Source organism: Panthera tigris, chromosome B1 (genome assembly GCF_018350195.1).
Source record: "Panthera tigris isolate Pti1 chromosome B1, P.tigris_Pti1_mat1.1, whole genome shotgun sequence".
NCBI classification, from domain to species: Eukaryota; Metazoa; Chordata; class Mammalia; order Carnivora; family Felidae; genus Panthera; species Panthera tigris.
In genome coordinates, this window is record NC_056663.1 from 192,320,492 (window position 1) to 192,433,200 (window position 112,709).

Genomic DNA, 112,709 nt, shown 5'->3' on the forward strand with positions numbered 1-112,709 from the left:
AACCCTCAGTTTGTTCTCAGTTTTTAAGAGTCTCTTATGCTTTGGCTCTCTCCCACTCTAACCTCTTTTTTTTTTCATTCCCCTCCCCCATGGGTTTCTGTTAAGTTTCTCAGGATCCACATAAAAGTGAAAAGATATGGTATCTGTCTTTCTCTGTATGGCTTATTTCACTTAGCATCACACTCTCCAGTTCCATCCACATTTCTACAAAGGGCCATATTTCATTCTTTCTCATTGCCACGTAGTACTCCATTGTGTATATAAACCACAATTTCTTTATCCATTCATCAGTTGATGGACATTTAGGCTCTTTCCACAATTTGGCTATTGTTGAGAGTGCTGCTATAAACATTGGGGTACAAGTGCCCCTGTGCATCAGTACTCCTGTATCCCTTGGGTAAATTCCTAGCAGTGCTACTGCTGGGTCATAGGGTAGGTCTATTTTTAATTTTTTGAGGAACCTCCACACTGTTTTCCAGAGTGGCTGCACCAGTTTGCATTCCCGCAGGTGTGTGTCCTAATTTCTTTTTCTTATAAGGACACCAATCAAATTGGATTAAGGCGCACCCTAATGACCTTATTTTAACTTAATCACCTCTTTAGGGTCCTATCTCAAATACAATCACATTCGGAGGTACCAGACATTAGGGGTTCAAAGTATGATGGGGGGGTACATAAGTCAACCCATAACAAGCAGTATAAAATTGAATAACTTTGGCTTCCCCTGTGCCAGCTAGATTTAGCTCTTTTGGATTTGTTAAGTCCACTCAACTGCAGCTGCTGTCTACTTTCCAAATTTTAGTTATCATTAACTTCTCTTTTAAAGTCTTTATCCTGAAAGATTTATTTTTCTTTATGTGTCTCACTTATTCTCATTTGGTGTGATTTTGGAAGTCAGAAAAAGTAAACGCTTGTGTTTCATCCATCATCTCTCATGAGATATGTCTAGCCCACTTTATACCTCTTAACATGGCCACATAGGAATTTTCTAAGTCATTGGAAGTCTTCCTGAAGCCTTATTTTTATGGCCACACAATGATTTTTCCAACTGGAGGGAATCATACCCTGTTTATGTATTTGATCTACGGCTATGTTTCTAAATTTGGGGTAGAAATAACACTACAGTAAACATCTGGGTAAAGAGTATTGACTCTAAGTCTTTCTTGATATATACCTCAATTCATCATATCTAAGATACCACCCATTGTAATATACATCAAAAAAAAAAAGCTGAACAAGTTTACTTCTGGAGAGGAGGAAAGAGGGGTTCGTGAAGTCAAGCCTGTTTCAGATTCTGTGTCTCCTTCTCTGTCTCTGCCTCTCCCCCTCTCGTGTTCTGTCTCTCTCTCTCACATAAAAATAAATAAACATTAAAAAAATTTTAAATAAGAAAAAATAAGATGTGTCAACTCAACAGAAGTTGAAGATCAAGTTTTGAATATCAATATTTAGGATATGTAGAGTTGTCATTAATTCTCTAGTCCAGAAATAAATAGCCTGAGTGTTTTCTGAATCATTTGTATTTTGAAGTTGAAAAAAGAGAGAGAGAGAGAGACTACCATTGACCTCAGACATATTATATGACAAAGGGATCATAAAGTTTTCCCAGCATTGAGTCTTTGACAAAGACATCATAGGCAACAAGGAAGGCAGAGCCCACACTTGAAAGTTTGGGGCCAAACCCTAAATGCTCTGATATTTATCAGTTCAATCTGGAATCTGTCATCCAAAGATTATATCCATTAATTTTTCTTTCTCACATTTCTATTTGGAATATATTCTTTTTCTATTATTTATTTATTTATTTATTTATTTTTAACTTACTTTATTTTTGAGAGACAGAGAGAGACAGAGCCCAAGCAGGGGAGAAGCAGAGAGAGAGGGAGACACAGAATCTGAAGCAGCCTCCAGGCTCTGAGCTGTCAGCACAGAGGCAGATACAGGGCTTGAACCCATGAACCATGAGATCATGACCTGAGCCAAAGTTGGACACTCAACCAACTGAGCCAGCCAAGCGCCCCTAGAATATATTTTTGGACACCTGGGTGGTTCAGTTGGTTAAGTGTCTGACTCTTCATTTTGACTTAGTTCATGATCTCATGATTCATGGGATGGAACCCCACACTGGGCTTTGGGCTGACAGCACAGAGCCTGCTTGTGATACACTCTCTCTCCTTCTCTATCTGCCCCTCTCCCTCTCCTTCTCTCTCTCTCTCTCTTTCTCAAAATAAATAAACTTTTTACAACAAGAATATATTCTTAACTGACTACAACTGGTCTTCAATTCAGAGAGAGAATTGGACATATTGTCACTCTAAAGCTAAAAGGACAAAACATAGACAAATATTTTTGAATATTATTCCGTCTTCCAAAATATATTTATTTTGCTACCCCACACCCCCTGTCTTGGCTCAAATAAGTATATTTTATTGCATCTCTGTGGCAAAAACTTTTGACTGAATTCAAACAAGGGTACCTGAAGGTTAATTGAAATGTGGACATTTTTATGTAATCTTTTCCCATCGCTAATAATTTCTGCCAAGCCAAGATAAAGGGTGAGATGTAAAGATAAGTTGACGTCCTCCAAATTTTAATTCTGGCCATCATGCCAAGTCACATCCATAGTGGCACTGTCTGATCTAGTACAACATGGTGTAACTAAGGAGATGGGAAATGAGAAGCCAAGAGAGTTGATCCCCTTAAACAGTGTTCCCTACTCTGGTCTGGAACAACCAAAGTATAGCAGGGATTTCTGGGAATTAGTCATGTTCATCATTTTCAAGGAAATCGCAGAGTATTCATTAAAAGAATTGCGTATGTTAGGCTGCCCTCATTAGGGAGGGTGGCAATCATTGCTATGAATCACTGGAAGCTGGTTGGGTGTCAGATGGCATGTGGTAGGAAAGGGGAGGCACTGAGTACGTTGGTCGCTCTGATTGTGAACACAAGGAGTGGTCACCTTCCCGGATTCTAATGGGCATCTACATGGTCCCCTCTTTTGCAGGGTCTACTAGTTCCCCAATCTATTCTACAAGCTACTGTTAGACAAATCTCCCTAAGACAGCATTTTTTTTTCACACATGTGTGCTGAAGGCAATTTATTGACTCCGTGGTTTGAGGATCATAGAATTTTAGAGCAAGAATGATGTTATCAATCACCTCGTCCACTTCTCTCTCTCACTATATGCATGAGAAAATTGAAGCCTGAAGAAGTGAAGTGACTCACCCAAGGCCACAAAGCAAGTTGTTTCCATGCTAACTCAATCCTTAAGCCTATCTCCACTTATCTGCCTCTATGCAGAGATGCCCAGAGCATCAGACACATGCTCCTTAAGGGTTGAAAATATTCCTACCACTGAAGAGATAGTATGTGGAAAAGTGAGGGAAGCCAGAGACCCAGAAAAGTCCTCATGGCTTCACCAAGAGGGCTGGGAAACAGTTACAGAGAGTTACTCTTTTCCAAAGAGGGCTAACGTGGCTGATGTCCAAATGGAATGTGTTTCCAATGAACATCTAGTGAGGTGTATGTAGGAGAGAGGAAGGCCCCCTGCTCTTCTTTCCTTCACGCTTTAAAGAAGGCCCAAATTCTTCATCCACTTGAGAACAGGCAACTCAACTTGAGATGTGAATAATTTAGGGACTAGACTGCCCCAATCCCCAAGGTCATAGGGCTAGTGGGGCTTTGAGGGAGATGGAGCAGTGAGATGAAGTGAAGAAACCAGAGAGGAAAAGAAAGGAAGGGTCTGCCTGCCTGCCTTCCCCAGTAGCCCGAGATGAATTAGTTCAGTCACCCATTGATGACCCTCAATTATTTACTGAGTTTGGATATAGCCCAAAGACAGAAATTAATGGTGACCATGCCAATGAAACAGTTCTTGTCACAGAGCATTTGCTCTGTGCTGGGTGCTCCACTGAGCACCTTCACTTCATTGACTCCTGTGATCCTCACGATGGCTCTATGACAAGTGTTATTATTAGCACTATTTCACAAAGACACTGAGCCATGGAGTGATCATATTCCACAGCCAGCAAGGGGTGGCTGGACTTTAGAGTCAGATGATCCAAGTCATGAGCCCACAATTTTAGCTCCTTCCCCTGCCCTCAAAGAGATAACCATGTAGTAAAGGGTATAGACATGTGAATAAATAATTTTGCTTGACTCCTTCACTCATGCAGACATTCAGCAGGCATTTATTGAACACCTACTATGTGCTAGACAGAGTGCTAGGCTCCAAGGATACAAAATCCAGGCAGACCTGGACTCCAGAGTCATAGGGACAAAGGACTAGATCTCCTTTCTCTGGTTCCCTTCAGGGCTCCATTTACAAGCCTGTATTTGCCTTGCTCCCTAATTAGACCCACAGCAACTTGATGCCAAAGATGTGTCTCACGCACCTCTGTATCAACAGCCTCCAAGAAGCATGCCTGGCATGCAGAAAATGCCCAGAAAATATTTGTTGGAAAGCAGATCTTGAAAAAGGCCCAGGTGTAAGAAAATGATTCCCTGGTTCATTGCCTGATCCAAGGAAGGAGCATCCATGATATAGTCCGTGTGAGGCAACTTGGCTGACAATATCCTCTTGTGGAGGTCTCTCTGGATGTCTAGATTGGAGATCTGGGTCCTGCAGTTCTCTCCTGGAATCTATCGCTAACGTGGAGCTAACCAAATCAAATGTTATCAAATAGTAGTATTAATGTCTAGAATCATGTTAAAAGTGGGTAAAGAAATGAATTTTGGAGTCAGACAGACTTAAGTTTGAATGCCAGCTCCACCCCTAATTTTCTTTTTGATAAGTCATTTCATTTCTCAGATCTTCACTTTCCTCATCTGTAAAATGGGAACAGTAATCTACTTGGTTGGATCATTGTGATGATCAAACAGTATGATGGTTAATTTTATGTCAGTCTGGCTGGGCTACAGTTCCCAGATATTTGGTCAAATGTTACCCTGGATGTTTCCGAGCTTGTGTTTTTTGTAGATGAGATTAACATTTAAATCAGTGGACTTTAAGTAAAGGATATAATTTTTTCAATGGGTGGGCCTCATCCAGTCAGTTGAAGGCCATAAAACAAAAACTGACCTCCCCTGAACAAGAAGAAATTCTGCCAGCAGACAACCTTCAATCTTGAACTGCACCATTAGCTCTCCTGAGTCTCCACCTTGCTAACCCACTGTGCAGACTTCACAATCACAAAAGCCAATTACTTAAAATAAATCTCTCGGGGCACTCTGTTTGCTTAGTTGGTGGAATAGTGGCTCTTGATCTCAAGGTCATGAGTTTGAGCCCATGTTGGGTGTGGAGCCTATTAAAAAAAAAAAAAAGATTAAAATAAATCTGTGTGTGTGTGTGTGTGTGTGTGTGCACATGAACATACAGATATGTGTGTGTATATATATACATATACACACACACATCATTTTGATTCTGTGACTCTGAAGAATCCCAACTAATACAAATGGTATGATTCCTGAACAGTCGCTGACATACAGCATGTTCTCAATGGATATTAGTTTTATTCCCCTTTCCCAAAGACCTTCAGTGTCTTCATTCCACAGGTAAGCAGATGGAAGTCCAAAGAGGTACATAGACATGTCCACTCTCCCAATGTAACCTTGAAGAGTTTGAGAAGATGAACGAGATAATCAGCTCTGAGCATCACAAGTTAAGGCCCAAAACATCTGCTCCATGCCTGAAGGGACCATTTCATTTTCTACAAAGAGTCCTTGAAAGGACTTCAGAGATCATCTGATCTAGAAACCACACGGCGTTGGCCTAAGGACCACATACTGGTAGTGTTGGTTTTGTTTTGGGGTTGTTGTTTTTTTTTTGCATCTATTTTTTATCCACGCAAGCATTTTTTTTTAACTTAAGATTTGAAAGATGTCACATAAAAGTCTGCATTCCTGGCTCCTCTTCGTGAGGAGGAAGATCTGGTGACCTCAGGTGTGCATGTCTGGAGGTGAGAGGTCACTGACACCATAGACAGGACACAGGTCGTCAGGCCATCTTATTCATTTGCGTCAAACCTTGTGGACATTTGAGTCAGCGACTCCTTGTGTCTTCCAGCTCCTTCAGTTCAGAAAAGAGAAAGCAGAGACTCAGGAGGTCTAATGTACTTGCTCAAGGCTGTGCTCCAGATTGGCAGAGCCAGGTATAAAACCCACATTCTTGCCTCCCAGGCCCCTTAAAATGAGCACAAATGCTTTCATTGACAAATTAGGTGATTCCAAAGAGTCCCGTATTCCCCCATAAGGCTTGCTTATTTCAGCAGTAACATCAAGTTGAGTGTCACAAAGGAATGCAGTGCTTTAAAATGCGGCTAAAATACAAATAGTCTTATTTACCTCTGGATTATAAGCACAGTTCTGGGGTCAGACCAAACTTAGCTTTGCCATCAACTTGAGCAAGTTTCCCACCTTTCTAGTAAGAGTTATATATATCACACAGAGTAGTGGGTGAGGATTAAATGAAATAGTTCATGTAAAGTGCTCAGTATGGTGTCCAGAATATAGTAAATGTTCTACAAATGTTGTTGAATTAAGACCTCAGAGGAATTAAAATAAATATGGCAAAATTAGCAATGTAGCCAAATGATTTTGCATCTGCAAATATGTAGGCATTCACAATGACCCCACAAATTCAAATCCTCAACTTCCCCCATTTTACATCTCCATTCAAGTACTCTTTTGGTCTAACCTGCAAAACATGATGTCAATACAAACCTATTAATTAAAGTTCAAGATTTATTTGTGGTTATTTTTGCCCTTAGAATAGACTGCACTAATAATGCACAACCGAGGTATGATGTTCCAACAAAACAAGTGTTGAATCTGGGAGCCTGGGAGGCTCGGTCAGTTAAGTGTCCAACTCTTAATTTCAGCTCAGGTCATGATCTCACATTTCATGGGATCAAACCCCACACTGGGCTCTGTGCTGACAGTGAGGAGCCTGCTTGGGATTCTGTCTCTCCCTCTCTCTCTGCCCCTCCCTCTCTCACTCTCTAGCTCTCAAAATAAATAAATAAATAAATAAATAAATAAATAAATAAATAAAACAAGTCTTGAATTAATTCTTATTGTCTGGATGGTTGAGTTATCAATGTGATATACAGTTGAGTTAATTTGCTGCTTGTCTGTATTGATTTTAGGGTCTGCTTTATTTCACCCTTGATGATTTCATTTTGGTTTTTAATATGTTATACTTCAGTTTCAATCAATATGCTGAGCTATGTTATTGTATAGCACTGTGTTATTAGAAATAAAGTAATGAAAAAGACAGATGCCTTCTAAAAGCTTAGCCAGCGCAGAGAAACAGACATGTAAATAGACCATTATTATAAGCCATGTTTTGGAGGTGTACATGGAGAGTTGAGGTGGGTCTTAGTGCCATGAGCCATAGAAAATGGGCTTAATAAAACTTGCTGAATGAGTGAATGAATAAGTGAATGAATGAATGAATGAATGAATTTGTCATTGTGTTTGTCCCCTCTAGATTGTAAGCTAAGGTGAAGGTGAAGACTTTAAGGTGAAGACTCAGCCTGATTCGTCTTTGTATCCCAGGTTTGGCCAGAGCTGGACCCCATCTATGCTTTTTAGAATGGGAAGCAAACATCCAAGGATACTGCGTGGAACGCTGGGTCTAAATTAACTCCAAGAATGCTAAACTTTTCAATTGCTGGAGTAGCTGTCCTTTTCTGCATTTTTCAAACTCATGACTTGCTTCCCTGCATTCTGTTCTTGCCCTTTGCTCCAGTCTAGGGCATCCCTCCTCCTCCCTGGGACACACCCTCCCAGCCTCCCAGTCTCCCAGCCTCCCTTCGGACACTTTGGGCTAACCACCCACCTCTGGCCTCTTTGATTCTTTCTTATGCAGAATCTCTGCCAGGAGTGACCAAGGGCAAAGCCCAATGACCTTTCACAGAAGACTTTCCTTGACCCACCTATGCTTCAGAGTCCAAGATAACCATTCCTTTCAGTTCCAAACTTATCCCCATTGATTTTTATTGTACTTCCACTAATTGCAGTTTACGTGTGATGAAAACTTACTGGGCGTTAAGAACCTTATTTGCTTCATCTTGTCTAACTTTCACAGCCCTCTGATGGAGGTACATGATGCTAGAGGTGTTTCATAGATGAAAAAGCTGAAGCCCAGGGTACATGTGTAACCTGCCCAAAGCCACAGCCAGCAGACAGCAAAGGACAGGGCTGGCCACTGCATGCACCCTCCACCCCCTCACCACTGGGCACCCCCAGTGCCCTCCCCAGCTGAGAGGCTCAGTGGTTTGCAATTTCCCAGCTCGTTCTGATCTCTGGGCAGGTATTGGGGCTGCTCCCCTTCTCTTTGTGGACGTATCTCCACATTGATTTGCACTGCACTGTGCTCTCTGGTTCTCCTATCTCCCTGACTGTCCCTCTTCTGCCCTTCTTCACCCCCATTTCCTGGACCTGGGAAGTCCCTCCAGAATCTGTTTCTGGCCCTTTTCTCTCTTCGCTCTGTTCTCTGATGATCTCATCTCTGCTGGTTTCTGTAAAACTCCTCACCCCAGCTCTGGTCCTGAGTGGACCTCTCCGAATGCATGTTTCACGTTGTCCACACCCATCACTCCCCAAACCCCTCTCTCCTTTCTCTCCTCCCAGGGGGTAGCTCTCTTCCCTCGGCCACCCCAGGATGGAACGTGGCACCTCCCACTAGCTGTGCCCACAGCTGGCTGGTGGCTTCTGCCCTGTGCCTCACATCCTTCTGCCCTTACCGCCTCTCACTTGGATCTTGTGGCAACACCGTCATCGGTCCCCTCCCTGCCCTGCTTGTGTTCCTTTCAATGCACAGCACAATCCACACAACCACACAGGAAGCTCTTCCAAAAACATTCCCTTGATCATTGATCGAGTCAGTAATGGTTTATGGAGAACGGCCGTGCCAGGCGCTGTCCTTTGGATATCACGTGACTTCTCTATAGTAAATCATCAGTGATTCTCTTCCTCAATGTTAAAGGAAAGAAAACTTGAATGAAAGGCAAGTCCAGTTTGCCAGCTGGAGGGACCCTAAAGGTCATCTACCTCATTTACTGATAAGGAAGCGGGAACCTCTTCACTGTTCCATCTGAGAATACCTATTGAGTGCCTCCTCCAGGCCAAGTACTCTCCAGGTGCTGAGGGTTAGAAGCAAACAAGACCTTGGGCACTATTCTTTATGTATTTTACTTATGATAAGTTTAGTGATTCATTCAACAAATGCCTACTGAGCACCTACTATGTGCTAGCCCTTTTCTAGGAATACAGCAATGAATAAAACTGACAAAAGTCCCTGCCCTTTTTACAGCCTGGTGAAAGGAGAGAGAAAATAAATGAGTACATATGTAAATACCAGGTCACATGGTGCTAAGTGACCTGGAAGGGAGCCCGGGCACAGTGTATAGCCTGGATCCACCCTACGCTAGCTCTGGGACTTTGGTCAAGCTACATAACTTCTTTGTCCCTCACTTTCCTCATCTATAAAGTGCGAGTAGTAATAAGGCTCACATCGTAGGGGATGTTGTGAGAAGAAAGCAAGATATTTTGGAAGCGCTAAAGATAGTCTCCAGCACTGGAAGAACTATGAAATTTTAAATAAGTGTGCAGGGGCGCCTGGGTGGCTCAGCCAGTTAAGTATCCAGCTCTTGATTTCAGCTCAGGTCATGATCTCACGGGTCGTGGGTTCAAGCCCCATATCGTGCCCTGTGCTGACAGTGAGGAGTTTGCTTGGGATTCTCTCTCTCTCTCTCTCTCTCTCTCTCTCTCAAAATAAACTTTTTTGAAAACAGCACACAGAGAAGGGGCAGAGGCCTATAAGCTGCCTGAAGGAGTACAGTGTGATCAAGGAAGACTTCACAGGAGGACATTTAAGCCAAGACACGGAGAGCAAAGGGAACTCGCCGTGCAGATAGCTAGCAAGTGTTGCAGGCTGAGGAAGTAGCCAGCACAAGGCCCCAAATGGGGAATGGCAAGCGGCAAGGAGGCCAGTGTGGCAAGAGCAGACGAACAAGGGAGAGAAAGGAGAAGATGAGGACAGAGAGGCATGGATGGGGGAAGCGGAGAAGCCCCTGAGACTCCGTCCATCTTGGCTTTTGCTCTAGTGCACTGAGGAGCCTTTGGGGAGTGTTAACCTGGGGAGTGATGCTATCTGTTTTGTGTTTCAAAAGCATCATTCTGGCTGCTCTGGGGAGAATAACTGCCAAGGAGCAGACTCAGGAAACCAAAGAGGCCTTTGCAAGAACCCCAGGAAGCTAGGAGCTTGAGCAGGATGGTGAGATGTGGTCAGGTTCCGGGTATATTTTGGAGGTCGAGCTAATGGGATCCTCTGTAGGCTGGATGTGGGGCTGAGAGAAGAGTGAGGGAGGGTAATACAGGGGGAGTACCGGGCACTACGAAAGCATGAGGGAGTTCTGGGAGAGGACTGGAGAAGCAGAGGGTGAGGGAGGCCCCAGGGCAGGAATTAGGAAAGAAGAGCCGTGGAAATGTGGCCTCGGAGAGGACCGTCCCATTTAATCATCAGCCCCCTCGAGTCATAGTTCTTGTTCAAACGTTTAATCCCTTGAATACCCAGAGCATATGGAACAGGAGCCAGAGCAAGCATGCGGATGCCCTACGGTCCAGTTCAGTCTGCACACAGGGCCACTGTCAAGTCCACTCTGAGTACTGGGAAGATGGGCTGCTACCCCAGCGTGAATGTCTGCCTCCCTCTGCTGGCCATCCTTGTATTTCGGTTTACACACTGGCTCTTGGGTGAATATTTTGATACACATTTACCTTGAACAGTTGCCATAGCTTTCATTTACATATTTGGGGTTTTTTTTTAAGCTTTATTTATTTATTTATTTTGAGAGAGAGAGAGAGAGAGAGAGAGAGAGAGAGAGAGAGAGCCCCAGGCAGGCTCCGCACTGTCAGCACGGAAACGGATGAGGGGTTCTAACTCATGACCCGCGTGCGATCATGACCTGAGCCAAAATCAAGAGTCGGGTGCCCCTGCATCTAAGGGCATCTTAGAGTCGGGTTTATAAAGACTCTATTGTTGCCTTAAACTTCAAGATAATTGGAAAACCATAATGTCACCATCGTCGTTATCACCGCCACACCAGCAATCCGCTTTTGTCTCCGGCTTTTCCCCACATTTTCTCCTGCATTATCTCACGAGATCTCATATCCTCTCCACGAGGTAGGTAAGATGTCCATTTTACACAAGAAGATACTGAGGCTCAAAAAGGTGGGACTTTCTTCTCTGGGATTGAGGTAGAATGTTTTTCCATGAATCCGGTCTTCTTGTCACTGGAAAATGTGCCTCGTATGACAGGAAACCTTGGATAATTTGAAAACCATAGACAGACACCCACCATAACAGTGCTTTCCGTCTTATGTAATGTTTTCCTAATCTCCCTTGTGATAGGGACTATTCATTGCCTTCTAAAGCCACACCAGGCATAGCATCAACTGTAACAAGTACACCAGGCCATTTAATACCCTCCACCTCTCTGTGAAGTGGCTTCCATTACTAACCCCATTTTGCATGTCCACTCTCTGAAGTGTAGACAGGAATTGACTTGCCCACCGTGCCTGAGTGATTCATGAAATTCCAGAGCTGGGATTTGAACCCAGTTCCAGAGTCCACACTGTTTTCTTCCCACACCCCACCCTTGCCCTGGCTTTCTCTTCCTGTCTGGACATCCAAGCCTACAGCCATCTTGTCCTATGTAGAGCGTGACTCAGGGCATTTCTCTGTCTTTTCCCCTCTCAGGAGAGTGTTGCACTTTCTCCTTCCATTTTGCCTTCAATTCAGAAAACTTCAAATGTTAATTACATGTGACCTTGTGCTGACTCATAGGACGGTTTAATTTTGGTGCCTACCTTGTGTTCTGAGACGTGTCATAGCGGTCAGGTAAGCAGGTATGTGGGTAGGTTCTGTCCTCACTTTACAGGTAAGGAATCTGAAGCTCAAAGAATTTCTGGCTGGGAAATCTCCCTTGACTAAGCATCAGAAGACTCATGTTTAAGATCTGGACTCTCTGTGTGACCTTGGACAGGTCTTTCTACCTCTCTGGGCCTCTAGTTTCTCATCCATAAGACAGGAATACTCATTCGAGTCACAGAGTGCTTCTGAGGACCAAATGCATGGAAAAGCTATTGACAATTGTAAAACACTACATGTTGACCTTTTCCACGAGCATTTATTGAGACCTTCCTTATCGACTCAAATATGATTAAGTATTAGGCTCTGGAGTCTTGCTTTCTGGATTCACATCCAAGCTCCACCGTTCATATTGGTGTCCTTGAGCACTTTATTAAATCTTTCTAAGCCTTGTTCCTCCCTTGTTTCCTTTTTAGAAGGAATCATGATAGCAGCCACTGCACAGAATCGTGGCAAAGATGAAGGGAGGTGGTAAGACTATCGAGAGCAGTCAGCACTGGGCTGTTCTTGCTGCTGTGGTTGTAATCATCATGATTTGGTTATTCTTCAAGGCACTGTGTTGGACGATACAAAAAGACACAATCCCTCGAGAGGTGGCTGGACAGGGACGGAGAAGAGAAGGGAGCTGATTCCTGAGAATGCACTGTCATTTCTTTACTCCGTGCTCTTAACTGCATTATTCATCAGGATATAGGAACAGGCAATCTTATGTTAACTGCTAAGTTTTCAAAGTTAACGTTTCCATTTGCCATTAAGGAGGTTTCTAAGTCATCCAGAGAAGCCTTTTGGGGGAGTGTGCTGTCAGCAAGAGTTTTGCTCAAAGAGCTGCCAGATCTGGGAGAGTCACCTTTGAATGGGGGAATTTATGCTCCAGATAAGTGACCAGATTTGATCTGTGCCACACAGAAGGGCCCAGGAGACAGAGCAGGACCAGTGAAAAATTGTTCTTGTGAGCTCTAAGCCTGGTACCAATTTTTCTGGCTTCAGTATTCATCTTTCCTAAATCTGTCTACTACCTGATGTATACACATATACATACATATAATATTATATCTAACATATATATACATATAATATTATATACAACGGCATATGCATGTGTATATATACATATAATATACATCAACAACAAACATATGTATTTGTTGTTATTGTTGTTTACTAAGCTACATTAAGTTGTTCTGTTCAGTTCTGTTTTTTCTTTTTTACGGAAATGATGGACTTTAACCACCACTGAACTTTTCTGGATTTGGATAACAGTGGGAAATAGTAGGATATCAGAATTTGGAATAACATATTTTCTCTACTATAAGTGGCCAATAATTGTGAAATGTATCATCAATAACTAACAGCTTTTCAGAAAAGATTCCAAATTTAAGATACTCCGAACTTTTGAAATGTGAAATGAATAAGCTTCTTGAATTTGAAGAAATCGGTAAGAGCTTGCCTTTGTTTGGCATTTTTAACTTTCCAGAATATTCTTTTTTAAATTTAATTTAATTTAATTTAATCTAATTTAATTTTAGAAAGAGAGAAAGAGCATGCAAGGAAGAGGGGTAAAGGGAGAGAGAGAGAAAGAGAGAGAGAGACAGAGAGACAGAGAGACAGAGAGACAGAGAGAGAGAATCTTAAGCAGGCTCCACGTTCGGCACAGAGTCCAATGTGGAGCTCAATCCCCTGACCCTGGGATTGAAATCAATCCTGACCTGAGCTGAAATCAAGAGTCAGACACTCAACCAACTGAGCCAACCAGGCACCCCTCCAGAATATTTTTATATCCAACTTCAATCCACTTGGGTCACACACTCAGCCAACACGTATCCTCTTCTTTTCCTGCCTTTGCTGAAAAATATGTTAGTCTTTAGCAAAGAAAAGACATTTAAGAAACAACGTACTCAGAAAACCTGACCGCTGCCTTTCAAATCAGCCCCAATAGTTCCGGTAGATGCAGTATCCAGCCCCAGGATGGTGCCTTTAAGGACTCAGGAAAATGGAAAAGCCCAGATCCCTTTCTCCAGTTTGAAACTCAGCCTTGCTTTTCCTGACTTTCTTGAAAATCAGGTGACATCCTTGTTGTAATTCAAAAACTCAAAATGGTTTTCTACAAATGCATTTAAACATCAATAGTGTTTCTTATAAGTCCCCCTGATGTGACACTGAATACGTTAAAAACCCAAAGATAAACTACAGCCCCGTAACCAAACACGAGACACACTTATCAGCATAATGAGATGTTGGGCCTCCAGTAGGGTAATATCTCAAACCACCAAGGCTTAGAATTTTCTTCTAGTAAATACAGAAAAGGAGTCCTTGGGTTACAAATACCTGAGTCAAAAACACCTTATATATACAAGTCAGCCACGTCTATATGGGTTCAGAGGACCCCTTCTCACTGAGTGGCAGACGATCAGCTGAGTCCCTGGGAATGAGCAGTGCCTGGATCCTGGAATCCAAGGCTCAGGCACTGTTTTCACCCAAGAACTGCACAATAGACCTGAAGGAGAGGTGCCTCTCCCTCTGTTGTATCCATGAGGAAACAAACTCAGGGAATGAAGCCGCGAGCTCAAAGTCATATGACTAGTTAATAGCAGAGTTGGGACTCTGACTCCAAGTGAGGATGACCAGGGGTCCCATTTGCCCGGGACTGAGGAGGTTCCCAAGATGAGGGACTTTCAGTGTCAGCATTGGGACAGTCCTGGGCAAACCAAGACAAATTGGTCACCCTCTATCCAAGTCCAGTGTTCTTTCTACTAAAAGAGGCTGCTGTTGAGGTGGCCTGGTCATCCAACCTGTGTTAACAATTTCAAAAGGCTAGTTAAAAACAGTCTTCGGTGCTCCCCGTGCTCAGCTAGTTCCATTAGGTGGCCCACAGCCCTGTATCACGATTGGTGATCCTAAACCAGGTTATGACCTAGATTTATTTTGTATATCTAATCATTATACTGAGGATTTAGAAAAGGTACCTATTCCTGAAGAACTAATCATGTACAGAACAAAACAGCTTACGCTTGAAAATCTGTGAGGGCACTTGGGGTGGCTCAGTCGGGTAAGCCTCCAACTTCGGCTCAGGTCATGATCTCATAGTTCGTGGGTTCAAGCCCCACATCCAACTCTGTGCTGACAGCTCAGAGCCTGGAGGCTGCTTTGGATTCTGTGTCTCCCTTTCTCTCTGCCCTTCCCCTGTTTTCTCTCTCTCTCTTTCTCTCAAAAATAAATAAGGAAAGAAAGAAAGAAAGAAAGAAAGAAAGAAAGAAAGAAAGAAAGAAAGAAAGAAAGAAAGAAACCTTAAAAAAAAACTCTGTGAAGATAAGAGGCTATCACAGGGCAGCCCAGCTGGGGTAGCTGCAGGCCCCGGGGGCGGGGAGGGGAGGGGCGGGGACTGTAAATTCTCTACTGACTTCCTGGATTACAACAAAGCACTGAACAGAAATTGTAATAGATCCTTCCCCCGACTCCAGATTTTATGAGACTGAAGAGCTATTGTAATGACCATTCAATTGGAGCCGTAAAATAAATTTATGGAGATGATTTTGCAACTTTAACTGGAAAGAATGTCTTGGTCGCTATAGATAGAATTGGCATTGGCCAAACAATACAAATCTTGCTTCCCTTAGTCAAGCAGCTTAATCCAAAGATGGTCAGCGTTGCAAGTTTGCTGGTGAAAGCGCTCCCTTAAATCAGACTGTGTTGGATGGATATGAAATTCCGGATTCAGGTGTTGTAGGATGTGCCTTTGACTATAATTAATACATCACGGATTTAAATCATGTTTGTGTCCTTCGTAAAACTGGGAAAGGAAGATATCAAGCCTAAAATGAGAGCTCAAGTTGAGTGGTAGAGTTTGGGAACGTCTGGAGTCACATTGTCATCACCAGTAATATGGTTAAATGGTCGTATTCTGTAGCCATCTGCGTAGTAGAGCTTTTTGCATGTACCTTCTGAGAATTTTATCTGTTTTGTATGGCAGAAATACAAGTGGCTGCTAACCTGAACTCACTCCTTTGCTCTGAGCGGATAGGCTATTATCAGTTCCCTTTGGATGGATTGTTGTTTCACTTATGAATGAAAACCTTTACCAACAAAACAAAATACTTCTGTAAGAGACATTTAAAGAGAAGATGTATTATTTTATTAACTGCCCTGTTAATTTTATAGTCATGAATTCATGAAGTGACTGAACATTGTTAATTACTGTATACTTTAAAAAGTAAGATGCCCTCAGTTTTCTTATCTGACAGTGTCTGAGAGGTATTATTAGAAACTAAAACATGTTTCCCGAAAATATTTTAGTAGCATTTCAGTGATATTAACTGAAATTTTCTCATTTGCTCAGATTATTTCCGGTGAGTCTTCTTCTATGGTTCCTTTACATATTAATTAGTATATTCCAAAAACCTTCACATATTTTGAAATTTTCAGTGCAGAATCTTTAAAGACTGCCTTTTTTTTTTTTTTTTTTTTTTAAACATTGTCCATTGAAAAACTACACGTTGAATGGCAAGGACAAAACTAGGTGAGATAAATATGACACCCAGGGAATTGTAAGGCCCTAAGAGTGACACCTCCCTAAAATTTGTGCCCTGAGTAACTCTTTTTAACTTTAATTTTAATTCACCCTCGTCCCGACTCTGCCAAATAGAACAGACGTGGATAACACACTTGATCTGGCTCTGAAGTGTCCTATTCATTTTTAAGTTTCTGACTGAAAATATACGTATGCATGCCCGATTTGGTAACATTGCATGAATTTAATGTCTTACTTGTGTCAACTCAAGAGGAACAACCCATCTTGATATCTACATTTTCAAACACTTTATCATTTCCATCTAATTCTACCAACTTGTCTTCTTCCATACATAATTGACTTGGATAAAATCTATTTCTATCAGCTATTTTTAATATTTTTTAATGTTTATTTATTTTTGATAACAAGAGAAACAGAGCATGAGTGGGGGAAGGGCAGACAGAGAGGGAGACACAGAATCTGAAGCAGGACCAGGCTCTGAGGTGACAGCACAGAGCCCGACGCGGGCCTCGAACCCACAGACCGCGAGATCATGACCTGAGCTGAAGTCAGCCGCTCAACCAAGTGAGCCACCCATGCTCCTCTCTATCAGCTATTTTTAAAAACATATTGACATTTCAATACAATTCTAAGATTAGACTCTATTTTAAACCATGAAGACTGAAGACCTGTCTACCTCAATATGTTTGAAGAATGTATCTCCCAATTTCTAGAAAAAACACAGTTATATTGATTTCCTTCTGATAGTTTCAAACCCGTGGGTGAAGCCTTTGGAGGGACACACAGAAGAATACTTCTGGCTTCACAGTCCCAAGGACTGCGCCTGGCTTTCAGGGATCAGAACAGTGGAGTGCCAGAAACCTTAGAACTGAGCTGAGAGTCTTTCTCCTGAGTTCTCAGATGAGCAAAGTGTACATAAATGGACAATAAGAGTCATGATCACAGGCATCTGTTGCACATTTACTATGTGCTAAGGAGTAAATGGTGCAATGGGCCGGAGCCAACCAGCTGTCTCTCCAAAACCCACTTTTAACCGTCCTCTAAAGGAATAGCATTTTTATGGCTGGACAGAATAAAGCCTTCATTTTCTGGCCTTCTCTCCTGCTGGGTGAAGTCACATGAGTAAGTTCTGGCCAATGGGGTGTTATCAGAAGTGCCTTATGGCAGTTTTCTGAAAACTTACTCAAGAGACAGTGTGATACAGAGAAAGATGGATACCATATGTTTTCACTCTTATGTGGATCCTGAGAAACTTAACAGAAACCCATGGGGGAGGGGAAGGAAGAAAAAAAAAAAAGAGGTTAGAGTGGGAGAGAGCCAAAGCATAAGAGACTCTTAAAAACTGAGAACAAACTGAAGGTTGATGGGGGGTGGGAGGGAAGGGAGGGTGGGTGATGTGTATGGAAGAGGGCATTTTTGGGGATGAGCACTGGGTGTTGTATGGAAACCAATTTGACAATAAATTTCATAAAAAAAAATAATAATAAATAAATAAAAAACTGAGAACAAATGGAGGGTTGATGGGGGGTGGGAGGCAGGGGAGGGTGGGTGATGGGTATTGAGGAGGACACCTGTTGGGATGAGCACTGGGTATTGTATGGAAACCAATTTGACAATAAATTTCATATTTAAAAAAATTTAAAAAAATACTGGCTTCAAAGCTTCAAAGGAGAAGCTGACTATCTTGTTCAAAAAAAGAGACAGTGTGAATTTACTCTTTGGCTCTTTGTCGTCCTTTTTCCTCCCTCCTACTGCACAGAGCAAGATTTTGATGACTGGGATCCATCTTGGACCATGAAACCAAGAGGATGCATCATAGTGACGAGGGAGGAGGTCAGGTCTCCGAGGACCATCTGAGCAGAGCCATATTAACAGCTGCAGACCTTCTCCTTTGGGCTCTTACATGAGAGACAAATAAACACCTATCAGATTTAACCCACTGTTATTATGGGGTTTCTGTCACTTGAAGATAAATCTAATTTTTACTGATTTTCAACCTTACTAAAATCCATCAAGCTAAGTTATTATTATTTTACAGACCAGGAAACTAAAGCTCAATAAGCTTAAGACAGTGGGAGAAAGAGCTGGAATCTTCACAGTCCTGGAGCCTGGGATTGGTGAAGACTCCATGCTATCCCCTGGGACCACTTCTGTTCTCACTCTCACCCTCTTTCAAACGGGGGCTCCATGTGAGAATAAGCTCTAAAAAAATAAAATAACAACAACAATAACAAAAGAGCTATTTATTGAATCCATGTGACTAGCCAGGCACTCTTCATTTTACACTTAAGGAAGCCAAGGCCCAGAGAACTTTGGCCAAGGTCACACAACTCATAAGAGGTGCAGTGGGATTCAAGCCCAGAGTGGGCCCCAGAGCCTTATTCAACGACTGAATTTTACTGCCAGACAGAATATGCCTGGCCACAGACAGTGTGTGCTGAGGGGTGATGGCAAGAGCAAGCACCAAGGAAGCTACAAGGCTGGGGCTGAGGAACATGGAGGAAGAATGTTGTCAGGTGAGAGGCCTGCAGACAAGAAGGGTCACAAGCCTCCCCAGTTGTTACCACTGATCTTGGTTACCTTTCTTCTTACTGCTCAATTATAAAGGGGGGTGGGGCGGGGATTGTTATTTTAAAAATGGCTCCCTAGTTGAGACACAGCCTCCCTTCAGGTTCCATCTCTCTGGCAGGCTCCATCTGCCCAGCCTGGCCTCCACCAGCACCCTGAAGGGCACCAGCCACAGAGAGGGACGTGCAGCCTGTCCCTCCAAAGTTGAGGGGAGTCGCCAGCTGTCTTGCATCTCCCAGTAGTTCTGGGTAGACTTGGAGGCCCCTTAATTCATAAATTCTTCAACCACTCCCAAAGGAATGTTCCAGAAAGGACACATCAACCACCACATTGCCAAAGATAAGAGCTCCTTTCCTAAGGTTGTCTTTATCTTCATCTCTAGCATTTCTGACAATTCCATCCTCTGAGCCTTTCTCCTCTAGTCTTTTGTAAATGGCTTACTGTCTACCACGCTGGCAGTCCCCTCTCCGATCCTATTTGTGCATCTTTTACACCCTCGCTGCTGGGTAGGAGTGTGCCCATACCTTCTTGACAGTTTTTCTACCTCCAGTGGAACCGCTTTCCAAATTATTCTCCATAAAGTCACCAGGATGATCTTTCCACACTGTAAACCTGATCATGTCTCTGCCCTGTTGAAAACCTTCCCACATATATCAAAACCACAATGAGATACCACCTCACACCCGTCAGAATGGCTAACATTCACAACTCAGGCAACAACAGATGTTGGAGAGGATGTGGAGAGAGAGGATCTCTTTTACACTGATGGTGGGAATGCAAACTGGTGCAGCCACTCTAGAAACTTGTATGGAGGCTCCTCAAAAAATTAAAAATAAAACTACCCTATGACCCAGCAATTACACTACTAGGTATTTACACAAGTGATACAGATGTGCTCTTTCCAAGGGGCACATGCACCCCTATGTTTATAGCAGCGCTATCAACAATAGCCAAAGTATGGAAAGAGCCCAAATGTCCATCAACAGATGAATAGATAAAGAAGATGTGGCATATATATACAATGGAGTATTACTCAGCACCCAAAAAAGAATGAAATCCTGCCATTTGCAACTACATGGGTAGAACTAGAGGGTATCATGCTAAGCGAAATTAGCCAGTCAGAGAAAGACAGATATCATATGACTTCACTCATATGAGGAATTTAAGATACTAAACAAATGAACATAAGGGAAGGGAAACAAAAATAATATAAAATCAGGGAGGGGGACAACACATATGAGAGTCTTAAATATAGAGAACAAACAGAGGGTTGCTGGAGGGATTGTGGGGGGGGGGTGGGATAAAAGGGTAAGGGACATTAAGGAATCTACTCCTGAAATCATTGTTGCACTATATGCTAATTAACTTGGATGTAAATTAAACAATAAATAAATCAATTTTTTAAAAAACCTTCCCACGTGTGCTCAGTGGTAAAAACAATACCCACAAATCCCTCCCATTTCTGTACACACATTCTTTTACAACATGAATTTCCACTTTCCCTGATCAAGAGGTGGACTTCATTTCTCTATACTTTGAATCTGGGCTTGGCCATGTGACTTGCTTTGACTTGCATTGCTCATAATATGTTTGGTTTTTTTTTAATTTCTCTTTAGTAGACTTTATTTTTTAGGGAAGTTTTAATTTTACAGCAAAATTGAAGTAAAAGTAAAGAAAGTTTTTATATAACCTCTATCTCCAAATATGCACAGCCCCCCACTACATATAGCCTCTTCCACTAAGGTTATTTTTTTTTTAATTTTTTTTTTTTACATTTATTTATTTTTGAGAGACAGAGTGAGACAAAGTGAGGGCAGGGGAGGGGCAGAGAGAGAGGGAGACCCAGGATCGGAAGCAGGCTCCAGGCTCTGAGCTGTCAGCACAGAGCCTGACGTGGGGCTCCAACCCACAGACCGTGAGATCATGACCTGAGCCGAAGTCGGACGCTCAACCAACTGAGCTACCCAGGCGCCCCAAGGTTATTTTTTTAATGGAAATAAATAAATGTAGCAAAATAGGGGATAAATAAGCAAATTATGGTACAATTACATCGTGGGATATCATGCCAATTAAAAATGACAATGCAGGGGCACCTAGGTAGCTCAGTTAAGCATCTAACCCTTGACTTTGGCTGAAGTCATGATCTCATGGTTCGTGAGTTCAAGCCCCATGTTGCACTCTGCGTTAACAGTGCGGAGCCTGCCTGGGATTCTCTCTCTCCCTCTGTCTCTGCCCCTCTCCTGCTTGCATGCACACATGTTCTCTCTCTAACTCTCTCAAAATAAATATAATAAACAAAAACAAAAAAATGACAATATAGAGCTCTATTGAGTTGTGTGATGTTTACAACATATTGGAAAATTCAGGTCACTGGAGGGTGATACCATTTCTCTAAACATGTTACCTATTTCATTAGATCTTGGATGTTATCAGATGCAAGATGGGCCATTAATATACTCATCATTAAGAAGAAAGATACTGCCAATTAAATCATGACATGCTGCTTTTTAAACATCGATTCTAAGACATATCCTGATTTCAGAAATTCCAAAATGTGGGGAAACATGTGATTTATATGAAAAATGTGATTTACATGAAAATGTACAATATATACATAAGATGACCCCTGGGTGGTAAGCTTATCAATGATTTCATTTTTGTTTTTTATTATCTGTATGGCTTTACTTTGAAGAAACGGGAACTTGGCTAATAAAACCATTTTAAAGGAAAACTAATCAATCCCCTCTCTTTGGGAAGTTTTCATCCTCTGCTTCCTGCCATCTAGCAGTGTGCTTTTGGCCCATGGAGCATATCTGGATCCTTGACGGTGCTAACCATGTCATCTTCAGCTCTCTTGAAAAACCAGTTTCCCAGTCAACACAGTGAACAACTGTGAAGTGAGGCAGGGTAATGAGTTCCAGGCCAAAGCTGCAGCAAAGAGCCTCCCCTCTTTATCGACAGAGAGTCGGCCATAAGCTCCATGAAGATGGCCCTTGTCTGTTTCTATCAATATTCTGTCCCTAGCACCTGGCAGTCAGAAAAGGATGCACTAATAGCAGTGACTGAATGAATAAACAATAAATCAAGTATTTAATAGTGAGGCTGAACCAGCCAGCAAAGCCAAACATGGAAGAGGGAACTGAGTTGCAGAGGCAAGGCAAGAATCAAACAGGGTATCATGGAGATGGGAGCAAATACTTTCTGAGTTTTATGACATGTCCAGGGTTGAGGATAAAGCAGATCAAGTCTTGCATCCTGGAATGAGATTCGGGATGAGATTCAGGATGAAAATGGATGGGGCTGGGGAAGGGGCTTGCTGCCCTCTGCCTGTGGCTTCCATCTCTAGTTCTAAGGCTATTACTGGAGTTTTATTGTTTTCCAGCAAAGGGAAGGGAGGACATGGAAAATCTGGGGCAAGTGCCTTTGTCTCTAAGGCCACCAGTCAATTGCATTAATCATGTCCATTTACATCCCACTGGTCAGACCCAGCCACTGAACTGGGAATGTATTCTGTGGTTGGAAACCATGCTCCCAGTTAATAATGGAGGTGGGGAAATACCATTTATTTTTAGAAAGGAGGAAATAATGGATATTAAGCAACAGTCAGCAATCTCTACCATTCCTGTTTGTGAGTTCTCAGGCTTTGTGATAAGAATGGGAGATATCCACAGGCGCCTGAGTGGCTCTGTTGGTTAAGCATCCCACTTCGGCTCAGGTCATGGTCTCATAGTCTGTGAGTACAAGCCCCATGTCAGGCTCTGTGCTGACAGCTCAGAGCCTGGAACCTGTTGGATTCTGTGTCTCCCTCTCTCTGCCCCTCCTCTACTTGCACTCTGTCTCTCTCTGAAAAATAAATATTTTTTTAAATTAAAAAAAAAAGAAGGGAGACATCCACGGGGACAACCTTGACTCTGAGGCTACTGCCTACAACTCAACACCCAGAAAAAGAAGGATTTTTCTTCACTTGTCAAGGGAAGGAGTGGAATCATTGCTCTGTAGCCATAATGTTCCAGAATTCTTTCATGATTCTGTAATATATTATTACAGAAACGTCTACTTTGTTACTTTCATTGTGAAAGTATTTGACACGGTAATGGCCATGGGTGACCCTGAAAAAATAACTCATCTTCACAATTACCCATCTCACAGCACAGACTCAATGACTCATCCCCATGTTCTAGAAAGCTGACAGCAGAGAGGACACCTAACACCACCACACAGAGCTTCCTTCCTCCCACCTCACCAGCCCAACCAAGCTGTGCCTGGAGAAGCTCCCGACTTCTTTGGCCATGAGCCAAAGTCATAAGACTCTGAGCAACAAAGAGTAATCTGAGACTTAGTGGCTCCCAAAGGAGCTTTTCTCTGTCCAACAGTCAACATGGGTCTTATTATGCTACCCATTCAGGGAAATTCCTGGAAGGCAGCTCTGAGGAAACTGAACTAATTATTGTGTCATTCACAAAGGGAGATTTATTCCTTTCTAAGTGAAGGCTTGTGTTGGCTACCCCATTTTTTCTAGGTCTTACCCTTTTCCAATGTTCTTTCAGTTTGCTCATTACACTGGGAAACAATGTCTACATCCAGCACCTTTTTCCTTCTGATTTCATCTACCAAGGAGAGCTGCATACCTTTACTGTCACCAGAGAGCAGCCACTTGGGTTGGCCATGTCAGGGGAGGCTGTTGAACTCCTGGTTGGCTTGAAGCATAAACATTACAAATGTCAAATTCTTAGACTTGGGGCAGTGGGGAGGTTGGAGCAGGGAGGCTTTGTTGATATTGTTTGTCAGCATCCAACTTGGGATGGAATGACCATGCTGGATGGCAATATGGCCATACCCTACCCTCTTCTCCATTGCCCCCGGGGTCTCAGCTTCTAAAACAACAGGTTTGCCAAGGAATTGCCTCCAGAATAAAAACAGTTCAAACTTTTTTTTTTAACCTTGGGGCACCTAGGTGGCTCAGTCGGTTAAGCGGCCGACTTCGGCTCAAGTCATGATCTCGTAGTTTCGTGAGTTCGAGTCCCATGTAGGGCTCTGTGCTGACAGCTCAGAGCCTGGAGCCTGCTTCGGATTCTGTGTCTCCCTCTCTCTCTGCCCCTCTTCTGCTCATGCTCTGTCTCTCTCTCAAAAATAAATAAACATTTTTTTTAAAAAACTAACCTTAATAGAGCCCTTACTATGTGTTAAACACTATTCTGAGAATTGTACATCTATCGTCTTGTTTGATGCTCAAAATAACCCAAAGAGGCAGGCACTATTATCACCCCATTTTATAGGTAGAGAAACTGAGCTCTGTTCTAAGCATTTTACATGTATCAAGCCCAGACGGATCTGCACAGCCATGAACTTGAGGCTAGTGAACCAAGGAGGCAGGTGCCATGCATCACGTGCCATCCACCACGCACTCTGGTTACAGTAGTCCCCCCTCATCCGTGGTTTCAGTCACCCATGGTTGACCACAGTCCAGAAGCAGATGATCCTCTTTCCGACCTGTTGTCAGAAGGTCGGCAGTAGACTAACATTATGTCACATGCCTGTATATCCCCCTCACTTCATCTCATCATGCAGGCATTCTGTCATCTCACATCATCACAAGAAGAGAGGTGAGTACAGTACAACAAGGTATTTTGAGAGAGAGACCGCATTCACTTAACTTTATTGACAGCATATTGTTATAATTACTCTGTTTTAATAATAGTTATTGTTGTTAATCTCTCACTGTGCTTAATTTATAAACTTTACCATATTTATGTACAGGAAAAAACCTAGTATATATGGAACTTGGTATTATCCATGGTTTCAGGCATCCACTGGGGGTCCTGGAATGTATCCCGCACAGATAAGGGTGGGGACGCCACCGGACTTCTAGTCCCAGAAACAGCAGGGGCCACATCTGGCAGTGGCAAGATGGCAGCCATGGGTCCTCAGGGCAAGAGCAACTTCTCTACCTGATCAGTCTGTGGAGTAATTTGGGGTGTGGTTCTTAGCTAAGAGGCTTCCAGACTGCTTCCTTGCCCTCTTGGAGAATCCATAAGCTGTTGATATTGTCTAGCAATCTATTTCCAGCTAGAGTTGTATTCTGTTGTGGCTGAGATCACTGGCTGATGTAAAATGTGAAGTGCTTGGTGTGCCACACATCAGTTTTCTCTTCTCTGCAGATCTGCGCTGTGCATTCAGCCTTTAAATGTTTATGTACCTTATTAAGAATCACACGGGGCGCCTGGGTGGCTCAGTCAGTTAAGCATCCGACTCTTGGCTTTGGCTCAGGTCACCTTCTCTCGGTTCATGAGTTCAAGCCCCATGTCAGGATCTTCACTCCACAGTGTGGAGTCTGCTCGGGATCCTCTCTCCCTCACTCTCTCTCTCACTGCCCCTCCCTCACTCATGCTCTCTCTCTCTCTCTCTCTCTCAAATAAATAAAAACTTAAAAAAAATAAGTTGACAAAAAAATTCAACATTTAAAAAAAAAAAGAATCACACATTGTGCTATGCCATCACATTAAACTACTGGGAGGTCTTAAGGTGAGTTTTCTTCATAGAGAACAAAAGTGCATCATCATGTGATTCTTAAAGCAGAGATTGTTGCTGGAAAGCAAACAGCGCTATTCCTTCCTTGATGTCTCAAGGATAAAGAGGGGTGAATGAAGACTTTTGGCTTTTCAACAGACTGTAAGTTCAGACTCTTCTGGGTATCGATTCCCACCTTGTTTACTTTACTCATGAGACACACTCAGGATGATGAAACATCCTGTTTCCAACTGCCCAACTCCCCCACCTTGGGATGGGGCTCGTGAGAGAAACTAATGCCTTTGGCAGTGAGTGTATCCCCAGTTTTCTTAACTCTCTTTTTTTTTAATTGAGTTTTCACTTTATTTTTATTTTTGTTAATGTTTATTTATTTTTGAAAGCAAGAGAGTGAGAGTGGGGGAGGGGCAGGCAGAGAGGGGGGCAGAGGATCTGAAGCGGCCTCTGCACTCACAGCAGAGAGCGCAAGGCAGGGCTCGAATCACGAATCTTAAGATCATGACCTGAGCCTATCTGACTGAGCCACCCAGGCACCCCCTTAATTGTTTTTTCAAGCCCAGAGTTGACTGTGGTTTTTTTCCAGTTTTATTGAGGTATGACTGACAAAAATTGTACGTATTTGAGGTATACATGTGATGTTTTGATATATGTATACACTGTGAAACAATTACCACAATTAAGCTAATTAACATATCCATCACCTCACACAGTGTGTGTGTGTGTGTGAACACTTGAGATCTACTCTCTTAGCAAATTGCAAGTACAGAATACTGTATTATTTATATAGTCACCATGCTATACATTAGGTCTCCAAAACATATTCCTCCTGTACCTAAAAGACCAGGTTTGTCTGCCTGCTTTCCCCACCCCCAGCGCCTGGCAACCACCACTTTAATTTAATTTAATTTTTTAATGTTTTATTTATTTTTGAGAGAGAGAACGGGCAGGGGAGGGGCAGAGAGAGAAGGGAACGGAAGATTCAAAGCAGACTCTGTGTGGACAGCAGCAAGCCAGACGCAGGGCTCAAACTCACGAACTGTGAGATCATGACCTGAGCCGAAGTCAGATGCTCAAACCAACTGAGTCACCCAGGCACCCCAGGAGTCTGACATTTTTAGATTCCACATATATATCAGATCTTCTGGTATTTGCGGAAATAACTGTTTTTAAAAGAATAACTCCACAAAGCCTTGTATTATTCTTTTATTGTTGGTGTAATTTATTCATGTCTGTTATAAGTATATTTTGAGCCTGACATTTACAGAAGTCACAAACTCGCCCAATGGGTCACTGTTAATTCCATGGTTTTCACTACCTTGTTCTGTTTGCACGTCGATCAGAGGATGAATGGCTCTGCGCACGTATATGAATCAAGTTCAAGGATAAATGCTCTGCCAGGGACCAGTTCAAAGCCTTCTGTGCCTTGTGAGTGATTGCTGAGGGCCAGCTAATCATTGCCTCTCAGGGCAGCACACCCAGCTACTGAGTTCCTGGTAAATTGCTTTAAAAAATATACATATGTTAAAATGACAACTCTGAGTGGTATAAATAAATTAACTGCTTCATAATTTTTTTAAAAACTATGGGAAAATGCCAGGGTTAACAATGCATTCACATAATGCCTTTTAAAGTTATGACATACTCTAGGCTTACCTTAACATTTTACTGCATACACAGTTTTAATTTGCCATGCATAACATTCATCCTTGCCTTTAAAAACAAACAAACAAACAAACAGACAGACAAACAAACAAAAACCCTTCTGTGTGGTATGGATTCTACCTGAAAAATTCAAATCACAGTCTTAGGAATTGTTTTAAGGAGAAGTGGGATGCCAGGAAGTAAATCAACGGTGTTCCCACTGGGTCATTTATATCAGGGAATGTGCAGACATGGGTCGAGTGTGGGTTTATGTGTCTGTATATTCTTTCAAGTATTTAACCTAAACTTTCAGAACTGTATTTGAAAGTGTGTCTCAAATATTATAAGGTCAAGAACTACTACAGAAGGCAAGTAGTGAGCCCTCTAGTGTGAGAAAAGGGAACTTGGGTCCTGGATCCCAGCCTTCAGATTAAGTATGATAGTGGGTACAAGTTGGGATGGTAAGAGCATATTCTAGAGCAAACACGGATAGAATGGGGTGATGAGTAAAGAATGAGACTATGAGCAGTAAGAAACTCAGTTGAAGATGTCACTTATAAGAAGAGGGATAAGGAGGATCTATTTATGTATGTGGACCAGAAAGTCCCTAGGGCTAGAGACGGCTGTATGGTCAGTGGCAAAGATACCCAAAGTTGGAACTGCAGACAGACAGGAAGCAGGGATGGGCATCATGGGAATGAAGATACAGAGATGGTACACAAGGAAAGAATTCCCCAGCTGCCTCTGCTTAGTCTCCCCCAGCTTTGAACTTGAACACTCAAATGAGTCTTCTTGGGGGAAGCCTCTCACAAACTGACTACTGCTCAATCTGTTTTATCTAGAAGGGGACATAAAGAACAAAATTTTTCTGACACTTCAAGGAATATCCTGGTGAAGAAGGAAAGTACATTCGAGAGCCCAGAAATCAGCAAGCATACCCATCAGTAAGGCAAAGAGAGTCCTGAGAGGAAAACAGCGAGGTCACCCAGGGGGTTAGCAGGGACCTATCACTGAAGACAGGCTGCAGGTGGAGTTCATTGAATCCTGGGGCAAGCCTGAGTCTTAATCAGAACTGGTCCTGAGCACCCATTTTCATGTCCAGCCCAAATGAAAGCCCATAGGATGTGCCTATGTGGACACGGGGGCCAGTAAAGATCCGTGGACTGCCCACAGTGGCTGTAACTGCCATGGCTCCTGAAAGACACTGGATTGCCACCCAGGGGCTGGCAGAAAGTGGTCAAACTTGGTGGAGTGTTTGCTTACATACAAGGCACTGTGAAAGACTGTTGACTGTTGTCATCTTTTAGTCCTCACCACACCTTCATGGGGGTAAATTATAATCCTTGTTTGAGTGGCAAGGAAGCCAAAGTTCAAGTTAGGTATTTTATTCAAGATAACAGAGCGACACCAAAATATGAACCCAGAAACTCCTGCCTCCAAAATTCATGCTGTTTTCAATAAATCTAATGTGTTCCCTGAAAGACCCTCAAATTAGTTTATTCTTCATTCAACAATTCTACATAAAAAAAAAAAAAGAAAGGAAGAAAGAAAGAAAGGAAGGAAGGAAGAAAAGAAGAAAGAAAGAAGAAAGAAAGAGAAAGAAAGAAAGAGAAAGAAAGAAAGGAAAAGAAAACCTAGAAAATCTCTGGATGTTTGAAAATTAGGCAACACATTTCTAAATAACAATTAAAGTAGAAAATATTTTTAATTGAATGATAATAAAAAGAGACACATGAAAACTTAAGATCTGCAAAAGTAGCACTGAGAAGAAGATTTATAGTACTAACTGATGAATAAGAAAAGAAAGTGTGCTGAAAATCAGTGATTTGTCTTAAGCTTCTATCTTAAGAAGCTGAATAAAGTGGGGCGCCTGGGTGGCCCAGTTGGTTAAGCATCCAACTTTGGCTCAGGTCATGATCTCATGGTTCATGAGTTTGCGTCAAGCTCTGTGCTGTCAGTATGGAGCCTGCTTGTTATTCACTCACTCCCTCTCTCTCTCTGCCTCTCCCCTGCTCTCTCTTTCACTTTCTCTCTTTCAAAAATAAATATGTAAACATTAAAAAGAAAGAAGCTGAATAAAGAAGCCCAAGGAAATTAGAAAGAACTTTTATATCCCTAATAATAAAGAGAAGAGTGAAAAACAATTAAATAGAAAGAGAAAACAAAGCTAAAGGTCAGTTCTTTAGAAGAGTAATAAAAGTGATAAATCCTCAAGCACAACTAATCACGAAAGAAAGGGACAACAAATTGCCAGTATCGGAAACAAATATATGTTTTAATTGCCTATTATATAGGTAAGACACTGAGGAGGAGGAGGAGGAGGAGGAGGAGGAGAAAGAGGAGAAAAATGTATTTGTTTTGAAGCCATCCATAAAAATCGTAATTCAATTCTATTATATTCAATTTAAACTCACATGCATTTATTAGAGAAGAACATAAAGCATGTCTTTATAGGCCTAGAAAGAAAGCACATATTTTGGAGTCAGACAGAGCTGAGCTGAAATCCAGCCTCCACCTTGAACTAAATGTATGACTTTAGGCATATTATATAATCTCTCTGAACTTCCACTTCCAGTCTACCAAATGGAAGACGATAATACCAACCTCATAAGGCTGTTGGAAGAGTGGGAGGTAAAACACATGGGTGGCTTCTATCCTACAGAATTCTTTCCCCAACATGACCCATAACCATGGCATTTATACTTTAACTATGTGGAGAAAGGATACAAAATAAGATCCTGAGACAAGGTCATTCATTCAGAAATGTATCATTTCCGAGAAGTGTCGGTATTTACCTTCCCTTAATTGCCTGTACCAATAAGAAAGCTTTAGGGTGGTCATCTTCAAAACAAAGGCCATTACCAGGGCACCTGGGTGGCTCAGTCGGTTAAGCAGCCAACTTCGGCTCAGATCATGATCTCACAGTTCGTGAGTTCAAGCCCCACGTTGGGCTCTGTGCTGGCAGCTCAGAGCCTGGAGCCCGCTTCGGATTCTGTGTCTCCCTCTCTCTCTCTGTCCCTCCCCCACTCATGCTCTGTCCTCTCTCTCTCTCTCTCTCTCAAAAATAAATAAACATTAAAAAAAAAAGGCTGCTACCAACATATAAACAACATAAAAGCACATATGAAAATTAAAATGAAATAATTTAACATAAAATTTTCGTTTTAATTTCATACCATAATTTTTTCATGAGTATTAGAAAGTCAACGTAAAAACTATTCCAATAACATAAGTTATTTTTAAACGTTGGGGGAAAGGCTCCCAGCTCTAGTGTTGGCATCATGACAGAAGATCCCCCCCAAGTCCTCAGCTTCCCAGCAGTAGCATGTCTCCTGAGTTACCCATGCTGATGCAGACCACAAGACTCAAAGATCTGAAACCACCATGCTGACTGGCTCATATCTTAGATCTGCAAGATGAATGCTCAGGATATTTCACACATTGAAGAAACCTGATAGGCCTATGACAAGAGAGAGGGAAAAAAACAAAAACAAAAACAAAAACAGGAGATCAAGAGGCAGTACAGTATATCTATGGTTCAATTCCCCAGTGCACATAGCCTCTTCATTAGCAACAAAAGAATACATGAACCACTCGACATCCAAACAATTTCCTCTCCTGCGGTGACAGCACAGAGAAAGGTCAAATCCAGGAGTGAACAACTTAAAGCGTGGCCCAATCTGGTTTCATGTCACTTGTAAAGCCAGAGAAATAAATACTGAGAAGATATGTTTGATGACAATGTGTGGAGATGAAAACAAATGTCTGGCTCTAACATGTCACAAGTACGTGCTATGAATGTCAGCTGATGACCAGAAACAACAGAGGCAGCAGCCTGAGATGAGGGCTCTCCAATATTTTCTGCTGATTTGCTTTCTTCTCTCCAGAAGCTTCCTGAGAGAGGATTGAGCCACAGGGTCAGAGATAGAGAGAGGGTAAAGACTCTCTGGAGGAAGGCTGGTGGCCACCAGGAGGAAGACCGCACGCCGTTTGCACAGAACAAATCCTAGATAAGAATCTAGCCAGTGAGGGCCTCTCAGTTTCATGAAAATGAGATAACAAATCAATAGGGTCCAGTGGGAGTGGCTGGTCTATGGAGAAGAGTGGATAGTGAGGATTGTGGTCCATTAAATTGTAGCTGAACCTGATTTTGTTAAATGTGAGTCAAGAAAGAGAGAAATCTTTAGAGGCAGCAACCAGCACCCTGGGCTCCTGGGATGGGCCATCTCAGGCTTGTCTCTAGCCAACTATCATGACCAGCTGGACACAGTGGCTCCAATCCTCGCCAATATGGTAACCTGGAATCCTCCACGTGAATACATTTGGGGGGGGGGGGGCGGGGGAGGAGGGAAGTGTCCTTTTCCTTAAGGAGATACTGCTATGGAAAAGAAATCCTTCTAAGACCTGAGAAGGTGGCTAAGATTCTGAAGGCACCTTTGCTTTATACTAAATGAGGAGAACAGGAATACGTTCCTTAACTAGTTTTTAATTTGGGGAAACTCAATTTTGGAAAAGAAGTAGCAATTATGCTGTTAAGATGATCTCTCTCCATAAATATGAAAATATTCATATCCAGTGTTCCAATAAAATGGACACACTTTGGATATGTTGGACAACATGCTGATGGATAGAGACAGAGTATATTTTGAAGTAACTTACAGGGAGTAGTGCACCCTTTAGGTTCTTAAAAAATATGCCACAAGGGGGCACTAACCAGGAAAACACGCTGACCTTTTTCCAGTAATCCAAAAAAGTACTGTTAACCTTCTGTTGATTCCACTGGTTAAAACATGAAGAAATCCTGTAGAATCCTGAAGAAAACGTGAAGAAATCCTGTACATATTTCATCAGGACTGTGAGTGTGTGCATGCAGAAAAAAGGAAAAGGATGTGAAGGGGATACAGCCAAAGGTTAATAGTATTCGTCCCCAGGTGGGATTTATAAAGGGGTAACAGCAGAATCCACAGGAAGTCTGATCTATATAAATGTATTCACACTTCTGTTTGCCTATTAAACAATCACACCAAAACAGCTGGACAAAAGTTGGTTAAATTGGAAGGTACGTCTGACACGGAGTGATTTCAACTTCAGGATATGTCGATATGCATGATATTCACTGTAGGCTCCTGTGGGGACAAGCAGCTTTCTTGAAAAGCCACAGAACTCTTACCATACAAGGGGCCCCGAGGAGCTGGTAATTTAAAGAATCATGCTGAATATATTACAGCCTCATGGTTGGAGAAAAGGACCAGTGACTTCAAATATGACCCCCAAGTTTAAGGTCACATGAGCTGATGCTCAGCACGACAGGTGTTGGCTTACAAATCACTTCCTTTGATGTTGGCCACTTTGATGTGGGCCAAGTCCAGATGGAAGTTAGGCTTTTGCATCTTCCCAGGTAGAGAACGAGTGAGCTCAACTGGAGCCTGCAGTAGGCATGAATGAGGCTGACTGATGGCCATTAATACAAGAAAGGGGAATAATTAAAATGAGGGGGGAGGGGAGAAGGATGTTGAGGATAGTTGAGGATGAGACCCAGGTCCATTCCCCAATCTTCTCCTAGGTCTTTAGCGTCCCATTTTCCCGACACAACACATCTTTGAGTAACTTAGATGGGTCAGATGTCTGCAATGTTTCTTTTACAGTTGTTCTTGTCCCTTTGTTCTGATTGTTTTCCCATCTGACTGTGGTGGAAAGCGTGTGTTCTTCCCAGAGAGCAGTTTCCAGAGAGCAGCCAGCTGACTGAGGGGGAATTCAGGTCATTTTGAGACAAAAGCCCTCAGTGAATGTTCTTGGAATCTGTCCTTCTGCCTTTCTGCTAGGGTTGGTGGGAGAAGGTGGTGACAGAAGGAGACAGGAAAAGGGTTCTCAGATTCCAACCTCTGTGTTCTCTGAGAATTTTTTACTCTCTGCATCAGTCTTATTGTAAGCCGTCACTTATGGGAAAATCCCCAAAGATGCTTCTGGAAGGAGTCCCTGCTTAGAAATGAGTGAGGGTCCCAGTTTAGATAGCAAAGTTGCTGATGACTTTAAAAATATATACCTATCTGTAATTGTAAACTTTTCCCTAATAAACACATATTCCTGGTAAAAAAAAAAAAATTAAGATTTTTGCATTTTCTAATTTATGAAAGATAAAGTTTGGTAGACTTCCATGTGGCAACTTACCAAGAGTCAGGCATCTATGCTGAGATCCAACTAAAGAAACTTCACATGCAAAATATTGCCATGTCACAAAGGTTGTACAAAATCTTTGCATTTGACAAAACGTGCTTTTGTTCCCCTGCAAGTCAGCAGGTTTGCACCCCTGTGTCAGGCCTCTCATGTGGGAAGCCAGGAAAAGGTCATCATCCCAGATCACCATCAAGGCCCGAGAGGGGCTCCCACTGCCCTCCTGGCTCAGAAGAGGCTGAGGAAAGGGGGAAAAATGCCTATAGATGGCAAGACAGCCATTTCTTTTTTTTCAGAAGTCAATTACCTGTAATTATTCTCGCAGGTAAATGTAATATTCCTTTTGCTTAGAATCAGTTTCAGATTTTTAATGGAGGCATCCGAACACGAGTCACTGGGAAGGAAAGAAAAAAAGAGTTAAATGACAAGGTCTTGCAACCATTTCCTGAGTCTCTCGGTTTCTTCTAGGTAGCAAGCCCCTGGGAAAAGTGGAAGCAGAAGTTGCTTTTTTTTTTTTTAACCTTTATTTATTTTTGAGACAGAGAGAGACAGAGCATGAATGGGGGAGGGTCAGAGAGAGGGAGATACAGAATCCGAAACAGGCTCCAGGCTCCGAGCTGTCAGCACAGAGCCCGACGCGGGGCTCGAACTCACGGACCGCGAGATCATGACCTGAGCCGAAGTCAGCCGCTTAACCCACTGAGCCACCCAGGTGCCCCCAGAAGTTGCTTTTAAGAGCTCACAGGCCAGCAGGGGAGTAGCGATGAAATTGAGAGGTTGTTGCGATGGGCCGAATGCTGAGCCCATCATTTCCTGAGCCAACCTGTTCTCAATGCATTCTTGTGACTGTGGCTTTTTCCCTGGACTGATTCCTAAGATAACCCTGAGAATATACACGCACAACGTAGTAACATATACCTGGAAATATTTCTGATGTCCTGCATCACCCAGGCCTGTAGCGTATGAACCTTCTCTGGATGCAAATTAAAGACTTCCACACGTGCAAAAGTGCTAAGGTAAGAAGAGGCAGAGAACATTGTTAACCCCAAACGGAATCGTTCAGCCAACCACAGGCCTCGTCGAAAACCAGCAGGCAGGGAACCACTGGACCGAGCCTGCGTTGTGGGATTGACCCATGATTTGCACTAGAAACGGCCATTCTCATTCATCGTGACCCTCGCTGAACAGGATTCTCAAAATAAGATTCTTCATCGGGACATTGATGATGATTCTTCAAGCACTTGCTCTTCAAAGAGGAGCCTCCCACCAACATCCTGAGCATCGTCTGGGACCTAGTTAGACCTAGAGAATCTCAGCCCACCAGCACCTGCTGAATCAGAATCTGCACCCGAACAGTCCCCAGACGACCCACACTCAGTGAAGCTCGAGATGCACTCCTCTGAGAGCCCCGGATGCCCTGCTCTGACCCCAGTCCTAAACTCTTCTCCACTGGTCTCGGACAGCTGCCACTCTTGCGGCAAGAACTTGGACCCCGAATATCAGGTTATGAAATCCCGGAATGTTGACGCTCTCACCCAAAAGCCTACAAGCTTGGGGTCAGAGGAAGACGATGGGGCGTCTGGGTGGCTCAGTCGGTTAAGTGTTCAACTCTTGATTTCGGCTCAGGTCATGATCTCATGGTTCGTGAGTTCAAGCCCTATGTCGGGCTCCATTGACAGTACTGGGCATCCTTGGGATTCCCTCTCTCTCCCTGTCTCTCTGCCCCTCCCCGGCTCGTGCACGTGCACGTGCTCTCCTTCTTTCAAAATAAATGAACTTAAAAAAAAAAAAGAACTCTAAAAAAAAAAAGAAGAAGACAAAAAGACAGATGCTTCTTTGCAGAAGTCAATATCAAAACTGGAGAGAAGGAAAATTAATTTGGGGTACCCAGAGTGCCAGGAGCACATCAATAGCCGCCCCTCCTCTCGATCCCGATCCAGCCTTATCCAGAGGAAGAGTGGCGAACAAAGGCTGGAAAAGTAACCATGTGGTAAAAACTGTATAGAAAGAGGTCAGAGAGGGAAGGCATTGGTGTGGCCCAGTTCAGCGCTGCAGATTAAATGAGAGAGTAATAGCTACGACTCACTGAGCCGTCTCTGTGTTGTGAGACACAGAGCTCAGCACTTTCCATACGTTATCTCAGTTCATCTTCAAATCATCAACACCTCTGCAGGTGCATGCCACAGGGGCTCCCAGGGGTCACACAGGAAGACCAGAGCCCCTACTTTTAACACTATCATAATATGGAAGTTAAAAGCCCCTACTTTTGGGGCGCCTGGGTGGCTCAGTCGGTTAAGCAGACGACTTTGGCTCAGGTCACGATCTCGCGGTCCGTGAGTTCGAGCCCCATGTCGGGCTCTGGGCTGATGGCTCAGAGCCTGGAGCCTGCTTCCGATTCTGTGTCTCCCGCTCTCTCTGACCCTCCCCCGTTCATGCTCTGTCTCTCTCTGTCTCAAAAATAAATAAACGTTAAAAAAAATAAATAAATAAAATAAAAAAATAAAAAAATTAAAAAAAAAAAGCCCCTACTTTTAACACTATCATAATATGGAAGTTAAAAGCCCCTACTTTTAACACTATCATAAGTTAGGGGCAATGCCTATAGAGATAGTTAAGGGCCAAGAACCCAGCCCAGTAGTGGTTTGACTGCTCAACTATGATGCCCACTCGTCACAGGGGACAGAGGAGTCAAACCAGGCAGGTCTTCGTGGATGAAGAGGATTAAACAGGTGGGTGCAGGGAGGGGAGCCAGGCATGAGGGAACCCCATGAACAAAGGTGGGAAATGGGAGAGCTCAGAACACTGCACCAGCCCTCAAAAAGCCAAGAGGAGGGACTGGACACAGTGCAAGGGCCATTAGGACATTTAGAGGATTTTACGAAAAGGAGACACCAGACAAAAACACTGACTTAGACAAATCTCTCCGTAGAAAACAAACATTTTACCTTTTCGGCCCAAATCTTCAGTACTGACTTAACCATGAAAAGCATATTCTTCTAGGGATGAAATATTTACGAGGAGGCTGTGCTAACACTTGCAAATAGGATGCAAAGAAACGAGTACCTTCTTTCATCAAAGGTGTTATGGACGGACCCATTGAGCAACACATGGACCACACCACAGGCATCTTCTGCAAACTTAAAAGGAAAAAGACAAGAAGCTGGCCATTCCTCAGCACGCAAATTTCACTGCCACACTCCAGCAGCTCCTTCCAAAATAACTCTCGGCTTTAGCTGGTGAAGGAGGGAGTAGCCTGTGTGTGTCTAGCTCAGTAATGCCAGGTGGATGTAATTTCCATCCCAAGCCATTGGCAGGATTCTGCTTCAGATGAGAATTCTGGAAGCAGATGCTCCCATCTGTGTTTGAACAATGAAGGTCAACATCATTGTCGACAGTGTCGTTAAATTGATGGCTCAGAAGTTGGAAGTCCAGGGAGTAAGAGAAATATTGCTGGAGGAGGAAGACAAAAGTGCTTTCTTGGTGCCATGCACTGTAGACGCTGCACATTTCCCTTAGGGAGAGCAGCGTGGACAATTCAGGGGCAAAGGAAAAGGGGACACAAAAAAAGGGGAAACTGAGGAGAGAAGGTGTCACAGGCCTGCACAGGTGCAAAGGGAAAGAGAGAATGAATGAACGAATATATCATTGAGCAGGGAGTTATTTCTTCATGCAATAAACGTTCAGCTGGAATCTTTGCCAGGTGCTGAAAAAACAAAACGAATGAAGCAAAACAATCTACGTGTTCTCTCCAAGAAGCACCCCCCACGCCCCTGGGACCAGCTCAGGTCCACTCCCGTATGATACTGTGCCAATGAGCTCATTGCGGGTTCAGTCGCCAGTAATGAGCACTCTTTGAGAGCTGTGACCTTGGCTGTCCTGCCTGTCACCACAGCCCTGGAGTCTTAGAGCTAGTGCATGGCACGGAATGGGTGCCCAGAGAAAATCTGTGGAGGGAAAGGAGGGAAGGAGGAAGGGAGGGAAATGGAAGCAGGAAGTCCAAATACTCAGCGATGGAGATTAGGAAAGGAACAGAAAAAGCATCCCAGAGGCCAACAAAAGCTAAGTCCAGCAGGACAGATAGGATCTCACCTGGTAAAGGCTGAGGCAGCTGCAAACAGAAAGGCCAAGGGGTCTGAGAAAAGAGTAGTTTGGTGAAACCCTCAGTGGATGTGCAATTTGGGTCAAAAAGTGAGTTCAGGGCACCATGAATGCTTGGCCAAGGAACCTGGCCTTTATTCTGCAGGTGAGAAAACACCACTGAACAATCTGAAACCAAATTATTAGAATCCAGTGCAGCTTCTGTTTTTCTACTCGGACAAAGTAGAAAGAGGCCCATTAGTACCAATCAAAGTGCTAAGTCAACAGAGTCCTTCCGGGGTGCCAAAAACTCAAGTCCCCATGAAATAAGCATTGGGTTAATTTGCCCCAAGGTCACATCACTTGGAAGCAAGGAAGCAGAGTGGGGATTCAAACCCCAAGCAGCTCTCTCTTGTCAGAAAAAGAAACGATCTTGGGGCACCTGGGTGGCTCAGTTGGTTAAGCATCTGACTTGAGTTCAGGTCATGATCTGGCAGTTCGTGGGTTCAAGCTCCGCATCCGGCTCTGTGCTGACAGCTCGGAGCCTGGAGCCTGCTTCGGATTCTGTGTCTTCCTCTCTCTCTGTCCCTCCCCTGATTGTGCTCTGTCTCTCTCAGTCTCTCAAAAATAAAGAAACATTAAAATTTTTAAAAAAGAAAGGATCTTGTCTGATAAAACAAGGTTGTCTATGCACATCTACGAGCATTTGGTCAACAGAAAACTGTGGCCCCAGGGGATGGCAGGGCATCTTTGGTCACCTTCACCACTGTGCTCGCTCCTAGCTCCAAGTAGGTGCTTGACACATATGAAATGTGACAGGGGTGCCTGGGTGGCTCAATTGGTTGAGCGTCTGACTCTTGATTTCGGCTCAGGTCACGATCCCAGGGTCATGGATCCAGCCCCCTGTTGGGCTCTGCACTGAGTGTGGAGCCCGCTTAGGATTCTGTCTCTCTCAAGGTGCCTGGTGCCTTGTTCGGTTAAGCAACCAGTTCTTGATTTGAGCTCAGGTCACCATCTCATGGTTTCTGAGTTTAAGCCCTGCATCAGGCTCTGCATTGTAGGCACAGAGCCTGCTTGGCAATCTTTGTCTTCCTTTCTCTCTCTCTCTCTCTCTCTGACTCTCTCTTTCTCAAAAATAAACTTTAAAAAAAAGGATTCTCTCTCTCCCTCGGCCCCTCTCCCACTCACACTCTCCCTCTAAAATAAAAAATTAAAATTAAAAAAATAATAAAAAATAAAAGTTGTTCCCAACAGCACTGTCCCAAAACATATCAGAGAAGGAGAAAATAAATAGGAACTTCTCTCAGAAACAGCAAGCAAGCAAACATACAATAACAACAAACTCTACAGTGCCTGTGTATAATTATACAGCACTTAGTAGGTACTCAGCAAATATTTGTTAAAGGAATGCATTCTGAGTTAGCGAAGAAAGTGGCATTTCGACATAGCAGGAACCCCATGGGACAGGTATTCTTCTCATCCCCATTTGGCAAGTGAGGAATCTGAAGGTCAGAACGGTTTAAAGAATCTGTCCAAGTTTAAATGGTCTCCTTACTTCAAATCCCAGACTAGCCCCTCGTCTCCACCATGCCAGAGTTTACCGGAATCTCCTTAAGGGTGTGAGGCTTTCGACTCCACTACTTACTAGCCCAAGTGACCTTGGATGGGTCACCTAACCTCTGAGTCTTAGTGTCTTCACCTGTAACATGGGGATTTGCACCTTCCCACAGCACCTACTGTGAGGATCAAATGAGGAGACACAGGCAGAGCACCTGGTCCAGGACTTGGCAAAAATAGGCACTCAACAAATGTGAGTTTCACTTGCCCCAGCTCCTCAGATGTCTACACTCAATTCCAGAGAATTATAAATAGTATAGACTTACTTTCTCCCGTTTTCTCTCCTTCGGTTCTTTCTTTCCTCCTTTCTTTCCCATTTTCCTTAGTTCACTTGCAAAGAAGCAACTTATAAGAAAAATAAGTATGTCCCAAGGCAGCTTGCAGTGAAGTCAGAAATAGATAGCAGTGGGGAAGGGATGAGTCCTTCCTCGCCTGAATTCTGGCTTTGGAGCCAGACAATTTGGGATAAACTCCCAGATCTGCCACTTACTGCGTACGTTTAGTAGACGGTTTATTTACCTGCACCTCTGTTTCGTTATCTAGAAAATGAGTATGATACTCATGCCACCCACTTCATAGGGTTCTTCTGGGGGCAAAAGCTTTTAACCCACGTGAAGATGCCTGTATCTGGTGCCCAGTAAGTGGTCTGTAAATGTTGATTATTCAGACTCTCCCAGGAATCTAAGATAGGTCAATGCCTAGACCAGAGGATTAAACCAAGCTGGAGGTTCCTGGCAGCCAAAGCCCAAAAATGGAAAAGAGCAAGGACTCATCATCTAGAGCCTATGGGACCTCTATGAATGCCCTAAAATTATATGTGAAAGTATTCTGATATGTGCTTTGGTACATTTTTTCTCAAGGAAGAATCCTAAACTTTTGTTCCTAAATGAGCCTGTGGTCCAAAGAGAATGAACACCAACCACTGACTTGATGACCTCTTCAGTTCTTCGGTCGCCAAAATGCTAAAATTTCCCTTTTGGTACTTACCCTTTTGGACACAGTATTCCAGAATACAGAAACAGAGTTGTTGCTACAGTCTTTCCTCCGGTCTGGACAAGATTGATAGTTCATTTCTAAAAGACATAGTTTATAGAGAATAATTAAAGTAGGAAAGAAAGGGTATAATTAAAGTCCATTCCTCCCGGGCTGTTTGATCACCTTGGAGCCATTTTCCAATGGCATGGCTGCCAAGATGGAAGACGGACAATGGACTCCTCTCGCCCCACTTTGACTAAATGCCCCTGAATCCCTTCCAAGTCCTCACCTTACCCTCCAAACCCCAGACAGGAACACAATGACAAGGTTTGAGTCATCATTCTGGGAAACTGCAGCTGAAGTTCATCTGACAGAGACGAGCCCTAGGCATTATCCCCTTGTCCAGGAAAAACTAGAGCTAACGCTGGGCCCGCAGGAGCCACTCTTGCCAAATATCCCTCTGCTTCTGGCCAGCTCCCTTGTTGACAGCTTTCCTCCCCCTCCTGATGCAGTCTCCACAGCCCCAGGCTCAGAGAGCCCCCGAGTCCGTCGACACTCACTCTCCCCCATCGAGACAGGCTCAGGAGTTGGTGACATACGGCAGATACAGCGCACGAGCACAGTTGTTTCTGAGGTACCTCCCCCAAACGTATCTGCCTTAATGCACCACCGTTTAAAAAAATTTTTTTGAGGTATAATTGACACATAAAATTGTAAGATATTTATAAATTTTTTAACATTTATTCATTTTTGAGAGAAAGAGACAGAGCGTGAGTGGGGGGGGGGGAGAGAGAGAGAGAGAGAGAGAGAGAAAATCCGAAGCAGGCTCTAGGCTCTGAGCTGTCAGCACAGAGCCTGACCAGGGCTCAGACTCACAAACCGTGAGATCATGAGCCAAGCTGAAGTGGGACGCTTAACCAGCTGAGCCACCCAGGCGCCCCCTAAAATTACAAGCCATTGAAAGTGTACAATGTGAGGATCCTACATAGAGACATATACATAGAGACATTGTGTAAAGATGCCCCATGTGGAGTTAATGTAACACATTCATCACCTCCCGCATTTACCTTTGTGTGTGTGAGCTGTGTGTTCGAGAACATTTAACTTCTACTGTCTTAGCAAATTTCAATTAGATAATACAGTGTTAGCAACTCTAGTACATTAGAACCTCAGACCTCATTCACCTCATAACTGGAAGTCTGTGCCCTCTTACCGACCTCTCCCTCATCCCACACCTCCTCCCAGCCCCTGGAAACCACTTTTCTCTCTGTTTCTAGGAGTTTGACGTTTTTCGTTTGTTTGTTTGTTTGTTTGTTTGTTTTTTGATTCCACATATAATTGATATCATGCAGTACTTGTCATGTGTCTGGCTTATTTCACTTTGCACAATGCCCTGAGATTTCTCCGTGTTGTTGCAAATGAGATTTCCTTTTTTTAAAAAAAAATTTTTTTTAACGTTTTATTTATTTTTGAGACAGAGAGAGACAGAGCATGAATGGGGGAGGGGCAGAGACAGAGGGAGACACAGAATCGGAAGCAGGCTCCAGGCTCTGAGCCATCAGCCCAGAGCCCAACGCGGGGCTCGAACCCGCGGACCGCGAGATCGTGACCTGAGCTGAAGTCGGACGCTTAACCGACTGAGCCACCCAGGCGCCCCGAGATTTCCTTTTTTAAAAAAGAGAATGAATAATATTCCCTTGTGTCTGTACGTGTGTATGTGTACATACTTCCTCTGTTTTATCCATTGCACTTGACGACGCGCACAGTCATTGAGACTTACATCCCGAGGATAAAGAGACGAATCCGATAGAAGCCCTGCTTTCAGAGACCACGTGATCTAATACAACCAAATCAATGGGAGAAAGATCAACCTGGGTTGGAGGGGGTATGCAGCACCATTTGGGAAGGCTGGTGCTGCGCTAGGTTTTGCAGGAAGAATAGGAGTCTTCGGCCAGACCAGACAGAAAGGTGCTCTAGGCAGAGAGGACACATGCAAAGGCCCAACAGGTTTGGATTAGCACCACCAGAACAGACGGGCGAGGAGGGAATGATGGATGATAAGGCATAAGAAAGACAGAGCCCAGACCATGCTAAGAACTTAGACTTTATCCTAGAGGTGAAACTGAGGTTTCAGGTCAAAGACAGAAACCATCCCACTGCGGTGGCCACCTGGAGGCCAGCCCAGAGAGGTAAGGAGTGAGCAGTAAGAATCTTACAACAGTCCCACCAAGAAAGCAGGGTGCGTTCGAGTGCTGGACTCAGGCAGCAGAAATGGCGATAGAAAAGGCAAACACGTTGGTGACTGACTGGATACGGGACAAGAGGGCAGAGTGAGAATGAGGGCAGAATCTGCAGCCGTCTGACTTCCATTCTGAATTATCAAGCAGGCAGGGCAGGTGCATGACGAGAGGCCCTGGAACTTTCTTCTGTCCCAAAAGGCAGGCATGGGGCAGCAGTTTCCTCTGTGGATATGTGTACAGCTGACCCTAGAGAAGCAGCCGTCTTTCTACCTCCTCCCGTGATGAGTTAAATTTTGTCCCCTCAAAAGATATGTTAAAGACTTAACCCCTCAGTACCTGGGAACGTGACCTTGTTTGGAAAAAGGGTCTTTGCTGCTATAATCGGTTAAGATGAGGTCATTAGTGTGGGTGGGTCCTAGTCCAATAGGAGTGGTATCTCTTTTTTCTTTTTTAATGTTTATTTGTTTTTGAGATAGAGACAGAGTACGGGGGTGGGGGTGGGGGGCAGAAGCAGAGAGAGAGGGAGACACAGAATCCGAAGCAGGCTCCAGGCTCCGAGCAATCAGCACAGAGCCCAATGCAGGGCTCAGGCTCGTGAACCATGAGATCATGACCTGAGCCAAAGTCGGCATGCTGAACTGATTGAGTCACCCTGGCGCCCCGAGTGGTATCCATTTTAGAAGGGGCAGTACATGCATGGGGGTGCCTGTGTGGCTCACTTGGTTAAGCATCTGACTTTGGCTCAGGTCATGATCTCATGGTTCCTGAGTTGAAGCCCTGCATTAGGCTCTGTGCTGCCAGCTCGGAGCCTGGAGCCTGCTTCGGATTCTGTGTCTCCCTCTCTGCCCCACCCCTAGCCGAGCTCGTGCACGTGCACTCTCTTCCTCTCTCTCTCTCTCTCTCTCTCTCTCAAGAATAAGCAATAAAAGGGGGGGTATGCTTTAAAAAGAAAATCACACAAATAAAAAAGGAAACATTTCCATGCACAGACGTAAATAATTACTAAATTATCATTCAAAATTAAATTTGAATCATCTCTCAACAGGGGCAAAAATGTTGATGACAATGGAACGAACACACATGAAGAGTCCCCAATCTAGACGGAGGAAAATCTAACCTCGACTTGAAGCCCAGCAGCCAAATAGGAAAGGGTCGGCAGATTCACTGCCTTTCTGTACAGCAGAAGACAGAATACAAACAGCATTAAAAGAAAAATACAAACTGACAAAAATAGGGTTTCCACCAGTACTCCAGAGAAGAGGTGAGATGACACACAGTTAAGACACAAGGGCTCCAGCCAGGAAGCCTGGGTTCGCTCCCAGCCCTGCCACTTACTAACTCAGGGAGTTAGTGCTCAGGGAGCACTTACTAACGGGAAAATCATATAACAGCCCTCAGCCTCAGGCTTCTCATCTGTAAAATAGGATCATCACGGGACCTCCTGGGGCTGTAAGGAAAGACTCACTGAGTGGATACTCACATAGCATGTAGCACAAAGGCTGGGATTTTGTAAGTACCCAATAAGTACTAGCTACTACTATTAATTTATATAGAACTAACAAAAATAGTCAAGATATATGAAAAGGCATCCAATAAAAATCATCAAGATATATGAACAGCCAGTTTATAAAAGAAATAGAAATATCTACCATGAAATATATAAACACGATTGGCCTCGCAACCAAAGAAGTGCAAAATAAGCCGAGGTATTATTTCTTTATCAAATTGGCAAGAGCATTTTCATAAGTGCGAACATCCAGTGTTGGCAAGGGTATGGGTGAATAAGTAATGTAACAGATTCTGATGAGAGTGTAAATGGTGATCTCCTTTTGAATGACAAATGTATCTGTTTCTACCACAGTGTATTCAGCACTGAAATCTCATTTGTAGAAATGTATCTGTCCAAAGTGCTTCCACAAGCACGCAGCTGTATGTGAGCCCTGGGTGTGTGCCAGTGTGGGTGTGTGTAAGCATGTGAGTGTCTGTTGTGCACAGAAGCAACAGTTGCTAAGCAACAACATCTAAAAACAACCTAAATGTCCATCAATTGGAGATTGGGTTAAATAAATTACGGTACCATCCCCAGAGGAGATACATGAGGGCTTTTGAAAAAATATGGCTGTAATTTCTATCTACTAATTCTAAACGAATAAAGCAAACTTGCAGATTGTGTATGCGTACTTTTTAACACATGTGTTTATGTGAGCACGGGGCCATGTGTGGAAGGATTCTTACCGAACTGTTGACGACAGTCCCCTTCGGGAAATAACATGGAAATGGAGGACTGGAGAAGGTACAAGGTGACCTTCACTCTTTAAACACTTCTGTACTTGGCAAATAAGCATGCAGCCTTTTTATAACTGGAAATAATGTAAACCTGGGAAGAAGAAGCTACCATAATAAGTTTTTTTAAAACAGTCAAAAGCAATAAAAATAAGAACAAAATAATATAGATGGGGCATCTGGGTGGCTCAGTCAGGTAAGGGTCGAACTTGGCTCAGGTCATGATCTTGTGCTCCGGTCTGTGAGTTCACGTCGGGCTGTGTGCGGTCAGCTCGGAGCCCGGAGCCTGCTTCGGATCCTGTGTCTCCCTCTCTCTCTCTGCCCCTCCCCTGCTCGCCCTCTGTCTCTCTCTCTCCTTCCCTCTCTCTCCCAAAAATAAATAAACATTAAAAAAAAAAGAATAAAACAACATAAAATAAAAATATCCACCGTATAAATAAAAAGAGAAAGAAAAACACAAAGAAGTAAAAACGGGCTCGATAGAGTTTTCTGGGTAGAAAGCACCTCCCCACAGTGAAGCATTCTGGGTCTTTCTGGGCAAGATAAGGCGACCTCTGAACAATGACAGCAGAGCCACGCACTGGCCTGAGACGCGGAGGAGCCCATCCACCTGCTGCCGTGGCCATTCCGTGGAACAAGGGCTGTGGCCTGGCTCCCTCTCAGGCCTCAGCCTGCTCTGCCATTCTCTAGTCCCGAATAATGCCCTCACAGAGAGCAAACACCTCCAGTTCAGAAGCAGGCTACCCTTGCTCTCAGAGTGGACAGATCAGGGAGCACAGACGGGCCCAACCTCGCAAATCAGTTTTTTTCTAGAACGCTGAATTGATCTAAGGAACGCTATTTTATGGGAACCTGAATTATCGTTAAGTGTGTAGATGGCATCAGGGCAGGTACCTGTGGCTCCTCACCACACCAATGCACCTGGCAGAGCCCAGGGCTCCTTCGCCCTGCACTCCCTGCAATGCCAGACAGCCCAGACCCTCACCAGAAGAGCCTAGGTCTCCACACCACCTGAGGCCGTCCGCCATGTAACCCAGCAGTGTGTTCTCGAGGGTGAACAGCTCCCGCTGGACCCATGCGTATTCATGCACCAGCTCATTTGTTTTGCTCCAAAGGAGGGTCTAGGAAAGAAAAACACAACCAGTTATTGAGAGTAATTCAGTGAGTCAAAAAGCAAAAACAAAAACAAAATCCACATCTTTTTAAATGAGAGAAAGATAGAAAAGACCAGAGTAAAACCCCTAGAGTAAAAGTGAGCGTTGCTGAGTGCATCACTGTGTTCTGTGTCCATGGATGGAGGGTGTGTGTGTGTGTGTGTGTGCGTTTTGTAGGTCACATTATTATTTTTGGTGGCAGTGAAAAAAAGTCTGAAAGCCACAGATGAGAATCTTACAATAAACACAGAACTAGAGCACATCTGGAGGAGACATTAGGAAATTCCTAAAGTCATCTGCAAAACAATTGTGTCTACGTGCTATTTTCTGGGAGAAGTGCTCTTGGGTTCTTAAAGGGCTCCAGAACCCTGTTTCCTTCCCCAAATCTTTCCTATTCCCACAAAGAAAAAGGAGAGAAAGGAAAGAACAAATACAGTAAATTTTTTTAGGGTCCCTTGTAGAGGTCAAATACCAGAACAATCTTCAGACCATGGATCTATTCCCTTTTTTTTTTTTTTTTTTTTAGTTTTAAATTAATTTTTTTTAATTTTTACTTTTTTTTTTTTTTTAAATTTACATCCAAGTTAGTTAGCATACAGTGCAACAATGATTTCAGGAGTAGATTCCTTAATGCCCTTAACACATTTAGCCCCTCCCCCCTCCCACAACCCCTCCAGTAACACTCTATTTGTTCTCCATATTTAAGAATATCTTAATGCTTTTGTCTCCCTCCTTGTTTCTCTATTCTTTTTGCTTCCCTTCCCTTATGTTCATCTGTTTTGTATCTTTAAGTCCTCATATGAGTGAAGTGCTATGATATTTGTCTTTCTCTGACTAATTTCACTTAGCATCACACCCTCCAGTTCCATCCACATAGTTGCAAATGGCACCTTCTTTTTTTTTTTTAAGTTTATCTCTTTATTTTGTGAGGGGGTGAGGGGCAGAGAGAAAGGGGGGGGGGGGAGAGAGAATCACAAGCAGACTCCACACTGTTAGCACAGAACCCAACTGGGGCTCTATCTCATGGATCATGCGATCATGACCTGAGCCAAAATCCAGAGTCCCAGGCTCAACCTACTGAGCCACCCAGGTGCCCCTCTACTCCTTCCCGATAGGAGGGCGTGGAGGGCGTGGTTTGAAGCGTGGGCCCCAGAGGCACGTGCCCTGTGAAACCAGCGTCACTACTTACAGCTGTCTGACCCTGGGCAGCCAGAGCATCACGAAACCTCACTTTCCCCATCTGTAAAATGGTATCGACAGTGACTGTAAGGAACCCGAGATGTGAGATGAAATGAGACAATTGCAAATAAAAAGTGCTTATTCCCGGGTCTGTTGCCGAGTTAGGGATCCTTGGGGTTATTTGCCAAGCAAATATGCCCCGTGTCGCCCCGTGTCGGTGCACCTGGCCGGCTCTCTGGAATAACCCTAGCTCTCCACCGAGGGGATGAGAGGCTATAACAGGTGCCTGGCTCGGAGGCTACACAAAGATGATTTGGGGTGCACTGAATTTTCACCTTAAATGCTGACTTGAGGAAAGATGTACGCCATTCCACACTTGTTCCAGTACAGTCTATGTATAAACCCCAGGCCTCTCTGGCTCCAAATCCCAGGCTACCAACATTTCAACTGGTCACTTTCAAGGCCACCAAACGTGAGCAGTCACTGACCGCCTAACCTCACCAAGTCTCAGTGTTCTCACCGGTAAAATGGGGGTGTTGACTCTTGACTTGTTTATTCTGCAGGGTGGCTATGAATTATCATCATCATCGTCAGAGGTCAAGGGAGAGTTTCGCAGTTATATAAAGTCGGGTCCTTTTTGTTTGGGTTGGTTGGGTTTCCCACAGGTTTGCTTTGCCTGATTTTTGGTCACGTCTCCTTCCACTTTCCCTGTCCCCGGTTCTCTCTTAATTTCCTTCCTCACATGTCCCAAATCCAGATGATATCCAGGTGCCGCAAAATCTCCACAGACGCCATCTCGGCCAACCACGCATACACCCTAACCTCCAGATTTTTCTCCTCCATCATCCTGGCCAAAATTTGGTCCCGTAGTCTCTTCCTTTGGCTTTTATCCTGTTTTGTTTTGCTGGTTTTTTTTTAATGTTTATTTATTTTTGAGAGAGACAGAGACAGAATGTGAGCAGGGCAGAGTCAGAGAGAAAGGGAGACAGAATCCGAAGCGGGCTCCAGGCTCCGAGCTGTCCGCACAGAGCCCGACGCAGGGCTCGAACTCACAAACCGCAAGATCATGACCTGAGCCGAAGTTGGACGCTTAACCAACTGAGCCACCCAGGCGCCCCCTGTTTTTTGTTTTGTTTTGTTTTTTGCAGTTTACTTATTTTGAGAGAAAGAGTGCACGCACAAGTAAGGAGCAGAGAGAGGAAGTGAGAGAATCCCAAGCTGACAGCACAGAGCCTGATGCGGGGTCAATCTCATGAACCCTGAGATCACGACCTGAGCTGAGATCGAGAGTTGGATGTTAAACTGACTGAGCCACCCAGGCACCCTTTTTTATCCTCAGTTTTAAAAATCAATAATTCGGGGTGCCTGGGTGGCTCAGTCAGTTAAGCATCTGACTTTGACTCATGATCTCACAGTTCATGAGTCTGGGCCCCACATCAGGGGCTGTCAGCACAGAGCCCACCTCAGATCCTCTGTCCACCCCCCCTGCCCCTCCCCTGCTGGTTCTCTAAATAAATAAATAAATAAATAAATAAACTTAAAAAAAAATCAATAACTCTATCCCGTTACCTTGTCACAAGGTACAGTTTGATTCGTCAGCTCCATCAATGGCTGATAGTCCTGTGCCGTGCTGCCGCAAGGATCCTTAGAAAGAAATGCATTTGTGAATGCCTTCCCTATCTTTTGGCAATCTTTATGTCTGTGAGACAAAACACGGAAAACAAAACAAAACATGAAAGGTTAGGTTTTGAACATAATTACCTGGGCACATGTCATTTACGAAGCACGGGCTGCATGCCTAGAACTTCACGCACATCCGGACAGCATTTTTTAAGAGATGACCGTTATCCTCCCCACCCTGAAACGTCCCTGCCTCTCCCAGAGCTGCTTCTCCGGTTAGAGACACAGACAGTAATCAAACAAGCAAATAAGTTAACAAAATCAGTACGGACTATTCCAAGTATTCAGAAAATCAAGGGGGGGGTGGGGGCGACAGCAGGATACAATGACCAGGTTAGGGAGGCTGGTCAGGACAGGTGTCCCTGAAAGATCATTTAAGCTAAGACTGAATGATGAGAAGGAGAACATTCCAGACGGAGGCTACTACAAGGACAAAGACCCTGAAATACACAGCTGCCACAGAAAGGAATAAGGAAAAGAGTGGTAAGAAATCAGGTCAGAAAAATAATCAGGCGGTAGATCACTTAGGTCTTTTGGACCAAAGAAACGATCTCAAATTTTACTCTAATTACTGGCAAGCCATTGGATCATTTTAAGCATGAGAGTGGTCTCATCTGATTTTTTTTTTTTTTTTTTTGAGCCACCACTAGAAAATTCTGAGCTGGCCCTAAAGATAGAAGTCTCTGAAATAGAATTCGGACTCCTCGTCCCCTCCAGACAGCCCCCAGCCATGAGGAGGCAGGTGGGTGGGAAAGAGCGGAGGGAGGAGGGATGGGGGCACAGAGAGGGGCTAAGAAGACAGCAGCTGAAATCCCTTGTGTTCCTGTTAGCAGGTGCACAGAAACCCATCATTTCCTCGGGACAAAGAGGTGGGTCTCCCCTGGGAGCGCTCAGGTATCACGATCAGGATAAACCCCAACCTTTGGGGGCTTAAATAAAACACATGGTAAATCCTTTCGGCACACTGCCCAGTACAGAATAAAGGTTCACGCAACATCAGCAATAATATTTCCTGTCTTTCTTTTCGGGCCCCTTGCTCAGACCTTGCTGGCTGTGAGCAGTCATCTGCAGCCCATAGAGGCAGGCGTGGCCCATATACCTCCTGGGCCAACTTAGGAATGGGGCTCATCCTCACAGGGCCCGGAAGGGCACACAGAGTTAGTATGTCCTGCACCTGGGATGGTGAGAACACCCGGCCCCTTGGGGTCAGATTAGGGTGCAAACCCAACCCAGAGGGTAACAGTACTGCCCATCCCCTTGTCCGCAGGCAATATGATTGTCTCCTTGATCTTCCACTCATAGTAAGAATCAGCCTGTAAAATGTAATGGCTTTGATATGCAAAAGCCACAGGACAGAATTCCAGATCAGTCATCCGGTAGCTGGGTGGGCTGAGGCAATAATAATAATAATAATTTCGTAGTAGTAGTAGTAATAAACAATGACAACAAAAGGTAGCATTTATTGGGGGCTTAATATATATTTCACATACATATCTCATCTAATCTCCTATCATTTCTCTGAGCAAATGTATCAGTATTTGATTCAACTTAGTAAGACCTAAAATTGCAGGGACGCAACAGAGAATTTTATTTCTTGCTCATATCTCAAGCTCAAGGCCAGTATCTGGGATTTCTATGACATTGCACATATCAGAGACCCATCTGCTCAGTCCAAAATGACTACTTCAGTTCCAGCCACCATGACTACATTCCAGCCAACAGGAAAGGTTAAGGAAAAGAAAGAGGAAGAGAAAGAAGGAAGAGGAGGGGAAAGCAGCAGCAGCAGTGGGCACGTGGGCTGCTTCTTAAGGACAGGCTCTTAGAAGATGTTCTATTTGCTCTCATCTCATTTGCTAAGATGTTATCACAGGCCACACCTAGCTGCAAAGGAAGGTGCGAAGCAATCTTTCACCTTGACGGCCATTGCAGAGCTAAAATCGCTACTTCGATTCTAGAGAAGAAAGGGCCTTGGTCACAGGGAGATCCTACCGTTGTCCCATTTTACTGATGAGGAAACTTGAAGGCTGCAAAGTTATAGAACCGGTCAGAGGTCACAGGATGAGTGAGTGGGAAAGCCGGGACAGGTCCCAAGTCTGTGTGACCCTGAAGGTCAGGCTCCCACCACCCTACTACAGCATTGCCTTGGAAGGCAGGCTAGAAAAGCGCTCGAGCCTCAGTTTCCCCATCTGTGAAAGGGAGGTAATATCACTTCACTCATGGGACGTTCGAGAGAATTCGATGAGCTCACACACAACACCTGCAGGCTTCGTGGAGGGCTCTTTCAAGCCGAGATCCCTCTACTCCCCAGTCTGCACAGGACATTTCAACTGCCTCATGGCTTGCCTTCCAAAGCTGGGCCAGGAAACCATACACTGGCTTTCTTCATACACTGCACATTTCAAAGAAAACGGGTTATTGCATTATGTACTTCAATGTCAATCAAAACGTATGGGGCACCATCATGGCAAGTTTAGAGAAAAAGTGTTTGGTGGCTATGTCACTTTGGGGGATCATGTTTTACTTCCATTAATTTAATTCAGTGGCCTTCTCAACAATGTCCTGTTCCGGATTCCAACTCCCTCACACAATTCTTCTACCAGCATCTGCAGAACTTGGGGCAGACAAAGGCTGGAGGGGGAGAGATGTCTCCCTGAGATGAAGAGCAAGAGAATTTTCCACTACAAAAAAAAAAAAAAAAAATCTGGCAGGAAAGAGAAATGAACGTGCACCGAGAACCCACTGTTTACCAGATGTTTTTATGAACATGTTATGTAATCACCAAAGATTTGATGGAGCCTCCGGGAGAACTCACGAACCTCTAAAATTATTTTTATGTTTCTTAGGTATGTAGACCCCCAGCTCAGGAGACACTACCTTCTGGGCTCAAGGATCCCCAGGTTGATAATAATTTAACGGAGCTCCTTGTCTAGAAGGAGCAGAGTTCTAGAACATAAGCTGAAACAGACGTGAGAAGAGCTTATGATCTAACTGCCTTCCCTTTCTCTGTCTCAGAGATCACAGCCTCCTTGTGTCCACAACTGAGAGAAAATGAGGAGGAGCAATCAGAAGTCTGGGGTCAAGCTTTATGAAGCTACTTTTTTTTTTAATGTATTATTATTTCTTTATTTTGAGAGATAGAACACAAGCACAGGGAGGCACAGAGAGAGAGGGAGGGAGAAAATGCCAAGCAGGGTCCGAGTCTCAGCACGGATCCCAATGTGGGGCTCGATCTCACGACCTTGAGATCATGACCTGAGCTGAAATCAAGAGTCAAATGCTTAAGTGACTGAGCCCCCCAGGAGCCCCTGAAGTTTCTTTTTATCCTTAAACTCAAAAGTAAACATTGCACCCTGGATGTGCCAGTCACCGTTTTGATCGGCATAAATACATATATAGAATTAAAAAGGCGTTGGGATGGCACTATAGGGAGGTGTCTGCAGTACTCATTTATAGATGTCAATGCGGAAAGGAGCCTCAAGTTCATTAGTGTGGCTTCTTTGCAAGAATCCCCCGTGTTCATGTTTGTTCCCCGGGGTAGAGCACCGTTCCATCAGATCAAATGATAGCCAAGCCAAGCTGCTCCGAGTAAATTGGCCGGTTATAAGAAACAGGTGGCCTCGGGAACGTCTGTGTCCAACAGAGATGGAGCTGCGCCTCTGACTGAAGAGGCGGCATGGGGGGCCCCTGGGTGGCTCAGTCGGTTGAGCGGCTGACTTCACCTCAGGTCACGATCTCACTGCTCACGGGTTCGAGCCCCACGTCGGGCTCCGCGCTCACAGCTTGAAGCCTGGAGGCGGCTTCAGGTTCTGTCTCCGTCTCTCTGCTCCTCCCCTGCTGACATTCTGTTGATCTCTCTCTCTCAAATATAAGATAAAAACAACATAAAAAAATTGAAGAAGCAGCATGGAAGGAAGAGCCATTTCTGGAAGCTGTTGTTTTGTTTTGTTTTGTTTTGTTTTTTGCATTAAAAATGGCTCTCCATTCCACAATGGTGCTACTTCCAGGCAGACCTGCTGCCTGGGATAGAGACTGTGAGCCCCAGGGCTATTCCCAAGAGCTGTCTGTGCCCGGATCAGACTGTGGGAAGTCATCGGGTCCTGTGGCTCTCAGCTCTGGCCACACTTGACCATCACCCGAGAGCTTCGGAAAAGACCGACTCCAGGCCAACCAAGTCAGAATGGCAAAGGTGGAAAGAGTAGAACTGAGACTTTTTCAGAAGCCTCCCCTTCCCCCTTCCTCCCAGGGGAACTGCACTGCCACTTTCTATCTCAGTGAATTTGACTACTGTGGGTACCTGTCTTTCCATCACCGGCTGATTTCACTTAGTGCAATGTCCTCACAGCTTACCCGTGTTGTAGCAGGTGTCAGAATCCCCTGCCCCTTCAAAGGCTCAACAACATTCCACTGTAGGCTTACACCTCATTCTGGGTATCCGTTTACCCACCGTGGACACTAGGGCTGCTTCATCACTCACTCTTTCCTTCCACAAATACTTCCCGGGGTCCTACCGAGAGCCTCCCACCAGGCACAGAGCTATCCTCAAGGCACTCAGATGATGGTTGAGGGCAGAGAAAGACCAGAACTAATTACAATCAAAGCACCGGTGACTTTTGCCCAAGGCACTAAAACTTGAAAACACAATAAATAGTGGAACATTTTCTAATTCTCTACTACAGAGGATAGGCACGGGATTTAAAACCACACAACAAAAACAAAAACTCCTTGATTAAATGTTAAGCAGTCTTCTTTTTTGAAAATGATTTTTCTTTGTGGGCTCCCCTGTTGTTGTGGCATGCAAAATCTATCTATATTTGTAACCGCCCGGGGTTTCTATGTGCCCCCTTTCTGGCTTCGCTGCCTTTGATGGGTTCCAGAGATTAGAGCTGTGTAGCCAACAGAAGGGAATGGCGTCAAAAGGTGTCTCTGCTCAGCAGAAAACAAAGCAGCCTTTGAACAACGTATTTATACAGAGCTTGGAATCACTTGGGGGATATTTATTTTATGGTAAGTGATGAAAGGAGACCTCACCTTCTAGAAAATAGGAAAAAGATGCACACCAAACTGGTAATTGGGGTTGTCTCTTGGAAGAAAAATAAAGGTAAATTTCCACTTTCACCTCATATTTTTCTGTATTGTTGGTTTACGATAAAAATGGATTATCCAAGGGGTGCCTGGGTGGCTCAGTCGGTTGAGCGACCGACTTCGGCTCAGGTCATGATCTCGCAGTTTGCGAGGTCGAGCCCTGCGTCGGGCTCTGTGCTGACAGCTCGGAGCCTGGAGCCTGCTTCGGATTCTATGTCTCCCTCTCTCTCTGCCACTCCCCCCTCAGGCTCTGTCCCTCTCTGTCTCAGAAATAAATAAACATTAAAAGAAAAAAATTAACAATGGATTATCCAAGCCAGCCAGAAAGGGGGGAAGGGAAGTTCAATTTTTTTAAATGAAGATATAGCAAAATCACAACCAATTTTTTATTTTTATTTTTTTTTTAATTTTTTTTTAATGTTTATTTTTGAGACAAAGAGAGACAGAGCATGAACAGGGGAGGGTCAGAGAGAGAGGGAGACGCAGAATCCGAAGCAAGTTCCAGGCTCTGTGCTTTCAGCACAGAGCCGGACACAGGGCTCGAACCCACAAACCGTGAGATCATGACCTGAGCCGAAGTCCGACGCCCAACCGACTGAGCCACCCAGGTGCCCCACAACCAATTTTTTAAAACTAAAAGGAAAAGAAACCACGGCAATCAAACCATGTTTGTTTGTTTGCTTGTTTGTTTTTTGAGAGAGAGAAATAGACAGCAAGTGGGGGGGGGGGGGCAGAGAGAGAAGGAGACAGAAATCCCAAGCAGGCTCCGCGCTGTCAGCACAGAGCCGGATGAAGGGCTCAAACCCACAAACCGTGAGATCATGACATGAGCAGAAGTCAAGAGTCAGACGCTCAATCAACTGAGCCACCCAGGTGCCCCTCAAACCATGTTTTAAAATAGTTATATCTGGTTGTGAGGAGTATAAGGTTGCCTTGTAATCGTCCCATCCTTATACTTTGACTTTTCCTACAATAAACATATATTACAATAGCGATCATAACAAAACTTTTATTTTCTTTTAGAGTAGCTTGAGCAATTAGACCAAACACTTGAGAATCTTGGGAAGCTTAGGACTTGGGTTTAAAGAAAACATACCACCTTAGGAATTCCTGTATCCAGCAGAGACAGAAGAGGATGTCTTCTCCGTCACCACCCATCATTTCTGCGCCCTCCCTCACGTCTACTAGCTACAAAGTGTCTTTTCTACCCCTCATCCTGTTAAAAACAATAGCATGTAATCAGGCAAGATGCCCTGGCCCCACCACTCAAGGCCCAGTGATGTGATATATGAGGAGGGGTAGGGGTTAGGGCCACAGACTTTTTCCAGTGGAACTGTCTCCACTTTAAAGACTTTCTTGCATCCTCAAGCAAGACTGGGTTGTCAAATCACTCCTCATCACAGATCATACTCAGAGTCAGACTTGATGAATGATATCAAGGAGACAAGTCATTGAGAGGCTCAGTCAAAGGAAGGGAGGAAGGGATGCCACTTCCTATATCGCCCCTGGTGTCCTGCCTGCCTTCCTGCATGAGACACATGCTTTCTGGCCCAGAATCACGGATAACACTATGAAGTGACCTTTTGGGTTCTGTAGGGTTCGTTACACAACGAGAAGGATTAAAAGGATGAAATATCTCCATTTTATTACCCAGAGAGTTCCACTACTTACATGACTTTCCAGGGAATCACGCCTCACAGATGATGAATCAATTTTCTCTAAGTCATCTTTAACCAAGGACGTCCTGTTAAGGGGATTCACGACATAGGCCGCTTCGTTCTAGCAAATGGCGTTAGTCTATCTACCTGGAGGTCCAGTTGACCAGACCATTAGCCCACTCGCTTGCCTTCTTTCTTCCCCTCAGGATCATCCCTTCTTCCAAAATTAAGTAAAGCCATCACAGCCCAGCTGCTGTAGTTCCTTCCTCCTGGGGACCCAGAGAGCACAAGGTTATATATGGAGATGTTGGCGATGAAAAAGAGAATTGCATTGTCCTGGTGTTCTCCTGTTGAACATAATTCAAGGGCACCTGACATCAAATAAAGCCTCTCTGTGACCCTGAGACTGTGATGTCAACAGACAATATCCACAACACACACACACACACGCACACACACACACAGACCAAATATCCTTGTATCGTAGTAAGTATCAGTGGCTGCTCCCTCTTTACCAGTGACAGCTTTGGCTTTGCTTCATGCTTGCAGCCTGGCAGACCCTATCACAGAATGACCCCCTTGCCCTGTGCTCCCTGGCAGCATCCAGGCAAAGCCAGCCTCTTTCCCCCAAAAGCTCATAAAACAAGCCCCAATCCTATCAATCCTTTCTAACATGCTCACACTGAACCCTCCCCTGCCCTGGGGGCCCTCGTACTAAGGCTCACTCTTGGAAAGAGAGATGAAGCCCATCTTGTTCAACTGCCCTGTGTTCCTGGTGGTCTTGGGCTGAGGGACAATGACAGTAACCTCCAATCTTGAGAAGGATATTCAAGAATCAGAGGGCCTGTGAAAACCAGCATGCCTTAATCAGTGTTTATGCTTGGCAGAAGCTCCAAAAGCAGCTTCTGGAAGACTCGATTTGTTAGTAAGAAAGTCTGCAGGCTGAGCTGGTGTCTTAGCCATGACAGTATTTCTCTGCCTGCCTCCTTAGGATTCAAGGTCAGTGGCACGTCCTCCCCCTTCCTACCACTCTATTCCTTCCAGCAGACCCCAGACAGTTCCTCAGTTGCCCTATCCCCCATGAGTCGACCCTTCTTGTTGGCTTCTCCCCCCTTCTCCCTACTTCTGACCTACCCCGACAGTTGTCTCCAGGAGCCCAGAGGCAGGAGGGAGCACTTGAAGGAAGAAGGAAAAGTGTATGACCACCACAGAGTGCTCCCCATGTGCCAGGCACTGTGCTTACTCCTTAACTCATACTATTTAAATCTCACACTAGCCCTGTGGGGAAGTTCCTATCATTAGAGCTACTGAAGCTCAGAGTTTAGCAACAAGACCAAAGCCGAACAATTAGCAAGGGGCAGACCTATCTGACATTCCAAACTCCACTCTTTCTCTGAACAATGCTGCCCCCCACAGGAGGTGAAGTTGTTCCTAACAGAAATGAGGACCTAAGACCCCAGAGGGGCTGTCCTTTCCCTAGATCGCATGCAAAGGTACAGATCAGAATAGACACTTGTTTCCCAAGCGAAGGGATAAAGCCAATAGGGTACAGGGGATGGGCAGAGAGTTAAAGTCTTATACCAAGGTGAAAACCAAGTACATTTGGTGGTTAAATCTGTATGTTGTCAGCCTACTTCACACTTCCTAACTTGGTGCTGTCACCTCTCAGGATATGCTGTCACCCTTCCCACAAATAATAGTTCTATTTCAAAGTCCCCACCAATAAAGCAACATCAACTACGTAATATGTTGCTCCCCCAAGAAAGCTCTCACAGCCTAAAATCCTCATCCCTAAAAACACTTAGATCTCAAGGGGTAGTTACACTCATTCTATAACTTTTCCTGCCGTGAAGTCCTGCAGGGAACATTGTCTTGGCCCAAAGAAAACACGAGAGCCCGTTAACTCAGTGGTTAATTCTTTAATTTGAGACTGAGGGAGCCTGAATTGAAGGCAAAGATTGCCACCTTGTGGGCGAAGAGAGCAACCAGCAAGATTCCCTGAGGAAGTCAGAATTTTGCAAGTAGGGTGTTAAGACAGAAGAAGACTCTTGGGGCTCCCGGCTGGCTCAGTCTGTGGATTCTTGATCTCGGAGTCAGGAGATCAGGTCCCACATTGGGCATAGAGCTTACTTAAAAAACTCTTCAGGAAAGAGTATCCAATGGAAAAAAGACAGTCTCTTTAGCAAATGGTGCTGGGAGTACTGGGCAGCAACAGGCAGAATGAAGTTGGACCACTTTCTTACACCATACACAAAAATAAACTCAAAATGGATGAAAGACCTAAATGTGAGACAGGAAACCATCAAAACCCCAGAGGAGAACTCTTTGACCTCAGCTGCAGCAATTTCTTGCTCAACACATCGCCAAAGGCAAGGGAAATAAAAGCAAAAATGAACTATTGAGACCTCATCAAGGTAAAAACCTTCTGCACTGCAAAGGAAACAATCAACAAAACTAAAAGGCAACTGACGGAATGGGAAAAGATATGTGCAAATGACATATCAGATAAAGGGTTAGTATCCAAAATCTACGAAGAACTTATCAAATTCAACACCTGAAAAACAAATAATCCAGTGAAGAAATGGGCAGAAGACATGAATAGACACTTTTCCCAAGAAGACATCCAGATGGCCAACAGACACATGAAAAGATGCTCAACATCACTCATCATCAGGGAAATACAAATCAAAACCACACTGAGATACCACCTCATGCCAGTCATAGTGAGTCATAAAATTAACAATTCAAGAAACAACAGATGCTAGCGAGATGTGGAGAAACGGGAACCCTCTTGTGCTTTTGGTGGGAATGCAAACTGGTACAACCACTCTGGAAAACAGTGTAGAGGTTCCTCAAAAAATTAAAAAGAGAACTACCCTATGACCCAACAATAACACTACTAGAAATTTATTTAAAGGATACAGAAGTGCTGTTTCATAGGGGCATATGTACTCCAATGTTTATAGCAGCACTTTCAATAGCCAAATTATGGAAAAAGCCTAAATGTCTATCAACTGATGAATGGATAAAGAAGATGTGGTTTATATATACAATGGAATCCTACTCAGCAATGAGAAAGAATAAAATCCTGCCATTTGTAGCAACATGGGTGGTACTGAAGGGTATTATGCTAAGTGAAATAAGTCAGGCAGAGAAAGACAGATATCATATGTGTTCACTCACATGTGAAACTTGAGAAACTTAACAGAAGACCCTGGGGGAAGGGAAGGGGAAAAAATAGTTACAAACAGAGAGGGAGGGGGGCAAACCATAAGAGACTCTTAAATACAGAGAACAAACTGAAGGTTGATGGAGGAGGGGATGGAGAAAATGGGTGATGGGCATTGAGGAGAGCACTTGTTGACATGAGCACTGGGTGTTGTATGTAAGCAATGAATCATAGGAATCTACCCCCAAAACCAAGAGCACACTGTATACGCTGTATATTAGCCAACTTGACAATAAATTATATTTTAAAAAAATCTTCAGGAAAGCTTAGAAGTCACTAATTCCATTAATCTGGCCTGAAATGCCTGATATGTTCAAGAAACAGCAAAGAAGCCAGTACGGTTGGTGGCTGGAGCAGAGAAAGCCAGGTGGACAGTAGACAGAAAGGAAGGCATAGTGGGTGGGGCTCCCAGAGCCATTGTCAGGAATGGAGCTTCTACACATGGAGAACCGTGGAGCCATAGAGGATCCACAGCGCAGGAAGCACATGATATTACTTAAGTTTCAAAGGATTTCTCTGACAGCTTCAGTGAGTATAGTCCGAAAGAGGAAGCTAGACCAGTAATGTGAGCAAGTAGCTGTGGTGATGTGGACCAGGGTAGTAGAAGGAGAGATGGTAAGAAGTGATAGACTCCCTTTAGCCTTAAATTTCCTAATGGATTAGATGTGTGGTGTTAAAGAAATAAGGAGTCGATAATAATTCCAAAGTTCGTAGCCTGGGACACTGGAAGGATGGAGTTGCCATGAACTGGGATGGAGAGGTTTAGTGGGGATGGCATTGATCAGTTCTGTTTCAAACACGCTGAGCTTGAAGTTTCTATTAGATGTGCAAGTGAGGCTGTGGACTAAACAGACGGGTGTCTGATCCTGAAGTTCAGGAGAGAGAAAGCCATGAAACTACCTGAGATCAGCAACCAAAATACAAAAGAGAGAAGATGACCAAGGATTGAGCCTTGAGGCAATCTGACAGAAGAGGTGGGGAGAAAAACCCAATAAAGATTGGAATGTAGGACAATAGGCAGGAGAATGGGTTATTCTGGGAGCCAAGTGAAGAAAGTGTATTAAGGTGGTGGAAGTGATGGACTGTGTCAGATGCTCTTGATTAGCCAAGGAATATGAAGACTGAGAACTGACTGTCTGAATTATCATCAAGGAAGGGCTGTTTTAATTCCAAATGCAATGACACTGAGACTGCTGGCCTTTTAACTTAGACTTTCCAGCCTCCGGAATTGTAAGAAATCAATTTCTGGGGGCACCTGGGTGGCTCAGTCAGTGAAGCTGTCCAACTCTTGATTTCAGCTCAGGACATGAACTAACAGTTTTGGGAGTGCAAGCCCCACATCAGGCTCTGCACTGGCAGATTCTCTCTCTCTCTCCCCCTCTCTCTCTCTGCATCTCCCCAACTCACACTGCCTGTGTCTCTCTCAAAATAAATACAGTTTAAAAAAAAAAAGTAAAAGAAGAAGAAGAAGAAGAAGAAGAAAGAAATTTCTGTTGTTCATTAGTCATCTGATTTATACTGTTCTGGTATAGCTGTCCAAACAGACTAAGGCAAGATCAATTGATTTTCAGCAAAAGTGTCAAAGCAATTCAATGGGGAAAGGAAAGCTCTTTCGATAAATGATGCGACAGCAAATAGATTTTCATATGTGAAAGAAAACTGAAACCTACCTTACTTCATACCCTACACAAAATTAACTAGGAGTTGAGGACAGACCTAAAGCACAAGCTATACAGTCCCCAACTTACGATGGTTCCACTTATGATTTGATGCAAAAGTGATATGCATTCAGTAGAGACCGTACTTCAAATTTTGCATTTTGATTTCCTCCCAGGCCAGAGGTATGCAGTCTGATACTCTGTTGTGACCACTGTAAGCTCATGTAAGAATTCCGAGCATACTTTAGGTAGGCTAGGCTAAGCTATGCTGTTCAGTAGGTGAGGTGTAATAAATGCATGTTTGACTTATGATATTTTCAATATATGATGAGTTTATTGGGATGTAACCTCGTCATAAGTCAGGCAAGATATATATAAGAAAAAGTGAACAAGTTGGATCTTATCAAGATAAAAAAAAAAAAAAAAACTTGATTCCTCAAAAGCCTCCATTAAAGAAGAATAAAAGGCATGTCACAAAATGAAAGAAAAACTTTCAGTACACATCTGACAAAGGACTTGCATCCAGAATACCTAAACTGACAACTCAATAGTAAGAACAAAAACCAACTTTTTTTTTTTACGATTGGCAAGAGATTTGAAAGCATACTTCAATAAGCCCACGAGACAATGTTCAACACCATTAGTCATGAGGGAAATGCAAATTCAAAGTGCCATAAGGGGTGCCTGGGTGGCTCAGTTGGTTAGATGTCCAACTCTTGATTTTGGCTCAGGTCGTGATCTCACAGTTTATGAGATTGAGCCCCACGTTGAGCTTTGTGCTAACAGCTCAGAGCCTGCTTTGGATTCTCTCTCACCCTCTCTCTCTGCCCCTCCCCCGGTTGTGTGCTCACCATCTCTCTCTCTCTCTTTCTCAAAATAAATAAACTTTTTTTCTTAAAAGCACCATAAAAATACCACTACAAATGCATCAGAATGGCGAAAAGTGTAAAAGTCTGATAATATCAAGTGTTAGTAAGAATGTGTAGCAACTAGGGGCACCTGGGTGGCTCAGTCGGTTAAGCGGCCAGCTTCAGCTCAGGTCATGATCTCACGGTTCGTGAGTTCGAGCCCCACGTCAGGCTCTGTGCTGACAGCTCGGAGCCTGGAGCTGCTTCGGATTCTGTGTCTCCCCCTCTCTCTACCCCTCCCCTGCTCATGCTCTGTCTCTGTCTCTCAAAAATAAATAAAGGTTAAAAAAAAGAATGTGTAGCAGCTAGAATAATTGTACACTGATGGTGAACATGTAAAACTATACAATTACCTTATAGGAAAGTTTGGTAGTTTCTTAAATAGCTAAAGCATGTAGCTCTGCTATTTCAATTCTGGGTAGTTGCCCAAGAGAACGAAACTGTATATCCACACAGGAACTTTGTTCATAGGAGCTTTACTCACAATATCCAAAGTGAAATACAAGCCAAATGTTCATCAAAAGAGGAATGGATAAACAAGTTCAGGTATATAAACACACAGTGGACTACTATTCAGAAATAAAAGGGAACAGACTATTAATACATACAACAGGGATGAATTTCGAAAACATCACATGGAGGCCATGAAAAAGCCAGACACAAAGGAGTACACGGGATATGATTCTGTTTATATAAGTACTCCCAGAAAATGTAAACTAATATCTAGTAACAGAAATCAGACAGTGCCTGCTGGATATCAAGACATTAGTGATTTAAACAATGTGGTAGTTGTTTAGGGATAGATTATAGAACAGATTAGAGAACCCAGAAACAAGCTAACAGGTCTGAAATGCAAACGGAAGTGGCATTATAAAGCCCTTAGGAAAGGATGAATTGTTTGATAAATAGTACTCACACAACTGACTATCCATCTGTGGGGAAAAAATGAAATTAAGTCCCTACCTTACACCACACACGAAGACAAATTCCAAGTGGATAAAAGAGTTCATTGCAAAAAGCAAATGTTTAACATTTTTGGAATACATGTGACCTTTATTGTGACCTCTGAGAAAATGAATTCTTAAATAGGGTACAAAAGGCACAACCACAAAAGATAAATATGATTACATTAAAATCATCAGTAATACAAGGAATCTAATAAAGTCAAGAGCCAAGACAGAGATCGGGAGAACATATTCGCAATCTGCAAAACTAACAAAAAATTAGGATCTTGAATGTGTAGAGGAGACAGACAATTCAACATACAAACAGGCAAAATACAAAAATAGGTACTTTACACACACACACACACACACACACACACACACACACACCAGAGCGGCCAATGTAAGCGCATAAAAAGATGATCAGTTGTGTTAGTCATCAGGAAAATGAAAACTAAAGCCACAAAAAGATGCGCAAAATTGTTCCGAGCGATGGTGAGGACAGAGCAACAAGGACTTTTCCGAAAGTCAGGTGACACCACAAATGTGGAGACCAGTCTGGCCATAGGTAATATGGCAGACACTGCTGGTTCCCAGCCCAAACAGATTTTCCTCACTCTTCTTCCCTCTTGGCAAAGCATGCCCCCTATCACGTTGATTCAAAATATCAAATAGCTCACAAGCCTCCTTTCCAGTTTGGGGAGCCATGTGGCTCTATTCTGGCTAATGAAATTCAGCACAGGGGCAATGGAGAGAGGTCTCCCGAGAAAGATGCTATTCTCTGATAAAAAGAGACTTGAAATGGGGGCATTCTTGCCATCCTCCTGTTCTCTGTCCCTGGGCATCGTTCTATAAGGAAAGACATAATAGCTGGAACTGCAGCAGCCATCTTGGGACCAGAAGCCACCCAGGGAGATGGGAGAGTGAATAAGAAGACTTGGTCCATCACTGAGCAGCTGAACCGGACTCTAGGACCACGTCACTTCTGGTTGGCTGGTTATGTGTGTCTGTAAAAACCTCTTGTTTTAAACTACTTTCAGGGGCACCTGGGGGGCTCAGTGGGTTAAGCGTCGACTTCGGCTCAGGTCATGATCTCACGGTTCATGAGTAAGAGCCCCACGTCGGGCTCTGTGCTGACAGCTCGGAGCCTGGAGCCTGTTTCAGATTCTGTGTCTCCCTCTCTCACTGCCCCTCCCCCGCTTGTGTGCGCACACGCTCTCTCTCTCTCTCTCTCTCTGTCTCAAAAATGAGTAAACGTTAAAAAATATTTTAAATAAGTAAATCAGTAAACTACATTCAGCTGAGTATTCTTTTACTTGTAGCCAAAAGCATCTTAATTGGTACACTCACTGTTAGGGGATGAATTGTGTCCACCCAAAAGATGTCCCCCCACGACCTCAGACTGTGACCTTATTTGGAAATAAGGTCCTAGAAGATGTTCAAGTTAAGCTGATGATAGGGGTGGACCCTAGTCCAATATGACCAGGATCCTCATAAAAGGGAGCAAGTTGGACACAGGGAAAGACCCGCACAGAAGAAAGACAATGTGAAGACACAGGGAGAATGGCCTATACTAGACAAGGAACAGCTGAGGCTTCTAGAAACTAGGACAGAGATATGGAACAGATTCTTCCTCACAGCCTTCAGAAAGAACAATCCCTTCTGACACCTTGACTTCAGATTTCTGGCTCCAGAAATGTGAGACAATACATTTGTTAAGCCACTCAGCTAGCGGTGCTTCCTTACTGCAGTCCTAGCAAACTAATACACTCAATAAAGGGGAAGATGACATACGCCATGGCTTAGTATTTCTTTTTTTTTTTTAACGTTTATTTGTTTTTGAGACAGAGAGAGACAGAGCATGAACGCGGGAGGGTCAGAGAGAGAGGGAGACACAGAATCCGAAACAGGCTCCAGGCTCTGAGCAGTCAGCACACAGCCCGACGCGGGGCTCGAACTCACGGACCGCGAGATTGTGACCTGAGCCGAAGTCAGACGCTTAACCGACTGAGCCACCCAGGCGCCCCCTGGCTTAGTATTTCTATCTCTAGCTAAATGCCTTAGGAGGAAATCATATGCACGAGCAGACTTGTGTTCTGGCATTGTTTATGCCAGCAGAAACTGAGGATAAGGGAATAGATTAATTCATGTAAGATATGGTCATTCAGCAGGATCTCATACACGAGTTGAAATAAATGAACTGGAGCTCATATATCCACAAGGATAAATCTCTAAAACAACATGATTACGATTACCAAAATACATTGGTAACGGGAAAAAACAAAGCTTACTCTGCAGGGCAAAACACAACATAAATAATAATTAAAATCAGAATGCAGTAACATATTCTCTTATCAGATTGATTAAAAAAATCAGAAAGTTTGAAAACACCCTATATTGTACAGGTATGGCAAAACAGAAACTTTTATTGCCTCAAGAGGTGATTTGCCTCATAGAAATTTGGCTATTTTCAAAATTAAAAATGGTATAGCCTTGAATTTAGTGATTCTTCTTTCAAGATTCTATCTCACACAAGAATTTATTGCAGCACTGTTTGTAAGATATTACAAAAGTTTTTTTTTTTAAACATCAATTGCCCATCAGTACAAATGTAAAATATGGTAAATCCATACACTGGAATATGATGTAACCATTAGAATGAGACAGAACTACACTAATAATCAAGATACAACTGTAAAATGAAAACAGAAGAGTGAGGCACAGAGGGGACAATGTGTGGGGTGGGGGAGAGAATATGGGAAAAATGCTTATATATCCAGAGAGCATTTCTAAAAAGATGCAAAAGAGACACAGCAGTATTTGCCTCTGAGAAAGAAGGGAAACTGAAGGGAGGTGTATTTTGATTTTCCCGGTCACACATTATTTCTTTAAGCCTAAAAAAAAAAAAAAAAGACAAATCGAGAGGAGATACTGACGTGAGAATAAGGAATACTGAAGAAAGCAAAAGACGTCCCTTGAGAGGGAAGATGACGTCAACTAGCCAGGTAAAGACAAAGGAGGCTATTGGTGGTGGTAAATGGATGTGTTCCTATCCGGCAGTTCAACAGTCCTTTTGAAGAAATTGCATCTAAAAAGTGCTAAAACATGAAATGTGATCGACCATCTTTGACCTAAGTCTCACACCTTCTTTGAAATTTTACATCTCTCAGTTTCTGTATGTTTTTAGTCTTTCTTTGCTCTTGAAGAATTCCCAAGGAGATTTGGTCACTGCCAACTTTGACACTGCTCTGGATAAGTTCATTCATCAATCAATTCTTACTCCCAGGAGACGCAATAATGAGGAGGGAAATTTTATTATGAATTTGATAATATTTAAATTATGAGGGGCTCCTGGGTGACTCAGTTCCTAAAGTGTCAGATTCTTGATCTCGGCTCAGGTCATGATCTCATGGTCATGAGATCCAGCCCGGTGTTGGGCTCTGTGCTGACAGTATGGAGCCTGTTTGGGATTCTCTCTCTCTCCTTCTCTCTCTGCCTCTCCACCGCTCACACACTCGCTCTCTCAAAATAAATCAATAAACTTTAAAAAAGAATAAACAAAAATAAACTGTGCGGTCCCAACACAATAACTATAATATTTGCTTGATAGTCATAATAAAAGTAACATTTGAACAGAATCAAGGCAAACATGGATGGAGACCAAAGAAATATATGCCTTGGGGAATTTCTAATGTCCCTTCAAGTCAGACTTTACTGTTTCGAAGCATCCAAGGACCAAAGATGTAGATAACTTTCTACCACGTGGATACATCATATTTGATACATCCTACTAGGAAGTGGAAAACTGGACCTTAGCAATCTTTGTAAATGTCATATTATACAAGGTATTTAAATTAGCTCTGTAAAACTGCTTATTCTGAAACCATCCATTTAAGCAGCTCGACACTTCCCTTTTTATTTATTTATTTATTTTTATTTATTTTTTATTTTTTATTTTTTGGTAATTGTGGCATTCATCACTATTTAGAATTCCATTTTGGGGGTCAAGTGATTTTGTATTCCTCTCTATATTTATGTATTTTTCTGAATATACTCTAATAGGCTTGTTTTATTTTTGTAATTAGGAAAAAATAAGTCATTGCAAGGACAAAGAAAGTTACTCTCTTTCTCCATTTATTCTTGAAATTTCTGATGTCAGTTTTCACTTTCTTTTTTGTCTTCAAAACAAGATTCTCATCATCCCATCCTTTCAGAGTAGATATTTACTGGTGATATTTTGTTGAAAAAGATGATGCCCTATTCCCCACTGAGGTCAATTACAAAAATCCATGAAAAAAATTATTCTTCCCCTACCAAACCCTGAGTCTTTGAAACACACACACATACACACGCGAAACACACACACACACGCGCGCGCGCGTGTGTGGGCATGAAATCAATTCTTGATTTTATCTCATCCAGCTTCCCGTTTTGTTCTTAACATCTTCATGCTAAAGAAAACTTGGTCTTACAGCACCTGCCTGGCTCAGTCAGTAGAGCGTGCAACTCTTGACCTCAGGGTTGTAGGTTTGAGCCCCACCTTGGGCATGAAGCCTACTTAAAAAATAAAAATAAAAATAAACCCACAAACTTGTAAATATGTTTTTACTTGTTTTAATTATATAATTTAATTGCACCATACATAAATTGGGTAAGTGGAAAAAGAAAAACCTTTTTTTAACTATGAAAATCAAGTTCTGTCAAGTATGACAATAGCATTTCAACTATGTTTTTTAAATGTTATTTTTTTGTTAGCGACATGGACTGAAGTATTTATACACAAAATGACATGAAGTCTGGAATTTGCTTTAAAGTACTTTAGAGGGAAAGAAAAGTGAGGATATTGAAGAAATAAGACAGCAAAATGTTGATAATCATTAAGGATGGGTATTAGGAAATGGGGTTAACTACTATTCTTTCTAGTTTGCCTTTTTTTTTTTTTTTTTTTTTTTGAACATTTCTATAACAAAAACTTCCAATCCTACTGGGGCTTGTGCTGTTTCGCGTTGCCTCTGCACCTCTTCCTTTTGCCTAGAAGGCTCTCCCCCAGACATTTCTGGGTTTGCTCTCCCTCTTTATTCATGTCTTTGCTAAAATGTCAGCTTTTAGTGAAGCTTTTCTTATTTTATTATTGTACCTAACACCACCCCCGAGCCCACATTATAGCACTTTCCATCATCTGCCACACGGTATATTTTCCTGCTTTATTCACTGTCTGGACCCCAATCCCACTAGAATAAAAGACCCATGTGAGCAAGGGCGTAGTCTGTTTTATTCACTGCTCTCTCCCTAGGATTGAGAAGAGTTTCTGGGACATAACAGGAGCTTGAGAAATACTTACGGGATAAATGTGTTATGAAAATATTTACAATTTGGAGTGGGCAGGATGTCCTTTCAATGTCTTAACGGGGAATTGTTTGATAGGTTTTCCCCGACAGTTATTTAATTATCTAGCAGAATGTATCTTTGTTATTTTTATTCACTATCAAAGCTTATGAAGTTAGGTGGTAACAATATACATCCTGTTGGCTAAAGATGCAAATAATTTTTGTCTGATAGAAAAGATACATCCCAAAGGTTATGGCTTTTAATTAACTTGCAGAGCATTAACCAGTTTTGTGCCTAACCTATCTAATATTCTACTTTAAATATGTATAAATTCTTAGTGCCCCCAAGGTGTTCTTTGAACTGACGTTATCATTTTACTGATTTCTTCATAAATGAGTAAATAAATCTTTGGCATGCGTTGCTTCTATTAATGAAAGGCGTGCTCTTAACTTGCTGAAACTTCTACCCTGACACATAAATTCCAGTCGTGAGGAGCTGTGCAAATGTTGGCTGTTATTCTTGACTTTTTGCTATTTGAGGCTCTGATTCTGCCTTACAGAGAGAGCAACACAACACCCGCCTGATCCCTTGGCATCGAGACTATTCTTCACCCAAAAGAGACCCCCAAGTCACCCATACTCTGTCACATCAGATTTCTTCAAACCAAGCAGCCCCAGGCCCTCAAACTTCTTTATCCAGCTTCTTCTCCTGCTGCCCCCACTTCAGGATCAACTCACTTGTTAGTCACTCTTGAACTTAAGCACCTAGGACTGAAAACAGATGGGATGATGGTGGCTCTTCCCAGGTAGGATAAATAAGACTTTACATTGACCTACTTAGGCTGACAAGCAACAGAATTCTGACACAGAATGACGAATAGATCTCTTGGAATGTATCTTTCCGGCCAACTCCGGCCAACTGTAGGCATCTATGTGGCACGCTGTGTAGACAGTTTTGAGGCTGGGCCAGGCTCACCCGGTGTGCCGGGATCACTCAGCAATGCCTTCCACAGGCACAGGATTAGGAGAGCAGAGCATACACTACCATCTTTCCTGACCCAGCTCTAGGAGGTGATGGTTCAAGAGGAGAGATGAGCCACAAAGAAAATGTTCTGGCCACCAGGCAGGACACGGCATTCTGCTGCTTTACCTGCAGAGATCTGTAAGTACAGTACGACGATGCTCTGGGCTCTGGGACCTTGCTTCCCTAAAAGGGGGAGCCCAAGGACCTCACACTGCGGCCTCATGACTCACCTTTGAGACAGACAAAATAACAGATGCCTCCATCAGGAGACTACACAAATGCTCCTATGTTAGGAATGGGCTGCCTCAGGCCCTGAGATGTGCTGAGAACACAGTCTTTTGGAAGTTGTAGGATACAATGGCTGCAGGCTGTGCAGTTAGTTCAAAAACCAGCTCTCGCACTTACCAGCCCTGGTCCTTAGAAGAATCACTCCATGTCTCAGTTTCTCCATCAGTCTGGTGGGTCTGATGATCCCAAGTATGGAAAGAAGACAACTTTCAATCCCCACCCTGCCATGTACTAACTACAAAACCGACTTCGTGGGCATCTGACCAAAGCAGTCACATGGGGCCCTGGATTCAGAAAGTTCCCATGCTTGGAGTTTAATGCTCTGCAGTTGCTGTCTAGAAATTCTCAATAATTTTATCATTGCTTTGTGTCTTGTAGGAGAAGGCCAATGGGCAACTGAAGCCTGAACCAGGGGCTTGAAGCTTTGTTCAGACCTCTTACTGTTTTCTCACCTCCCAAGGGAGGGAAGGTTCTCCAGCTGCCACCCTCCACCCCCCACAGGAGCATGAGTGCAGGAGGGTAAGGATCAGCTGAATTGTAGAGTGTGGCCCCAGGTACCTGGGAGGGTCAGCTTTGTCCCTGCAAGAATCCCAGTGTCCAAGGATCTCAACATTAAATAGCAAGTAAAAACCATCTGACCAGTGTGACAAGACCTCAGAAGAAAGTAAGAGCTTTCTCTTGCTTTTTGAACAATGAGTCTTGCGTTTTCATTTTGCACTGGGACCCACAAATTACCCAGCCTGTTCTGACTGTAGGGTAAGCCAAATTATTTAACCTTTCTCAGGCTCCATTTCCCCAACCACAGGATGTGCATCCCGAGACTTTTCTGACACGATTCTGATAAAGTTTAAAAAGAACCAACTTTCGCACCTGAGCGGGAGGGGAGCTGGCCACAGGCTCTGCAGTGATCTCAGGGGCACCCTGGGAGAGAGCAGTCCCTTCCTCGAGTATCGTGGGAAGAGGGTTTATTGCCCCCACAAGGACAAAAGACCCAGGGAATGTGAACTGGTGCAGCTATTCTGGAGAACAGTATGGAAATTCCTCAAGAAACTAAAAATAGAACTACAATATGACCCAGCAATTGCACTATTAGGTATTGACCCAAAGGATACAAAAATACAGATTCGAAGGAGCACATGCACCTCGATGTTTATAGCGGCTTTATCAACAAGAGCCAAACTAGGGAGAGAGCCCAAATGTTCATCGACTGATGAATGGATAAAGATGTGGTATAAGCAGTGAGTCAAGCTGGCGGAGAAGTAGGAAGATTGGAATATCCCTCATCCCTCAAACACAGCAGTATTGAGGCCAGAACAGTTGGAACACCAGGAATCCAGGCTCCAGAGTGACAGAAACATCCCCACAGACATACAGAGACAGGTTGGCAGGACAGAGTTGTGTGTTTGTGTATCAGGAGAGATAAAAGGAGCAGCATAGGCATGGAGGGGGGTATCCCCTTTAGTGGAGAGAAAAATGGAAGAGAAAGAGAGGTTGTGTAAGTGTGGGATTGTATTTGGACAAGAGAAAAACCTCTCTGGACCATGGATGGGAGGACGAAAAATACGGACAGAGCCAGTTTCTACCTTGCAAACAGCCTTAGGAGCTAAAGATCAGAGTTTTCAGGGGTGCACAACTTGTTCCAGACCAGAGCTGGCTGTGTGTGTGCACCTGAGTGGGAGGGGAGCCGGCCACAGGTTCTGCAGTAATCTCAAGGACACACTGGGAGAGAGCAGTCCCTCCCTTGAGTATTGTGGGAAGAGGGTTTATTGCCCACACATGGACAAAAGACCCAGCAGGCACCAGCCAGAGGCCCTTTGTCAGCTGGGCAGAGTGGCACTCCCCTAGACCCGGGCTGGGGAGGATACCTTAAGACATAGGGGTTTGAATCCAAGCAAAGCACCTAGGAGCTGCAGGAGACTGTGGATCAGGGCGAGCCAGCCTGCCTGGGCTACTCTGTGAAGGCTGCCTGAGCAGCATGGTTTGAGACACTCAGTCCAGGGAGGAGAGACTGTCACCATTTTTCTTCCCATCACCAACAAGGTGGGACTTCAGGGAGCAGGACAACAGCCTCCAGTGGAGGCGGGACCACTTACACCAAACCCTGCCCCTGCGGGTCTGCTAACTGCTTATCGACCAGAGTGAGATTGACACTGACGGAACCAGAGGGCCCCTCTTCCAGACCAGCACTGCCACCAGTTCCAAGGCACCAACAGACAACTGTCCTGTGGTTTTGTAGGTCTGTCTGTTTTTTTGTTGTTATTGTTTCGTCTTCTGTCTTTCTTTCTCTGTTCCGGTGTTTCTTTGTTTCATCGGGCACTTTTATTCTATTCTCTTTACACCTTTTCTGTATCTCCTTCTTCTTTATTTTCCTCTCTTTCTCTATCTCTGGATTAAGCCCTATAGTTTCTTTGATTCTTTGCCTGATCTTTTTTTTTTTCTGCCCCTGTCATTTCTCTCTTTGTATAAGATAAGGCTTCTTCCTTCCCCTCCTTTTTTCCTTTTTTCCAGGGTTACTTTAATGAACAAGTCAAAACACACCTGGACCAATCCACCACTACGAGCAGTGAGATAAACCAACAAAAAATGCAACAGAGTACACACAACACACTCTAAAAACACTTCCTAAAGTGCCAAGCCCTGGACAGTGTATGACCCCTTTTTAATATAGTAGTATTTGCAGGTGCAGGACATATAACAAGCTATTAAAACACATAGAAGACAGAAAACTAGCCAAAATGATGAAGTGGAAGAATTCTCAAAAGAAATTCCAGGAAGAAATAACAGCCAGAGAATTGCTCAACACAGATATGAACAATTTATCTGATCAAGGATTTAGAATAATAGTCACAAGACTAATAGCTGGGCTTGAAAAAAGCATAGAAGACAGCAGAGACTCTATCGCTATAGAGATTAAGGACCTAAGAAATAGTCACGATGAATTAAGAAATGTTGTAAATGAGATGCAAAATAAACTAGATGCAGTGACAGCAAGGATGGAAGAAGCAGAAGGGAGAACAGGTGAAATAGAAGATAAAATTATGAAAAATTATGAAGCTGAAAAAAAAGATGGATTGGAAATTACTAGACCACGAGGGGAGAATTAGAAACCTAAGTGACTCAATGAAGTGAAATAATACCCATATCATAGGAGTTCCAGAAGAAGAAAAGGGAAAGAAAGGGGCAGAAGGCTTATTTGAACAAATTGTAGCTGACAATTTCCCTAATCTGGGGAAGAAAGCAGACATCCAAGTCCAGGAGGCACAGAGAACACCCTACAAAATCGACAAAAACAGGTCAACACAAGGACATATTGTAGTGAAACTGTCAAAACATAAGATAAAGACAGAATTCTGAAAGCAGCTAGGGACAAACGGGCTTTAACCTACAAGCATAGACACACAAGGTTTACAGCAGACCTGTCATCCACTGAAATTTGGTGGGCCAGAAGGGAGTGGCAGGAAATATCCAATGTGCTTAATAGGAAAAATATACAGCCAAGAATCCTTTATCCAGCAAGGCTGTCATTCAGAATAAAAGGAAAGATAAAGTCTTTCCCAGACAAACAAAAACTAAAGGAGGTTATGACCACTAAATCAGCCCCGTAGGAGATCCTAAGGGGAACTCTGTGAGTGGGAAGCAGCAAAGACTACAAAGGACCAGAAGCATTACCACAAGCATGAAACCTACAGAGAACACAATGATACTAAATCCATATCTTTCAATAACCATTCTGAATGTAAATGGACTAAATGCTCCAATCAAAAGACTAGGGTATCAGAATGATAAAAAAAAAAAAAAAAAAAGAAAGAAAAGAAAAGAAAACAAGATCCATCTATATGCTGCCTACAAGAGACTCGTTTTAGACATGAGGACACCTGCAGATTGAAAGTGAGGGGATGGAGACCATCTATCATGCTACTGGATGTCAAAAGAAGCTGAAGTAGCCATATTTATATCAGACAAACTAGATTTTAAACCAAAGACTGTAACAAGAGATGAAGAAGGGCATTATATAATAATTAAAGGGTCTATCCATCAAGAAGAGCTAACAATTGTAAATGTTTACACCCCCAATATGAAATCACCCAAATACATAAATCAATTAATCATAAACATAAACAATCTCACTGATAAAGATACGGTAATTGTAGGTGACTTTAATACTCCACTTATAGGGGCGCCTGGGTGGCGCAGTCGGTTAAGCGTCCGACTTCAGCCAGGTCACGATCTCGCGGTCCGTGAGTTCGAGCCCCGCGTCAGGCTCTGGGCTGATGGCTCGGAGCCTGGAGCCTGTTTCCGATTCTGTGTCTCCCTCTCTCTCTGCCCCTCCCCCGTTCATGCTCTGTCTCTCTCTGTCCCAAAAATAAATAAAAAACGTTGAAAAAAAATTTTTTAAAAAATAAAAATAAAAAATAAATACTCCACTTATAGCAATGGACAGATCATGTAGGCAGAAAATCAATAAGGAAACAGTGGCCTTGAATGACATACTGGACCAGATGGACCTAACAGATATATTCAGAATTTTCCATCCAAAAGCAGCAAAATACACATTCTTCTCAAGTGCACATGGAACATTCTCCAAAATAGACCACATACTTGGTCACAAAACAGCACTCAACAAATACGAAAGGAGTGAGATCATACCATTAATATTTTCAGATCACAACGTTATGAAACTTGAAATCAACCACAAGAAAAAATTTACAAAGCCTCCATATACATGGAGGTTAAAGAACATCTTACTAAAGAATGAATGGGTCAACCAAGAAATTAAAGAAGAAATTCAATAATATGTGGAATCAAATGAAAATGAAAACACAACAGTCCAAACCTTTTGGGATGCATCAAAGGCAGTTCTAAGAGGAAAATACATTGCAATCCAGGCCTATCTCATGACACAAGAAAGATCCCAAATACAGAACCCTACCACACACCTAAAAGAACTAGAAACACAGCAGCAAAGAAAGCCCAAAGCCAGCAGAAGAAGAGAAATAGTAAAGATTAGAACAGAAATAAACAATATAGAATACAAAAAAAAAAACAAAACAGTAGAACAAATCAATGAATCTAAGAGCTGATTTTTTGAAAGAATAAACAAAATTGATAAACCCCTAGCCAGACTTCTCAAAAAGAAAAGAGAGAGGACCCAAATAAATAAAATCATGAATGAAAGAGGAGAGATCAAAACCAGCACCACAGAAATATGAACAATTATGAAAGAATACTGTGAAAAATTATATGTCAACAAACTGGACAATCTGGAAGAAATGGACAAATTCCTAGACACACACACACACTACCAAAACTCAAACAGGAAGAAATAGAAAATTTGAACTGACCCATAACCAGCAAAGAAATTGAGTTATCAAAAATCTCCCAACAAATAAGAGTCCTAAGCCAGATGGTTTCCCAGGGGAATTTTACCAGACATTTAAAGCAGAGTTAATACCTATTCTTCTCAAGCTATTCCAAAAAATAGAAACTGAAGGAAAGCTTCCAGACTCATTTTATGAAGCCAGCATTACCTTCATTCCGAAACCAAAGACCTCACTAAAAAGGAGAATTACAGACCAATATCCCTAACGAATTCTCAACAAGATACTAGCCAATCAAGTTCAACAGTATATAAAAAAAAATTATTCACCATGATCAAGTGGGATCCACTCCTGAGATGCAGGGCTGGTTCAATATTCACAAATCAATCAATGTGATACATCACATTTATAGAATAAAGAGTAAGAACCGTATGATCCTGTCAATAGACACAGAAAAAGCACTTGACAAAGTACAGCATCCTTTCTTAATAAAAACCCTCAAGAAAGTCAAGAGAGAAGGACTATATCTTAACATCATAAAAGCCATATATGAACAGCCCACAGCTAATATCACCCTCAATGTGGAAAAACTGAGAGCTTTCCCCCTGAGATAAGGAACAAGACAAGGATGTCCACTCTCACCACTGTTGTTAACATAGTGTTGGAAGCTCTAGCCTCAGCAATCAGACAACAAAATGAAATAAAAGGCATCGAAATTGGCAAAGAAGTCAAACTTTCACTTTTCACAGATGACATGATACTCTACATGAAAAACCCAAAAGACTTCACCAAAACGCTGCTAGAATGATACATGAATTCAGCAAAGTCGCAGGATATAAAATCAATGTCCAGAAATCAGTTGCATTTCTATACACCAATAATGGAGCAACAGAAAGAGATACCAAGAAATTGATCCTATTTACAATTGTACCAAGAACCACAAAATACCTAGAAATAAACCTAACTAAATAAGTAGAAGAGCTGTATGCTGAGAACTATAGGAAGCTTATGAAAGAAATCGAAGAAGACACAAAAAAATGGAAAAACATTCCACACTCCTGGATAGGAAGAACAAATATTGTTAAAATGTCGATACTACTGAGAGCAATCTACACATTTAATGCAATCCCAATGAAAACAGCACCAGCATTCTTCACAGAGCTAGAACAAACAATCCTAAAATTTGTATGGAACCACAAAAAAACCCTGAATAGCCAAAGTAATGCTGAAAAAGAAAACCAAAGCTGGAGGCATCACAATCCCAGACTTCAAGCTGTATTACAAAGTTGTAATCATCAAGACAGTATGGTATTGGCACAAAAACAGATACATAGACCAACGGAATAGAATACAGAACCCAGAAATGGACCCACAAATGTATGGCCAACTAATCTTTGACAAAGCAGGAAAGAGTAGCCAACGGAAAAAAGACAGTCTCTTTAGCAAATGGTGCTGGGAGAACTGGACAGCGACATGCAGAAGAATGAAACTGGACCACATTCTTACACCATACACAAAAACAAATTCAAAATGGATGAAAAGACCTAAATGTGAGAGAGGAAACCATCAAAATCCTAGAGCAGAAAACAGGCAACAATTTCTTTGACCTTGGCCGAAGCAACTTCTTATTTGACATGTCTCTGAAGGCAAGGGAAACAAAAGCAAAAATGAACTACTGGGACCTCATCAAAATAAAAAGCTTCTGCACAGCAAAGGAAACAATGAATAAAACTAAAAGACAACCAACGGAATGGGAAAAGATATTTACAATGACATATCAGATAAAGGATTAGTATCCAAAATCTATAAGGAATTTACCAAACTCAATACCTGAAAAACAAACAAACCAGTGAAGAAATGGGCAGAAGACATGAGCAGATACTTTTCCAAAGAAGACATGCAGATGGTCAACAGGCACATGAAAAGATGCTCAACATCACTCAGCATCAGGGAAATACAAATCAAAACCACACTGAAATACCAACTCACACCTGTCAGAATGGCTAAAATTAACAATTCAGGAAACAACAGATGCTGGTGAGGATGTGGAGAAAGGGGAACCCTCTTGCACTGTTGGTGGGAATGCAAACTGGTGCAGCCACTCTGGAAAACAATGTGGAGGTTCCTCAAAAAATTAAAAATAGAATTACCCTACAACCTAGCAATACCACTACTAGGAATTTATCCAAAGGATACAGGAGTGCTGTACCCCATTTGTACCCCAATGTTTATAACAGCGCTATCAACAATAGCCAAATTATGGAAAGAGCCCAGATGTTCATCAACTGATGCACGGATAAAGAAGTGGCATGTATATACAATGGAATACTACTCAGTGATGAAAAAGAATGAAATCTCGCCATTTGCAACAACGTGGATGAAACTGGAGGGTATTATGCTAAGTGAAATAAGCCAGTCAGAGAAAGACAGATATCATATGTTTTCACTCATATGTGAAATTTGAGAAACTTAACAGAAGACCATAGGGGAAGGGAAGGAAAAATAAGTTACAGAGAGGGAAGCAAACCATAAGAGACTCTTAAATACAGAGAACAAACTGAGGGTTGATGGGGGTGGGGGGTTGGGAAGGCAGGGAAAATGGGTGATGGGCATTGAGAAGGGCACTTGTTTGGATGAGCACTAGGTGTTGTATGTAAGGGATGAATCATGGGAATCTACTCCTAATGCCAAGACTATATTGTATACACTGTAAGTTAGCTAACTTGACAATGAATTATTTTTTTTAAAAAGAATATGTTTTATACATATATATATATGAATATATACATAATGGAATATTACTCAGCCATCAAAAAGAATGAAATCTTGCCATTTGCAATGATGTGGAGGGAGCTAGAATGTATTATGCTAAGCACAATAAGTCAATTGGAGAAAGACAAGTACCATATGATTTCACTCATATTTGGAATTTAAGAAATAAAACAGACAAATATATGAGAAGTGGGTGGAAGAGAAGAGAGGGAAACAAAGCACAAGAGATCCTTAATGGTAGAGAACAAACTATGGGTGACAGAGGGAGATGGGTGGGAGATGGACTAGATGGGTGATAAGCACTAAGGAAGGCATTTGTTGTGATGAGCACTGGATGTTGTATGTAAGTGATTCATCACTGAAGTCTAGTCCTGAAACCAATATTGCACTGTATGTTAATTAACTAAAATTTAAATAGAGGCATGTGGGTGACTCAGTCAGTTAAGTGTCTAACTTCAACTCAAGTCATGATCTCACGGTTCATGGGTTCAAGCCCCAAATTGGGCTCCATAATGACAGTGTGGAGCCTGCTTAGGATTCTCTCTCTCTCTCTCTCTCTCTCTCTCTCTCTCTCTCTCTCTGCTCCTCCCCCACTCATGCTTTCTCTCAAAAATAGATAAATAAATAAGTTAAAAAATAATATTCTAGGGGCTCTCAGGTGGCTCAGTTGGTTAAGCATACAACTTCGGCTCAGGTCATGATCTCACAGTTCATGAGTTCGAGCCCTGCATCAGGCTCTGTGCTGACAGCTCAGAGCCTGGAGCCTGCTTCAGATTCTGTGTCTTCCTCTCCCTATTTCTGGCCCCTCTCCCACGCTTGCTCTCTCTTCCTCTCAAAAATAAATTAAAAATTTTTTAATTTAAATTTCAATAACATTTAAATTAAAAAATAGAAGCAAAAAATAATAAATAAATAAATAAAAATAAAATAAGTAAGGTAAATTAAAATATATATATAAATTTCTGAGTACATTGTAGACAGCCCATAAACATTGACTCCCAATCTTTCTCTGTTCAAAATTTCTAAATGGACTTCTGGCAACTGTTTTTCAAGGGCTTTCTTTCCAAAGACAAAAGGAGGAAGCAGACAAGTCATGAGTGTCCACTGTGATACAGAACAAGTTTTCTACAGGAGGAAGACTGCCACTTCCCTCAGCTGTTAATAATAACACCAGAACAAGAAGCACGGACTGGATGTCAGCAGTGAGCACTCGTGACCTTTCTAGGAACTTCTAAAGCAAATCACAGAAGTAACGTCTCTCCTTTTCCCTCTTCCCTTACCTCTATCCTTCCTTACTCAGCCATCTGATGTGTTCCCAAGACTTTCAAGCAGGCTCCTCTTCTGGAAGATTCTACCCCAGAGCTACATTTTCTCAGGTGTCCTGGTAGCAGCTCAAGTCTGGAAGTTCTAAACACACTGTGTTTGCATTTGTACTCCACCCTTCCTTCCAGAGATAACTTAGCTCTATGGCCCAACTTCCACATTTGTAATCAACAGGAGCACCCAGGCCTACACTTTGAAACCAATTTCACTTTCCCTATTTTGCCCTCCATGTTTAGTCAGGTGCATCTAAGACTCTGGCTACTGGTCTCTGTTTCAGAGCCCCAGAATGAAAAATGGGGTTAAAGGAAGCCTGATAATCATGATGATAGAACTAAGCATCGAGGACACACAGGTGAATGTGAGGCCATGAACTTCATTCTGCTCTAATGATGTTCAGGGTCTAGCTGGGAATACAGACACTGAGCTGGTGGTCATCCCATCACCCACAGGGAAAATATGCTAGAATTCTGTCCTGTGCAAATACACTCACACTCATTCTCTCACACACTGAGAGGGTCCAGGTTGTGGGTGGGCCAACATGAGGTTCACACACTCTCACCAGTGGGGTCCTGCCAAGGTCCTACAGCCTTTAAAGAGTTTTGGTCCATTCATTGGCCAGTCTTCCTCCAAGAGTACCATCTTATCTGTCTCCCAGGTTCAGTCAACAGGTTAACACACACTCTTCAGAACACCCTTTGCTGAAATTCTATGGTAAAAGTAAGACCTCATACGTGACTTTTTTCATGAAGTCTTTCCCAACTCTGGTCCACCAGGTGGATGGTGCTCATGTCTGAAACTCTGTGGCATGGTGCAGGCACTTGGCTCAGAGCAATTCACATATTTTCTTGTTTGACAGGTACTTGAGTACCTCTTACCCCTACAGAATCTAGCAAAGGGCTTAGAGCACAGAAACCACCCCTCCCTCCAAGGAGCCGCTCTCATCCACGTACACACCCATGTGCCATTACAGATCACACTGCCCAGCAGCACTGTCTCCAGGCCAGTCCTCCCAGACCTCCCCTCAGTCCTCCCAGACCTCCCCTCAGGACCCTGGACAGCAGGACTGGTGTTTTCTTCCTCTCTGAACCCCACTTCCCCCCGCAGGAGCCCCAGCATCAGGCGCACCGTGCATCTTTATTATGTGTTTGTAGGAATTTGTATTTTGTACATTGTGGACTCATAAATTTCACTGAGTAGAAGTTAATAAAATGCTGTAGTCATTCAAATGGGAGTCATGGGGAAGTGAAAATGAAGAATTGGTCCCTGAGAAATCTTGCTAGAAATTTTGAAGAGGAAGGAGAAACAAAAAGAAATTGTGAAATGAAGAAAAAGGAATCAGAAATAATAGTCAATGCAGGCACAGGGCAGATGATCTTTCTGTGATCATCAGAAAGCAAGTTAAGATGGATGAAGAATGTTCTCTGATTGAGTCTCTAAATACTGTGTATGTCTATGTTTCAACAAGCATGATGAGGACTTCACTGAGTTCGCCTTAGCAGGCATCTACCAAGGGACTATAATGTGACAAGCAATGTGCTGGACGAAAAAGGATGCAGAGGTGAGTAAAACGGTATCTTCCCTCAGGAACCCCAGCTTGTATGGGGCAGGGAAGAAGGGAACTATCAGAAGAAGGCCCTCTCCTGTTCCTGAACAGCCAGCAGCTATCATCAATGCCTGAAATTCATGGGGAGGGCTGGTCTTCTCCAAGGCAGTAAGATTCCTGGAACTGAACTACACCTCTGGCTACCTCCCTGGAGGCCCATCTCTCCCTGGGTGCTGGCTCTCCATTTCCACCTGCAGACTCTGCTCCACCCTCCACCCACATTCCCTGGCTCCTGACTATTGCCTGGACAGGTGACAGTCTCCCACAGTACCAATATTTCCAAATTGTCAGCAAAAAGCACCTGATAACACTCTGGTGAGTCTTGGCCACACGACTCTTAGGTCTCGTGCCCAGGGCCATCTTGGGTCATAATGCAGCTCCTGGGTGTGACCTTGAGACAGCAGAACCACGTGTCACCTGTTCCGGAATGTTCTGCCCCTGGTTTAACTTAAGGAATTTCCATCTTGATAAGCAGGGACAAGTTTCAATACTTGCCTACCCACACTAAAAGACTGACAGAAAGTGATTTGTATGGGGGTAAGAGATTTTGGAAAAGGAAAATGAAGGAAAAGGAACACATAAAGAAGATAAAGTCCAAAGACCTACAAAGAAATACTGAGAAGCTATTATATAAAAGAAACATCAATGCTCTATTAACCCAAAATAGAGATTGATGGGGATTTGGGAGCAATGGTATGGAAGTTTGTTGGGGAGGTATATTTATTATAGCTCTGTTTGTTTTTATTATTCGTAATATACTGGCTTGTATACCGTTCATTTAATTCAACTAACTATTTTTGCTTACTGTATTGCAGGCACTATTTTAGGTCATAAATATATACCACTCAACAAAAAGCCCCTAGATTCAATGAGCTTACATTCCAGGAGGCATGTATCATTTTTTATCATTGTTAAATCTAGTTAATAAAAGGTAATAATGTATAAAGAGCAATCGATGTCACAGAAGAACAAAAAAGACAAGAAAGAAATAAAAATTTTAAAACTAACATAAAGGGATCCCTGGGTAGCTCCATTGGTTAAGCATCTGACTCTTGATTTCTGCTCAGGTCATGATCTCATGGTCCTGGGATCAGGCCCCACGTTGGGCTCCATGCTTGGGATTCTGTCCCTCCCTCTCCCTTTGCCCCTCCCGCACTTGAGGTCTTTCTCTCTCTCTCCCTCTTGCTCTCTCTCAAAAATAAATAAATGAATAAATAAATACATAAATATATAAATAAATAAATTTTTAAAGTGGTTTAAAAAATTTAAAAGCTAACATAAAGATACAGGAAGGACTAAAGCTGTCCACAAAATTTTTGTTACTCTTCTCATCACAGAGTAGAGCTTGTTTTCTCTCTTCTTGAACCTGGACAGGCCTGGTGACCGTTTTATTTTTTTATTTTTTTTTAATATATGAAATTTATTGTCAAATTGGTTTCCATATAACACCCAGTGCTCATCCCAAAAGATGCCCTCTTCAATACCCATCACCCACCCTCCCCTCCCTCCCACCCCCCATCAACCCTCAGTTTGTTCTCAGTTTTCAAGAGTCTCATGCTTTGGCTCTCTCCCACTCTAACCTCTTTTTTTTTTTTTTTTCCTTCCCCTCCCCCCATGGGTTTCTGCCAAGTTTTTCAGGATCCACATAAGAGTGAAAACATATGGTATCTGTCTTTCTCTGTATGACTTATTTCACTTAGCATAACACCCTCCAGTTCCATCCACGTTGCTACAAAGGGCCTTATTTCATTCTTTCTCATTGCCCTGGTGACCGCTTTAACCTGAAGAATGAATGTAGTGGAAGAGATGCTGTGCTAGTTAGGGGTCTAGACCCAGGCTCCCCTGGAAAGAGTTGAGGAACTCTGAAGACACGTAGCTGCACCACGGTGAGGTCATGTGGGGGGGCTGTGAGGAGGAGACGCCCTGAAATGACAGAGAGAAAAAGAGCCCTGGCCATCCCCGCTCTGCCCACGCACCACAGCACCACCACACAAGTACAACGTCTGGGGCGTTCCAGTCGACTCAACCCCCCAGATGACTTCAGTGAAGCAGATCATCCAACTGATGCTAGCCAACACGCAGCATCTTGAAAGATAGTAAGTGATTGTCATTTTATGTCATTACAGTTTAGGGTAGTTTATCGGCAATAGGTAACCAAAACAGAAAGTGGAACCCGGAAGTGAGGTGATTTGTAACAGAACCCTGACACATGAGCATGATCGCTCATTCTCTGTGTACACTTGACCGAGATATTTGGTCACACACATGTGGATGTCACACTTAAATGGATGGACTCTAAGTAAAGCTGATTGCCCTCCATAATGTGGATGGGCCCCATTCAATTAGCTGAAGCCTTAAGAAAAAGACTGACCTCCCCCAAGAAAAAGAGAATTCTGCCAGCAAATAAACCTTCGGACCCAAGCTGCAACATCAACTCTTCCCTAGGTCTCTAGCCTGTCTGCACCCCCTTCAGATTTTGGACTTGTCAGTTGCCACAATCATGGGAGCTAATGCCTTAAAATAAACATCTCCTCTCCCCCCATCCCCGCCCCTCCTCACCTCTCTCTCACTCTCTCCCTCTCCCTGGAGAACACCGACTACCACAGCGTGGCACCAGCATTGGGAGTGAGTGGCAGGCTGGGGTAAGACAGACCTCAGGGAGGGGCACCCGGCTGGCTCAGAGGAGTGTAGGGCTGCTGATCTCAGGGTTCTGAGTTTAAGCCCCACCTTGGGTGTGGAGATTGCTTAAGTAAATAAAACTTTACAAAGAAAAAAGAAAGACAGAAAGACCTTAAGGGGACTGTTCCTAAAGGCTGGACACACAGGAAGGAAACTGTCACTGGAGCCTAAGAAAAAGTTGACCCATGTTAGATGGTTGTGGTAGCACTGTCGTCCGCAGTAATAGAAATACTTGAGGAATTTAGGAATTTGCCTAAGGAGATTTCCAGGTAGAATGTCAGAGGCGCACCTCATTTCTTTTCACCGCACACGATAAGGTACAGATTCATTTTTAGACAGAATCAAGAACAAACATTTCCAAGTCAGGATTTGCTGGGTTGGAAAATAAAGCTGCTTTTCATTCTTAGTCTTTCCTGGTAAAAGAATATCAAACTAAGAAATGGTCACGAGGCAGTAATCACATCCAGGGGCTGCCAGTAAACCATGTTCACAGGGTCAAAACATCAGTGCTGGGACTCCCAGACTCTGAGACAGCAGAGAGACATTGTGATAGTTAGTCCACCTTTCCAGCATCCCAGGTAATGCCAGCCTTTCAGCAGACCCCTCCATGGTGTCCCTCATGTGAGTGATGTCCCCTGTATCTTGGATATGTCAACTTAGTTGAGCCCCCAAATAACTCCAGTCCCAGCCAACATCACAAGGAGCAGAAGAAACACGTAGTTAAGCCCAGTTGATCCAAGTGTCATGTAGAATAATGAAATGCTTTATGCTTTAGATCACTAAGTTTTGGAGTCGTTTATTATGTAGTCACAGATAAGCAAGATGCCAATTGTAGACCATTTGAAACTGAAGAATAATAAGGAAAGAAATCTACAAGAAACTTATTAAAGGCCTAAAATCAGTGGCGGAATAATAAGAATCAGCCGTTAACAATTCCCTTAACCCAGCAGTACCGTATTTCACTGCCTTTCTTCCATTTACATTCAGTTTTATATAGTTACGATTGTCATATACATTGTTTTTGATACTGGTTTTGTTTTGCCTGGGATCACGTAACATGTCAAATTTGTGTATATTAACACGTAGTTATAATAAAGACCTACAGAGGTAAGAAGAACTAGAAATACCAGGTCAAAATGGAATTACAAGGTTGAATAATTGACATAAAGTGAAGTTCTGGCCCAGTATAAAAGACCAAAGCAGGGAACAGTGACCCAGCAAGGAGTGGATGGGAAAAGAGGATCGCAGGAATGATCTCAGAATTCATCAGGGAAAAGATTTCTGATGCTGAGAAGTATGACTACATGGGAAATAGCATGCCAGACTTTCAACAACATAGAAAGAAGGAGATTAGTGACCAGAGTCATAACCTTGAAGTTAAAGTCTCAAGAGTCAGGGGAGCAACAGAAGTTATAAGTGTTCCAAGGACAACAAGCAGAGAGAAAGAAAATACTACATACGTGATCTACAATATATAAGGAATGCCCGTAAGAAGAAATAAATAGGGGCAACTGGTTAAGCATCAGACTTCAGCTCAGGTCATGATCTCACAGTTTGTGAGTTCAAGCCCTGCATCGGGCTCTGTGCTAACAGCTCAGAGCCTGGAACCTGCTTTGGATTCTGTATCTCCCTCCCTGTCTGCCCCTCCCTTGCTTGCACTCTGACTCTCTCTGTCTCTCAAAAATAAATAAATGTCAAAAATTTTTTTTAAAAAACACAATTTTTGTATCTGTATTTATGAGGAATATTGATCTGAAGTTTTCTTTTCTTTCTTTTCTCATTTTTTTATTTTTATGTTTTTGTCTGGTTTGGGCAATACTAGCTTTATAAAAAAAATTGGGAATTATTTCTTCCTCTTCTATGTCTGAAAGAAATTGTGTAGGATAGGTTTTCATTCTTCTTTAAATATCTGGAAGAATTCTACATTAAAACCACTTGGGCTTGGAGATTTCTTTCTTGGTAGTTTTTAAATTAAAAATTCAATTTCTTTGGGGTGCCTGGAAGGCTCAGTTGGTTAAGTGTCTGACTTTGGCTTAGATCATGATCTCACGGTTCTTGGGGTCGAGCCCTGCGTCGGGCTCTGTGCTGACAGCTCAGAGCCCGGAGCCTGCTTCAGATTCTGTGTCTCTCTCTCTCTCTGCCCCTCCCCCGCTCATTCGTTTTCTCTCTCTCTCTCTCTCTCTCTCTCTCTCAAAAATAAATAAAAATATTTTTAAAATTAAAAAAAAGAAAATTGGAAATGAATTTTTGTGGACCGAAATAGTTACCTCTACCCTATAGAATGAGATAAATCAGGGGCACCTGGGTGGCTCAGTGGGTTAAGACAGCTGTTGCCTGTCTCTTGGGTCACCCAGTCATCCCACAGACATAAGGTTGTAGGTAATGATCTCTGTGCTGATGGCTCAGAGCCTACTTCAGATTCTGTGTCTCCCTCTCTCTCTGCCCTTCCCCTATGCATGCTCTCTCTCTCTCTCTCTCTTTCTCTCTCTGTCTCTCTCTCTCTCTCTCTCTCTCTCAAAAACAAAATAAACACTAAAAAAAAAATTTTGTTTTTTTTAATAATGAGGTAAATCTACCTGTGCTAACACGGAAAGATCTCCAGGGCCATGTGTTCAATTTTTTAAAAAATAACAGTAAAACAAAAAATTAGAAACAACATAAATTTGGGGCACCTGGCGGTTCAGTGGGTTAAGCTTCCAACTCTTGATCTCATCCCAGGTCATGATCTCAAGGTTTGGGAGTTCAAGCCTGCCACCCGGCTCTGTGCTGACAGTGTGAAGTCTGCTTGGAATTCTGTCTCTCCTTCTCTCTCTGCCCCTTCCCTGCTTGTACTCTCTTTCTGTCAAAATAAATGAACTTAAAAAAAAAAAAAAAGGAAACAACATGGAGGACGGATACACTGAATTGTAATTTAAATAGCTTTAATACTAGGTATCCATTTTCATGTTGGCCTTGATCTCTATTTATTCTTGTTAAAAGGTGACTGTGATACTGCCTTTCCAAAAACAATAGCATTAACACTTTGTGTGTATCGGGATTATTCCTCCTAATCCTCAGAATTTCCACATGTGGAAGAATTTCCACATCATTCCATTCTCCATTCTGAGATCATTGCAGCCCAGAGAAAGTATCTTGCCCAAAACTACACTGTGACTGACAGAGCCGAGATTTAAACCCCAGCCAGTGTCACTCCCGAAGTTGTGTCCTTAAACTCTCCGAGGATAAAGTGACCATACGTTCTGGTATAAGTCTATGGACTCAGCATAATTAGTAACAGCATCCCCTTTGTCTTCAAAATGTCCCAGACATAGTAAATTCTGCGGTCACTCTACATACAGGACATACATAGGCAACATAGCACAGGGGGTGAGCCCAGTTTCTGGATCCAAATTTTGGGCGATTGACTCAAACTCTATTTCAATTTCTTCGTTTCTAAAATGGGGGCGGCAGTCAAGTGCCTCACACAGTTAGTTGTTACGGGACTCGGTGATTTCATATTTCTTAAGTGACAAGCACGTGGTACCGTATGAATTATTAACCCATTTACATAGTGTCTGCGTGTGTGTGTTTAATATTGACCGGGCGCCCTGACAAACATTAAAAAAGTCACGTGGTCCCTACGGAGCCTCGGGCTTGCTACCCGGTGATGATAATCTAACCAATAGCGTGAATTTACATTGAACAACAACATAAATCTTAAAACTGTTACATGAAATGAAACTTAAACGTCCGCGTCGATCATTACCAAGTCAGGATAGATAGCGCTTGATTTTATCAACACTTTAAGTGTAGCCTAAGGGAAACGCCTCAACTTCTGATTTCTCAATTAACTAATTACTGGGAAGCAAAACACTTACGGGACCGACCCCGGCAATCGTTGGCCTGGAAAAAAATGTGCAAGAATCGGGGGGCGGAAAGCGCGCGGGGAGGCTGGTGGGGTGGGGGGTTGGGGTGCGGATTTTACCGCTCGGCTCCCCGGGCTGCCGGTGGTTTGCAGGCGGAATTCATCGCGCGATCCCACACTCCTAACAGAAATTGTGGCTCCCGTGCCCGCCTTTGGCAGCCTGAGAAGTAGCTTTTTGCTTCCGGCTGGTTCTACTTCATGCACAACTTCAAAAATCAGTTCTGTGGGTGAAACCAAACCCTGGGAATGAAAGTCAAGAAAGCGGTTCCCTCTGGGGGTGATTAGGTGGGAGGAGGAAAGAGGAACCCTCTGGAAAGGTTCCGCAGACTGATGTGGGTGGTGTTTTCAGGGTGGGTACCGATGCGTCGAACCGATGCACCTGACAGTGTAAATTTTATCTCACGTTCCAAAGTTAGTGTTTTGGTTTAATTTTGTCACTGAGCTCTCTGTCCCATTTATCCCTGGGGGCGCAAGAAGTGCTGTTTTATATTCATGAATAAAACTCACTGTAGTGGTCTGGCCCCTCTGATGCCATCCTCCCCCCTCCCCTCCCGCTCCCCCCGCCACACACACACACACACACACCTGCAGGCTCCAGAAGCCTCCTAACCAGGCAGGTGTCACCGGTAACTGTCCGGGCCAGAGCCCGCGCACAGAAGTCCCCTGCAAAGCAGAGAGCGCCCGCGATCCTCCGCGCCCACCAGTTGCGCGCCTGCAGCGCGGCGGCGAGCGCGGAGGGGGGCCCCGCCGGCGCCGCGCACCTTGCCCAGAAGGCGGGCGTCTGCGCCCAGGGATCCGCCGCGGAACCGCGCGCTCCCCGCCCGCCCGCGCGCGCAGGTGCCGACGCCAGGCGCTCCCGCGAGCGGCGCGGAACGTCAAGGCCAGCGCTCCCCAGCCGGCACTGGCCGGCAGGCTCTCCGGCGGAATACAAGATGCTTTGTTTTCGCGCGCGGTGCCCCGCCGCGCCCCGCCGCGCGCCACCGGACGCCGACTCACCCCAGCTCGGGTCGCACGATTTGGGTGTAGGTGTAGCACCGTCCGAGGATTATCTCGTAAAAATGGGCGGTGGTGCCCGCCCCCTTCCACTCCTGGTGCTGGGGCGGCTGGCGCCACATCACGATCCCCACCACCACCGCGATGATCACCACGACCAGGAGACCGAAAACCACGCAGAGACAGATCCGGGCTTTCTTGGAAATGTCGCAGCAGGGTTTCTCCCCGGACACGGGCCTGAACCTGTGGTCGGCCATGGGGTCCGCCGTGGGGTCCGCTCGCGAAGTTGCAGGAGAGACCACCCGCGGCCGGTCCGAAAGCGAGGACGGAGCTAGCCCGGTTCTGAAAATGCACCTCCCCTTTATCTTGCACGGCTTCCTTTCCCACCCCCGCCCCCTCTTCCAAAGTCCCTTGGCCGGCAGGACCAATAAGGATTTCAAGGACTTGAAAGGCCTCTACGACTACCGCCGCCGCTCACTTCCAGACTCCTGAGCAGACAAGGACCACGCTTTGCAGTTGCAGGAAGAAGCGGCCTCCTTAAGCTTTCTCTGCAGGCCCCGGAAAAACACAATATATCCTTATGCTTCTCCACCAGCTCCCTTGTTCAACCTTGCACTTTACAATGTAGCCACACCCCCTCCTGGAAAGTGTGAAGGCCGGCTGCCTACCTCTGCACCTGCCCATAAGCAATGCTGTCTGTGGGGTGGGGGGAGAAGGAGAGGGAGGGTGCCCTACCTCTACTTGACAAGTTTGACAAATGCCTGCTCAGCCCTCTTCAAAAGCTCCACTCAAGCCTCGTCCCTTAACTCAAGTGGCATCAGTAATGAAACCTGGGTTCAAACTCGGCACCTCTACCCACTACTGGAGTGATACTGGGCACGTTATTTGATCTCTCTGTGCTTCAGATTTAAGACTGGGATAATGGCAGCGTCTACTTCATGGGGTATGGTGAGGGTTAAGAGAGTTCACATTTACAATGTGCTTAGCACCATGCCTGGCACAGGCTGAGTGTTCAATAAATGTTAGCTATTACAACCTGCTTCCATAACCCATGGGATGTGCTTGGAAAAGTATCTGGCATGCTGTAAGCACTCCAAGTGGTGGTTCAATAAATAATCGAGTGACTAGTCTTGGATATGCCCTGCCTGTCCTCTCTCAAGGTTCCTTAGCAGTAAGACCATCTGTGACATTCAGCAGAGACCTAAGGAAAGTGAAAAATCAAGCCACAGGACTTCCTGGGCCAAAAGTTCTCCAGAGGGTGAAGTGCAAAAACTCTGAGGCAAAAAAAAAAAAAAAAAAGCCCTTGACCTGTGGCAGCAGCAGCAAGGAGAGCATTGGAGCTGGAATGCAGGGTTAAGGGAGACCGAACAGGAGAGAAGTTCAGAGGGTAGCAGGGGACCAGATCACTAATAGCCCTGTGGGACAGGATAAGGACTTTTTGGACTGTGAATTTTATTTTGAACCCATTCAAGGTCATTGGGTGACTTGACCAGGCATGACATTTAAAATTTTGTTTTAATGTTCATTTATTTCTGAGAGAGAGACAGAGCACAAGCAGGGAAGGGCAGAGAGAGAGAGAGGGAGACACAGAATCCAAAGCAGACTCCAGGCTCTGAGCCGTCAACCCAGAGCCCGACGCGGGGCTCGAACTCACGGACCGCGAGATCGTGACCTGAGCTGAAGTCGGACACTCAACCGACTGAGCCACCCAGGCACCCCCCTACAGACAGTTTTTAAAGCCAAGGGGATAAACAGAAGTTTCAGAGACTCAATGAGTACTGAAGGTCAGGAAGATGAGGAGGGCTCGGGCAAAGGATGCTGGCGAGGGCGACCCCTGAGACAGCAGCCTGAGACCAGAGAGCTACCGGTGCACGCTCGACAAGAGCCATTGCAGAGGAAGGTGGAGGGACAGAGCCCAATGAGAGTAGGTTCATGAGAGTGTGTGAGAGGAAGACGTGTCAGTGATCTCGATGGCTCGTCCTGAAGACTTTCTGTCAAACGGATAGAGAAATGAGGACGTAGCAGGAGGACAAAATGTTGTCTCTGAGGACAGACCTACAACCTTATGTCTGTGGGATGACTGGGTGACCCAAGAGACAGGCAACAGCTGCTAATGCAGAAGAGGGGAGAATTGCTGGAAAAAGCTTAAAATTTGCAAAGCTCATGCAGAGGTGGTAGGAAACTGAGGCACGGCGGGGGGCGGGGGTGTGGGTGGGAGTCCAGCTGCCTCACAGAAGGAAGGTAGAGAACACGGCTTAGTGGACTGGCCGGCAGGGACACGTGGACACCCTCGTGAGTGCTTCTCAGTGAAATGAGTGGGTGAGAGCTGGTAGAACGCAGGAGGCGAGCAGAATGGGTGGATGGAGTAAGGAAATGAGAGACGGTCTCGGGGTGTCGTTAGGCGGTCAGGAATTTAAAGAAAGGCCAGTCAGTGAGGGGGTGTTCTTCTTGTCTAGCTGCTCCCCGCTGCCTAGTAGAAAGGGCAGAAAGTAGGCAGAGAGGGAGGTGTGATGAGGCTGGGGTTTGTGGGTTTGCCAGAGCAAATACACAAAGCCATAAAGCCTGTTGCGGCTTAAACAGCAGAAACTTGCTGTCTCACGGTTGTGGAGCCTCACGTCAAGGTATCCATGGGGCTGATTTTCTCTGAGTCCTCTCTCCCTGGCTTGTAGACGGCTGCCCTCTTGCTGTGTCCTCACACGGTCTCCCCTCTGTGTGTCCCCGTATCTCCATTCCAATTTCTTCTTCTTCTTAGGGCACCGGTTTTATCAGATTAGGGCCCACCTCAATGACCTCATTTTGACTGAAATTACCTCTTTCAAGGCCCTGTCTCCAAATCCAGTCACCTTCAGCATTGCAATGTGGGGCAAGGGGGACACCGATCAGCCGATCACCCCAGGTAAGTACAATGGAGTAAGAGAAAAGCAAGGAGGGAAGCAAAGATGGGATTTTAATAATGGGCCATCTCTCCAAAGGCCCGCAGAAACTGAAGTCAGGGCAGAAGGAGGGTTTGAGACACTGAAGAGGAGAGCCCAGGTCCGGGGAGGTCCTTAGGAGGCCAAAATGTTGCTAGAGGAGGGAACATCTCCACTTACAAGTCGCTCCTTCCAAAACTGAGCTGTTCACCTTCCTCCTTCAAACCGGTTCCCGTCTCCTTTTCTAGTTGTTGTTGTTGTTGTTGTTGTTGTTGTTGTTGTTGTTTAGATAAGCTCTATGTCCAATGTGGGACTTGAACTCATGACCCTGAGATCAAAAGTTGCATGCTCTACTGACCGAGCCAGCCCGGTGCCCTTCCTTTTCTGGTCTTTTGAAATCTGGCAAAAAGAATCCACATCCCCACTCCATGGCTCAAATCTTCTGTGCTCCTTCCCCTCATCCCACATACCCACCTAGAAGTTGGTTCCTTCTGCCTACACACTATTCATTAAGTATCCACTTTGTTATTTCCACTACCACTGGCTTAGTCTAAGAGAAAGTCTACCTTCTTTCTCACCTAGGAAGAGCTCCCAGCCGATCTCCCCAAATCTGCCCTCCCCACCTCCTCTATCATCCTTTCCACCACAGACAGGGGGGTGGCTTCCTTTTAGCCAACCTTTGTAAAGAAGTAACTTTTGAAGCATCATCCTGATGACCTCACCTCTCCACTCGTTCTCGACCTAGCAAGAAGTGCATAAGCCCCTGGCTACTCCCCCAGCCTGCACGGGCACGTCTGTCCCCAACCCCAAGGCGCTCCAGAACTGCCAGACTTCCCTCTGTCCCCAACCAGCCCAAGATCTTCCCCGGAGCCTTCAAAGTTGCCATTGCCTCCCCGTCCTAACTCTTACTGATCTCCTTCATGTGACGTCCTCAGGTAGCCTATCCAAATCCCATGTAGCTGCCAAACTGGGTTCTATCTCCAAATGGAACACTTTCCTAACAGAATAACACAGATACCCATAGATCTCCCGGGCCAGTACTGTTCTCCAAAGCTCTGGTCCGGACAGCCCAGCCCTGGAACACATCCTCTGAAAATTTTTTCTGGATGTCCCCTCCCAATAGGACTCGGAGTTTGCTCCGAGTTTGCTCGGCTAAGTTGGCAGGAATTGAAGCTTATTACCTTAGTGTCCCAGGACTCAAAGTGGTATCCACAAGGGCTTGTTGAATGAATAAATAAATGAATGACCAAGCAAAATTTTATTCGTGGCACCCATTATTCTACCCTTTCTAAACTGCATTCATAGAGCTGTTCTCACAACCCCAGATCAAAACAAAATTATGTGGAAATGGGATGAGAAATGTTGGTTTTGCTGAGCATCCTCTTCTCTGCTCATCATCTCGCTTCCTCGACACTCTTGTCCTAAGCACAAATGTCCTTTTATATATATAAAGACGGTGCAAGGTCAAAATCACTTCATGTGATGAGCACTGGGTGTTGTCTGGAAACCAATTTGACAATAAACTTCATATATTGGGGAAAAAAAAGTATTGGTGGGATAATAGTTCCTGTTCTACAATGTAGGTTCAATCTTCAATAAATCTACCCATAAAAACAAAACAAAAGAAAACAAAACAAAACAAAATCACTTCATGTGTAACAAAGCTTGGCACCATTCCTTGCTGAACCGAGCAGTCCACTATTATTCAGGCTTGTAAAATCTTGAAGAGCTGCCACAAAACAGCCCCTTTTGAAAGGGTGTTTATTTTTGATAATAAATACACATGAAGTGCAAGTCAAATAGAACAAAGTGATATGTGCAGAAAATCATTCTTTCTGCTTCCCTGGACTTGCCTCTTACTATAGTAAGGAGCAAGCAGCATTCATACAGATATGTAGATACAGAGAAGCAAGCTGTCACAGTTTCATAAAAATCATAGCGTATCGTATGTCCTGTTGTGCACCAGGCTTTCTTCACATAGTGATATGTGTTGAAGACATTCTCTATCAGCACACATTGCTGTACTTAATTCTATTAAGTGACTTCTAGGATTCCATTGTATAGCTTACTAAAGTCTGTTTAACTAGACCCATATCAGTGGGCACTTAGATTTTCTGCTCCTTTGTTATGACATAAAATTTTGGAATAAATATTCTTGTGTCAGCAAATTTAAAAAGTAGGTTTCCAGGGTCAAAGGGCCTAGTGCCCCCAGACGTCCCAGGATCCACTCTGCAGTGATCCCTACAGATCTGTTTGAATGCCTTCCCCCACTTTCTCTTTGTCCTTGAACAGCGTGATCTAGTGTCGCTTTCTTTCCAAAGCCCTCCTAGAATCTACTCTGATTCATTGGGATCTCTCCTGTCTGCACGCAGCCATCCAAACACTACTCATGCCATCCCCCCAACTTATCCACGGCTTCACTTTCCCCAGGTTCAATTACCAGTGGTGACCGTGTTCCGAGGCAGATGCTCCTTCTGAAAAATAGCCAGAAAGTCAATAACGGGCTGGCGCTATTCACATGCCGGCACCGTTCACCTCCCTGCATCTCTGATCTCGCAGGCATCAACATAAGAAGAAAGGTGAGTACAATACAATAACACATTCTGACAGAGAGATCACATTCACATGCCTTTTATTACAGTACATTGTTATAATTGTTCTATTTTATCATTAATTATTGTTGTTAATCTCTTACTGTGCCTAATTTACAAATTGAACGTTTTCATAGGTGTGTATGTATAGGCACAAACATAGAATAAATATAGGGTTCAGTGCCAACGGCATCCCCTGGGGGTCTTGGAACGTGCCCCGTGGTTAAGGGGGACCACTGTACTTATTTGTTGGCTTCTTGCTAGATGCCAGACATTCGGCTAAGTTCTCTGTATATGTCACCTGATTCAACTCTCAAAATAATTCAGTGATACCCACGGATATTTTTAAGCCCATTTTACAGAAGAGGAACTTGTCCTCCAGAGAAGCTTTGATTACTTGCCCAAGGGGAAGGGCCCACTCAGGTCTACCTGATCGGAAAGGCTGTGTTCTTACTGCTCTACACAGGGATTCCTCAAGGCCAGTCTGTGTCTGTCCCTTCAGCAAGCTATCATGGTGCCTGGCACAAGGTCCCTAATACTGATTGAATGAATGAATGTCAAAATACACCATTTTTGGAGCCTCAGTGCATTGTAACTATGTGCAAATAAGTCCACAATAGCAACATTACCATGTGTCGAGTGCCCAGCCTGTCTTAGGTATGTCTGTTATCCCAGGTAATCCCTACTTTTTCAAAAAAGTTTTTCTGGGGGCACCTGGGTGGCTCAGTCGGTTAAGCGACTGACATTGGCTCAGGTCACGATCTCACAGTTTGTGGGTTCAAGGCCCGTGTCGGGCTCTGTGCTGACAGCTAGGAACCTGGAGCCTGCTTTGGATTCTGTGTCTCCCTCTCTCTCTGCCCCTCCCCAACTTATACTCTGTCTCTCTGTCTGTCTGTCTGTGTCTCTCTCTCAAAAATAAATAAATATAAAAAATTTTAAAAAGTGTTTTTGTAACGCTTATTTATTTTTGAGGGGGGGAGGGGCAGAGAGCGAGAGGGAGACCGAGGATCCAAAGCAGGCTCTGTGCTGACGGCTGAGAGCCCAATGTGGGGTTCGAACCCACCAACCATGAGATCGTGACCTGGGCCCAAGTTGCACACTCAACTGACTGAGCCACCCAGGCGCCCCAATCCCTACTTTAACCTGACAAGTAGGCATTACACTGTGTCCATTTTACAGAGGAAAAAAATGAAATTCAAAAGTGCAACTTGCCCCAAATCAGAACACAGTTAGATGGCGTCCTGGGAGGGTGGTCACTTTCTTTTGCATTTGTAATCTTTATCCCCAAGGGCATACTAGAGTGTCTGACACTTGTAGCTGAACACCTCACTTGCAGAAAGAGAAATACCAAATGAGAAGGTTCACAAAGGAAATGACTTTGCAGGAGTAAAAGACCACAGGGTCGTTTTAGATTCCGTTTTCCAAGGTTCATTACATTTAACAGAAGGAGAAACTAAAAGCTGAAGTGCTCCCAAATCACTGCTGATTCAAAACCAGAAATGAAGACAAAGCCAAGTCCAAGAGTGTAACTGTGTGAATGTGGAAAAACCTGCATTCTTGGGCAATGCTAGTGTAAGTGCCACTTGGTACATCCTCTTGGACTGCCAGGATCTTGAAAAACTCTAGGGCACGAGAGGAGTGACTACCTCTGAGCCACATAGCTGGCATATGGAAGTGTGGGTCCTAGCACGTGGGTTTTGAGCTCTCTTCTTTCCTTCATTAGCTATTTTTAAATCATTCAAGGAATACAATCACATTTTACAAATTGGAAAGAGAAAAAGAAGAAAAATGTCCCCACCCGCGTTCCAAAACCCTAACCCAACTACCTTTAACATTTTGGTATCTTTTCTTCTAGCCTTTCTTTTAATCTCTGATGGCTTTAAAAGTAGCTATACTATATACTATTTGATATTTTATATATACATATATACATTTTTTTTTAAATTTCTGCTCTTTCCACTTCACTGTGGTTCCTGCCAGCCTCTGTCTCCTCTCCCAAAACACTGGTCCTGCCAGCCTCTGTCTCCTCTCCCAAAACACTGAGTCAGGTTCAGATCCCCTTTCTGCACCCCTTGGTAGCTTTGAGCTGAGTATCTGATCCTGTATATCTCCCCATGTCTTGGGCTGTTTGTAAGACCCTGTAAAGAACAGCCCTGGTACAACTTCTTAGAAATGGGGCTTCTTCCTTTCCTTACACCTCCCATTAGAAGGTTGGCTCCATGAGAACAGGACCAATGCCCATCTTTGTCCACCACTGAGCCCCTAACATCAGATCCATGCCTGGTATGAAATTGGCATTCAAGCAATGCTTTCAAAAAACCCAGTGACAACAGACTGATCATCCACCAGGAATACAGAAACTAATAGGTCCAAGGTCTTCAACAGATTCCCCAGCTATAACCCATCCATCAACCTCTGTTGTTCATCTGCTGAGTGGTGAAGTGCAGTGTTGAAGGGAAAAGATGGGAGAGGCTAGGGTTAATTACATAATTCTTTTTCCTCCTTCAGCAATAATTGCTAACCTTGTCGCATGTCAAATACGTTGTGTACAATGCCCTACAGCAATTGCTGTCATGTAAACAGTTTATTGTTTCTGTATTACAAATGAGGAACCAGAGACTTGGAAAGGTAAACAGTTTTGGCCAAAGTTAAGTTAGTCAAGAAGGGTTGTGAACCCAGACAATCTCATTTCAAGACTGTCCAGCTAACACTACCCCTGTGCCATTAGGCAACAGATAGTTAAAGGGCACCCACTATGTGCTGGCTCAGAGTTGGCACACTGATCCTGTGCTGGCAGAGGATTTGTGATCTAGAGTGGGGCCTTTTGGAAACATGTTCTTGAGCATGGGTCTGTGGCAACCATGAGGCTCTGAGCATCACTGAAAAACTTGGGGTGGACTTGTTTTCCTAGGAAGGTGTTTATCTTCTCAAGGTGTTTTACACCTCCTCAAATTAAAGTTCTGTCACACACACACACACACAAAAAAGTGAATAGATGCTGAATATCAAAAACAAAAAACAACAGAGAAGCACACTCATTGATGTCAGCCGATGATCTGGTTTTTTCTAGTAGTTTTTTCCTTTTCACAAGGAAAGCTATGATTTCTCCTCCCACATCCAGCAAATGAGCAGAGCTGAATTCGCTCTTTATTCTGCATTGTCAATGATACAAGAATTAGTAGAACTTTGGAGAATGCCTTGAAATGCTTTTCATTCACTTGGGCATCACTGGCTTGCTTGTTTAGTTAAACCGGTAGAGGTGTGAGTGCATGAGAAGTCAACTTCTCAACCACTCTCTCAGTTCAGGCTGACCTCAGCCTAACAGATCGAGTAAGTTCTCAACTCTCTCCACCCTCCACCCTCATTACCTATTTACTTGCCCTTCCTGAACTTTCAGCTGACAGCTTAGACACCCTATGCCTTGGACATCTTTTATGAGCTTTCTCATTGCTGTCATTCTTGAGGTTTCATACATCCTATACTTCCTGCTTCTATTTTTGGATTTGGATGGTTTCCTCATCGCCTTTTTCCCCACACTAGACTGTAAATGAACTCCGAAACAGTCTTTTTCTCGAGTATGATTCTAATGACTTACAAGTCCCTGGTACCTAGTAGGCACTACAAAACTGTGTGTTGATGAATATCACACTTTAACACAGATCTTTTTTTTTTCATTCACTTATTCTTCCATTCATCCATTAAATACTCACTAAGCACCTTCTGTGTTCTGTGGACTGTTTTAGGGACTGAGGATACAGTGCTTTAAGAAAATTCAGTCCTGGGCTTTAAGACACAGAACAGATGAACACAAGGGAAGGGAAGCAAAAATAATACAAAAACAGGGAGGGGGACAAAACATAAGAGATTCTTGAATACAGAGAACAAACAGAGGGTTACTAGAGGGGCTATGGAAGGGGGGATGGGCTAAATGGGTAAGGGGCAGTAAGGAAATCTACTCCTGAAATCACTGTTACAGTATATGCTAACTAATTTGGATATAAATTTTTAATTGTAAAGAAAAGGGCAAAGGACTGGAAAAGACATTTCTCCAAAGAAGATATACAAATGAGGAACAGGCATATCAGGGATATGCAAAGCAAAACCACAATGAGATTATCAAAACCATTAGGATGGCTAATATTAAAACAACAATTACACAAAATAACAAATATTGGCAAGAAAGTGGAGAGATTAAAAACTCTTGCACATAGTTGGTGGGCATGTAAAATGGTGCAGCCACTATATAGAAAGTATGAAGTTTCCTCAAAAAAAAAAAATTAAAAACAGAACTTCCATATCATCCAGCAAGTTCATTTCTGGTGTATACCCAAAAGAATTAAAAACAAGATCTCAAAGAGAGATTTGCAAACCCATGTTCACTGCAGCATTCTTCACAATGGCCAAGTTGTGGAAGCAACCCACTCATCAATGATGAATCGATCAATAAAATGTTATATATAACACCTCCAGAAGGGAGGTGGGTGTGGGGATGGGTTAAATAGGTGATGGGGATTAAGGAGTATACTTGTTGTTATGAACACCAAGTGATATATGAAGTGTTGAATCACTATATTGTACACCTGAAACAAATATTACATTGTAGGTTAACTAACTAGAATTTAAATAAAAAGGTTTAAAAAAAAAAAAAAAAAGTAGGGGCTCCTGGGTGGCTTAGTCAGTTAAGCGTCTGACTTCAGCTCAGGTCATGATATCGCAGTTTGTGAGTTCGAGCCCTGCATTGGGCTCTGTGCTGACAGCTCGGAGCCTGGAGCCTGCTTCGGATTCTGTGTCTCCCTCTCTCTCTGCCCCTTCCCTGCTCATGCTCTGTGTCTCTCTGTCTCTCAATAATAAATAAATGTTAAAAAAAATTTTTTTTTTTTTTTAGAAAGCATCTGACTCTTGATTTGGGCTGGTGATGATCTCACAGTTTGTGGGTTCGAGTCCTGCATTGGGTTCTGCACTGACAGCATGGAGCCTGCTTGGGATTCTCTCACTCCCTCCCTCTCTCTGCCTACCCCCCTCCCCCGCTCATGTTGTTTCTCAAAATAAATAAACTTAAAAAAATATCAAGAAAGAAAGAAAGAAAGAAAGAAAGAAAGAAAGAAAGAAAGAAATTAATTCTGTCCTAGGGCACCTGGCTGGCTCAGTCACAAAAGAAAATGACTTTTGATCTTAGGTCATGGGTTCGAGTTCCACACTGGTGTAGAGATTACTAAAAATAAAAATTAAATTAAAAAATAAACAATAAAGAATAAACTTAAAAAAATTGTAATGGGGGGTCAGACCTGCAATAGACAAGATAAAAAAGTAAATCATAGTGTATGTGAGGTGGTGATGAGGGATAAGAAATGAAACAGGCAGGGGATGGGATAAGGATTAGAGGAGAGGATTACAACGTCAGGTGGAAGGCCAGGATGTTCTCACTGAGAAGGTGGCGTCTGAGGAAGGATCTGAGGACGGTGAGGTAACCACAGGACATCTGGGGACACAGAGTTCCAGCAGAGAGGGAAACAAAGTGCAAGTGCTGAACATCTGGTGTGTTGAGGGAGCAGCAGAGGCCAAATACGGGAAGCGTGGTGCAGACAGAGCAGGAGGAAAGAAGATGAGAACAGAGATGGGGCGGTGTGTGTGCAGCGACGGCAGAAGACATTCCCGGACTTGCATCTCATCGGACTCACTCTGACTCCTTGTTGAGAATAAATTGAAGTGGGACAAGAGCAGAGCAGGGAGACCACTTAGGAGGCCATGATGCCGTCATCCAGACAGGAGCTAACAGTGGCTTGAACCAGGGTGGCATCTGTGGATGTGGTTGGATTCTGGGTGTCTTTTGAAGGTAGAATTGGGAGGATCTTTTACAGAGTAAAGAGACCAAAAGAGAGGTCAAAGACAACTCCAAGGCTTTGGGCTTGAGACAGCTGGAAGGGTGGAATTGTCATTTACTGAGTTGAGGAAGACTCTGGTAGAAGAATTCATTAGAGGCAGGTTACATTTGAGATGTCAATGAGATACCCAAGTGAAAACGCTGGGGAGGCAACACCGTGCCGGGTCCTACAAATATGACCATTCAACCCCGATAACAACCCACAAGTGAGGGAGTACACTTGGCCCCATTTTACAGGAGGAGACTGAGGCCCAGAGAGGATGAGTGATTTACCCAAGGTGAATTGGGGAGCTGGGATTCAAACCTGCCCAATGGGCTCCAGAATATACGCTCCTCTACACCAGGCTGTCTGGTAGCCAAGCAAACACACACCCCCTACATCGTTCCAGCCACTTAAGAAAATCCTTGCCTTAAAAGAAAATAAAAACAGAAAAAGAGACAAACCATAAGAGACTCTTAAGTACAGAGAACAAACCGGGGGTTGCTGGAGGGGAGGTGGGTGGGGAGATGGGCTAAATGGGTGATGGGCACTAAGGGGGGCACTGGTTGGGATGAGCACCGGGTGTCATATGCAAGTGATGAATCACTAAATTCTACTCCTGAAACCAATATTACACTATACGTTAACTAACTTGGATTTAAATTAAAATATATGTATACTTGAAGGGCGCCTGGGTGGCTCAGTGGTTAAGCATCTGACTTTGGCTCAGGTCATGATCTCACGGTTAGTGAGTCTGAGCCCCGCATCAGGCTCTCTGCTATCAGCACAGAGCCACTTCAGATCCTCTGTCCCTCTGTCTTTCTGCCCCTACCCTGCTTATGCTCTCTCTCTCTCAAAAATAAATAAACATTAAAATATATATATATATACATATATACAAATCTAGAGATAGAGATAGAGACGATAGAGATAAAGATAGAGATAGATAGAGATGATAGCTATTTGGGGTGAAAGAGAAAAAAAAAAAAGAAAGAAAATCCTTGCCTTTAGTTCAAAACCCGCATCCTGTGGCTGATGTGCTCTGATTACGTTGGGTCTGAGTCTCCAGCTGCCTGACCTGGGGGAGTGGAGCCGCACTTGGGCTGAGAGCCCAGCAGCCACCAAGTTCCCCAGAGGAAAGTCAGGATATTGTCAGCAGAAGAGGGGTGAATAGAGGCCAAATTTCAAAAACAACAGGAAAGCTTGCAGATTAATGTCAGATTAAGCCCACTCCTAACAACTTGGGCCGTTTATAGATCGGTCATCCCACATGTGCTTTTCAAGCCACCCAGAGCACCCCAAAATTCATGCCCAAACTTTCTCAGCAGATTTTCTTGTCAGATGTTTACTTGATTTCCTGGCACACTTGGGCTTTCCATTCTTCTATTCCAACACAGAGAGGCTAAAGGTCAAATATCTCAGCTGGGAGGAGAGCACATTCTTGAATATCTAAGAGGCAACTGCAAGGAGTGTACTCTTGAGAGCAGGCTCAAAAGAAAACAAAGCAAAACTCAAAGCCCCAGATAAAATTCACTCAAAGTGAAGGTACTGAATATTATTTACTGCCTTAAAATTTTTTATTTATTTTTTGTGTTGGGTTTTTTTTTTTTTTTACGTTTATTTACTTTGAGAGAGAGAGAGAAAAAATGAGCAGGGGAAGAGCAGAGAGAGGGAGGGAGAGAGAGAGAGAATCCCAAGCAGACTCCATCACAGAGCCCCATGCGGGGCTTGAACTCACAAAACCATGAGATCATGACCTGAGCCAAAACCAAGAGTCAGACGCTCAACTGACGCTTAGCCACCCGGGCGGCCCCTTGATTTGTTTTGTTTTGTTCTGTTTTTAAATAAACTTAACTTCTTAGAGCAGTTCTAGGTTCACAGCAACATTGAGCAGAAAATACAAAGCTCCCGGGGCTCTGAATCCTAGAAATAGCAAGGGTTTTGACAAACGTATAAATGACCTATGTCCACCATTACAGTGTCACAAAGAATAGCTTCGCTGCCCTAAAAATCCTCTGTGCCCCTCTGTTCCTCCTTTGCCCCTAACTTCTGGCAACCACTGATCTTTTTACTGTCTCCATGGTTTTGCCTTTTCCAGAATGTCATATAATTAGAATTACAGAGTGTGGAGGCTTTCCGATTGACTTCTTTCACTCAGTAATAGATATTTAAGGTTCCACCATGCCTTTTCGTGCCTAACGGCTCATCTCCTTTTAGTACTGAATAATTGCATAGTCTGGATGTACTAAAGTTTATTTATCCATTCACTTACTAAAGGCCATTTTGGTCATTTTGTAGTGTGTTCTGAAGCTAAATTTTTTTCACCCTAAAGAGTTTTAAAATTCTGCTGATTTTACTAAGTAATTAGTAGTCAAATAAAATTTAAATTTATGTTTTAGAAAGATACCCCTTCTTGCAAAGTAACAGGTCTACAATTACTTTTTTCAAGCTATAATAACAATCTCATGCTCCTATGTAACTTTGAAAATTAAGAAGAGTACGAAGAAAATTAAATGACTCATAACTTTATCACTCAAAAGCAAATGTCATTTTAAAAAGCAAATATCGGGGTGCCTGGGTGGCTCAGTCGGTTAAGCGTCCGACTTCAGCTCAGGTCACGATCTCACGGTCCGTGAGTTCGAGCCCCGCATCGGGCTCTGGGCTGATGGCTCAGAGCCTGGAGCCTGCTTCCGATTCTGTATCTCCCTCTCTCTCTGCCCCTCCCCCGTTCATGCTCTGTCTCTCTCTGTCTCAAAAATAAATAAACACGTTAAAAAAAAATTAAAAAGCAAATACCATTAATATTAATAATGTAATACTAGTTAATGAATAATGTATTAATTATATTACTGCTTATAATTATTTATTTAATTAATAATCGGTTATTAATTGATAATCTATTGTTAATAATTAAATTGGTTAATGTATCATTGATATTTGGCTGGTTGGATTTATTAATAATTTATTGTTGGTTAATACTTTATTGTTAATATTTGAATTAGTAATTAGTACACATGATGCTAAGTGAAAAAAGTCAGTTACAAAAGACCACATATCGTATAGCTCCATCTATATGAAATGCCCAGCACTGACAAATCTATAGAGACAGGAAATAGATTCCTGGTTGCCTACAGCTGTATGTTAGGGGAATGAGTAGTGAAGACGATGGGGTTTCGTTTTAGATTGATTCAAATGTTCTAAAGTTGGATTGTGTGGTGGTTGCCGAACTATGAATATACTAAAAGCCAGTGAGAGGCGCCTGAGTGGCTCAGTTGATTGAGCGTCCAACTTCAGCTCAGGTCATGATCTCACCTCGTGGATTCGAGCCCAGCATCCAGCTTTGTGCTGACAATGCAGAACCAACTTCAGATTCTCTGTCTCACTCTCTCTGTCCCTCCTCCACTTGCTCAGTCTCTCTCTCTCTTTCTCAAAAATAAACCTAAAAAAAAATTGAATCGTATACTTTAAAGGATGAATTTTATGGTACATGAATTATATCTCAATAGAAATGTTTTTAAAAAGTTCCTGCCCTTATGGAAGTTTACATTCTTTAATGCAGCTCTGTCCAATTTTCCTGGATCTGATGTGAAGACAGCCCATTTCATATTTGATGCCGCTGGGGAAAAACCAAGGGGAAGAAAAAGACAAGGAAACGAGGTATATTTAGCATGTATTAGTTTATGGTACTATCCAATGACACGGTGGCTTTTTGGCACTGTTCCCTATAACTCCTCCTGGACCTGGAAATAGGGAAAATTGTTTCCGTAGGCAGAACTGTTCATATGCTGCTTTTCATCACTCTTAGGAGGAGGAGGGAAAGAGAATGGCGGGGGGGGGGGGGGGGGAGAGAAGAGGAAAAAATGGAAGTAGAGGAGAGGGGAAAGAGGAAGAAAAGGAAACAGGAAGAGGAAACATTAACCGAGCATTAAGCAGGTGCTGAACATGCCACTGGGCTCTTACATGTATCATGTTATTAAATCCTGAAAATAGCCCCCTGAGGGAGGTTATACTACCATACTTACTTCACGGATTTGGAAATTGAACGCAGTAGGCACTGAATTTGTAGACAGGGAATGGGTTAAGTGAATTATGGAACAACTTCCTTACAGAATATTATGTAGCTATACTTTTTTAAAAAAGTGAGGAATCTCTCTAGGTGTTGATATAATGTCTAGGATACGTTAGTACGCAGAAAAAAGCAAGACACAAGGTATTGTGGATTGAGTGCTCCCTTTTGTGTAAGAAAAGATAGGGAGTCCTAATGTTTATCCGTAAGTGCTGTGTCTCCAGCAAGGAAAAAAGTGGTCATCAGAGTGAAACGTTGAGGAACCGAAAGAACCAGGGCGGGAATGAGGCTTTTGCTGTTGTTTCCATTTACGAGCCACGTATATAGATTGCCTTTTCAGAAATAATGTGAACATCGTCAGATATGATCTAAGACAAAAATAGCTGTTTATATTACTAAAATGGACCACTGGGGACAGCACGGGTCTCACCTCTTATGGGGCATGCTTATCAAAGCCCCTCCAGCTGAGAAACCAACAAAATTCAGCGTGTGTACAGCCGCCTATCCTTTGTTCCTTCTTCATGTGATTCAAAACCACACAAAGCTAATGACAATATCCTCCCTCTCCTCATTGGCCCTCCTGCAGCCACCCCAGGGGCGCTGAGAACAGAGCCCCAGAAAGGAAGTATAAATATTTATCATAAGTCCCTTAGAAAGGAAGCACTCATGAATATGTGTATGCCTAACAGAAGACTATTTGGAAATCCAGAAATGTTCCCAAGCTAAACATACCCATTTCCCTGGGTCCCTTTGGCCTCTTCACGATGGGATCACAGTGACCCCCCAAAAGCTCTACCTCAGCAGCTTTTGAAACCTCTCCTTGTTTTGCAGAGCATTAGCCACTCTCAGAGAGTCTCCCCCTTCATTATTTCTGCAGGTCCTCATGGCAAGTGGTTCATCTCTGCTCACACAGCCCCATGGCTTCTATCCAGATTTTCCTTTCCTGCTCATTCACCACTGGTGACTACACTGAAGAGGCTGCAGGCTGCACATCTTCCATCTGGCCTTCTAGATGCTTTTTCTTTTAAGTAATCTCCACCCCAAATCGGGCTCAAACTCATGACCCCAAGATAAAGAGTCTCATGCTCTACCAACTGAGTCAGTCAGGCACCGCTGGCCTTCTAGATGCTTCACCTCTCTTCGTTTGGCTCTCTGTGCCGACAGGCTCTCCCAGAGAGAGGAAGGACAGTGAGTCCTTTAGGGCTGCTGTCACAAAGCACCAAAGATCGGGGGGCTTATAAACAACAGAAATTTCTTTCCCTCAGTTCTACAGGCTGGGAAGTCCGAGATCGAGGCACCGGGGATGTTCTGGCGAGGGCCCTCCTCCGGGTTCATAGCTGGTGCCTCCTTGCTGAGTGCTTACACGGTGGAAGGAGTGAGAGATCTGTGTGGAATCTCCTTTACAAGATACGATCCCATTCATCAGGCTCCACCCTCATGACTTAAGCACCTCTCACAGGCCCACACCCCAATACTGCTGTCTTCAGGGGTTAGGATTCCAAGATATTAATTTGAAGTGGCAGAAAACAAACACTCAGACCATAGCATTGCCCCAACTGGCTCCCTCCCTGCAGGGCTGTGCCTGCTGGATTCACTGACAGAAGGGCGCTGCTCCCCTAGAGATGACCTCTCCAGGGGACCCTTTCCCTCCAGACCCCTGTGGCCACCCCCATCCGCTCTTCCCTTCGGGCCTCCGTGTGTTCCAGCACACTATCGCTGCCTCTGTAAGGGGTGCTTTCTTCAGTTCTCCTCACAGTATCTTAATCTGAGTGTATCATCTGTGTCTGCTAGGACCCTGACTGTTATAGACTCTGGTCCTTTCTGCAAGGCAGTTTGGTTGTGTCCCCCCATTGTCTTTGGCGGCCACCTTCGCTGAGAATCTTCAGCTCTGCCGTGGCTAGGTCACCTTTTGAAAGCTGGGTCCCCGCACCATGCCATTCGTGACTCTGTATCTCACAACGCTCTCTCTCCCCGGGGCTCTCCCTAGCTGATTAGGATGCTATTCATGATTACACCCGGACAAAGGACACCAATTGGCCTGGTAGTGGGCCAACCAGGAAGTTTAGTCCTTACACCTGCACACACACACGCACACACAAAGACCGTCTCCATTACAAACATGGCGACCATCTAATTCTCCTCCACTTCCAGAACTCCTTGATTATCTGACAATTTCCCCGACAAGCAGACTTCTGGAAGCCCCATGCCATCAGCCCAGACTTATCTGAGCTCCAGAGACGGTCTGACTTTTGGAAGAAGAGTACAGTGTGATGTATTTTGTATCATATTAGAGGAGGATATGATGAAGGAGGAGTTTCATCCATTGCCACCTACAACTCTAACAGGATAACACTTTACCTTCCTAGTGATTTCTCTTTGGTTAACATCCTCAGCATCAACACACTATAGCCAGAAGGCTCTTTTCTTTCCTTTTTTTTAAGTTTATTTATTTATTTTGAGAGACAAAGAGAGAGAGAGAGAGAGAGAGCAAGTGGGGGAGGGACAGAGAAAGAGGGAGAGGGAGAGAATCCCAAGCAGGCTCTGCACTGTCAGTGCAGAATTCCATGCGGGGCTCGATCCCACAAACTGTGAGATCATGACCCTAGCTGAAACCAAGAGTCGGACGCTTAGGCACCCGAGCCTCTTAGGCACCCCTGCAAGGCCCCTTTCAGTGCCCTCTCACAGCTTTCCATCTCATTCAGAGAAAAGTCTGTGAAATGGCCTGCAAGACCCAGCCTGATCTGGCCTCCTTCCTTCCTTCACAGTGATCCTCCCACCCTGGCCTCCTAGCTGTTGCTGAATAGTTCAGACATGGGGTTGCAACAAGGCATTTGCTTCTGCTGTTTCCTTCTACCTAAAATGTTCTCTCCACAGATATCGGCACAGCTTCGTCCCTCCACAACTTTGAATCTTTGCTTGAGTGTCATCTAAGTGAACCCTTTCCTGACCTCTGTGTTTAGAACCCTAGGCCAGCCCAACACTTGCTGTATCCTTCGTTGCTATAGTTTTCTCCATAGTATGCATCACCTTGCAAAATACAATTTACTACTTGATACGAGCTGACTTATTGCTTATGCCCACCGCCTACTAGAATGTGTACTCCAAGAAGGCAGGGGTTTTTGTCCACTCACTGAAGTAATCCCAGCACTTAGAACAGTGCCCAGAACCCATAGACACACAGTGCTATTTGTTAGTGAATTTGCGACTGAAGCACAAATCTGACCACACATCTCCCTTGTCAGAGTCGTTTAGTCTTCAGTAGCAACCCATTGCTCTGAGGACGAAACTAAAGCTTTTTAGCATGTTTCTAAACTGGTAGTAATTTACTTCCTTATCTGACACAAGCCGCCTTCCCCCATTACCATGAACTGTTATGAAAGAGGAACGCATCCGATATGTGAAAAATAAGAAATATCGGAGCTTATGCAGTGAGATTAAAAATGAGAGCCAGGGACATAAGCACAGCCTGATTCAGGAAAGTGAGCATTGTGTGCATGTGTTATGCAGGGTGCCCAGAAAAAGAAATAAATAAACATTGTCACTTCAACATGAGGTCAGTATAAAAATTATGAATGTGATATTTTATGTTCTTCTCCCTTTTGTACTCGGTGTTTGGAATATAGTGTTTATCTTACACTGACAGCCCGCTTCACTTGGGACTGGTCGTATATCGGTTCTTGGTAGTCACAAATGGCTAGTGGCTACCATATTGGACAGCACAGCCCCGGCAGCAGCTCTTTGAGTTTGAGATCTATATCTTACTTATCCTGCTCTCTTTGACAAATAATTAATAAACATATCTCTAGTTCTGAGCAGAGACACATATTAAAAGTCTTCCACGGGGCGCCCGGGTGGCTCAGTTGGTTAAGCATCCGACTTCAGCTCAGGTCACGGTCTCACTGTCCGTGAGTTCGAGCCCCGCGTCGGGCTCTGTGCTGACTGCTCAGAGCCTGGAGCCTGTTTCAGATTCTGTGTCTCCCTCTCTCTCTGACCCTCCCCCGTTCATGCTCTGTCTCCCTCTGTCTCAAAAATAAATAAACGTTAAAATAAAAATTAAAAAAAAAAAAAAGTCTTCCAGCTGAGGGGGCACCTGGGTGGCTCAGTTGGTTGAGCATCTGACCCGACTTCGGCTCGGGTCATGATCTCACGTTTTGTGAGTTCGAGCCCTGCGTCGGGCTCTGTGCTGACAGCTCAGAGCCTGGAGCCTGCTTTGGATTCTGTGTCTCCCTCTCTCTCTCTCACTCTCTCTCAAAAGTAAACAAACATTTTTTAAAAATTTTTAAAAAGTCTTCCAGCTGAAGAGGTAGGAGTGGATTGCTAAATATCCTTTATTGTCATTTGCTAGTGCATTCCGCATCTACTGCCTTTGTTATAATCTACTGGGCTTCTTATACTGTGAAACAAGGAAACACTTCAGTTCTGACTGAAGAAAGTATTTCCAAAGGTATTATTGGCTTTAAAAAAATAAGGAGGGGCACCTGGGTGGTTCAGTAGATTAAGTGCCTGACTTTGGCTTGGGTCATGATCTCACGGTTCATGAGTTTGAGCCCTGTGTCAGGCTCCGTGCTGATAGCTCAGAGCGTGGAGCCTGCTTTGGATTCTGTGTCTCCGTCTCTGCCTCTCTCCTGCTCCCCCCCTCTCTCTTAGATTTGTTAATCTAATAAATAAAACAATAAGGAAGTGACCAAGATAGTGATAGAATAGGAAGTCTGCCATGGATTTAGCCAGAAGCATAAAAGAATTTTGAGGTAGGGGCAAAATTAAAAAGATCCCAGAAAGAAGCTCTGAATAAAGTAAATGTATTAATAAAATCTAAACTGTCAACTGGGAAGCATTAAATCAAGTGACAAAAAGTCTGGCTATAGCAGAAAATGCTGGTGCCTCATGCTTGTCCCTTTGGCAATAATCATCTCTGGGCATACCCACCCAACTTCCTACAAGCACCTGTAACTCTGCCCCAGAGCCCTCTCTGATTTCCAAAACCTGCTCTGCCCACGCTCAGGGCAGCCTGAACACGCCCAGGGATTAACATCCTCCCTGGGAGCAGCGCTCAACCAGTGACTGACAGGAATGAAGGAGAAAGGCCTCAGCTCACATGTGCCTCCACTGAGATAACTCTGAGGAATATTCCACCCTGCCAACCCAAACTCCCTGCAGGATTCATTTCTAGTTGCCCTCAGTGACACTTTGCCTAGCAATCCATCCATCACTGGCTTCTTCCCTCCCCAGTCTCAGCCCCCCTCCCCTGGCATACTACCACATTACATCACTATGACCCTCACTGAGGCAAATTGTGACGTGCTGGGGGAAATGGGTGCGTTGATTTACACACCGTTTGAACAACTGAGAGATGAAAGCAAAAGGGTGATTATAAGGGATGTGGAGTTAGTTGATGGTTTTTCCACTGCCACAAAGTGCTAAGGGAAGGAAATGACAGAATAGGGTCAGCTAGCCATTGACTCGGGGCATGGTGTGAAGTCAGGAGACCTCTATGGTGTATGTAAGGAGACCCTTATTCCCTACAGGAAGGTAGCCCAGGACAAACTGTGCTGAACATCTAGGTGTACTATGAGTGAGCATGTTCACTGTGGAGCAGAGCAGAGGGATAAGAAGTCCAAATTCACATCCTGGTAGACATCCTTCCCTGATAGGGAAGGTGTAGGGCCCTGAGACCTGGGATGGGGACATCTCTGAGCCCCCAGAGTTGGTAGGAGCAGCTCTCTCCCCCTTCCTGGGGGGTAGCAGCTCCCTTTACCTGGAGACCAGCACAGGCCTTACATTGCAAGATGATGCTTGTCCTCTCCAGGATCTACATTCCTTAGTTGCTTCTAGATTGATAACTAGGCTCAAGCATGCACCCGGGGGGAGAATTTGCCCTCGTGTAGAAAAGGAATTATTAACCAGGAAAATTACAGGATCTGCCTAATAAGTAGGCCAAGAACTAGGAAAACATGCCTAAGCATGGTACCGGACTGGGCATGGTGATATGGAACATAGAAACTGGATAAGACAGAATGTATTGTAAGGGAGCACGGTCCTACCACTCAAGTTTAACAGCCCAGCAAGGACACCGAGAGTCAGTCTTAATAACACTGTTGGAATGGTTCATTGAAACCTAGGAAAAAAAGATGCCTTGAAGTAAATAAGATGTATCTACTACTCTACTTTGGCAGAGCAGTAAAAAAGGGGTTGGGTGGGGTTAAAGGCTCAGAGAGATGGGCATGCTTGAAAGAACAGGACTATTATGATTTATTAAAGCAGGAAAGAATGTGCTTGTAATGAGGATACTGGCCTCATGGAGAAGCTCGGAATGACTGTGTGCTGAAGGCCAGGGATGATGGTGGGGATGTAGTTATGAGACAGGGCTTCCTAGAGCCAAGAAGAAATAGCAGAGCCTGGGAGGCAGCACTCAGCAGAGGCAAGGCATACATGACCACCATAATGGCAACAAAGTCAACATGGCTAATGGGGAACTGACAGGCAGGAATCTGAGACAGAGACTATGAGATCCTATAGTTCCTTACAGCAAGAGAGATGGGCACTCAGTGAAGATGCATTCCACCTTTCCCATCAAAACTGATCAACTGAGCCAAAGGCAGATGTCAACTACTACTGTGGAAGGTCACAACCTACCACCCAGTTCCCAGACTCGTATCTGGAATCTCAGACCCACATCCAATCATTTTAGGGGAAGAAGGTGCCTATAATGCCACAGCAAGCATGTAAAATCATGATTTCCCCAAAGCTTTCTCAAAGGGACCTTTGGACATTTATCTGAATTACTGCACATTGGAAGAATGGAAATACTCAGATCTCAGATCAATACCAGATGTTGCACAATTGCAACACCCAAAACACAGCCATGGCTCAACCTCTCTGAAAATTCACTTATCAGGTCATCAAAGTTCATACTTTCAGCAACTTCATTGTCAACCCATTTAACTGAAGCTTGTCAGTCACTCTTGGCAAATTCCGTATCACAAATAATTTTGATCATCTAAGTTTTGAGAAGGATTTTCTGCTGATACAGCTGTTACTAGAGTTGTAACCTGTATTTTAGAGGCTTTGACAGCATTAAACTAAATAAGAAAAATTATTTCATAATGTAAATTATAGTACCCCTAGAACAGATAACTTGCAGAACAGTTTTCTAAAAAGATTTAACTCTTGTACAAGTCAATTCTGTGTAAGTCTGAATTTGGTTTTTGGTTTTTTTTTTTAGTCTCTACATCCAACATGGGTCTCAAACTTATGACCCCGAGATCAAGAGTCACATGCTCTTCCAACAAAGCCAACCAGGCACCCCTGTTTGTTTTGTTTTGTTAGGTTTTTTTTTAATGTTTATTTATTTTCGAGACAGAGAGAGACAGAGCATGAATGGGGGAGGGGCAGAGAAAGAGGGAGACACAGAATCGGAAGCAGGCTCCAGGCGCTGAGCCATTAGCCCAGAGCCCGATGCGGGGCTCGAACTCACGGACCGCGAGATCATTACCTGAGCTGAAGTCGGACGCTTAACCGACTGAGCCACCCAGGCACCCCTTGTTTTGTTAGTTTAATTATTTATTTTGAGAGAGAGAGATAACGAGTGCGGGAGTGGCAGAGAGAGAGACAGAGAAAGAGAATCCCAAGCAGGCTCTATGTTGCCAGCACAGAGCCTGACATTGGGCTCAAACTCACAAAGTTGTGAGATCATGACCTGAGCGGAAACCAAGATTTGGATGCTTAACTGACTGAGCCACCCAGGCTCCCCTGAATTTGGGGGTTTTTTTGTAATTTTTTTAACCTTTATTTATTTTTGAGAGACAGAGAGAGAGACAGAGCAGGAGTGGGACAGGATCAGAGAGAAAAGGAGACACAGAATCGGAAGCAGGCTCCTGGCTCTGAGCTTTTAGCACAGAGCCTGATGTAGGGCTCGAACTCACAAACCATGAGATCATGACCTGAGCCAAAGTCAGACGCTTAACCAACTGAGCCACCCAGGTGCCCCAAATATGGTTTTAAATGTAAAGTTACGCAATGGTCTTTTGATGATTCCCCTGATGCATCTCTGCTGCGGCAGCCAGCTGTAACCACAGTGCAGGCTAGATGTCCTCATGGAGCAGGTCTCTGGTAGATAAATGTCTCAACCTCCTCCCGCCTCAGGTACAACACTCGGAAGTATGTCCTATGCTGTCTGTAGAAATAAACTCCAGTTGCCTTCCCTTGGTAACCCTGGATTGGCTTCCTGCCCTTCTAGTCTCACTTCCGCTCCTTCACCAGTGCTTTCTGGAAACAACCTTCCAAATCAACCACCAGTATTTACTCTGTCACAGGGTCTACTTCTGAGGAAATTCAACAACTTAAAATCAGTCAACAGACTTAAATCTGCCTCAAGTAATGAAAGGGATTCTTTGATTTTCAGGTTCTCAAGAAAAAAAAAAAAAGTTCAGCAAAAGCCAGTGGGAGGGAGGACCTCCTCCTCTTCCTTGAGAAATTGCTTTTCACAACTTGTCACAGGCTTGTCACAGTGTGACCACAGAGCTGAGCTGAAGATGTTATAAGAAAATAAAATATTATTTGTCTGTATCGTGCATCAGAGAAGAAAGTAGAGAGTGGAGGCGTCATGCACCAACCAGATTGTCCGTGATTCTCCCAGAGTAGCAGCTGGGTCAGGGACTGTTGACCTTCTTGGACTTTCGGACCATAGGTCAGGGAACATTTTCTGTAAAGGGACTGGTAATAAATACTTCCAGCTTTGAGGGCCACACAATCTCTGTCACAACTACTCAACTCTGCCGCTGTAACCTGAAAGCAGCCACAGATAGGAGCGTGGCTAGGTTCCAACAAAACTTTATTTATGGACATTGAAGCTTGAACATCATGTAATTTCCAGATGTCATGAAATATTGTTCTTCTTTTGCTTTTTTTTCCAACAATTTAAAAAGGCAAAACCACCTCGTGGATTTTTTGTACAAAAGCAAATGATGGCCCAAATTTGGCCCCTGCTGTGGACCATCGACACATACCATCAATAATACTGTTGATTATGAGGTGCCTGGGTGGCTCAGTCGGTTAAGCGTCCAACTTTGGCTCAGGTTATGATCTCACAGTTTGTGAGTTTGAGCCCTACTTTGGGCTCTGTGCTGACAGCTCAGAGCCTGGATCCTGCTTTGGATTCTGTGTCTCCTTCTCTCTCTGCCCCTCCCCAATTTGTGCTCTATGTCTCTCAAAAAATTAAAAAAAAAAAAATCTTTAAAAAAATACTGTTGATTATGGCTCCCCTTCAACCATAACACATATACACACTACATTGTAAGCCCCTGTGAAGCTTGAGAGCTTCCCAGAACCTCTCACTGTGATTTTTCATGAAGGCTATCCAGGGTAGGGACAGAATTTCTCAGCATTTCTCCCTATTTATCAGCCTAGGCTCTCCTGTTTCCACCTCCCAACCTCCATCACCCTCTTTCAGAAAGGAAGAACTTCGTAATATAAGCGTTAAGAGCAAGGAATTCTTGGACCATGTTTACTCCTGGGCAAGGTTACCACATCATGTGTGTGACATCCTTGGGGGCTTATCCAACTTTGGTTAGACAGGGGTGGCCCCTAGTGGGAAGCCTGACAATCCAGTGGTCAAATAATGATAGCTAATTTCCATTGGTGCTTGTGCTCATCTAAGACAGCCTTGTTTGACAAATCCATTAGAGGAGAGAGGACCAGCAGAGTCTCAAAACAGTCTTGTGTCCTTGGATGTAAGACATGTGTCACTACTTCTCCCAGAGTCCTAAGATAATCAGTAAGTTTTGGCTGAGTATATAAATTTATAAATCAATAAAGTGCAAACATTTAAAACAAACTGAGTAGTTGAGGATATAAACCTTTGCACATGTAAGTCTCCCTACCTGGAAATATTTCCAACTCACCCCTCACACTCCTACTTCTCATCTGGCTAAAGAACCCTTATCTTTCCCATCTCAACTTATAGGTCACTCCTTCTGGAAAGTCTTCCTTCCCTGACA

At 43.7% G+C, this 112,709-nt stretch overlaps 1 protein-coding gene and 1 pseudogene across 3 annotated transcripts; one reads left to right on the forward strand and one right to left on the reverse strand.

Annotated features, from left to right (window-relative positions):
• The first annotated feature begins 10,611 nt into the window (after window positions 1-10,611).
• On the forward strand, window positions 10,612-16,381 carry LOC122238094 (annotated as a pseudogene).
• A 10,275-nt stretch (window positions 16,382-26,656) lies between these two features.
• CD38 (CD38 molecule) lies at window positions 26,657-87,863 on the reverse strand. 3 transcript variants are annotated; one of them, XM_042984898.1, is made up of 8 exons: window positions 87,288-87,863; window positions 48,464-48,593; window positions 45,547-45,682; window positions 40,051-40,136; window positions 36,433-36,506; window positions 34,288-34,380; window positions 33,677-33,763; window positions 26,657-27,058 (listed from the first exon to the last, which is right to left on the reverse strand). In XM_042984898.1, the coding sequence occupies exons 1-8, from the start codon at window positions 87,539-87,541 to the stop codon at window positions 27,037-27,039; spliced, it is 882 nt and encodes a 293-aa protein (XP_042840832.1). In that variant the 5' UTR covers window positions 87,542-87,863; the 3' UTR covers window positions 26,657-27,036. The 3 variants fall into 3 exon arrangements, with proteins under 3 accessions (XP_042840832.1, XP_007093816.1, XP_042840831.1); XM_007093754.3 differs by lacking the exon at window positions 26,657-27,058 and adding an exon at window positions 30,259-30,658; XM_042984897.1 differs by lacking the exons at window positions 26,657-27,058; window positions 33,677-33,763; window positions 34,288-34,380; window positions 36,433-36,506 and adding an exon at window positions 36,513-36,819.
• Window positions 87,864-112,709: the final 24,846 nt, after the last annotated feature.

Coding starts and splice junctions, on each gene's coding strand:
- CD38 (XM_007093754.3), bottom strand. CDS start 87,541: ATGGCCGACCACAGGTTCAGGCCCGTGTCCGGGGAGAAACCCTGCTGC. Junction 33,764..34,287: donor GACATCAGAAATATTTCCAG/GTATATGTTACT, acceptor TTTCCTTCCCAG/TGACTCGTGTTCGGATGCCT. Junction 30,659..33,676: donor ACCTGCGAGAATAATTACAG/GTAATTGACTTC, acceptor CTCTTGTCATAG/GCCTATCAGGTTTCTTCAAT.